The sequence below is a fragment of the Oratosquilla oratoria genome, unplaced genomic scaffold (assembly GCF_046742065.1).
Source record: "Oratosquilla oratoria isolate Oo_2021 unplaced genomic scaffold, ASM4674206v1 SCAFFOLD64, whole genome shotgun sequence".
Taxonomy (NCBI): Eukaryota; Metazoa; Arthropoda; class Malacostraca; order Stomatopoda; family Squillidae; genus Oratosquilla; species Oratosquilla oratoria.
The window spans coordinates 354,897-499,075 of record NW_027467728.1 but is presented as its reverse complement, the minus strand read 5'-3'; the positions used below and the strand labels follow the sequence as shown (position 1 = coordinate 499,075).

Genomic DNA, 144,179 nt, shown 5'->3' with positions numbered 1-144,179 from the left:
TTTCATCACCGCTGCCAACTCCTTCCGTGTGACGCAGTAGTTCCTTTCCGCCTTGTTAAACTTAGCACTGTAGTAACTCACCACATACTCCTTTCCATCACGAAGCTGTGACAGCACGGCTCCCACACCCTCTTGGCTCGCGTCCGTGTCCACAATGTACGGCAAGCCCATTTGTGGGTAGGGAAGCACTGGCGCTTCCACCAACGCTCGCTTCAGTGCCACGAAAGCTTGCTGGCACGCCTCGCTCCACTCGAAAACTGCTCCCTTCCTCGTCAGATGGTGCAGTGGGGCGGCGATAGTGGCGAACCCTGCCACAAACCTCCGGTAGTATCGTGCACAAGCCCAGGAAACTGCGCAGCTCCGAGACATTCTGAGGGACTGGCCATCCTTCCACAGCGGTGACCTTGAGTGAGTCCGTCCTCACACCTTCCCTTCCGACGACATGTCCCAAAAACGGCACTTCTGACTTGAATAGAGTGCACTTCTTTGGATTCAGCTTCAGGCCAGCCTTCCTCATTCGGCTGAACACTTCTGTGAGCCTAGCCAGCTCCTCCTCGAAGCTGTTTCCAAACACCAGCACGTCGTCTAGGTAGACGACTGCCGCCTTCCATTGCATACCGTCGAGTACACGTTCCATAAGACGCTCAAAGACTCCAGGGGCGTTCATGAGGCCAAAGGGCATCACGTTCCAGTGCCACAGGCCTTGCCCAATCGAGAAGGCTGTCTTCTTTTTATCCTCAGGCGCCATCTCGACTTGATGATAGCCTGACTTCAAGTCCAGCGTGGAGAACAACTGGACCCCACTGAGAGAGTCTAACGTCTCGTCGATGCGGGGGAGAGGATAAGCATCAGGGACAGTGACGGCGTTCAGCGCCCGGTAATCTACGCAGATCCTACGGCTTCCGTCTTCTTCGTCACTAGGACTACCGGCGAGCACCACGGGCTGTCTGACCGCTCAATCACTCCCGTTGCTACCAACTCTCGGACAAGCTTTTCCATTTCTTCTCTCTTTGCTGGTGGGACCCGACGAGGCGCCTGCTTGATGGGAGGACTATCTCTGGTAAAGATGCTGTGCTGAACCAATGACGTGCGACTCAAGTCCATGTCTCCACTGCTGAACACGTCACGGTATTGTGCAAGTAATGCCTTCATTCCACTCGCCTGCTCAGCTGTCAACTGCGTGATACTCCTCTCCGCCAAGTCTTCCAAATACTCAGGCAGGCCTTCTGGTAGGTCCTTTTGTTTCTTCTCCTCCTTCGGTGACTCCATCTTGCTGTTAGCGGTGGCGATAGTGGTGGATGCGGTGTGGTGCATGGTCGTAGTAGCAGAGGTGCGGGACACTCTTCCTTTCCGTGCTTTACCTTTTCTGGGTGACTTGACGGCCTGAGATCTCTGCCCTCTGGGTTCCCTTACCTCATCCCTCGTGGCGAGCTCTCCATTAGGATTCAAAGGCACTTCATAGCCTCTCACTGACATCCTACCCTCCTGGAGATCAACACACGCCCCCACGCGATTAAGGAAATCCAACCCCAACAGGCATTCATCTTCCATCTCCGCCACAAGCACAGGCAGGCGTTCAGTCACCCTGCCTACAGCCAGATTCACCCACACCGGTCCCTTCACCGGTACACAGTCTCCTGTAACACCGCACAGTTGCTGACCCACGCACTTCACACCACGTTCTGGTAGGACTCCCTCTCGTACGAAGGTCCTCTCTGCCCCCGTATCCACTACCATCTCCACTTGGCGTCCATTGATACTCCCTGTCACCTTGATGGCGTCGGACGCCGCCACCTGGCGACACCCTTAGTTGGCTTGGGGCGCCCGAGTGCTCTGCTGGGAAGGTGCCCCGGCCCCCAGCTGCTTCAAGTTTCCCGCCGACGGCGTCACCCCCTTGGGCTGGCGGCACTCAGGGGAACTGTGTCCTCGTATTCCACAATTCCAGCAGCAGGGCTCGAACACCGGTCGCATTCTGTCCTCCAGCGACCGTGCCCTCCTCTTGCAGTCGTGCTTTTTGTGACCTACCTGACCACAGTTGAAGCACGATCCTTTGAAAGGCTTGGAGCTCACCTTCCCCCCAGGGTGAGATGGTTTGCTACTTGCCTGCGCACGCCTGGCCCAAGCACGGCTCGGACGACGCTTCCACGCGTCGCTGGGAGGGGAAGCAGCAGGGCTGACGCTCATGAGAAAGGCTTCAAACTCCGCTGCCCTTGCCAAAGCCTCTCTCACGTTCTTGGGCGCAGCCTGCTTCACGTGGATCTGTAACTGCCTATCGTGAAGAGCGTCCACGAAGCAGTCCTTGGCCAACATGTCCACGGTGTCCTCCGTGGCCATGGGGTAAGCGCCCCTCACTAGCGCTTCCACGTCCTGCGCTAGTAAGGGAAGGGCCTCGTCCTTCCCTCGCCTCCTCGTCTTCAGTTGAGCCCGGAACACCTCCGGTTGCCGCCTCCTGCCGAAACGACGCCGGAGAGCCCCAACCACACTGTCGTAACATCACTTACACGCATACCAACCATCCAGGCACACTATGCAACATTCATACATGCAATTTCGCCACACTTACTTATAAAAAATATTTACAATGAATATATGTTGATATTAAGTACCCGTGTATAATAAAGAAGTATTACATATACAATAAAGGAGATACATATACAATAAATATATACAATAACTAAGTAAGGAAGGACTTGCCACAGAGGCACCTGGTCTGGATGGATGCCATGCAGAATGTCTGAAGAAAGGAGGTCCAGTTATGGTGGACTGGCTGGTGAGGTTATTTAATGTTTGCTGGAGAGAGGGTAGAGTACCGGAGGACTGGAGGAATGCCCATATAGTTACACTTTACAAGGGAAAGGGGACAAATGTGAGTGTAGTAGTTTCAGAGGGGTCAGCTTGTTAAGTGTAGTTGGGAAGGCTTATGGGAGGGTCTTAATTGAGAGGATTAGGAGAGAAACAGTGTGGGTTTAGGACAGGTAGGGATTGCGTAGATCAGATTTTTGTGGTAAGACAGATATGTGAGAAAGCTATAGGAAAAGGTAAGGGTATATTTTGGGCTTTTATGGATCTGGAAAAGGCTTATGACAAGGTAGATAGGAAGGCACTGTGGGAGGCTATGGATATATATGGGATAGGAGGAAAGCTGCTAATAGCAGTATAGAGTTTTTACGAGAGTAGTAGAGCTTGTGTCAGGATTGGAAATGGAGAGAGTGAGTGGTTTGAGGTAAAGGTGGGACTTCGTCAGGGTGTGTTAGGTCGCCTTGGTTGTTCAATCTTTACATGGATGGGGTGGTGCGAGAGGTGAATGCAATGGTAGTGGGTCAGGGGTTGAAGATTATTAAAGGAAATAGAGAAAAGTGGGAGGTGTGCCAGTTGTTGTTTGCTGACGACAATGCCTTTGTGGCAGGATCAGAGGAGGGATTGAGGAAGTTAGTGACATAGTTTGAGAAGGTGTGTGAAAGAAGGAAGCTGAAGATAAATGTGGGTAAAAGTAAGGTCATGAGATGTACAAGGGGAGGGAGTGACAGCATGCTCGAAGTGAGCATTAAGGGAGAAAGACTGGAGGAAGTGGGTAGTTTTAGATACTTGGGTGCGAATGTGGCGGAAAGGGAGGAGTGGCGGTGTAGGTAGAATGTAGATTGAGAGAAGCGAGTAAATGCCTTGGTGGATTGAAAAGTGTAATGAGAAATAGACATCTGGGAATGGATGCTAAGAGGAGTTTATATGAAGGAGGGATTGTGCCAACAGCATTGTACGTTGCAGAAACATGGAACATGAGAGAGGAAGAGAGAAGGAGTTTGATTGTGTTTGAGATGAAATGTCTGGGAAGTATGATGGGGGTTACTAGGCTGGATTAGAGTGAGAAATGAGGAGGTGAGGAGGAGAACAAGGGTGGAAAAGGAGCTGGGAGATAGGGTTGATGAAAGAGTATTAGGATGGTTTGGACATATGGAAAGAATGAGTGAAGAAAGACTAGTAAAAGAGTGTAGAAGGCAGAGGTGGAAGGAGTGAATATGAGGGGGTGTCCTAGGGTGAGATGGATGGATGGGGTGAAAGGGGGCATTACAAAAGAGAGGAATGTCTGTTGAGGAAGGGACGGGAGAGGACAGAAGATAGGGGTGAATGGAGAGTTGTGTATAGATGATGCTGTGGTGCATGGGGGGGAGTGGGGGGTGATGGGGGTGAGGAAGTAATATATGAGAAAAAAAAATTGACGCTGCCCAAAGGGATTACTCCCGTCTTCTCCATTTCTGCATGGGGGGACGGAGAGGGGGGGCCGCCGAATTTATGAAGCGGCCTTGCTGTGGGTGTGTTGTGTCTTCCAACACTGCTTCTCCCCCCGGGCCGTCGACAGGTTGCAGGGTCGACCCGTCACCCTGGTGGTGCCACGATACGCGGGGGGGTGGCGGGTGGGGGGAAGTGGAATATATAGAGAATGGAATGGATAGGAGTGTTTTCTATGCCTTTTTCTTTTTGGCTACCCCCCGTGTAGGGGGAAAAAGCCTTTGGTATATGTATGCATTTCTGATGTTATGCCTTTGTTGAGATTTGCCTCCCCAGTTTGGAGTACTGGGTTCCTGGGTGACTTTACGACTGTTAGAATCTGTCTAATGTCATTTCCAGATTGTGTGTGTGTATTTACCTAGTTTGTATTTACCTAGTTGTATTTTACGGGAAGGGGAGCTATGCTCGTGGGATCCCGTCTTCATATCTCATTTTATCTAAACTATTTTTAAATTCATGTATTGATTTTGCACACACTACTTTCTCATCTAACTTTTTCCAACTGTCTATTACTCTATGAGGAAAGCTGTTCTTTTTCACATCTCTTCTATAGCTGTCTTTTTTTATTTTCTTTCCGTGTCCTCTTGTATTTCTATCATCCCTTTTTATCAGATTCTCTCTATCAGTAATTTCTATGCCTTTCATGATTCTGTAAATAGCTATCAAATCTCCTCTCTTTCTTTGCTCTAGTGTCTGTAGTTCAAGTTTTTCTAGTCTATCTTCATATGATAGTTTTGAGAGTGTTGGTGCCAATTTTGTAATTGCTCTTTGTATTCTTTCAATTTTCTTTATACATTTTTTAGTATTTGGTGACCACATCATTGCTGCATATTCCAATCTTGGTCTTATCAGAGTGATTAGAATTTTCTTCATCATTTCTTCATCCAGGTATGTAAATGCCACTTTGATTGTTCTTATTAAATTATAAGTTTCTCCAAAAATCTTATTTATATGTTTCTCAAGTGACATATTATTCATAACAATTACTCCCATGTCCTTCTCATTTTCTACTTTTTTTATTCCTTCTTCCCCCAATTTATATGGTCCTGTTATTCTGTTTTTGCTTTTTCCAAATTCCATTATACTACACTTTTGTATTAAACTCCATCTCCCACTTCCTACTCCATTCCCATACTTTATTTAGATCACTCTGTAGTGACTCACAATCTTCTTCCGTGTTCACTTTTTTCAATAGTTTTGCATCATCTGCAAAAAAGCTCATATAACTTTCAATTTCTTCATCCATATCATTAATAAAAATTCTTCATCCATATCATTAATATATATAGCAAACATTATTGGGGCCAGAACTGTTCCTTGTGGAACACCGCACATTACTTCATCCCATTTTGAGTGTTTGTCTCTTATCACTACTCTCATTTTTCTTCCTTGCAAAAAATCTTCCACCATTTAAGCAGTTTGCCCTGTATTCCTCCTTCAGTTTCTAATTTCTTAAGCAACTTTCTTATGTGGTACTTTGTCAAAAGCTTTTTTTTAGGTCTAGAAATGCACAATCAGCCCATCCATCTCTTGCTTGTATTATATCTATTAGCCTTGAATAGAAACATATTAAATTGGTGACGCATGATCGTCCATGTCTGAATCCAAATTGCCCTTGGATTTAACACGTTGTTGTTTTTTTCTAAATATTTTACCCATCTTTTTTTTGACAATTCTTTCACAAATTCTTGCTATTGTACTTGTTAGAGAGACTGGTCTATAGTTTGTAGGGTCTTCTTTATTACCTCCTTTATATATAGGTACTATATTTGCTTTTTTCCAATCTTCTGGAACTTTTCCTTCTTTCAAGGAACTGTTTATTATTCTATGTATTTTGTCTGCCAGTTCATTCCTTGCATTCTTTCAAAATCTAGTTTGCTATTTCATCTGGTCCATGCGATTTTCTGACATCAAGATTACTCAAGTGTTTCAATATTTCGTTCTTTGTTACTTCTATTTACTTCATGGGAGGGACTTTCTCTTTCCATTCGATCTCTTCAGTTTGTATGTTCTCCCTTGTAAACACTGATTTTAAAATGTTTGTTCATAATTTCCGCCATTTCCATTTCCTTTGTGTATTCAACTCCTCCTTGTCTTAATTTCTCCAAGTCTTGTTTGTTTTTCAATTTGTTGTTTACAAATCTGTAGAATAGTTTTGGTTGATCTTTACATTTTTCTATGATATCTTTTTCATAATTTTTCTCTTTTCCTCTCTGCACGTTTGTACATATTAATTTCTATAACAAGTATATATTTTCCATTTTCAGGCCTTCTGTCTTTTTTCTATCTGGTCCAAGCTTTGTAACTTTTGTCTTTTAAGTCTCTACAACTTTTATTGTTCCAGCATTTTACATATTCTTTTTCTTGTTTTTGTCTTGGGACATACTTTTCCACTCCTTTTTTGTAAATTTTTGTCAAAATATTCCACTTCCCTTCCACTGTTGTTTCTTCTTTGAATATTTCTTCCCAGTTTTCTTTTTGAAAGAATTCTCTTATTTTATCAAAGTTTGTTTTTTCATACATCATTCTTCCTTTTCTGTATTGTTCATTTCTTTTCATGTATTTTTCTTCATTAAGTTCCAGTTCAATCAATATGTGGTCACTTTTACTTATTGGTGTTTTATATTCAATCTTGTCCACTATTCTAGGTTCAGATGTAATTATTAGGTCTAGTCTCGATGGTTCTTCCTCATTTCTATACCTAGTGTTCTCCTGTATCCACTGTGTCATTGTATTGTCAGTAATCATCTCAAGTAGAGCGTTTCCCCATGAGCCGTCTCCACCCTTTACTGTCATCTCTTCCCAGCAGATTTCTTTGCATTTAAAGTCGCCCATCATAACTATTCTTCCTCCCTCTTCCATTATTTTGTTTAATGTTATCTTTGTGTCCTCTAACATACTTTTATGTTCACTCTCTTCCCACGAGGCTGTTTTCGGAGGCACATAATTTATTACAAACTTTCTGCTCTCCTTATCTATGTCTTCCACTTCGATCATAATCATCTCTACTGTATTCTTTCCATATGTGACACACCTCACGTTTATATCCTTCTTAGTCAGGAACATAACTCCCCCCCCCCTTGCTTTGTCTCTCTGTTTCTAATCCAATATTTTACATATGCATCATGTCCTAACACTGTTGGGTGGTAGTGGACCTTTATTAATTTTATTTCTACAATTCCCATTATGTCCTGGGTTCTTATCCTTCAAATAATCCATTCATTTCATTCAATCCTGTTATTAATCCATGCTATATTTGTGTAAGACACTCTATAGTTTTCTGCCACTTCCATTGTGTTCTCTGTTTCCCTTTTGTTTTTCTCTTGTATGTCGAATTTCCTTAGTTTCATGTTTCACTACTCTCCAATAGAATCTCTCTTTTTCTGACTCTGTTCTGATTCGTGTTTTTTTTCCTTAGCTTCAAGTCTTTTCTCTAATTCTTCCTCTCTTTCCACTTTATTCATTTACATTTATATCCAGACCTTTTTATATTGTTCACTTGTTGCTAGTTTCCCTGTTTTGGATAAGATATTCTCTGCCGTCATTTGTGACCTGAATTTAATCTTAATTGGTCTGGTCATATCTGTACTATACTTTCCGAGTCTAAACTTCTCTTCGATTTGTTTCATTATTTCTGGTTCATCTTCCTGAACTAATTGTAGTAAACTGCTTACTTTTTCATTTTCCTCTTTGATTCTTGAGGTTCTATCTGGGTTATGTTTCTCTTCCATTCCTAATATAATTATACATTTCTTTTTGTCTGCTAAGTCTCTTACAATATTCTCCTTCTGTATCATCACTTTGATAACTGAGTATTCAGTTTGTTCTTTCATTTGCTGTTTAATTATATCAGTGAATGCAACTTTACTGTTTTCTTGGATTGTCTTCCAACCCTTAGCTTTTTTAGCTATGGCCTCTTTTTTTTTTTTTTTTTTTATTCCTCTTAAATTCTTCATTCTCCTCTTTTACTTCTGTTAAACTGTCTTTTTAGTTCTTCTAATTGTCCTTAATTAAGGTTTTTGTTTGCCTTCTCTTAGTGTTTCCAATCTTTCAACCATCGTTTCAGCAACATTATTTGACATGCTACCGATCCTACTCTCCCAATGTTCAGTCATTTTGTTCACAGTTTTTCTTCGAGTCCTTGCCAGTCGGGGGAGGTTGGTATCCCCCCCCCCCCCTCCTTAAAATCATGGAATTAATTATCCTCATCTTCTATTGTGCTACTCATAATCTATATTTCTAATCTTTACATTTTTACTAGAACCCTTCATTCGGACTTCACTAAACTGGTCCCGGGCCCTCTTTTTGTGTTTACATGGCGTCTGACTGCCTGGTCCAAGACCTCTCCTTCCTCAGATTTCCTTCCAATTTCCCTCAGTAATATCCCTCCCCTTCTCCTTTTTCCTCACTTTCCCACTACACCACGAGCAAATTCCCTCCCCCCCTGTAAATACAGCATAGGTACTCTTTTCCTTTGCGTTGGGATCCAACGAAAAATTTCACTTTTTCTTCAGAAAAACGCTCCTCTAACGCCGGTCCCACCACTGATGACATATTGTGTGTCTGTGTGTGTGTGTGTGTGTGTGTGTGTGTGTGTGTTGGTGTGTGTGTGTGTGTGGGTGTGTGTGTGTGTGTTGGTGTGTGCTTGTGTGTTGTGTGTACTTTACTTAGTTGTAGTTACCTAGTTGTATGTTACGGGAAGGGGAGCTGATGCTCCGTGGGGTCCCGTCTTCATATCTCATTTTATTTCTAAAACTATTTTTTTAACATCATTGGTGAATTGTTTTTGCATCACAACCACTTTCTCACGTTCTAACTTGTTCCAACTGTCTATTGCTCTGTGGGGAAAGCTGTTCTTTTTAAAATCTCTTCTATAGCTGTCTTTTTTTATTTTCTTTCCGTGTCCTCTTGTATTTCTGTCATCTCCATTTTATCAGATTCTCTCTATCAGTAATTTCTAATGCCTTTCATGATTCTATAAATAAGCTATCAAATCTCCTCTCTCTCTTCTTTGCTCTAGTGTACTGTAGTTTAATGTTTTTGTAGTCTCTCTTCATATGATAATATTGAGAGTGTTTGGGTGCTAATTTTGTAATTGCTATTTGTATTCTTTCAAGTTATTTTATATACATTTTTTTTTGTACTTGGTGACCATATCTGTTGCTCGCTTATTCCAATCTTGGTCTTATCAGGGTGATTAGTATTTTCCTCTAACCAATTTCTTCATCCAGGTACTGTAAATGCCATCTTTGATTGTTCTTATTAGATTATAAGTTTCTCCAAAAATCTTATTTATATGTTTCTCAGGTGACAAATTATTCATAACAATTGACTTTCCCAGGTCCTTTCTCCATTTTCTACTTTTTTTATTCCTTCTTCTTCCCAAATTGATATGATCCTGTTATTGCTGTTTTTGCTTCTTCCAAATTCCATTATACTACACTTTTTTTGCTATTGAACTCTATCTCCCACTTCCTTTACTCCCAATTCTTGTACTTTATTTAGATCTCTCTGTAGTGATTCACAATCTTTCCTTCAGTTTTCACTCTTTTCAGTAATTTTGCATCATCTGCAAAGAAGCTCTATATAACTTTTCAATTCCTTTCATCCATATCATTAATAAATATAGCCAAACATTATTGGGGCCAAAAACTGTTTACCTCTAGCGGGACACCGCTTATTCACTTCATTCCATTTTGAGTGCTTGTCTCTTATCACTACTCTCATTTTTTCTTTCTTGCCAAAATGTCTTTCCATCCAATTTAGCAATTTACCCTGTATTCCTCCTTCATATTCCTAATTTCTTAAGCAACTTCTTATGGTGGTACTTTGTCCCAAAAGCTTTTTTTTTAGGTCTAGAAATTGCACAATCAGCCCAATCCATCTCTTTCTTGTATTATATCCTATTAGCCTTGAATAGAAACAATATTAAATTTGGTGACGCCATGATCGTCCTTGTCTGAATTCCAAATTGCCTAGTATTTAGTACGTTGTTTTTTTTCCAAGTAATTTTACCCATCTATTTTTGATAATGTCTTTCACATATTTTTGCTATTGTACTTGTTAGAGAGACTGGTCCCTATAGTTGGTAGGTTCTTCTTTATTTCCTCCTTTATATATAGGTACTATATTTGCTTTTTGTCCAATCTTCTGGAACTTTTCCTATCTTTTAAGGAACTGCTTATTTAGACTATGTATTTTGTCTCCCAGTTCATTCCTGCATTCTCTCAAAATCCAGTTTGCTATTTTCATCTGGTCCATGCGATTTTTCTGACATCGAAGATTACTCAAGTGTTTCATTATTTCATTTCTTGTTACTGCTGTCTCTTTCACAGGGGGAACTCTCTGCTCCCATTCGATATCTATTGGTTGTATGTTCTCCCTTGTTAAATACCACTGATTTAAAAAGTGCTTGTTCATAATTTCTGCCATTTTTATTTTCTCTGTGTATTCGACTCCTACTTGTCGTAGTTTCTCTAATTCTTGTTTGGTTTTCAGTTTGTTGTTTACAAATCTGTAAAAGGATTTGGTTGATCTTTACATTTTTTTTCTGACATCTTTTTCGTTATTTTCTCTTTTCCTTCTCTGCACACTTGTACATATTCTTTTCTATATAAATGGTTTATATTTTAAAAATTTTCAGTTTTTTTTTGTCTTTTTTCTATTTTTATCCAAGCTTGATCTTTTTTGTCTTTTTAACTCCCCTACATCTTTTGTTGTACCAGCACTTTACATTATTCTTTTTGTTGCTTTTGTCTTTGGACACATACTTTTCCACTGCTTTATTGTAATTTTTTGTCAAGAATACTCAATTTCTCTTCTACTGTTGTTTTCTCCTTGTGTATTCTTTCCCAGTCAGCTTTTTGAAAGAAAATTTTCTTATTTTGTCAAAGTTTGATTTTTTCATACTTCAATCTTCCCTTTCTATATTGTTCACTTTTTTTCGGTAATTTTTTTTCCTCATTTAGTTCCATTTCAACCAATATGCGGTCATTTTTACTTATTGATGTTTTATATTCGATCTTGTCCACTATTGTCGTGTTCTGATATGATCCATTAGGTCCAGTATCGATGGGATTCTGCCTCATTTCTATACCTAGTATTTTCTTGAATCCATTGCGTCATTGTGATGTTCCAATAATCATATCAAGTAATACCATTTCCCCATTAGGTTCATCTCCACCCTTTCACTGTCATCTCTTCCCAGCAGTTTTCTTTAAAATTAAAGTCATCCATTTATGATTATTCGTCCTCCATCTTCCATTATCTTAGTGAATGCTATCCTGGTGTCTTCTAAAACTATACTTTGTGTTCTCTCCTCTTCCCACAGAAGCCGTTTTAGGAGGCACATAATTTTAGTACAAACTTCCTGCTCTTCCCATCTAGGTCCTCCACTTCCATCATAATCATCTCTACTCTATTCTTACCATATGTGATACCTTCCTCAATTTATATCCTTCTTAGTCAGGAACTTATACTCCACCCACTTTTTTTACCTCTCTGTTTCTAATCCAACAGTTATATTCACCATGTCCTACACTGTTGGGTGGTAATGGACCTTTCCAATTTTTGTCTCTTACAATTCCCATTATGTCCGGTTCTTTTTCCTTCAATAATTAATAAGTTCGTTCAAGTCTGTTATTAATCCATCTATATTTGTGTAAGACACTTTTAATTTTCTACTACTTCCATCGTGTTTTTTTGTTTCCCTTCCGTTTTTCTCTGCTATGAACCATTTCCTCACTTTCATATTCACTACTCTCCAATAGAATTACTCTTTTTCTGTCTCTGTTCTTTTCTCGTTTTTTTTCTTTAGATTCTAGTCTTTTTGTTTTCTCATCCTCTCTTTCCTCTTTATTCATTTCTCTTTTTATCCATACCTATTTAAATTGCTCACTGTCTGCTAGTGTCCCTGTTTTTGCTAAGATATTATCTGCTGTCGTTTGTGACCTGAATTTAATCTTAATTGGTCTGGTCTCATCAGTATTGTATTTCCCTATTCTATACATTTCCTCTATTTGTTTCCCTATTTCTTGTTCATCTTCTTGAACTACTTCTAATATACTATTTGCGTTTTCCTTTTCCTCCTTTTTTCATGTAGTTCTATTTAGACTATACTTCTCTTCCATCCCTAATATAATTATACATTTCTTTTTGTCTGCTAAGTCTCTTACTATATTCTCCTCCTCTCTCATCACTTTAATAACTGTGCCTTCTGTTTATTCCTTCATCTAATGTTTCACTATATCTCTAAATTCAATTTTGTTATTCTCCTAAACCTTTTTCCAACCACTTCCTTCTTTTGTTATGAACTCTTTATTTTCTTTATTGTTCCTCTTTAATTCCTGATTCTCTTCCTTTACTTCTCTTAACTGTCTCTTTCATTCTTCTACTTCTTTAGTTAGATTTCGATTCTCTTTTCTTAGTTCTTCCAGTTTATCAACTTTCACGGCAACTAGAGTTAATTGGTCAAACCTAACCTTCCATTCTTCGTTCATTTTTTTTTTTTTTTTTTTTTAAGTTTCTCCTCCAGATTTACTAGTCGGGGGAGGTTGTCCCGTCCTCCCTCTTTAAACCCATAAAAGCAGTTATCATCTCCTTCCATTGACCTGCTATTATCTATATTTCTGCTCTTCACACCTCTACTTCCTTGTTTGTCTGCATATTCTGCCCCCGTTTGTTTTAAGCTTCTCCTGAGATTCTGGGCCCAGTCGTCCCCTTCCTCATTTTCTTCCATTTTCCACAGTAATCCCTCCCCTTCTCCTTTTTCTTCATCTTCCCACTACACCACGAGCTTTTCCCTTCCCTATTAATACAACACAGGTACTTCCTGTTCGTTGTGATCCTCGAAATTTGCAGATTTCTCTGGAGTCCAAACTTCGTTGTCACCTCTACCGACGTGTGTGTGTGTGTGTGTGTGTGTGTGTGTGTGTGTGTGTGTGTGTGTGTGTGTGTGTGTGTGTGTGTGTGTTTGTGTGTGTGTGTGTGTGTGTGTGTGTGTGTATTTACCTAGTTGTATTTACCTAGTTGTATTTTACGGGAAGGGGAGCTATGCTCGTGCGGTCCCGTCTTCATATCTCATTTTATCTAAACTATTTTTAAATTCATGTATTGTTTTTGCACACACCACTTTCTCATCTAACTTGTTCCAACTGTCTATTACTCTGTGAGGAAAGCTGTTCTTTTTTCAAATCTCTTCTATAGCTGTCTTTTTTTATTTTCTTTCCGTGTCCTCTTGTATTTCTGTCATCCCATTTTATCAGATTCTCTCTATCAGTAATTTCTATGCCTTTCATGATTCTGTAAATAGTTATCAAATCTCCTCTCTCTCTTCTTTGCTCTAGTGTCTGTAGTTTAAGTTTTTGTAGTCTCTCTTCATATGATAATTTTGAGAGTGTTGGTGCCAATTTTGTAATTGCTCTTTGTATTCTTTCAAGTTTTTATATACATTTTTTTTGTACTTGGTGACCATATCATTGCTGCATATTCCAATCTTGGTCTTATCAGGGTGATTAGGATTTTCTTCACCATTTCTTCATCTAGGTATGTAAATGCCACTTTGATTGTTCTTATCAAATTATAAGTTTCTCATAAAATCTTATTATATGTTTCTCATGTGACATATTATTCATAACAATGACTCCCAGGTCCATCTCATTTTCTACTTTTTTTATTCCTTCTTCTCCCAATTTATATGCTCCTGTTATTCTGTTTTTGCTTTTTCCAAATTCCATTATACTACACTTTTTTGTATTGAACTCCATCTCCCACTTCCTACTCCATTCTTGTACTTTATTTAGATCTCTCTTTAGTGATTCACAATCTTCTTCAGTTTTCACTCTTTTCAGTAGTTTTGCATCATCTGCAAAGAAGCTCATATAGCTTTCAATTCCTTCATCCATATCATTAATATATATAGCAAACATTATTGGGGCCAGAACTGTTCCCTGCGGGGACACCGCTTATTACTTCATTCCATTTTGAGTGCTGGTCTCTTATCACTACTCTCATTTTTCTTTCTTGCAAAAAGTCTTCCATCCAATTTAGCAATTTACCTTGTATTCCTCCTTCATATTCTAATTTCTTAAGCAACTTCTTATGTGGTACTTTGTCAAAAAGCTTTTTTTAGGTCTAGAAATGCACAATCAGCCCATCCATCTCTTTCTTGTATTATATCTATTAGCCTTGAATAGAAACATATTAAATTGGTGACGCATGATCGTCCTTGTCTGAATCCAAATTGCCTTGGATTTAGTACGTTGTTTTTTCCAAGTATTTTACCCATCTACTTTTGATAATTCTTTCACAAATTTTTGCTATTGTACTTGTTAGAGAGACTGGTCTATAGTTGGTAGGTTCTTCTTTATTTCCTCCTTTATATATAGGTACTATATTTGCTTTTTTCCAATCTTCTGGAACTTTTCCTTCTTTTAAGGAACTGCTTATTATGCTATGTATTTTGTCTGCCAGTTCATTCCTGCATTCTTTCAGAATCCAGTTTGCTATTTCATCTCGCCCATGCGATTTTCTGACATCAAAATTACCCAAGTGTGTCAATATTTCATTCTTTGTTATTTCTATTTCTTCCATAGGGGGGACTTTTTTTTCCACTCAATCTCTTCAGGTTGTATATTTTCCCTTGTAAACACTGATTTAAAATGTTTGTTCATAATTTCTGCCATTTCCATTTCCTCAGTGTATTCAACTCCTCCTTGTCTTAATTTCTCCAAGTCTTGTTTGTTTTTCAGTTTATTGTTTACAAATCTGTAGAATAGTTTTGGTTGATCTTTACACTTTTCTATAACATCTTTTTCATATTTTCTTTTTTCCTCTCTGCACTTTTGTACATATTCATTTCTATAACCAGTATATATTTTCCATTTTTCAGGTCTTCTGTCTTTTTTCCATCTGGTCCAGGCTTTGTCTCTTTTGTCTTTTAACTCCCTACAACTTTTGTTGTACCAGCATTTTACATATTCTTTTTCTTGTTTTTGTCTTGGGACATACTTTTCCACTCCTTTTTTGTAAATTTTTGTCAAAATATTCCATTTCTCTTCCACTGATGTTTCTTCTTTGTATATTTCTTCCCAGTTTTCTTGTTGGAAGAATTCTCTTATTTTATCAAAGTTTGTTTTTTCATACATCATTCTTCCTTTTCTATATTGTTCATTTCTTTTCATATATTTTTCTTCAAGTTCCAGTTCAATCAATATGTGCTCACTTTTACCTATTGGTGTTTTATATTCAATCTTGTCCACTATTCTAGGTTCAGATGTAATTATTAAGTCTAGTCTCGATGGTTCTTCTTCATTTCTATACCTAGTGTTCTCTTGTATCCATTGTGTCATTGAATGGTCAGTAATCATCTCAAGTAGAGCATTTCCCCATGAGTCATCACCACTCCTGACTGTCATTTCTTCCCAGCAGATTTCTTTGCAATTAAAGTCGCCCATCATAACTATTCTTCCTCCGTCTTCCATTATTTTAGTTAATGCTATCTTTGTGTCCTCTAACATACTTTTATGAGGCTGTTTTCGGAGGCACATAATTGATCACAAATTTTCTGCTCTTCTTATCTCGGTCTTCCGCTTCTATCATAATCATCTCTACTGTATTCTTTCCATATATGACACCTTTCACGTTTATATCCTTCTTAGTCAGGAACATAACTCCACCCCCTTGTTTTTTCTCTCTGTTTCTAATCCAATAATTGTATGCATCATGTCCTACACTGTTGGGTGGTAGTGGACCTTTTAATTTTGTTTCTACAATTCCCATTATGTCCGGTTCTTTTTCTTTCAAATAATCATTCAGTTCATTCAATCCTGTTATCAATCCATCTATATTTGTGTAAGACGCTCTTAGTTTTCTGCCACTTCCATTGTGTTCTCTGTTTCCCTTATGTTTTTCTTTTGTATGTCGAACTGCTTTATTTTCATGTTCACTACTATCCAATAGAATATCTCTTTCTCTGACTCCGTTCTTTCCTCGTTTTTTGCCTTAGCTTCAAGTCTTTTCTGCTTTTCTGCCTCTCTTTCCTCCTTATTCATTTCTCTTTTTATCCATACCTTTTTATATTGATCATTTGTTGCTAGTTTCCCTGTTTTGGATAGAATTTTCTCTGCCGTTGTTTGTGACCTGAATTTAATCTTAATTGGTCTGGTCTTATCTGTACTATATTTTCCGAGTCTGAATTTTTCCTCAATTTCCTTTATAATTTCTGGTTCATCTTCCTGGACTAATTTTAATAAACTGCTTACTCTTTCATTTTCCTCCTTGATTCTTGCGGTTCTATCTGGGTTATGTTTCTCTTCCATTCCTAATATAATTATACATTTCTTTTTGTCAGCTAATTCTCTTACTATATTCTCCTTCTGTCTCATCACTTTAATAACTGAGTCTTCATTATGTTCTTTCAATTGCTGTTTGACTATGTCAGTGAATGAAACCTTATTCCCTTCTTGGGTTGTTCTCCAATTTTTAGCTTCTTTAGCTATTGTCTCTCTGTTTTCATTACTATTCTTCTTCAATTTCTCATTCTCCTCCTTTACATTTCCTAACTGTCTTTTTAGGTCCTCTATTTCATCAGTTAAGTTTCTGTTTGCCTTCTCTAGTTGTTCCAACCTTTCAATTCTCTGGAAAATGGAGTCAACATTACCTAACCTACTTTCCAAGTCCTCGATCACCTTATCAACTCTCTCCTCTAGTCTTATCAGTCTGGGGGGGGGGTTGTGTCCCCCCCACCCTCTTTAAATCCCTGGAACATATTCTCGTCACTTTCTACTGTATTGCTCCTCTCTATACTTCTAATCTTTACATTTTTATTAGACATTTCATCATCGCTCAGTCTTTTGTTTACCTTTCGCTTGTCTGGCTGGGCCAAGTCTACTCCCTCCTCATTTCCTTCCATTTCCCTCAGTAATCCCTCCCCTTTTCCTCTTTCCCTACTTTCCCACTACTCCACGAGCAATTTCCCCCCCACCCTGTAAAAACACTAGGCACTTCTCTTTGCGTTGGGATCCACAGACTTCAGATTTTCTTCAGAACGTCATCCAAGCCGTCCATTCGCTGAAGTGTGTGTGTGTGTGTGTATTTACCTAGTTGTATTTACCTAGTTGTATTTTACGGGAAGGGGAAACTATGCTCGTAGTGTCCCGTCTTCATATTTCATTTTACATAAACTGTTTTTAAATTAATGAATTGTTTTTGCAAACACCATTTTCTTATCTAGTTTGTTCCAAATGTCGATTACTCTGTGGGGAAAGCTGTTCATTTTCATATCTCTTCTATAACTGTCCTTGATATTCTTTTCGTGTCCTCTTGTATTTCTACCATTCCATTTTATTAGATCCTCTCCATCAATAGTTTCTAAGCCTTTCATGATTCTATAAACAGTTATCAAATCTCTTCTCTCCCTTCTTTGCTCTAATGTCTGTACTTCAAGTTTTGCTAGTCTCTCTTCATATGATAGTTTTGAGAGTGTTGATGCCAATTTTGTAATTGTTCTTTGTATTCTTTCAAGTTTTGTTATACATCTTTTTGTACTTGGTGACCACATTGTCGCTGCATATTCCAATCTTGGTCTTATCAAAGTGATTAGTATTTTCTTCACCATTTCTTCATCCAGGTATGTAATCCAGGTGTGTGTGTATTTACCTAGTTGTATTTTACGGGAAGGGGAGCTATGCTCGTGTGTCCCGTCTTCATATCTCATTTTATATAAACTGTTTTTTAAATTCGTGTATTGTTTTTGCACACACCACTTTCTCATCAAACTTGTTCCAAATGTCTATTACTCTGTGGGGAAAGCTGTTCTTTTTCAGATATCTTCTATAACTGTCTTTCTTGATTTTCTTTCCGTGTCCTCTTGTATTTCTGCTGTTCTTTTTTATTAGATCCTCTCTATCAATAGTTTCTATTCCTTTCATGATTCTATGAATAGTTATCAAATCTCCTCTCTCTCTTCTTTGCTCTAATGTCTGTAGAGTGTTGGTGCAAATTTTGTAATTGCTCTTTGTATTCTTTCAAGTTTTGTTATACATTTTTTTTTGTACTTGGTGACCACTTCATTGCTGCATATTCCAATCTTGGTCTTATCAAAGTGACTTGCATTTTCTTCACCATTTCTTCATCCAGGTATGTAAATACCACTTTGATTGTTCTTATTAAATTATAAGTTTCTCCAAAAAGTTTGTTTATATGTACCTCAGGTGACATATTATTCATAATAATGACTCCCAGGTCCTTCTCATTTTCTACTTTTTTTTATTCCTTCTTCTCCCAATTTATATGATCCTGCTATTCTTTTTTTTTTTTTTTGCTTTTTCCAAATTCCATTATACTACACTTCTTAGTATTGAACTCCATCTCCCACTTCCTACTCCATTCCCATACTTTATTGAGATCACTCTGTAGTGACTCACAATCTTCTTCAGTGTTCACTTTTTCAACAGTTTTGCATCATCCGCAAAGAAGCTCATATAACTTTCAATTCCTTCATCCATATCATTAATATATATAACAAACAATATTGGGGCCAGAACTGTTCCTTGTGGAACACCACTTATCACTTCATCCCAATTAGAGTGTTTGTCTCTTATCACCACTCTCATTTCTCTTTCTTGCAAAAAGTCTTCCATCTATTTCAGCAGTTTGCCCTGTATTCCTCCTGTAGTTTCTAATTTCTTAAGCAACTTCTTATGTGGCACCTTGTCAAAAGCTTTTTTTAGGTCTAGAAATGCACAATCAGCCCATCCATCTCTTTCCTGTATCATATCTATTAGCCTTGAATAGAAACATATTAAGTTCGTGACGCATGATCAACCTTGTCTGAATCCAAATTGTCTTGGATTTAGTATGCTGTTTTTTTTTTTTTTTTTTAATGCCTTACTCATCTGCTTTTGATAATTCTTTCACAAATTTTTGCTATCGTACTTGTTAGAGAGAGTGGTCTATAGTTTGTAGGGTCTTCTTTGTTTCACCCTTTATATATAGGTATTATATTTGCTCTTCTCCAATCTTCTGGAACTTTTCCTTCTTTCAAGGAACTATTAATTATGCTATGTATTTTTTTCTGCCAGTTCATTCCTGCATTCCTTCAAAATCTAGTTTACTATTTCATCTGGTCCATGCGGTTTTCTGACATCAAGATTACTCAAGTGTTTTATTATTTCATTACTTGTTACTTCTATTTCTTTCATAGGGGGGACTTCCTCCTCCCATTCGATATCACTAGGTTGTATGTTCCAATTTATCAACTCTCTGTGCTATCCTTGTAAGTTGATCGAACCTACTCTCCCAATGTTCGGTCATTTCTCTAGTTTTTCTTCTAGACCTACTAATCGGGGGAAGTTGGCATCCCTCCCCCCATTAAATCCATGGAAATGATTATTTCCATTTTCCATTGTGTTGCTCTTATCTATATTTTTAACCTTAATGCTTTTACTGATATTTTCGATTTCCCCTGTGTCGTCAGCAGACCTCTTGTATATATTTTTTCTGGTGTCAGGGCGAGCCCATTCGTCTCCCTCCTCATTTCCTTCCATTTCCCTCAGTAATCCCTCCCCTTCTCCCCTTTCATCACCTTTCTACTACACCACGAGCTTTCCCCTTCCCTACTATAGTCAGCGCAAGGAGAAATGACCGATAAGGCGGGGCTAGGAGATTTCCCGGTGTTGCCACACATGGGCATCCATGGCGAGAACGTGCGTGTGGATGCAATGTTTTCTGAATGCAGTGTGAGGGGGGCGGGGACAGAGATTAGATGTAGCGGCAACGTCGCTCTCTCTTTTCCATATGCCATGTCTACACTCGAAGAAACGAAACCTTTGTATAGAAAAACATTGCTTTGATTTTTACCTCAGTGGTGGTGTGTGACAAAAATTATAATATAATCATATGTGGCAACATTATAAAATCATAAAATAGAATTATAAAATAAAATAAAATTATGAAATAATTAGATGTGGCACCACAGGGGAACTCCCAGTGCTCCGCCCTAACGGTCAGTTCTCAGTACAACGGGTATAATACAAAAAGGTACTTCCTCGTAGTTGAAATCCACGAAAATTGCGTGTTTTTTTTTCCGGAGTTCCAATCTTCGCCGTCAATCCGACGATTGTGTGTGTGTGTGTAATTCACCTCGTATCTGCTGCAGCCTCTGTCGAGACAGCCAGACACCACCCTACGGCAGCGAGCTCAGAGCTCATTATTTGCCGATTTTTTGGTAGGTCTGAGACCACTCACACACCACACACCGGGACAGCAAGGTCACAACTCCTTGACTGTGTGTGTGTGTGTGTGTGTGTGTGTGTGTGTGTGTGTGTGTGTGTGTGTGTGTGTGTGTGTGTGTGTGTGTGTGTGTGTGTGTGTGTGTATTCACTTGGTCTTGGTCTTTGGATCACGTGTTGGACTCGTGATCGACAGCTATTTCCCTCCTAGAAGAGAGCTCAGAGCTCGTAGGTCCGATCTATGGGTAATGCTATGACCTTGCACACACACACACACACCCAACTCCCCGCCCACGAGAGTCAGAGTAACGACCCGAAGCGCAGCGGTACCGAAATAATTTCGGCCCTGGGCAGGATTCGAACCCAGAACTGCGGGCCACTATTGTGGCAGTTCAGTGCTCTACCAACTGCGCCACCGAGTCGGTGTGTGTGTTTGTGTGTGTGTGTGTGTATTTACCTAGTTGTATTTTACGGGAAGGGGAGCTATGCTCGTGCGGTCCCGTCTTCATATCTCATTTTATCTAAACTATTTTTAAACTCATGTATTGTTTTTGCACACACCACTTTCTCATCTAACTTGTTCCAACTGTCTATTACTTTGTGAGGAAAGCTGTTCTTTTTCAAATCTCTTCTATAGCTGTCTTTTTTTATTTTCTTTCCGTGTCCTCTTGTATTTCTGTCATCCCATTTTATCAGATTCTCTCTATCAGTAATTTCTATGCCTTTCATGATTCTGTAAATAGCTATGACATCTCCTCTCTCTCTTCTTTGCTCTAGTGTCTGTAGTTCAAGTTTTTCTAGTCTCTCTTCATATGATAGTTTTGAGAGTGTTGGTGCCAATTTTGTAATTGCTCTTTGTATTCTTTCAAGTTTTTTTTTTATACATTTTTTTGTACTTGGTGACCATATCGTTGCTGCATATTCCAATCTTGGTCTTATCAGGGTGATTAGGATTTTCTTCACCATTTCTTCATCCAGGTATGTAAATGCCACTTTGATTGTTCTTATTAAATTATAAGTTTCTCCAAAAATCTTATTTATATGTTTCTCAGGTGACATATTATTCATAACAATGACTCCCAGGTCCTTCTCATTTTCTACTTTTTTTATTCCTTCTTCTCCCAATTTATATGCTCCTGTTATTCTGTTTTTGCTTTTTCCATATTCCATTATACTACACTTTTTTGTATTGAACTCCATCTCCCACTTCCTACTCCATTCCTGTACTTTATTTAGATCTCTCTGTAGTGATTCACAATCTTCTTCAGTTTTCACTCTTTTCAGTAGTTTTGCATCATCTGCAAAGAAGCTCATATAGCTTTCAATTCCTTCATCCATATCATTAATATATATAGCAAACATTATTGGGGCCAGAACTGTTCCCTGCGGAACACCGCTTATTACTTCATCCCATTTTGAGTGCTGGTTTCTTATCACTGCTCTCATTTTTCTTTCTTGCAAAAAGTCTTCCATCCAATTTAGTAGTTTGCCCTGTATTCCTCCTTCATATTCTAATTTCTTAAGCAACTTCTTATGTGGTACTTTGTCAAAAGCTTTCTTTAGGTCTAGAAATGCACAGTCCGCCCATCCATCTCTTTCTTGTATTATATCTATTAGCCTTGAATAGAAACATATTAAATTGGTGACGCATGATCGTCCTTGTCTGAATCCAAATTGCCTTGGATTTAACAATTTTTTTTTTTTTTTTTTTTTTTTTTTTACCCATCTACTTTTGATAATTCTTTCACAAATTTTTGCTATTGTACTTGTTAGAGAGACTGGTCTATAGTTGGTAGGTTCTTCTTTATTTCCTCCTTTATATATAGGTACTATATTTGCTTTTTTCCAATCTTCTGGAACTTTTCCTTCTTTCAAGGAACTGTTTATTATGCTATGTATTTTGTCTGCCAGTTCATTCCTGCATTCTTTCAGTATCCAGTTTGCTATTCCATCTGGTCCCTGCGATTTTCTGACATCAAGATTACTCAAGTGTGTTAATATTTCATTCTTTGTTACTTCTATTTCTTCCATAGGGGGGACTTTCTCTTTCCATTCGTTCTCTTCAGGTTGTATGTTCTCCCTTGTAAACACTGATTTAAAATGTTTGTTCATAATTTCTGCCATTTCCATTTCCTCAGTGTATTCAACTTCCTCTTGTCTTAATTTCTCCAAGTTTTGTTTGTTTTTCAGTTTATTGTCTACAAATCTGTAGAATAGTTTTGGTTGATCTTTACACTTTTCTATGATATCTTTTTCATATTTTCTCTTTTCCTCTTTGCACGTTTGTACATATTCATTTCTATAACAGGTATATATTTTCCATTTTTCAGGTCTTCTGTCTTTTTTCCATCTGGTCCAGGCTTTGTCTCTTTTGTCTTTTAACTCTCTACAACTTTTGTTGTACCAGCATTTTACATATTCTTTTTCTTGTTTTTGTCTTGGGACATACTTTTCCACTCCTTTTTTGTAATTTTTTTTTCAAAATATTCCATTTCTCTTCCACTGTTGTTTCTTATTTGTATATTTCTTCCCAGTTTTCTTGTTGGAAGAATTCTCTTATTTTATCAAAGTTTGTTTTTTCATACATCATTCTTCCTTTTCTATATTGTTCATTTCTTTTCATATATTTTTCTTCATTAAGTTCCAGTTCAATCAATATGTGGTCACTTTTACTTATTGGTGTTTTATATTCAATTTTGTCCACTATTCTAGGTTCAGATGTAATTATTAGGTCTAGCCTCGATGGCTCTTCTTCATTTCTATACCTAGTGTTCTCCTGTATCCATCTCAAGTAGAGCGTTTCCCCATGAGCCGTCTCCACCCTTTACTGTCATTTCTTCCCAGCAGATTTCTTTGCAATTAAAGTCGCCCATCATAACTATTCTTCCTCCCTCTTCCATTATCTTGTTTAATGCTATCTTTGTGTCCTCTAACATACTTTTATGGTCACTCTCTTCCCATGAGGCTGTTTTCGGGGGCACATAATTTATCACAAACTTTCTGCTCTTCTTATCTCTGTCTTCTACTTCCATCATTATCATCTCTACTGTATTCTTTCCATATGTGACACACTTCACGTTTATATCCTTCTTAGTCAGGAACATAACTCCACCCCCTTCCTTTTTCACTCTGTTTCTAATCCAATAATTATATGCATCATGTCCTACATTGTTGGGTGGTAGTGGACCTTTTAATTTTGTTTCTACAATTCCCATTATGTCTGGTTCTTTTTCTTTCAAATAATCATTCAGCTCATTCAATCCTGTTATTAATCCATCTATATTTGTGTAAGACACTCTTAGTTTTCTGCCACTTCCATTGTGTTCTCTGTTTCCCTTTTGTTTTTCTCTTGTATGTCGACTTTCTTTAGTTCCATATTCACTACTCTCCAATAGAATCTCTCTTTTTCTGACTTCGTTCTTTTCTCGTTTTTTTCCCTTAGCTTCAAGTCTTTTCTGTTTTTCTTCCTCTCTTTCCTCTTTATTCATTTCCCTTTTTATCCATACCTTTTTATATTGTTCACTTGTTGCTAGTTTCCCTGTTTTGGATAAGATATTCTCAGCCGTAGTTTGTGACCTGAATTTAATCTTAATTGGTCTGGTCTTGTCTGTACTATATTTCCCGAGCCTGAATTTCTCTTCGATTTGTTTCATTATTTCTGGTTCATCTTCCTGAACTAATTCTAGTAAATTTCTTACTTTTTCATTTTCCTCTTTGATTCTTGTGGTTCTATCTGGGTTATGTTTCTCTTCCATTCCTAATATAATTATACATTTCTTTTTGTCTGCTAAGTCTCTTACTATATTCTCCTTCGGTCTCATCACTTTAATAACTGAGTCTTCAGTTTGTTCATTCATTTGCTGTCTGATTATGTCAGTGAATGCAACTTTGCTATTTTCTTGGATTTTTTTCCAATACTCCTTGTTCTCCTTATTATTCTCCTTTAAGACTTTATTCTCTTCTTTTACTTCTTTTAACTGTTTTTTTAATTCTTCAATTTCCTTAGTTAAGTTTTTGTTCGCCTTCTCTAGTTCTTCCAATTTTTCAACTCTCTGCACAATGTTGTTAACGTGACCGAACTTAAATTCCCAGTGCTCGATCATCTTATCGAGTTTCTCTTCTAGTCTTGTTAATCGGGGGGGTGGGGGTGGGGGGGGTGGGGGTTGTGTCCCCCCCACCCTCTTTAAATCCCTGGAAAATATTCTCATCACCTTCTACTGTATTGCTCTTATCTATACTTCTAATCTTTACATTTTTGTTAGACATTTCATCATCGCTAAATTGGTCCGGTCCTCGTTTGTTTAGATTTCGTCTGCCTGCCTGGGCCAAGTCCTCACCTTCCTCATTTCCTTCCATTTCCCTCAGTAATCCCTCCCCTTCTCGTTTTTCCTTACTTTCCCTACACCACGAGCAATTTCCCCCCACCCTGCAAATACAATAGGTACTTCCTTTGCTTTGGGATCCACGAAATTTCACTTTTTCTTCAGAACGTCTTCTATGCCGTCCGTTCGTTGAAGTGTGTGTGTGTGTGTGTGTGTGTGTGTGTGTGTGTGTGTGTGTGTGTGTGTGTGTGTGTGTGTGTGTGTGTGTGTGTGTGTGTGTGTGTATTTATAGTATTTACCTAGTTGTATCTTACGGGGAGGGGAGTTATGCTCGTGGTGTTCCGTCTCTGTATCTCGCCATATCTAATTTGCCCTTAAATTCGTGTATTGGTTTTCCACACACTGTTTCGTCTAGTATGTTTCATACATCCACCACTCTGAGAGGAAAACTGTTCTTTATCAGTCTCTTTTATAACTGTCCTTTTTGAGCTTCCTTCCATGTCCTCTTGTGTTTCTCTTATCCCAATTTAGCAAGTCTTCTCTATCAAGGACTTCCACACCTCTCATAATTCTGTAGATAGTCAACAAGTCACCTCTTTCTCGTCTTTGTTTCAGAGTCGGTAATTCCAGTTTTGACACTTTGTCTTCATATGACAGTTTTGATAGTGTTGCGGCTATCTTCGTAGTTGCTCCCTGGATTCTCTCAATTTTCTTTACATTCTTTTTAGCACTTATCATTGTGACTAGTATTTTCTTTACCATTTCTTCATCCAAGTAAATGCCACTTTTATTGATCTTAGCAAGTTATAGGTTTCGCCGAAAATTTTGTTTACCTGTTTGTCAGGGGATACATCCTTTGTGATGATTATTCCCAAGTCTTTTTCAGATCCCACTTTCTTTACTTCCTTTGCACCAATTTTATATTGTCCTGACATTTTTTTTTTACCTTTTCCAAATTCCATTATGCTACATTTCTTAATGTTAAAGTCCACTTCCCACTTATGCTGCATTCTCAAACCCTGTTCAGATCTCTACAGAGAGTCACAGTCCGTTTCAGTACTCACTTTCTTTAATAGTTTTATGTCATCTGCAAAGAAGCTCATGTAACATTCCACACCCTCGTCCATGTCATTCACATAAATAGCAAACACTACTGGTGCCAATACTGACCTTTGTGGAACTCCACTAAACATTTCTTCCCAAGTAGAACTCTTATCCCTGAGCACTGCCCTCATTTTTCTTCCATGCAAAAACTCCTCCATTCATTTCAGTAGTTTTACCTTGTATCCCTCCTATGGTTCCCAGTTTTCTTAATAGTTTTTTGTGTGGTATTTTTTTTTTTTTTTTTTTTTGTAGATGTAGGAAAACACAATCAGCCCATCCGTCCCTCTCCTGTATCATCTCTAGTAGTGTGTGTCTGTGTGTGTGTGTATTTACCTAGTTGTATTTTACGGGAAGGGGAGCCATGCTCCTGGTGTCCCGTCTTCATACCTCATTTTATCTAGCCTGTTTTTAAATTCGTGTATCGTTTTTGCATCTCTTCCCAGCAAATTTCTTTACAATTAAAGTCACCCATTATAACTATTCTTTCTCTATCTTCCATTATCTTATTTAGTGTTATCCTTGTGTCTTCTAACATATTTTTGTGTTTCTCTCTCTTCCTATGAAGCCGTTTTAGGAGGAGCATAATTGACTACAAACTTCCTGCTCTTCCCATCCCTGTCCTCCATTTCCATCATAATCATCTCTACTCTATTCTTTCCATATGTGACATTCCTCACATTTATATCCTTCTTAGTCAGGAACATAACTCCGCCCCCTTATCTTACCTCTGTTTCTAATCCAATAATTATATGCACCATGTCCTACACTGTTGGGTGGTAATGGACCTTCCAATTTTGTCTTTACAATTCCCATTACGTCCGGTTCTTTTTCCTTCACGTAATCATTCAGTTCGTTCAAGCCTGTTATTAAGCCATCTATGTTTGTGTAAGACACTTTCAATTTTCTACTACTTTCATCGTGTTTCCTGTTTCCTTTCAGTTTTTCTCTGCTATGAACCATTTCCTCACTTTCATATCCACTACTCTCAAATAGAATTTATCTTTTTCTGACTGTTCTTTTCTCGTTTTTTCCTTAGCTTCTAGTCTTTTTGTTTCCTCATCCTCTTTTTCCTCTTTATTCATTTATCTTTTTATCCATACCTGTTTATATTGATCACTGTCTGCTAGTTTCCCTGTTTTTGCTAAGATGTTCTCTGCTGTTGTTTGTGACCTGAATTTAACCTTAATTGGTATTGTATTTCCCTATTCTATATATTTCTTCAATTTCTTTCTCTGTTTCTAGTCTATCCTCTTGAACCACTTCTAACATCTTGTTTACCTTTTCCTTCTCCTCTTTTACTCATGTGGTCCTATTTGGATTAAGCTTCTCTTCCATCCCTAATATAATTATACATTTCTTTTTGTCTGCTAAGTCTCTTACTATATTCTCCTTTTCTCTCATCACTTTAATAACTGTGTCCTTAGTTTGTTCTTTCATCTGTTGTGTCACTTTATCTCTAAATGCTATTTTGTTTTTCTCTTGGACTTTTCTCCAACCTTGTGCTTCTTTTGCTATGGACTCTTTATGCTCTTTATTCTTCTTCTTTAATTCCCCATTCTCATATATAACTTCTTTTAACTGTCTTTTAATTCTTCTATTTCTTTAGTTAGGTTTTGATTCTCCTTCTTTAGTTCTTCCAGTTTGTCAACTCTTTGGGTAACTAGTGTTAATTGGTTAAAGCAAATCTCCCATGCTCTTTTTTTTTTTTTTTTTTTTTTTTTTTTTTTTTTTTTTTTTTTTTTTTTTTTTTAGTTTCTCCTCTAGATTTACTAGTCGAGGGAGGTTGTCACCTCCTCTTTCATTAAATTCATAAAAGCAGTTATCTTCTCTTTCCATTGAGCTGTTATTATCTATATTTCTACTTTGTACACCTCTGCTTCCTTGTTCTTCCTCGTCTGTGTGTTCTGCACCCCTTTTGTTTACACCCCTTCTAACACCCGGGGCCCGTTCGTCCCCTTCCTCATTTCCTTCCATTTTCCTCACTAATCTCTCTCTTTCTCCATTTTCTTCACCTTCCCACTACACCACGAGCTTTCCCCTTCCCTACTAATACAACAAAGGCACTCCCTCGTTGTTGAGATCAATGAAACTTGAAGTTTTCCTGGAGTTCCAAACTTCGCTGTCACTTCGACCGACGTGTGTGTGTGTGTGTGTGTGTGTGTGTGTGTATTCACTTGGTCTTTGGATCACGTGTTGGACTCGTGATCGACAGCTATTTCCCTCCTGGAAGAGAGCTCAGAGCTCGTAGGTCCGATCTATGGGTAATGCTATGACCTTGCACACACACACACACCCAACTCCCCGCCCACGAGAGTCAGAGTAACGACCCGAGGCACAGCGATACCGAAATAATTTCGGCCCTGGGCAGGATTCGAACTGGTTACTGGGAGCACTTCTGCTTCCCAGTTCAGCGCTCTACCAACTGTACCACCGAGTGTGTGTGTGTGTGTGTGTGTGTGTGTGTGTGTGTGTGTGTGTGTGTGTGTGTGTGTGTGTGTGTGTGTGTGTGTGTGTGTGTGTGTGTGTGTGTGTGTGTGTGTGTGTGTGTGTGTGTATTTACCTAGTTGTATTTTACGGGAAGAGGAGCTATGCTCGTGGTGTCCCGTCTTCATATCTCATTTTATCTAAACTATTTTTAGATTCATGTATTGTTTTTGCACACACCACTTTCTCATCTAACTTGTTCCAACTATCTATTACTCTGTGAGGAAAGCCGTTCTTTTTCAGATCTCTTCTATAGTTGTCCTTCTTGATTTTCTTTCCGTGTCCTCTTGTATTTCTATCGTTCCATTTTATTAGATTCTCTCTATCAATAATTTCTATGCCTTTCATGATTCTGTAAAGAGTTATCAAATCTCCTCTCTCTCTTCTTTGCTTTAGTGTCTGTAGCTCAAGTTTTTCTAGTCTCTCTTCATATGATAGTTTTGAGAGTGTTGGTGCCAATTTTGTAATTGCTCTTTGTATTCTTTCAAAAAAATTTTATACATTTTTTTTTGTACTTGGTGACCACATCGTTGCTGCATATTCGAATTTTGGTCTTATCAGAATGATTAGAATTTTCTTCACCATTTCTTCATCCAGGTATGTAAATGCCAGTTTGATTGTTCTTATTAAATTATAAGTGTCACCAAAAAAATGATTTATATGTTTCTCAGGTGACATATTATTCATAACAATGACTCCCAGGTCGTTCTCATTTTCTACTTTTTTATTCCTTCTTCTCCCAATTTATATGCTCCTGTTATTCTGTTTTTTTTTTTTTCCAAATTCCATTATACTACACTTTTTAGTGTTGAACTCCATCTCCCACTTCCTACTCCATTCCCATACTTTATTTAGATCACTCTGTAGTGATTCACAATCTTCTTCCGTGTTCACTTTTTTTTAATAGTTTTGCATCATCTGCAAAGAAGCTCATATAACTTTCAATTTCTTCATCCATATCATTAATATATATAGCAAACATTATTGGGGCCAGAACTGTTCCTTGTGGAACACCACTTATTACTTCATCCCATTTTGAGTGTTTGTCTCTTATCACTACTCTCATTTTTCTTTCTTGCAAAAAAGTCTTCCATCCATTTAAGCAGTTTGCCCTGTATTCCTCCTTCAGTTTCTAATTTCTTAAGCAACTTCTTATGTGGTACTTTGTCAAAAGCTTTTTTTTAGGTCTAGAAATGCACAATCAGCCCATCCATCTCTTTCTTGTATTATATCTATTAGCCTTGAATAGAAACATATTAAATTGGTGACGCATGATCGTCCTTGTCTGAATCCAAATTGCCTTGGATTTAACATGTTGTTGTTGTTGTTGTTGTTTTTTCTAAATATTTTACCCATCTAATTTTGACAATTCTTTCACAAATTTTTGCTATTGTACTTGTTAGAGAGACTGGTCTATAGTTGGTAGGGTCTTCATTATTTCCCCCTTTATATATAGGTACTATATTTGCTTTTTTCCAATCTTCTGGAACTTTTCCTTCTTTCAAGGAACTGTTTATTATGCTATGTATTTTGTCTGCCAGTTCATTCCTGCATTCTTTCAAAATCCAGTTTGCTATTTCATCTGGTCCCTGCGATTTTCTGACATCAAGATTACTCAAGTGTTTCATTATTTCATTCTTTGTTACTTCTATTTATTTTCATAGTGGGGACTTTCTCTATCTATTCGGTCTCTTCAGGTTGTATGTTTTCCCTTGTAAACACTGATTTAAAATGCTTGTTCATAATTTGTGCCATTTCTATTTCCTCTGTGTATTCAACTCCTCCTTGTCTTAATTTCTCCAAATCTTGTTTGTTTTTCAGTTTGTTGTTTACAAATCTGTAAAATAATTTTGGTTGATCTTTACATTTTTCTATGACATCTTTTTCATATTTTCTCTTTTCCTCTCTGCACGCTTGTGCATATTCATTTTTATAACAAGTATATATTTTCCATTTTTCAGGCCTTTTGTCTTTCTTCGATTTGGTCCAAGCTTTAACTCTTTTGTCTTTTAACTCCCTACAACTTTTGTTGTACCAGCAATTTATATATTCTTTTTCTTGTTTTTGTCTTGGGACATACTTTTCCACTCCTTTTTTTATATATATATATTTTTGTCAAAATATTCCATTTCTCTACCACTGTTGTTTCTTCTTTGTATATTCCTTCCCAGTTTCCTCTTTGAAAGAATTCTCTTATTTTATCAAAGTTTGTTTTTTCATACATCATTCTTCCGTTTCTATTTGTCCATTTCTTTTCATGTATTTTTCATCATTTAGTTCCAGTTCAATCAATATGTGGTCACTTTTACTTATTGGTGTTTTATATTCAATCTTTTCTACTATTCTAGGTTCAGATGTGAATATTAGGTCTAGTCTTGATGGTTCTTCTTCATTTCTATACCTAGTGTTCTCCTGTATCCACTGCGTCATTGTATGGTCAATAATCATCTCGAGTAGAACATTTCCCCATGAGCCGTCTCCACCCTTTACTGTCATCTCTTCCCAGCAGACTTCTTTGCAATTAAAGTCGCCCATCATAACTATTCTTCCTCATCTTCCATTATCTTATTTAATGTTATCTTTGTGTCTTCTAACATACTTTTATGTTTAATCTCTTCCCACGAGGCTGTTTTTGGAGGCACATAATTTATCACAAACTTTCTGCTCTTGTTATCTCTGTCTTCTACTTCGATCATAATCATCTCTACTGTATTCTTTCCATATGTGACACACCTCACATTTATATCCTTCTTAGTCAGGAACATAACTCCACCCCCTTGTTTTGTCTCTCTGTTTCTAATCCAATAATTATATGCATCATGTCCTACACTGTTGGGTGGTAGTGGACCTTTTAATTTCGTTTCTACAATTCCCATTATGTCCGGTTCTTTTTCCTTCAGATAATCATTCAGCTCATTCAATCCTGTTATTAATCCATCTATATTTGTGTAAGACACTCTTAGTTTTCTGCCACTTCCATTGTATTCTCTGTTTCCCTTTTGTTTTTCTCTAGTATGTCGTATTTCCTTACTTTCATATTCACTACTCTCCAATAGAATTTCTCTTTTTCTGACTCTGTTCTGTTCTCGTTTTTTCTTAGCTTCATGTCTTTTCATTTTTTCCTCCTCTCTTTCCTCTTTATTCATTTCTCTTTTTATCCATACCCTTTTATATTGTTCACTGTTTGCTAGTTTCCCTGTTCTTGCTAAAATATTCTCTGCCGTCGTTTGCGACCTGAATTTAACCTTGATTGGTCTGGACTTATCTGTACTATACTTTCCGAGTCTATATATCTCTTCAATTTGTTTCATGACTTCAGGTTCATCTACCTGAACTAATTCTAGTAAACTACTTACTTTTTCTTTTTCCTTGTTGATTCTTGTGGTTCTATCTGGGTTATGTTTCTCTTCCATTCCTAATATAATTATACATTTCTTTTTATCTGCTAAGTCTCTTACTATATTCTCCTTTGGTCTCATCACTTTAATAACTGAGTCTTCAGTTTGTTCTTTCATTTGCTGTTTCATTATGTCAGTAAATGCAACTCTACTGTTTTCTTGGATTTTTTTTTCCAACCCTGTGCTCCTTTTGCTATGGCTTTTTTGTTGTCTTTATTATTCCTCTTTAATTCTTCATTCTCCTCTTTTACTTCTTTTAACTGTCTTTTTAATTCTTCTATTTCATTAGTTGAGTTTTTGTTCACTTTCTCTAGTTCTTTCAATTTTTCAACTCTCTGCGCAATCTTTGCTATGTTACCGAACCTAATCTCCCAATGTTCGGTCATTTGTTCAAGTTTTTCCACTAGTCCTGCTAATCGGGGGAGGTTGTATCCGCCCCCCCCCCTCATTAAATCCCTGGAAATTATTATCCTCACCTTCTATTGTGCTGCTCTTATCTATATTTCTAATCTTTACATTTTTGTTAATCCCTTCACCAAAATCATCGGTCCTTCTCTTGTTCACAAGACGCCTGGACTCCTGGACCAAGTCCTCCCCTTCCTCATTTCCTTCCATTTCCCTCAGTAATCCCTCCCTTCTCCTTTTTTCTCACTTTCCCACTACACCACGAGCTATCCCCTTCCCTGTAAATACAATAAGGTACTTCCTTTGAGTTGAGATCCACAAAAATTTCACTTTTTCTTCAGAACTCCAATCTTCGCCGTCCATCCGACGAAAGTTTGTGTGTGTGTGTGTGTGTGTGTGTGTGTGTGTGTGTGTGTGTGTGTGTGTGTGTGTGCGTGAGTGTGTGTGTGTGTGTGTGTGTGTGTATTCACCTCGGATCTGCTGCAGTCTCTGTCGAGACAGCCAGACACCACCCTACGGCAGTGAGCTCAGAGCTCATTATTTGCCGATCTCAGGGTAGGTATGAGACCACTCACACACCACACACCGGGACAATAAGGTCACAACTCCTTGACTAACGTCCCGTACCTACTCACTGCTAGGTGAACAGGGGTTACACGTGAAAGGAGACAAACCCAACTTATCTCCGCCCGGCCGGGGAATCGAACCCCGGTTCTCTGGCTTGTGAGGCCAGTGCTTTACCAATCCGCCACCGAGCCGTGTGTGTGTGTGTGTGTGTGTGTGTGTGTGTGTGTGTGTGTGTGTGTGTGTGTGTGTGTGCGTGCGTGCGTGTGTGTGTGTGTGTGTGTGTGTGTGTGTGTGTGTGTGTGTGTGTGTGTGTATTGACCTAGTTGTATTTTACGAGAAGGGGAGCTATGATCGTGATGTCCCGTCTTCATATCTCATTTTATCTAAACTATTTTCAGATTCATGTATTGTTTTTGCACACACCACTTTCTCATCTAACTTGTTCCAACTGTCTATTACTTTGTGAGGAAAGCTGTTCTTTTTCAAATCTCTTCTATAGCTGTTTTTCTTGATTTTCTTTCCGTGTCCTCTTGTATTTCTATCATTCCATTTTATTAGATCCTCTCTATCAATAATTTCTATGCCTTTCATGATTCTGTAAATAGCTATGAAATCTCCTCTCTCTCTTCTTTGCTCCAGTGTCTGTAGCTCAAGTTTTGCTAGTCTCTCTTCATATGATAGTTTTGAGAGTGTTGGTGCCAATTTTGTAATTGCTCTTTCTATTCTTTCATGTTTTTTAATACATTTTTTTTTGTACTTGGTGACCACATCGTTGCTGCATATTCCAATCTTGGTCTTGTCAGAGTGAATAGTATTTTCTTCACCATTTCTTCATCCAGGTGTGTAAATGCCAGTTTGATTGTTCTTATTAAATTATAAGTTTCACCAAAATTTTTATTTATTTGTTTCTCAGGTGACATATTATTCATAACAATGACTCCCAGGTCCTTCTCATTTTCAACTTTGTTTATACTTTCTACTCCCAATTTATATGATCCTGTTATTCTGTTGTTTTTTTTTCCAAATTCCATTATACTACACTTTTTAGTATTGAACTGCATCTCCCACTTCCTACTCCATTCCCATACTTTATTCAGATCACTCTGTAGTGATTTACAATCTTCTTCTGTGTTCACTTTTTTTTAATAGTTTTGCATCATCTGCAAAGAAGCTCATATAACTTTCAATTTCTTCATCCATACCATTAATATATATAGCAACTATTATTGGGGTCAGAACTGTTCCTTGTGGAACACCACTTATTACTTCATCCCATTTTGAGTGTTTGTCTCTTATCACTACTCTCATTTTTCTTCCTTGCAAAATGTCTTCCATCCATTTAAGCAGTTTGCCCTGTATTCCTCCTTCGGTTTCTAATTTCTTAAGCAACTTCTTATGTGGTACTTTGTCAAAAGCTTTTTTTAGGTCTAGAAATGCACAATCAGCCCATCCATCTCTTTCTTGTATTATATCTATTAGCCTTGAATAGAAAAATATTAAATTGGTGACGCATGATCGTCCTTGTCTGAATCGAAATTGCCTTGGATTTAGCATGTTTTTTTTTTTTTTTTTTTTTTTTTTTACCCATCTAATTTTGACAATTCTTTCACAAATTTTTGCTATTGTACTTGTTAGAGAGACTGGTCTATAGTTGGTAGGGTCTTCTTTATTTCCCCCTTTATATATAGGTACTATATTTGCTTTTTTCCAATCTTCTGGAACTTTTCCTTCTTTCAAGGAACTGTTTATTATGCTATGTATTTTGTCTGCCAGTTCATTCCTGCATTCTTTCAGTATCCAGTTTGCTATTTCATCTGGTCCCTGCGATTTTCTGACATCAAAATTACTCAAGTGTTTCAATATTTCATTCTTAGTTACTTCTATTTCTTTCATAGGGGGGACTTTCTCTTTCCATTCGATCTCTTCAGGTTGTATGTTCTCCCTTGTAAACACTGATTTAAAATGCTTGTTCATAATTTCCGCCATTTCAATTTCCTGTGTATTTAACTCCTCTTTGTCTTAATTTCTCCAAATCTTGTTTGTTTTTCAGTTTGCTGTTTACAAATATCTAAAATAGTTTTGGTTGATCTTTACATTTTTCTATGACATCTTTTTCATATTTTCTCTTTTCCTCTCTGCACGCTTGTACATATTCATTTCTATAACAAGTATATATTTTCCATTTTTCTGGTCTTCTGTCTTTCTTCCATTTGGTCCAAGCTTTAACTCTTTTGTCTTTTAACTCCCTACAATTTTTTTTGTACCAGCACTTTATATATTCTTTTTCTTGTTTTTATCTTGGGACATACTTTTCCACTCCTTTTTTTTTTTTTTTTTTTTATAAATTTTTGTCAAAATATTCCATTTCTCTTCCACTGTTGTTTCTTTGTATATTCCTTCCCAGTTTTCTTTTTGAAAGAATTCTCTTATTTTATCAAAGTTTGTTTTTTCATACATCATTCTTCCTTTTCTATATTGTTCATTTCTTTTCATGTATTTTCTTCATTTAGTTCCAGTTCAATCAGTATATGGTCACTTTTACTTATTGGTGTTTTATATTCAATATTTTCTACTATTCTAGGTTCAGATGTGATTATTAGGTCTAGTATCAATGGTTCTTCTTCATTTCTATACCTAGTGTTCTCCTGTATCCACTATGTCATTGTATGGTTAATAATCATCTCGAGTAGAACATTTCCCCATGAGCCTTCTCCACCCTTTACTGTCATCTCTTCCCAGCAGACTTCTTTGCAATTAAAGTCGCCCATCATAACTATTCTTCCTCCATCTTCCATTATCTTATTTAATGTTATCTTTGTGTCCTCTAACATACTCTTATGTTCACTCTCTTCCCACGAGGCTGTTTTTGGAGGCACATAATTTATCACAAACTTTCTGCTCTTGTTATCTCTGTCTTCCACTTCGATCATAATCATCTCTACTGTATTCTTTCCATATGTGACACACCTCACATTTATATCCTTCTTAGTCAGGAACATAACTCCACCCCCTTGTTTTGTCTCTCTGTTTCTAATCCAATAATTATATGCATCATGTCCTACACTGTTGGGTGGTAGTGGACCTTTTAATTTCGTTTCTACAATTCCCATTATGTCCGGTTCTTTTTCCTTCAGATAATCATTCAGCTCATTCAATCCTGTTATTAATCCATCTATATTTGTGTAAGACACTCTTAGTTTTCTGCCACTTTCATTGTGTTCTCTGTTTCCTTTTTGTTTTTCTCTAGTATTTCGAATTTTCTTACTTTCATATTCACTACTCTCCAATAGAATTTCTCTTTTTCTGACTCTGTTCTGTTCTCGTTTTTTCCTTAGCTTCGTGTCTTTTCATTTTTTCCTCCTCTCTTTCCTCTTTATTCATTTCTCTTTTTATCCATACCTTTTTTATATTGTTCACCTGTTGCTAGTTTCCCTGTTTTTGATAAGATATTCTCTGCCGTATTTTGTGACCTGAATTTAATCTTAATTGGTCTGGTCTTATCTGTATTATACTTCCCGAGTCTAAACTTCTCTTCAATTTGTTTCATGATTTCAGGTTCATCTTCCTGAACTAATTCTAGTAATCTGCTTACTTTTTCATTTTCCTCATTGATTCTTGTGGTTCTATCTGGGTTGTGTTTATCTTCCATTCCTAATATAATTATACATTTCTTTTTATCTGCTAAGTCTCTTACTATATTCTCCTTCGGTCTCATCACTTTAATAACTGAGTCTTCAGTTTGTTCTTTCATTTGCTGTTTAATTATGTCAGTAAATGCAACTTTACTGTTTTCTTGGATTGTCTTCCAACCCTTAGCTTCTTTAGCTATAGCCTCTTTGTTTTCTTTATTATTCCTCTTTAATTCTTCATTCTCCTCTTTTACTTCTTTTAACTGTCTTTTTAGTTCTTCTATTTCCTTAGTTAAGTTTTTGTTCGCCTTCTCTAGTTCTTCCAATCTTTCAACCCTTTGCGCAATTTTTGACATTCTACCGAACCTACTCTCCCAATGTTCGGTCATTTGTTCAAGTTTTTCCTTTAGTCTTGCCAGTCGGGGGAGGTTGGTATCCCCCCCCCCCTCATTAAATCCCTGGAAATTATTATCCTCACCTTCTATTGTGCTGCTCATATCTATGTTTCTAATCTTTACATTTTTGTTAGACCCTTCATCGTTACTAAATTGATCCCGCCCGCGTTTGTTTACATGGCGTCTGCCTGCCTGGACCAAGTCCTCTCCTTCCTCATTTCCTTCAGTAATCCCTCCCCTTCTCTTTTTTCCTCACTTTCCCACTACACCACGAGCAATACAGTATGGGCTGTGTGCTCTCATGTGGGAGGGTGATAGTTCTCTAGTACGACCTCAGCATGTGATCCAAGAACGTGATGAATCACACAGCATACATAAACACAATCCGATAACTCTTCCTTCTCAGCTGAGAGCATAGTCTAGTGCTGGGCAAATACCGTTAATTTCAATACCGGAATTCCCGGTAAACAACAATGCCGTTACCGGAATTACCGGTATTTTACCGGTAAAAGACTCGTGAGGTAGTAGTGACGTCCCAAGTTCGAGTCGCCTTTATGACTTAAATCTAAACAAATTTCATCCTACTATGGCGTGTAGTCACAACTCAAGTTTTGTAACGTCGTCACTATAAAAATCCTGCGCTCCGAGTCGTTACTCCAACTCTAGTGGGCGGTGAGTAGGGAGGGGGTGCGTGTATGGTCACAGCATTACCTCCTCTCCCTCAGTGCATAGGCCTACGCACCAATCCCCCCCTCCCCCTCTCACACTCCACTTCCGTCTCTATGTAAGTGCAATTTCATACAAAGAATATATTTTTCACATAGAAACACAATTTCATAAAAGAAAAATAATTACATGCATCATTTTTACACATTACACATAAAAATTAATTTCCAAAATCACCCATTTTTCATTTAGTCAGGACAAAGTTTTTTTGTACAATTGAGGTTTTAAAGGTTTTGTGTGAGATGAATTGACATATGTAGGTCATTTTCATAATGTTTTTTTTTTTACCAAGTTCCTCTTATATTAGGCTCAGGAACACATAATCTCAACCCTTTGAATTTCTGTCAGTTTTTTTCAATTGTTCATAGTTGTCATTTTTTATATTGGAATTACGTTAATTTTGTATTAGCAGGACTCTACGATCCCTATATTTATATTATAGTACCTTTAAATGGACAAAAAACACACGCATATATTTTATTTTAATTTTTTATTCTGTGTATCCATTTGGATACATGCCCACCGGAATCGCCAGCGCGCGCCACCTCCACCAATCTAGGGTAAGGCTCGCAAATATTAGTTACTTAAGACTACGCGAATAATAATTACATGCGTATCACTAACAAAATATGATTTTTGAATAACACGTTACCTTGCGTCGTAGAGGCCACTTCAATGGGCAGTGTTAATCCACCAGAATCTTTGATCGTCTCTGCCCGCTTATTCTTGTCTCTGCTTTCCGTGAGTCTGTTGTGGTATACTGTACTCCATGCCCCAACCCATAGCTTATATATATATATATATATATATATATATATATATATATATATATATATATATATATATATATATATATATATATATACATCCTTGTCAGTCATCACTCGTGCGAGTCTGATAAGTGTATTTGTGAACTTGTTTGTGATTAACTCCAATACAAGTACAGTACAAATAGATTGTAACATGCAGATGGTGTCTTTCATGAGCAACTGCGTACATTTATGTAAATATGCATATATTAATAAACATTAAATATAAAGTTAAATATGAAGATCTGGTAAGTGTGGAAACAGTCTCTCCAATCTCCCCGTTCTGTGAGCTTTCATGTCCGTTCTACAAACTTTACAACGTGCCTTATTTCCATCCTCTTTCACTTCCGCTAACCATTTTTTAAACAGGGGATCCTTTAACCAGGCAGACTGAAAAGTTTTCGAGTAGTTTGACCACCTCTTCATTTCTAGATCACATAGGCTGACTAATCGAATACGTACATTTTGCACTGAACCTCTGCGGGCCGAGATGCGAACAAAACGATCTAGCACGTCTGTTAATTTTCATATTCGAATACGTACATTTCGTACTGTGCATCTGTGGGCCGAGAAGGGAGCAGGACGATCTAGCACGTTAAATACGTTCCTGTTAATTTTCATCCTACGTAGGGCCGTCAGTACTGTCACTCAGTACCACAAAGCCGAAACGTGCTTACCGCTCTCTGAGTATTATGGGATAGCTTATTGGTTAACGGAGCCTAAACGGTAGCAGATTTTTTGCTGGTAAGCTACCGTCAAGGTTGTCACCGATAAAACCCGTAACTACCGGTAGCTGCCCACCACTACCGTCACTCAGTACCACCAAGCCGAGACGTGCTTACCGCTCCACGAGTGTTTGGTATAGCTTATCGGTTAACGGAACCTTAACGGTAGCAGAATTATTGCCGGTAAGCTACCGTCAAGGCTGTTACCGATAAAACCGGTAACTTTACCGGTAGCTGCCCACCACTAGGCCATAGTCTAATTTTCTCCAAGTGCTCCGGGTAGCTGAAGTTTTTCTATGTCTGTAATTTTTCTGGTTAATGTCAAACTCCTGCATTTCACCTTTTTATGGTGTCACCAGAGTTGGTTGCAGTTTTCAAGTACTGCATGTACAGCCTTCCAAAATCATCACGAGTTCGTGTTCCCTTGATCTTAAAACTTCTGAGGACTCATCCACCCATTTGTTTGTTCTTTTTCTATTGTCAGACTGTGGTGCCAAAAAGTAGCGTCGTCATTCAGGTGAACGACAAGAACTTGACAAGTGGACTTTGTGAAATAGCTTGACCTCCTTCCCCCGGTGGTATTCCTTTGATTGAATTCGGATTGTGCCTCGGTAATATCGAATCGCACCTCAGATACACATGGTATATTTTACAGGCTTCTTGGTCCTAATTGCAACCTTCCAATTTCTAAATACTTGAGGACATATTGGAGACATGTTTTCCTCTTCTTGTCAATACTGTTGCTACACTGAGGGACACAATGCTAGCCTTCAGCTGTTTGTGAGAGTCCTTTCTCTAATTCTTAAATCTGCCACCAGATTTCAAACATTGCGTTTTTGGGGCAAATACAGAATGACATGTTCAGAATGGTAGGAAGACCTGAATTGTTTTGTGTTCTGCTTACGATAACTAGTTGTAATTACTAAGTCTTAAGTTTGATATCCAGACGCTTCTATACATTTTCATGCATATAAGCGTATATGTAAGTATATAAAGGGTTTACCTGGATTTTAATGTAATATTTTTTTGTTTCATTATCGCAGTCATCGACAGTAACATCTGGTAGAGTATTTTAAAATTACAAAACAATAATATTTGAGTATCGCGTATTTTCTGCTTTTAGAATTTAAAAGAATAGTAAAAGGAATGTTCGGTAGTGTTCTAGCCACTATGGTGAACGCATTGGAGTAATTTTGTTTATATATCAGATGTACCAAAACACAGCTGTCAGGACAAACGTAGGACCGGTTGACAATTGTGCGTTTACTCATGAATTAATGGTAATGGAGGTTCTTCCTGCGTATATGGTAAGCACCAGTCCATGTTACAGTGTTTATTATTTTCAATTTTCTAATTATAACTTTTAATAGTGAGGCTTTACTGTTGTTATTATTGTTTTGACATCTCCAAAGTTAACCAAGGAAACTATTGTTAGGTAACTACCTATTTGTGTTGTGTTAAATCCTGAATAAAGCGCAGTATTATGTTTAGGCAATAAATAACCTATGTAGCATACCATTATGGCTTAGTGGTAAAAAAATAAAGAAACTAAGTAATTTGTCTTTAAACATCAGTCTTTCTATTTATTCTATGCCTTCCCACAAGGATCTAAGTATCCTTCTTTGGAAGACCTTGTATTTTTACATTTCGTTTTCACTGACCCAATTTCACAGTTTTTATGTGTTATTTACAGTGTCAGGTTTGTGAATAATACTATCCATCGAGTAGAAGTGTTTTTAATATCTAAAAAAATAAAATAAAATAATTCAAGGGTAGTCCACTGTGAACCACCAGAATATTGATTGAAGTATGTATTTTTTTTTTATAAACTGTAGTCATTTCTGTTCCTGATTATTTTCATTTTTTATATATTGGACATTAGGTATTATTGTATTTATCTGCATAGAGTGATCAGGAGACCAATAATGGACCTCTGCAAGTGGTTGTCCTGCAAGACGGTTTTGAGATAGAATATCTCCTTGTCACCCACATTCAACACTTGGCACTTTTGTGGTATGGTCCTATCCAGAAACACAATTTGCTCCTTTATCTGTCCTATGCTAAATATAATAAAATCATTTAACAACAATCCTTTAATCTAATCAAGGTAATTTATACATTTGGTGATGTAGTGCCACCATTTCATCTATTATTTATTAAATAATAATTCCCGGCCCTGCAGTAATAAAAAAAGGTTTATGGAAATTTATTTAGTCTTATACAAGGATGGATGGGGTTTTCTGGCTGGAATCACTATATTCCAGGAGTGGCGAGAACTTTTCTATACCTTCACATCTATTTGGAGGTGGAGACCCAAGGGGCTGATCCTTGGTCTCCAGACCAGGCTTAAGATTTTTCTCTACCAACTTTGACTGTATTTCCTCGACTCTCATACAAATGGCAACTGCTCCTTTCCTCCTACAATTGTAAGCAGGTAACAATAAGTCCTACACTATACAATACAAAGAGTACTGTATAGTATTTCCTCTTAGGGACGGCTATGGAAAAGTCCAAGGACTATATGTAGCCCCCAATGGTCTGCAAGTTTCCTTTCAGTGAAACTTGAAACAACACATATTATCTGCAAATTTGTGTATTTATGTAATTTATAAAAAAAAAATTATTTGCTGGATGTTCAGAAAGTTGATTATATGTACACCTTGTACATTTCTGTTCATTAATACAGTTTCTGATATTGTAGTAAAAACTTGGACATATAAAACATTGAACAACATCATAAATTTCGTACAATTTATTTCTTCCACATAAGTTTCCCTTGATCATATACTGCTTTTCAAATTTTGAGGAAGCATTATGATACTATTGAAAATGGGAGAGAGTGTAAATGATACAAGTGAATGGAAAATGAATAAAAAAAATTATATGGCATTAATCTTTTTATTTATGTATTTATTTTGGACAATTTATAGTTTCACCCAACCATAGAATTTAATATGTGGCTTATGTGTATCTGGTGAGAAATGTTGTGATATGAATAATGGTGTACATCATTTCCATCGCAAATGCGTACTTTTGAAGTAATTAAGTATTGAAATTATGCACTTATGCGTACATCTCCCGAACGCATAAGTGTGGGAAATCTGGGTTTTTGGGTAGGGAAGACTAATAAATGGATTAATGCGCATTGCAAAACAGGTATAAAATGAACAAAAACAAAAAACAAAAAAAAATCACATTTTAGGGCCGGAGTCCCACCTAACACGAGCGGTTATGTTTGTTTTTCCCAACGATTCGAAAAATGTCTCACTAGATCAGCAACATTTACCGAAGTCCACTCCAGCCGCGCAAGACTTCCTAACTGTAAACTAACGTTACCTCCAATAGGTTAGTTTACGGTTACCAACTCTTGCACGAGCGGCTTCCCTAAATCTAGTGGTTATAGTCACAAATACTCTCAATCGTTAGTAAACAAACATGGCGCTGTGTGCGGTACCCGCCGAAATGGGATATTTTTGTTTTTTTATGTTTCTTTAGTCTTCATTTTATACCTGTTTTGCACGCGCATTACTCCATCTATTAGTCTTCCCCACCCAAAAACCCCGATTTCCCACACGTGCCCTCACATCGTTTGGAAGATGTACGCATAAGTGCATAATTTCAATACTTAATTACTTCAAAAGTACGCATTTGCGACAGAAATGTTGTACACCATCGTTCATATCACAACATTTCTCACCAGAAACACATAAGCCACATATCAAATTCTATGGTTGGGTGAAACTATAAATTGACCTTTATATTTATTTTTATTTATTTATTCTTCTAATTATTTTTTTCCTCATTTGATATTGTACTTGAAATTTTTGTAAATTTCTGCTAAGGTCCATGAATCTTAGTCCCATTTGTAATTTTTTGTTTGAAGTGGCTGTTATAGGAACAAAATGAAGGCTACATATCTGAAGAATGTCAAGAAAAAGTTTTCCATATAGACACATCAACGAGAATAGCTTAAAAGATGTAAATTATAATACATCAATATATGTTATTCTTGGCAGAAATTGATAATAGAAAAGGTTGCTAAAAACTATAAACCAACAATCATAGTCACTTCAGTTGCTTGAAATGCCACCTTTGTTTTGGTAGAGGCAGAGGCTGTAGAAATTAAAGTATGATAAATTTGTTGATTATAACCTAACCGGTAATTATAGAGGTCATAAGGGTTGTCATCATCATCTCCGACCTCTGAATCTATCAAAACAAAGATGGCATCTAAAGGAGTCGAAATGACTTCATTCGTTTCTGTATAGGTTTTAGCAATGTTTTCTCATTGATTTCTGTCAAGAACAATATTTATTACAAAATTAATTTCTAATTTTCTAATGCTATACTGCGTAGGTGTGCACTTCTAAAAAAAAAAAAAAAAAAAATCTGTTGCCCCAGGTCTCTCTTATAGGAAACACACACAGGTCAACCAGACTGACCCAGTTGTCACTCAAGGAAGATAGATTTTTTTTTTTTTTTTATATAGAAGTGCACACCTACGCAATATAGCATTAGAAAATTAAATAGGAATCTTGTCAATTATAATACATCAATGTAATATACGTTTTTCTTGGAAATCAATAACAGAAAAATTGCTATGTTCAATACATGAGCAAATGGAGCCATGGCGACTCCTTAAGACAAAGGATTACAAAGGCGGAGCATGCAGACAGGTGACCTTTTGGTCCATAACTAGGTCGGATGCAAAAAAAATATATAATGATAAAAAAAATATAACTATAAAAAAATGAATAAAGAATAAATGCATAGGTATGGTTAAATAATAAATAAACAGGTAAATAGTAAATAATATTAAATTGACAGATACATAATAAATGAAAATCAAGCAAATAAACAAACAATAACAAATACTGTAATATAAAATAAATGGCAGTCATTACAGCATCTTGCTTGGATGATGCCATCTTTGTTTTGACAGATTTGAAGGTTGAAGACAACAGTAACCCTGATTACCTCTAGAATTATATGTACTGCATTACCAGTTGCAGGTTAGATTAGAATAGATGAATTGATCATATTTGAACTTTTTTTTTACCTCCACATCTATCAAAACAAAGATGACATCTCAAGCAGCCACCATGGTTCCATTCGTTAGTGTGTTGCTTTTAGCAACCTTTTCTGTTATTCATTTCTGCCAAGAAAAATGTATATTACATTGATGTATTATAATTTACAAAATATTTCATTTTCTAATGTTGAAACTGATGGATGGGGTAAAAGGGGCATTGGGAAAGGGTGATGTTTGTGGAGGAAGGAAGGGAGAAGGCAGAAGATAGGAGTGAATGGAGAATGGTTGTGTATGGATGATGTTGTGATGGGGGGTGGGGGTGCAGGAGTAATAGTGAATGATATTTTGACGCAATCCAAAGGGATTTCTCCCCGTCTTCTATTTTTCTTCATGAGATGGAGAGTGGGGATTGCCAATTAAATGAAGCAGCCTTGCTGTGGATGTGCTGTGTCTTGCTACATTGCCTCTGACCCCGGGCAGTGGGCAAGATGCAGGGATGACCCATCATCCAGGAGGAGCCAAGATCAGAGGGAGGGAGGAGGGTGAAAGGGAGTGGAGTATGTGGGGATGGAATGGGTGGAAATGGATTTTATGTTTTTATTTTTTGGCTACCTCTCTTGTGAAGGGGAAAAAGTTATTGGTATGGTATATCTATGTATGTTGCATAAGTGTGCACTTCTAAAATTTTACCAAGACTTGGGATAGTTTGGAGCAGTATGGGATGAGGTGTTCAATGTCTTCAGTTTGATGGTTATATCTAAGTTTGATTCTATGGCCAAGCCTATTCTGTATTGGAATTCTTTTAGAGGTGGATGGTGTCCTGTATACAATTGTGCTATTGTGGTTCCTGCTTCTTGTGAGAGGGATTTTCCTGTGGGCCTTATGCTGGGGCAGAGAAGGTTTCGTGGAGTAGTGATTATGGTAGTCTGTCTTGAAGAGCTTATTTTTCTGTTTTTATGTAGATATATTGTGTGGTACTGGTGGTAGATTATTGAACATGTTTGTTTAGTATGCTGCTCTTGTTTTTTATGTTCTGCTGGTTATATTTGTGTGATATAATGTGATAGGTGAGTGGGGTTGAGGGCTCTAGCATAGAAATGTATACCTTTCATGCACATGTAACATCCTATGGGGGAGAATTTTTATTTCTGAGTGCTGGTGTCCTGTTTGGGTGGTTTTGATGTATTTTGATATTACTTTTCAAAGCATTATTTTGTATAGTTTATAAAATGTCTGTTGCTGATTGTTGGGAACCAAGTTGTGGAAGAGTCAAGTGTAGTTCTAATGAATTGTTTGTAGACTATGATTAGATTTTAGTATGCTTATGTTCTTGTTGATTTTTACTATCTCATTATTTATATGTGGGCTGAAGGTCATACGAGTGCCAAAAGTGGGCCTAACATTTATGGTTCTTTTGCAGTGGGCAGTTTTGGCTGTTTAGTTTCACTTGTATAGTTCTTGCCTAGTTGGATTCCCTTTGGAAGGAACCCCATACTGGCTAGCATGCCAGTCCATTTTTACAAGAACAAGCCATCACAGAAAATAATATGAAAAAACTGGAATGTGTGCTGTAAGCCTCAAAAGATATAAGAATGATGATTTCCTGTTGGATGGTTTTTGTTTCATTGTTGTGTAGGGTGAGCAATGTTATTGATGATTTCTGGGGTGAAGCTTCCTTTCTTTGACCTCATAGAGCCATTGTTCTTATCTGTCTTGGGTTGTTTTGTAGTGTTTATGCTGGGTTATTGTTATTAGTATCAGGTCATCTGCATAAGTTAGTGCTTTGGTGTGAAATTCTGGGGCTGGTTTTGAGAGATCACTAATGAGGAAGTTGAATAGCAATGGAGGTCTCCACTGCACAGTCTTTTAGTCCCAGAAATATTGTGTTACTCTACATTGTGTAACTGATAAGAAGTGCGTTAATGATTTTTTGGCATTATTATATATCTAATCTATTTGACAGTATATATCTGAGAGCTTTATCAAATGCCTTGTTTATGTCTGTAGCTACCATAACTGTTCTTTCTGGTGGAGCTTTTGTATTAAATCCCTCAAACGCTTGTTTTTTGTGAGTAGCATGCTGGTGGAGTGACCCTCATTGAATTCATGTTGGTTAGAGGAGATGGGTAGTTTACATGTGTTGCTTTCTCCTACTGATCTTTCCATCAATTTGGATATAGTGGAGAGTAGAGAGATTGGTCTGTAGGATGCAGGGTTTTCTGGTGGTTTATTTGATTTTAATTTGGTTATTATGTGGGCTCTTTATCCAGGTAGTTGGAATTTTATTGTCATTAATGGATGAAGAAATGATGCATCTCCCCAACAATTCCATCCTCTCTGCTCTTTTTATTTCTAATGGCTGAAGGGGGTTGGGGTGGGATGTGTGGTTTTGTCATGAAATGAAGTGATGAGGGTAAACAAGTTTTGGCTGTTGGCCCTGCTGTGGAAGTGCTTTGTTTTGATGCTTTGCCTCTGACCCACACAAATATGGTGAGGGAGAGATGATCCTTTATCTGAATTGGGGAGAAGGTGGGAGGGACAACAAATGGATTGATATATATATATATATATATATATATATATATATATATATATACACGTATATACATGTGTATATATATATATATATATATATATATATATATATATATATATATATAAATGTGTGTGTGTGTGTGTGTGTGGAATGGGTGTAGTTTGGGTATATGCTTTGACTGCCACCCAATTTGAAAAGGGGAAAGGGCCTTTTGGCCTATTTTTATATGTATATAAGTAATGGAGGATCTAGAGACATTGGGACAAATTATGGGAAAGGTGGAGGGGGAAACACGGGTCTTTATCTGATTATCGAGTTTATTCCTGACCGGTTTCGCTTACAATAGCTTCTTCAGAGGAGTGTTACTCTGGGTCGAAGTTGGCGGTGTATATAGTGAGTCAGGCCCACGTTCCCTCCTTGTGGAGTGGTTGGTGGCTGGTTCCAGTACATGTCAAACAGCACCGGTACAATATGATACAATAAAAGTAATATAATAATAATACAACACACGATCTATGATACAATATACAATATAAATTATAATATACAATATAATATACCAAATCATATCATGGTATATCACATTATAATACAACATAATAATTAGCATCGATACATAATCAATAATAATAAGAATAAATATGAAAATAAATGTCACCGTGATATTTTGTCACCGTGTTATGTCTGAGTTGTCCTGGGCGTCTTTCATTCCATCCACTCCATTTCTCCCATCTCCCGGCCCGTGCAGTGTCCGGCAGTCATGTGTGATGTTTCACACATGACTGCCGGACACAGCACGGGCCGGGAGATGGGAGAAATGGAGTGGACGGAATGAAAGACGCCCAGGACAACTCAGACATAACACGGTGACAAAATATCACGGTGACATTTATTTTCATATTTATTCTTATTATTATTGATTATGTATCGATGCTAATTATTATGTTGTATTATAATGTGATATACCATGATATGATTTGGTATATTATATTGTATATTATAATTTATATTGTATATTGTATCATAGATCGTGTGTTGTATTATTATTATATTACTTTTATTGTATCATATTGTACCGGTGCTGTTTGACATGTACTGGAACCAGCCACCAACCACTCCACAAGGAGGGAACGTGGGCCTGACTCACTATATACACCGCCAACTTCGACCCAGAGTAACACTCCTCTGAAGAAGCTATTGTAAGCGAAACCGGTCAGGAATAAACTCGATAATCAGATAAAGACCCGTGTTTCCCCCTCCACCTTTCCCATAATGGAGGATCATCATAACCATGCACCCAGGTTTCATCATCTGTTATGACATTTTTTCTGTCTTTTCATCAACATTTGAGCATTAAAAGAACATAGATTGATGCAACATGGTTTTTGTGGTGACATAGTACATCTTCAGTTTTCTTGTTACAGTTGTGTGGTGGACACTCAAGCAGTGGCTTCCAAGTAGATGATAAATGCCCACAGTGTCAGGGTTAGTGACATTCTGTCACACATATTTTCATAGACAACACAGCACTGACAAATGGGAGAATGACAAGTTACAGGAAAAACTGAAAAAGACAAGTTTTCAGAAGGGTGTCAAAATATGTATCAGAAACAAGACTGCCCCGGCAAATCCTCTTTAGCGAGTTGGCCACAGGAGGACGCCCACGTGGCCGTCCCGTCCTAAGGTACAAAGACCAGCTGAAGGCCACCCTGAGGTCTACCACAATTGAGCCAGAGACCTGGGAAGAGGTCTCCAGTGACTGCTCAATCTGGCGCAACACAATTCGGGCTGGAACGGAGAGGTTCGAGATCATGCGAAACGAGAGAGATGAGGAAAAACGGCAACTCAGAAGACTTTGTCTCGCCGCCCCTCGTCCTCCCCCCATCCATCCAGTGCCCATCATGCCCCAGAAAGATCAACACCAGAATTGGACTACACAGCCATCTCAGACACCATAAATAGAAAGAAGCGTCATGCCATAGTAAACTCTACACCAAAATTGGACAACAACCATCTCAGACACTATGAATAGGAGGAAGCATGGTATCATCGGACTACAATGCACCGCCGACGATGATATATGTGTGCATGTATATATGTATGTATGTGTATATATATACATATATATAGATATATATATATATATATATATATATATGTATATGTATGCATATATATGTATGTAAATATATGTATTTTAATAGAGATGCTTCAACCAACTTTGGAAACAGACTGAAAGAGGAAATAATCAAGAAAAAAGATAGGCCCTGCTTTAGCATAGCTCTTTTTCTTTTCAGTCTGTCAATACATTGCCCTTGGTTTCATATAGAAGACCCATGGCCTCCAGGAAACTGGCAAAAGCCTCTGGTTAGTACCACAAGTCACTTGAGAAGAGATATTGTGTTGTTGTCTGGGTATTGTTAGTATGGGGCATAGTAGTGTGAGGCGTTCTGTGTCCAGCCAGTGGTGGTTACATCTGGAGTAGTTTGAATGTGGCCAGGCCTTTACAATTAGGTAAATATGTATTTGGGATGGAGGGTCTCTAGTTGGAGTGTGACTGGTTTCCTCCATTGCTCTAGTGGACAGGTACATAAATTTTTGGAATAGTCTTGAAGAAATCCAGTCAAAATGCATTAATGAATGTAAAGCCAAGGTTGACCCATGGAGACAGAGACAGGACCCCTTGAGCAGAACCCTTTTTTCCTTTTCACCTGTCAGTTAGATCAGTACAGTAATGCTATATATAAATCAACATCAACAGCTTGCACATTCTCAGCATAATAGTCATTCATTGATATTAGTCCTTTTAATTTTGGGATAGTCTTAGGTGGGTGTTCTTCTACACCACTTGTGACAATGTGTACAGTTCAGATAATCCTCCTCTTAAGTCTGTTGCAGTATTTGAAAAGTCTCAGAAACTTAGTTATCCTAATCTGAAATACAATTTCAAGGAAACACTTTACTGTTTAAGATCCTTCAACTTGGCTACAATTTATTAGGTGCACCCATCCAGTGGGGACCAATGATGGGTACCTGCATGTGGTGTTTCCTCCAAGATGGACAATGAAACTGCCCATTCTCAAAACCCAGAACTCCCTTACTTCCATCAGGAGGTGCTGTCTTAAGGGGCTAGACTGGACCCAAGATTTCTATAATTTTCATTTGTATTTCTTGTACCTTTCCACACATAGAGAGCTAATAACTGGCACCTATTCCCCTCCTATTACTTTCAGCTGGTGACATAGAAAGTCCCACACCAATACAATATAGACAACAATCCAAATTTTCTTCCCAGAGAAACCTGTGGGAGGGCCTGGGGACCATTGCAAACTACCATGAGGCTACAGGTTTAACACTAAATGAAAATTGAGGCATCAATTCTTATTACATACATATACCAAAGGTTTTTTCCCCCTTACTTGGGAGGTAGCCAAAAGAAAAAGGCATAGGAACTACTCCCACCCATTCCATCCCCTACATACTCCACTGCCTTCTACCCTCTTCCCTCCCTCTTATCTTGGCACCTCCTGGATGACGGGTCATCTCTGCATCAGAAGCAGTGTTGCAAGACAGCACATCCACAGTAAAGCCGCTTCATTTATTTGGCGACCCCCCCTCTCCTTTCCCTCATACAGAAAAGGAGAAGATGGGGAGAAATCCCTTTGGGCTGTATCAGTTTATTTCTCATACATACTCCCTCACCCCCCCATCCCCACCCACTCCCCCTCATGCTTCACAGCATCATCCCTTCTCCATTCATCCCTGTCTTCTGTCTTCTCCTGTCCTTCCTCAACAGACGTTCCTCTCTTTCCCAATGCCCCTTTTACCCCATCCATCCATCTCATCCTAGGATGCCCCCTCATATTCACTCCTTCCACCTCTGCCTTCCACACCTCTTTTACTAATCTTTCTTCACTCATTCTTTCCATGTGTCCAAACCATCCCAATACTCTTGCATCAACCCTATCTCCAACTCCCTTTCCACCCTGTTCTCCTCCTCACCTCCTCATATCTCACTCTATCTCTAGTAACCCCTATCATACTTCTCAGGCATTTCATCTCAAACACATTGAAACTCCTTCTCTCTTCCTCTCTTATGTTACATGTTTCTGCCCAATACAGTGCTATCGGCTCAATCACTCCTTCATACAATCTCCTCTTTGCATCCATTCCCAAATGTTTATGTCTCATTACACTTTTTAATCCCCCAAAGGCATTTACTCACTTTTCTCAATCTACATTTTACCTCCATCCCCACTCCTCCCTTTCCTGGCACATTCACACCCAAGTATCTAAAACTATCCACTTCCTCCAGTCTCTCTCCCCTTAATACTTCCAGCCTGCTGTCACTCTCTCCCCTTGTACATCTCATCACCTTACTTTTACCCATATTTAGCTTCAGCTTCTCAAACTCTGTCACAAAGTATTACAAAGGCAGAGCATGCCAACAGGAGACCTTTTGGTCCATACCTAGGTTGGATGTGGAAAAAAATCATAATATTAATAAATTAATAAATAAAAACTCTAATGTTAATAACAAATAAAATACATAAGTAAATGCATAGGTGTAGTTAAATAATAAACAAACAGGTAAATAGTAAATAATAATAAATTGACCTATAACTAATGATAAATGAGAATCAAACAGACAAATGATAACAAAACAAAAACAAATAATATGAAATAAATTATAATCACTACAGCATCTTGCTTAGGTGTTTATCTAAATGATTTTTAAAGCTTTGAACTGAACTACATTGCACTACCTGTGCAGGAAGTTTATTCCATTCACTAACTACACAGTTGGCGAAGTTGTTTCTACCCACTTCCAAATTGAATCTATTTGCGGACAGTTTGAGACCATTGTTTCTTGTCTGATTCTCATTCAATGTGAAAATTTTGTCACTTTTGATGTCAGTTCCCTTTAGAATTTTAAAGACCTGTATCAAGTCACCTCTGAGTCTACGCTTTTTTTAGGGAAAACAGATTCATATGTTTTAGTCGATTTTCATATGATTCATTTTTGATATTTGGAATTAGTTTTGTGGCTCGCCGTTGTACTTTTTCCAGTCTGTCAATGTCTTTAATGAGATTCGGTGACCATACGGAAACAGCATATTCCAAATGTGGACGAACTAACGATTTATATAGCTTGTTAATGAGTGATGGACTTTTGAAGTCAAAAGATCGTGCAATCAGTCCTAGAATCTTATTTGCTTTCTCAGAGGCTGAAATACACTGCTTGGATGATTTGAGATCATTACTGATAATTACACCAAGATAATTACTTCCTCAACCCCTCCTCTGATCCTGCTACAAGTGCAGTGTCATCAGCAAACAACAGCTGGCTTATCTCCCACTTTTCTCCATTTTCCTTAACCATCTCCAACCCCTGACCCGCTACCCTTGCATTCACCTCTTGCACTACCCCATCCATGTATAGATTGAACAGCCAGGGCAACATAACACATCCCTGATGAAGTCCCACCTTTACCTCAAACCATTCACTCTCTCCATTTCTAATCCTAACACAAGCTCTATTACTCTCGTAAAAACTCTCGACTGCTCTTAACAGCTTTCCTCCTATCCCATATATCTGCAATACCTCCCACAGTGCCCTCCTGTCTACCCTGCCATAAGCCTTTTCCAAATCCATAAAATCCCAAAAAACATTTTTACCTTTTCCTATAGCTTTCTCACATATCTGTCTTACCACAAAAATCTGATCTACACAACCCCTACCTGTCCTAAAACCACACTGTTCCTCACCAATTACTCCCTCTGTTCCTCTCCTAATCCTCTCAATCAAGACCCTCCCATAAGTCTTCCCAACTACACTCAACAAGCTGATCCCTCTGAAACTACTACACTCACACTTGTCCCCTTTTCCCTTGTAAAGTGGAACTATACAGGCACTCCTTCAGTCCTCTGGTACTCTGCCCTCTTTTAAACAGATATTAAATAACCTCACCAGCCAGTCCATCACCACTGTACCTCCTTTTTTTTAAACATTTTTCATGGCATCCATCTAACCCAGGTGCCATACCTGCTCTCATCATCTTAACAGCTGTTTTCACTTCCTCTTTCCTTATTTCTCCTCCATTTTCCTCACTCATCACTGTTATTTTCTTAGCGCTTCCCACTACAATTATATTTCCCTCCACATCCTCCTTCACATTTAGCAACTCCCTAAAATATTCTTCCCACTGTCCGCTCACTGCCTTCTCTCCCATTATCATCTCTCCATCTGCACCTTTTACCTTTACTTCTCTCCCATTATCATCTCTCCATCTGCACCTTTTACCTTTACTTCTCTACTTGATTCGCCTCCTTTTCCTCTTTTAATTTCTTCCCAAAACATCTTTTTATTACTTTCAAAATTTTCTGTCATACTCTTACCCCATTTCACATCTGCTCTCCTCTTTGCCTCCTTTATCTTATGCTTTACTTCTCTTCTCTTTACTTTGTACCTCTCATACGATTCCCTTGTCCTAATTTGTAACCAATCTATGAAAGCCTGCTTCTTCTCTTCCATACACTTCTTTGCTTCCTCATGCCAATTATTATTACTAGTACATTACCTGTTGTCTTTGATAACAGGATTTAGCCCTAATGTGCACTTTAATTTATTAAATATATATGCTTAATGGTATATGATTTTATTTTCTCACAATAAAATGATAGGATGAATAAAAAATAAGATAAGGAAACAAAATTATTCGCATGTCTTTATAAACGTCATTATTGAGAGACATTCTCCCAATTCATTGTTGTATTTGTTCTTCAGGATCATAGAAATATGTTTGTAAGCAGGATGGGAGGGTTCATAATTTATTCCAAGGAGCACCAATTCTGTAGAATCTGTAATTAAAATTCCTCTTAATATTTTTGCATCATCTACTTACATAGAGCATATTGCCATTGCACTATTGAACCCTCTAATATTGCATCTGAAATATTTCACCTCTGGGGTGTCAGTAATGTAGAGATCAGATAGCTCTTGAAGAACTCAGGTATATTTGTAATACGAATCACTCCTGATTTACAGCAAATTCCAAAATTGGGATTGTTAGGTGTACCCCAGTTCTTTCTCCAAGAAACATCAAAGCATTGCAGTGTCAACAACGTACTTTAATAAGGCCACAACTATGACATGCAGCATCAACAGCAACCTGTAGAAATCTATCTATGTCACGTTGCCGAGCCATATTGAAAGTCTGTCATTGATTCATTTGACGTACCACTCTGTGCTGTGCTGCATCCTGTTGTTGTATCCTCTCAGGTTGTTCTTGAGACATTTGTTCCCTTGCACTGCAATGTCAAATTGCATCCTCTACCAATATCTGTCCTTGACGCTCCTGTAATTGCACAAGGCGAAGCTCACGACGCCTTTCAGTGTTTCTCCTACATTGTTCTTCTCTCTGCTCTTTGGTTTGCCTGGCTCCTCTCAACTGTTTAGTCAATCTCCTTGCATTTACTCTTTTGTTTTTTTCTATGGTAATAACATTTCAAATAGTGGAATAGTAGAAAGTTAGGGAACATATTTGATAAGTATTCACCAGGCAAATGCTGATTACAGACTGACAACTGATGAGTCACTCTTATTCATCAACATTTGCATAGATTGTGATTACTATCGTTGGGCACTTCCGTTATTGTTTCAAGAAATTTCTATTTGTGTGAAAAACAATGCCAGTAAAATTATTCAAATGGTAAAAAGTTCTGGAGTTAATGGTTTGCTTTGCTGAATTGAATAAAACCACTTCGATTCCTTTGCAACAATGTGATGTCATGTTGAATGTGCTGAAAAGACATGACATCATGTTGTGTTCATCCAAATTAAATAATAACGTTTTTGTGAATATATAGATAATCTACTCGCATTCAGATGCTCTATGTCATCTTTTTTTATTTCTAAAAGGCCATCACCTGTGAATTGGGAACATTTTATTCACCCTTTGGGCGAGCTCACTTCACTTGTAGCCAAAGTTGTCTCTGTTGCTGTAACGTCACTGCTCTCAGCCAATAAGTCGTCTATGTGTCTGTAACATCACCATTCTCAATTTGCTCGCAGCCAATCACTCGTCTCAGTTGCTGTGACGTCACCACTCTCAGCCAATCAGTCATCAGCAATGGGACCTTTCGCAGTCAGGCTCGTAGATTCCTATTAGCGCTAGAATTTTCAATTGTCTTGGATTTCACGAGGCAAAGGGGTGACCTAGCTAATTTGGAAACCGATATTCAAAAAAAGGTAGACATAAATTGCTGCATAAATGTATTTAAAATTGAAAACATGACTTAATGTTATAATTTTTACTTACTGGTGTGTGATAAGGCTTTGTTAATTTAATTATAAGGTAAAACTAAAATTAGGTAATTATTTTTACTGAAGTAAGTAGGAGCAGTAAAAATAAGAGGATGTTGATTTCAGTTTGTGCATTTTATCTTAGAGTATTGAAAAATAATGGATATCACTGTCACGTCCTGTATATGAAGATAATCAGTGAGATAAAAGATAACAACAGTGATGGCGGACGTACGAAGATAGCGACGTTTGTGTAAAGAATAGCTTCTGAGATCTGCTGGGAGCTATTTTCAAACAAATATGACTAATTTTACGTGTGCCATTGCAGACTGCACGTCAGATTCAAGAAAAAGTAAGAGAAAGACATGTTAATCGTACCGGAAAAATTAAGTCTTCGATGCAAAATTATATTTTCTATACATTACATGGATTTGCCTATTGCTTGGTGCATTCAAATGAAAGTATATATCAGTATACATCCATTGAAGTCGGTAGAAAATGACAAATTGCTTGGCTTGATACAATTATAGGCTGTTTTATGAATATCATCTGTAATTATAAATAGAGGCTCAAACAATGCTATATGCCGTTTGCAATCATGAAATTAATTGACTTAAATTTCAGACACAATAATGTACAACGATACACCTCTGTAAGCTTATAAAACTTGCCCAAAAAAGTATTTATTTTCCGGCAAGAATTAAATCTGGCTGTGTCTGGTATCAAATCGCTCACTGCGAAAGGTCCCATTTTGGAAGGCTTCAGACAGACAGCTCTCTTATATATAGATTAACCCATCTAACTTGATGATCAATTGTGATGTGGTAAATGATAGACTAAAGTTCAGTCACTTTTATACAGTGCTCCCTTCACATGCATGCTTCATCAGCCTTTCATTGCAGTATATGATAAGGTTTCCTTTGGACAACCCTTGTAGATTTGAGCTTTCATTCAGCAGACATTGAACAAAGAAAGTTATAGATATCAAATTGGCAAGAAACCAAAGTAATGAATTTATGGTATTTCAGTGGTTATAATCATTGGTTCCATAGATGAATGGAACCAGTTATTGGCTTCATTTTAATGAGACACTGCACAATGGAAACTTGTTTATAGAACAGAGCACTTAGGACAGGTAATGTCTTAAGTTACAACTGAGGGCCTGGAATGAGCTCCTCACCTATACAAACATAATGTAATATAGAAAATTTTCTTACAGGATGTGGAACATAGCCGAGGCTACATTGATCAGCTGTACTCCAATGATCCACAAAGATGTTTTCAGGCTGTCAGGTATCTATACACAAGAATTTGAAGTTTTAAAGATGTCTAGTATTTGGTATCAATAAACATGGTAACAATTGCATGTACATTGCTTGTTTGGTTAGGTAATTATTTATTTACAGTAAAATCTCTTTTATCCGTTATTCTCGTATCCGGCTCCTTCTTATAATCGGCATATTATTCACGAGGAAATAACAATTTTGTATAAAAATGTAAAAATTCGAAAAAAAGAAAGAAAATAAAATAAAATTCCTGCGCCACTCCTGCCGCCGCCAGAGGTAGCGCGCATCTTTCCCACCACCTCCCACAAATCCCACCGCTCTGTCAGGCCCAGTGCCCACTGTAATAAGACGCCTGATGTTAAGCGTGCAACTGTCTATTAGCAACTCTCTCAACACACACATACTGACAGCAAACAAAGGAGACCATTTCCAGGAACTTGCTGCCGTGGGGTGGCGAGCGCTGCACCGACGCATGCGCAAATGAGCCTCACAACATGTGCACATGAGTCACGCCCACGCAGCGCCGGTGAGACGAGAGCGAGCTAACCCGCCTCCCCCAGCTGCACACCACACCCACTCCTCTCAATTTTGCACGTGTGTTCATACAGTGCAGTCATTCCAAGCCATTTCATCATGTGGTGCTTACTCTCCAGCAGAAGGTGGAAATCTGCAAGTGCCTGAATAAAGGAGAGAACAGGAGGCTACTAATGAAAGAGTTTAACACTGGTTCGTCGACTATATACGACATCAAGGCCCAAAGCCAGAAGTTGCGGGACTTCATCAAAGAAACAGACTCCCCAAAGCTGCCGAGAAATGCTGCACCCTACAACAAAAACGTGTGGACACTTTAGACAAAGTGCTGTATGAGTGGTTCTGCCTGAAGCGGTCAGAAAGAGCAGCGATATTGGGCCCGATTCTTCGAGAAAAAGCTAAGGACTTTGCCACGAAGATGGAGATTGAAGATAGTCAGTTCTCTGAAGGGTGGCTACACAAATTCAAGATTCGCCATGGAATACGCAAACTTGATGTGTCAGGGGAGTCAAGGAATTCATAGACAGGTATGTTCATTAACGTTTGCCGTCATGGCAAAGATAATGAAAGATTCACATCTCTATTTTTTAGGGTATGTTACATGGATGCATTCTAATCTTCTTTCCCTCTCTGATAGTGAAGAGGAAGATGACCCAGAGCCAAGAGTAACGTGGAAGGATGCTGCTAAAGGATTGGCAACGTTTATCAAGTTTGCGGCGCAGTGCACTTACATGGGGACTCACGACGTGATGTCTCTTCACTGTCTTCAAAATGAATTTTTAATGCAGAGAGACAAGCATTCTAAACAAAGAGACATACGTGATTTCATGAAAATAAATAAAGATAAATAAATATGAATATACTGGTAAATAAATAAACAACAAAAGTGAAGCCATTGAATGAATTTTATTTAAGTACTCTATGAATAAAGGCAATAAATGTATTTTTTTAATATTCCTTCTCGTAACCGGGATTTCCCCTTTCCGGCATGTCTTTGGTCCCACTCGTGCCAGTTAAATGGGCTTATACTGTATTTGTTTATTATTATTATTATTATTTCTTCATGGGAGTTACAGTTTATTGAGAATGCTTGTGATTGATACATCAGGAAGATTGATCCATAACCCACCATGGGGAGTTGTTCTAGTATTTTGTGTCCTCTTTGGTTTGCTGTTTTGTGTGTTAAGCCAAACTGGGTGATGTGACTTTAGATCATCTGTCATTATGTGGCATGTTAGTGAGTTGAGTGATTGGAGTTTAGGGATGTAGCATTGGTATGTAGTGGTTGGTATGTAAATATTTGTGTGTGTGTGTGTATTTACCTAATTGTATTTTACGGGAAGGGGAGCTATGCTCATGGTGTCCCGTCTCCATATCTCGTTTTATCTAGACTGTTTTTAAATTTGTGTATTGTTTTTGTACACACCACATTCTCATCTAATCTGTTCCAAACATCTATTATCCTGTGGGGAAAGCTGTTATTTTTCAGGTCTCTTCTATAATTGTCTTTCTTGATTTTCTTTCCATGTCCTCTTGTATTCTCTACTATCCCATTTTATTAGATCCTCTCTATCAATAATTTCCATGCCTTTCATACAGATATATACCAAGGCTTTTTCCCCCTTACAAGGGAAGTAGCCAAAAAGGAAAAGGCATAAAATCATTCCCACCCATTCCATCCCTGAATACACTCCACACCCCTCCACCCTCCCTCTTATCTTAGCACCTCCTGGATGATGGGTCATCCCTGCACCTTGTCCACTGCCCTGGGTCAGAAGCAGTGTCGCAAGACACAGCACATCCACAGCAAGGCCACTTCATTAAATCGGCGACCCCCTCTCTCCATCCCCCCATGCATAAAGGAGAAGACGGGGAGAAATCCCTTCGGGCTGCGTCAAATTTTGCTCACACATACTACCTCACCCCCCATCCCCCCACCCATTCCACCTCATGCATCACAACATCATCCATATACAACCATTCTCCATTCACCCCTGTCTTCTGTCCTCTCCTGTCCTTCCTCAACAGACATTCCCCTCTTCCCCAAAGCCCCCTTCACCCCATCCATCCACCTCATCCTCGGACGTCCCCTCATGTTCACTCCCTCCACATCTGCCTTCCATACCTCTTTTACTAGTCTTTCTTCACTCATTTTTTCCATGTGTCCAAACCATCCTAATACTCTTTCATCAACCCTATCTCCCAACTCCCTTTCCACCCCTGTTCTCCTCACCTCCTCATTTCTCACTCTAGCCTAGTAACCCCCATCATACTTCTCAGACACCTCATCTCAAACACATTGAAACTCCTTCTCTCTTCCTCTCTTATGTTCCATGTTTCTTCCCCATACAGTGCTGTTGGCACAATGACTCCTTCATACAGTCTCCTCTTAGCATCCATTCCCAAATGTCTATTCCTCATTACATTCTTTAATCCACCAAGGCATTTACTCGCTTCTCTCAATCTACATTCTACCTCCACCTTCACTCCACCTTTTCCTGCCACATTTGTACCCAAGTATCTAAAACTATCCACTTCCTCCAGTCGCTCTCCCTTAATGCTCACTTCCAGTCTACTGCCACTTTCACCCCTTGTACATCTCATCACCTTACTTTTACCCACATTTATCTTTAGCTTTCTTCTATCACATACTCTCCCTAACTCTGTCACCAACTTCCTCAATCCCTCCTCCGATCCTGCCACAAGTGCAGTGTCGTCCGCAAACAACAACTGGCTCACCTCCCACTTTTCTCCATTTTCTTTAACTACCTCCAATCCCTGACCCACTACCCTTGCATTTACCTCTCGCACTACCCCATCCATGTATAAGTTGATTCTATAAATAGTTATCAAGTCTCCTCTCTCTCTCTCTTCTTTGCTCTTATGTCTGCAGATCAAGTTTCGCCAGCCTCTCCTCATATCATAATCCTGAGAGCATTGGTGCCAATTTTGTAATTGCTCTTTGTATTCTTCCAAGTTTTGTTATACATTTTTTTGTACTTGGTGACCATGTCGTCACTGCATACTCCAATTTTGGTCTTATCAAAGTGACTAGTATTTTCTTCACCATTTCTTTGTCCAGGTATGTAAATGTCACTTTGATCTTATTGAATTATAAGTTTCTCCAAAAATTTTGTTTATATGTTTCTCAGGTGACATATTATTCATAATAATGACTCTTAGGTCCTTCTCTTTTTCCACTTTTTTAATTTCTTCCTCTCCCAATGTATATGATCTCACTAATTTTTTTTTCCTTTTTTTGCTTCTTCCAAATTCCATTATACTACACTCCTTAATGTTGAATTCCATCTACTTCCTACTCCATTCCCATACTTCATTGAGATCGCTTTGCAGTGATTCACAATCTTCTTCAGTGTTCACTTTTTTTTTTACATTTTTGCATCGTCTGCGAAGAAGCTCATATAACTTTCAATTCCTTCATCCATATCATTAATATATATAGCAAACATTATTGGGGCCAGTACTGTTCCTTTTGGAACACCACTAATCACCTCATCCCAACTGGAATGTTTGTCTCTTATCACCACTCTCATTTTTCTTCATGCAAGAAGTCTTCCATCCACTTAAGTAGTTTGCCCTGTATTCCTCCTACAGTTTCTAATTTCTTTAGTAATTTCTTATGTGGCACCTTATCAAAAGCTTTTTTCAGGTCTAGAAATGCACAATCAGCCCATCCATCTCTTTCCTGTATTATATCTATTAGTCTTGAATAGAAACACATCAGGTTTGTGACACATGATCTTCCTTGTCTAAATCCAAACTGCCTCGGATTTAGTACACTTTTTTTTTTTCCAAATGCTTTACCCATAATTTTGATCATTCTTTCACAAATTTTTGCTACTGTACTTGTAAGAGAGACCAGTCTATAGTTTGTAGGGTTTTCTTTGTTCCCCCCATTATATATTGGTACTATATTTGCTCTTTTCCAATCTTCTGGAACTTTTCATTCTTTCAATGAACTGCTTATTAGACTATCTGTTTTGTCTGATAGTTTATCCCTGCATTCTTTCAAAATCCAGTTTGCCATTTCATCTGGACCATGCAATTTTCTGACATCGAGATTACTCAAGTGATTCATTATTTCATTTCTTGTTACTTCTATCTCTTTCATAGGGGGGACTTTCCCCTCCCACTCGTCATCTCTCAGTTGTATGTTCTGCCTTGAAAACACTGATTTAAAATGCTTGTTCATAATTCTGCCATTTCTATTTCCTCTGTGTATTCTATTCCTCCTTGTCATAGTTTCACTAATTCTTGTTTGTTTTTCAGTCTGTTGTTTACAAATCTATAGAATAGTTTTGGTTGATCTTTACATTTTTCTATGACATCCTTTTCATGTTTTCTCTTTTCTTCTCTACGCACTTGTACATATTTTGTCTTTCTATAATCAGTAAATTCTATAATCTATTTTCCATTTTTTTTTTTTTTTTTGTCTTTCCTCCATTTTATCCAAGCATTATCCCTATTATCTTTTAACTCTCTACATTTTTTGTTGTACCAACATTTTACATATCCTTTTTCTTGTTTTTGTCTTGGGACAGTTTTCCACTCCTTCCTTATAAATTGTTGTCAAAATTTTCCATTTCTCTTCTACTGTTGTTCCTCTTTGTCTATCCTATCCTAGTTTACTTTTTTATTTTTTATTATTGTTCATTTTTTCTCGTGTATTTTTCTTCATTTAGTTCCAGTTCTACTATTATGTGGTCACTTTTACTTAGTGGTGTCTTATATTCAATCTTGTCCACTATTTCAGGTTCTGATTTGATTATTAGGTCTTGTCTCAATGGCTTTTCCTCATTTCTGTACCTAGTATTCTCTTGTATCCATTGTGTCATTGTATATTCTATAATCATAGGTCATCTCCACCCTTCACTGTCATTTCTTCCCAGCAGATTTCTTTGCAATTAAAGTGACCCATTATAATTATTCTTCCATCTTCCATTATCTTATTTAGTGTTATCCATATGTCTTCTAACATATTCTTGTGTTCTCTCTCTTCCCACAAAGTCGTTTTAGGAGGCACATAATTTACTACAAACTTCCTGCTCTTCTTGTCCCTGTCCTCTATTTCCATCATGATCATTTCCACTCTATTCTTTCCATATGTAACATTCCTCACATTTATATCCTTCTTAGTCAGGAACATAACTCCACCACCTTGTTTTACTTCTCTGTTTCGGTCCTGGAGCCGCAGCGTTTACGTCGTTGGACCACCCCCCAACCCCAAGAGTTGGGGGCCAAACGGCGGCAACCAGCCCTGGCCACCGGCTCTACACAGGTGGCACCAATCCCCAAGAGGAGCTACGACTGCCTTGGGGAGTACCACAATCCTTTTTCTCAACATGCAATGTTATGTTTTTTCTGCACCAAGGGGTGATTTTCCAGCGATCACCCCTCTTCTTCTACTTTTAGCCGGAGATGTAGAGAGCAATCCTGGGCCCACCACAAAATACACATGCCCAACATGCTCTAAACCCATTACTTCGAGCAGACAGACAGAGGGCTCAGTTCACTCCAATATGTGCAAAAACTGGGCCCACCTCACTTGTACAACACTTGCTGACACAAACCAATACACAAACACTTGGAAATGTTCTACCTGCCTTCCAGTAACCCCACTCCCACCTCCCCAACCACAGCCAGCACCCTTACCCACTCCCAATTTCCCTTTGCCCTTATCCCCAATCAGTACTCCCCTTCCTTTGTTCCCCTCTAACCCAGATCCTATACCTTCCCCATTAACACCCCAACCTCAACCCCAAACAGCAACATACAACACATACAGAACACACAACATCAACATATTACAACACAACATTGATGGTATTAACACGAAAAAACATGAACTCGAACACTTTCTTAAACAACACAACATACACATTGCAGATATACAAGAAACAAAACTAAGACACACAAAACACCATCATTTCATAATTGCACCACCATCAGACAAGAACAGACCAACGGCAATGGACTCATCACCCTCATCCACCACTCCATCTGTTTTGTAGACACTAGTGCCACAACCAAAATTCTCCTCCCTACCACAGATAACACTACAGAAATCCAATCCATTCGAATCCGCACAGGCAACAAATCAACACTGACAATAGTTAACATGTACATTCCCCCCCAATCATCCCCCACAGTTCCAAACACCTTCAGGCCTCAATTTAGCCAACTAGCCTCAATCCCCAACCTGATCATGGGTGGTGACTTCAACGCCAAGTCGTCTGCCTGGTATGTCGACAACCCTGACACAGACAGAGGGCTTGATATACAGACTCAGTTTGACTCATTGACTATCATGAACAACACACATAATCATACATATATCCCACACCAAGCCCTCTACACTCCCTCCTCTCCTGATATCACGTTTTGCTCCCCCTGCCTAACCCCAACAACATCATGGAGAATGGTCGGAACCCTTGGTTCTGACCACCTTCCAATCATCATCACCACCAAAACAAGATGCACCCCAGTTGGCCACAGACACACGTACACCAATTACAAGAGAGCTAAATGGGAAGCTTTTACTGAAGAGACAGAACAACATTTTGAAACACTTAACAGTACACCAATCACAAACATAAACAATGCTGTGCACACTTTTAATACAATCATACAAAACGCAGACAAGAGATACATCCCTAGAGGCAACAGAAAATCACACAACCCCAACTTCACACCAGAAATCCAAGACCTCATCAGACAACGAGACACGCTTAAACACAATACCCCCACACCTATCCCTCAAAACATAGCAGACCAAATACAAACACTAAACACTGTGATTGCCAATAAAATACACAAACAAAAAACACAAAATTGGCAAAACTTTATAAATACACTTGATCACAAAACAAACACCAGCAAATTGTACAAAACACTCAACAGCATTACACTATCCAACAGTAACACAACACGCTCTCACGCAGCAATAATCACAACAACAGACAATCTACCCTCAAACAGACAACAAGCAAACACACTCATAAATCATTTTGCACAGACAAGCCATCTCACTTCTCACCCTGATGACCGATGCACTATTCGACGTAAGAAAGACTTTCCCACAGACTCAGACTATATACCCTTCATAGACAGTCAGACAAAACACATAATACATAATCTCAAGCACTCATCTGCCTGTGGCCCTGATAACATAAGTAACATCCACCTAAAACACATTGGACCACAGGGTATACACGCACTCACAAACATTGCAAACTACAGCTATTCACACAACACTATACCCGACATCTGGAAGCATGGTAAAATAATCACCATTCCAAAACCGAACAAAGACCCAACAATCCCAACATCACACCGCCCAATCACACTTCTCTTCACCCCCTCTAAAGTCATTGAATGCCTAATACTTCAACTTGTCACACCACATATTCCCCTTGCTGACTCACAACTCGGTTGTAGGCCACTACACTCCACAAACACACTTCTGATAAACCTCACACAAAGAATTTTAGATGGCATCAATTCAGATAGGCCCCACCACAGAACACTTCTTATAACATTAGACATTAGTAAAGCTTTTGATGCTATCCCCCACCACAACCTAACAAATAAGATATATAACACAGACATGCACAATAACACCAAAAGATGGCTGGCCAATTATCTGGCAGGTAGGAATGCTTATGTGTCATATAATGGCCAATCATTGCACATAAGAAACATTAAGAATGGAGTACCACAGGGCTTTGTTCTATCCCCCACCCTCTTTAATCTATACATGCATGACTTACCCACACCAGACACCTCAGAAATACAAATCTCTTCCTACGCAGACGACATAACAATCACATGCACACATCGTAACACAGACAAAGCTGCAGAAATAATCCAGCCATACCTTGATACACTCAACACATGGTTCATCACAAACAGACTCAAAATAGCTCCAACCAAATCTACAGCAACACTTCTCACCAACTGGACAAAAGAACACAAATACATACCTCATCTCTACATCAACAACACTAATACCACACACAAACACACCGAAAATTCTTGGTGTAACATACGATACATCCATGTCTTTCAAACAACACATCACAAACATAAAAAACAAATGCATACCTAGACTTAACGCACTTAAGTCAATCACTGGAACAACATTTGGACAAAACAAAGAAACTAATACAACAATATACAAACAATGCATACGCTCAGTGATGAATTATGCGAGTCCTGCATGGGCTCCTAATCTCAGTGAGACACACCACAACACCCTTCAAATCATACAAAACAAAGCCCTAAAAACAATTACAGGCTGCACAAATACAACACCTACAGACCATTTACACCATGAAACAAAAGTCCTCAAAGTCAAGGACCACCTCGACATGAGAGGCACACAAACACTTGCTGCAGCCACCACAAACACATCACACCCGCTACACTACATAGCAGAACACCCACACACACCAAGAAACATTAAAACAACACCCAAAGACCTGTATTACACACAGATACTCTCTTCTCTTCCTCCACAACCACTAAATACCAGCCTCCGGAAACATATTCATAATCATATCACTCACCGCTCCATTAACACACTGAAAGACAACACACTGCTGCATGCCAGACCCTCTGATATCCACCCTTCTGAATCCTCTCTCCCACAAATGGACAGAGTCCACCTGGCCAGACTGTGGTGCGGCCACCACCCAGCACTTCTAAGCTACCAGAAGAGGCTGGATGACCGCATTGTGAACAGCTGCCCAGGATGTAACACTTCACCCCATACCATACAACACATAATGGAAGACTGCATTATACACAATCATGCACGCAAACAATACAACATACACTCTATAAAGGATTTGTGGGAAAACCCAGTTTCGGCTGTGGCATTCCTTGGGGAGACGGGACTGCTCGGACAGACAGTCTAGGGGACGACAACAACAACAACTTCTCTGTTTCTAATCCAATAATTATATGCACCATGTCCTACACTGTTGGGTGGTAATGGACCATTAAATTTTGTCTCTACAATTCCCATTAGTTCCGGTTCTTTTTCGTTCAGGTAATCATTCAGTTCATTCAAGCCTGTTATTAATCCATCTGTATTTGTGAAGGACACTATTAATTTTCTGTTACCTCCATCCTGTTCTCTGTTTCCCTGCTGTTTTTCTCTCCTATGAACCATTTCCTCACTTTATATCCACTATCCAATAGAATTTCTCTTTGTCAGACTCTGTTCTGTTCTCATTTTTTCCCCCTAGCTTTGATTCTTTTTGTTTTCTCTTCCTCTCTTTCATCTTTATTTATCTCTTTTTATCCATACCTGTTTGCACTGATCACTTTCTGCTTGTTTTCCTGTTTTTGATAATACATTCTCTGCTGTTGTTTGTGACCTGAATTTAACCTTAATTAGTCAGGTCTTATCTATATTGTATTTCCCAAGCCTATATATTTCTTCAATTTCTTTCCCTATTTCCTGTTCACCTTCTTGAAATATTTTTAGTACTCTGTTCACTCTTTCTTTTTCCTCTCCTACTCTTGTAGCCCTATGTGGATCATGTTTCTCTTCCAGTCTTAACATAATTATACATTTCATTTTATCTGCTAAGTCTCTTACTATATTGTCCTTCTCTCTCATCACTTTAATAACTGTGTCCTTAGTGTGTTCCTTCATTTGTTGTTTCACTATATCCCTAAATTCAATTTTGTTATTTTCCTGAACCTTTTTCCAACCACTTACCTCTTTTTCTATGGAGGTCATCTCCTCCTTCATTAAATCCATAGAATAATTGTCTCCACCTTCCATTGTGCTGCTCTTCTCTATATTTCTAATTTTTACATTTTTACTAATCTCTTTGACTTCACCTCTGTCGTCTGCGCATCTTTTGTTGACATTCCTCCTGATGTCCGGGGCCCGTTTGTCCTCTTCCTCATTTCCTTCCATTTTTCTCAGTAATCCCTCCTCTTCTCCTTTTTCTTCACCTTCCCATTACACCATGAGCTTTCCCCTTCCCTACTAATACAACCTCATTGTTGAGATCCACGAATATTAATTTTTTTCTGGAGTTCCAATCTTCGCTGTCACTTCGACTATCGTGTGTGTGTGTGTATATATATATATATATATATATATATATATATGTATATCATGTTAAAAACCACTGTTGGAGTAGAAAAGACTGGAGACGGGGAATCTATATATTTCGATTGCAAACTGCAATCCTCTTCAGTAGAGGATTGCAGTTTGCAATCAAAATAGATTCCCCGTCTCCAGTCTTTTCTACTCCAACAGTGGTTTTTAACGTGATTGACATGTGTGATTACATTTTTCACCTGTAATATATATATATGTACAGACGCTCCTCTACTTACGTTTATTCGTTTTACATTTTTTCGATTTTACGTTTGAACTGACTGTAAAAAACTAATTGTAATTTTTTTTTGTGAATTTTTTAGTTTAGCGCGCTCTCTGTAGTACGAGATGTTGAAACGATACTTACGCATGATGCTGCGTCCCTTGTTTACATGGCACAAACGACAGACTGAATGTGCCTTGACTTCTCCTCCACCATCTCACTTTATGTTGCTTGAATTTAATTTATTTGAAATTAATGTTATTATTTTACAATGTTATGTTTATAATTAATGATTTAGGGGTGTTTTATAAGATACGGTAATAGAATTTATGGATGTACAGTATAGTACAGTATGAACGGTTATACATTACTGGAACGTACAGTAACAACTTACGTTCATTTTCACGTTATGTTCGGCCGTTTGGAACGTAACTAAAATGTAAGTTGAGGAGCGTCTGTATATATATATATATATATATATATATATATATATATATATATGTGTATATATATATATATATACACACATATATACAGGTAGTTGTCGACTTACGACTGATCGACTTTACGACCACGAGATAGTGCAATAATATTTAACATTTAATAGAGTAACAGAATTGTAATGTTATGCCTGGCAGTGCAGTACAATTACTTTGCACGCCGCGAGACGCAAGTACGATAGTATTGGCAGGCTGCCGGCAGCGTCAGCATCTCAGCCAGCTAAATATTCTTTCATTTTGTTTGTTTGAAGTAAAAGGTTTCCTAATTTTGCATTGCATTTTGTATTTTCATATATTTTGCAATTAATAAAATGTAACAGCAAAACTTTTTTTTTATGCCTAGGCTAGTTTGTTGCCGATAAAATATGTTCGGTACAGTACGTAAACGAAAAGAATTTGTTTTTAATTAAATAAAATTTTACCTTACATTTTGTATTTTTTATATGTTTTGCAATTAATAAAATGTAACAGTAAATTTTTTTATGCTTAGTCTGTTGTCGATAATAATATGTTCGGTACAGCATTTTGTATTTTTATGTGTTGCGATTATAAAATGTAACAGTAAACTTTGTTTATGCCTAGTCTATTGTCGATAACGATATTTTCGGTATACTACGTAAACGAAAAAAATGTTTTGAAATAGAAATTTTCCTAATTGTGCCTTGCAGTGATTTTAATTTAACAAACAAAAAAGTATTTGTAGGTCAAAGATGACAGGACTTTATTCAGTATGCGTTGGCCTAGGCTACGTTTCCGAATGAAAATTATAAAAAAGTTAATGAATAAAGAACGCAGCTCAAAGATGATACGATTTTATTCAGTATGCATACGTTTCCTAAAGAAAGTCTGGTGGTAATATAATAAAAATGTTAAAAAATACAGTATCTAGTATCATAGGTCAGAGATGATAGGATTTTATTCAGTATGCTTAGGCCTAAGCTACGTTTCCCAAAGAAAATCAGATAAAATTATGAAAAGGTTATAAATACTATAAAACATAGTTCAAAGATGCTAAGATTATTTCAGTATGCAAAATATGCAATATATATACAGTAACAAAAATAATATATAAAGGGTAATATATACTGTATATATATAAAGTCCGACTTGCGTCCAGATCGACTTACGACCTGTCTGTCGGAACCGAACTCGGTCGTAAGTCGACGACAACCTGTATATATATATATATGTGTGTATATTTATATCTATATATGTGTATATATATATATATGTAATATATATATATACAGGTAAACGTCGACTTACGATGGCCGCGACTTAAGATTGTTCGACTTTACGATGACGACGACGACGACGACGATATGATAATTTAACCCCTTCCATACGGTGCCGCACACGTATGCGTCATGAGGAGCAAGTGGATTCGCGACGCTGCCATATCGGCGTCTTGATTATATTTATTGTAGTCGCCCCTGTGTTTTTACATTCTCTCAAATGATTCATTCTCTGTGGTTTTCAAAATTCGCGGGTGAAAGAGAGAACGATCGATATAAGCGGTGACTATATTTTATGATGCGAGTATTATTACGTCACGTCGTACGGCTGGCATTGGCTGCTGCCCGCGAGATTTAAGTCCCGTACTGAAAATACATATTATAGTGTTTGAATATGGTAAAAAGGATAAAAATGATTAAATAAACTACTGTACATGTTTAATAGGCTATATTCAGTATCTCTGGTGGTTAATATACAGGTAGGCTAGGTACAGTGACCACGGAACAGAGTGGGGATCGACTTACGATGAGATCGTCTTACGATGGCTCTATCGAAACCTAATGCCATCGTAAGTCGACGTTTACCTGTATATATATATATATATTTCCATTTTCTTCTGTGTCTTTTATTTTATTTTATTGATTATTTTATTTATTGGAGATGGTTCAAGAAAATGGAGAAAAGTGAGAGGTGAGCCAGCTGTTGTTTGCAGACGACACTGCGCTTATAGCAGGATCAGAGGAGGGATTGAGGAAGTTGGTGACAGAGTTAGGGAAAGTGTGTGAAAAAAGAAAGTTGAAGATAAATGTGGGTAAAAGTAAGGTGATGAGATGTACAAGGGGTGAAAGTGGCAGCAGTATGGAAGTGAGCGTTAAGGGAGAGCGACTGGAGGAAGTGGTTAGTTTTAGATACTTGGTTGCGAATGTGGCAGGAAAGGGTGGAGTGGAGGTGGAGGTAGAATGGAGATTGAGAGAAGCAAGTAAATGCCTTGGATTAAAAAGTGTAATGAGGAATAGACATTTGGGAATGGATGCTAAGAGGAGACTATATGAAGGAGTGATTGTGCCAACAGCACTGTATGGGGCAGAAACATGGAACATAAGAGAGGAAGAGAGAAGGAGTTTGAATGTGTTTGAGATGAGGTGTCTGAGAAGTATGATGGGGGTTACTATGCTGGATAGAGTGAGAAATGAGGAGATGAGGAGGAGAACAGAGGTGGTAAGGGAGTTGGGAGATGGGTGGATGAAAGAGTGTTGGGATGGTTTGGACACATGGAAAGAATGAGTGAAGAAAGACTAGTAAAAGAGGTATGGAAGGCAGATGTGGAGGGAGTGAACATGAGGGGGCAACCTAGGATGAGATGGATGGGGTGAAAGGGGCTTTGGGGAAGAGGGGAATGTCTGTTGAGGAAGGACAGGAGAGGACAGAAGACAGGGGTGAATGGAGAATGGTTGTATATGGATGATGTTGTGATGCATGAGGTGGAATGGGTGGGGGGATAGGGGGTGAGGTAGTATGTGTGAGAAAATTTTGACACAGCCCGAAGGGATTTCTCCCCGTCTTCTCCTTTTCTGCATGAGGGGACGGAGAGGGGGGGGGGGGTCACCGATTTAATGAAGTGGCCTTGCTGTGGATGTGCTGTGTGTCTTGCGACACTGCCTCTGACCCAGGGCAGTGGACAAGATGCAGGGATGTCACATCATCCAGGAGGTGCCAAGATAAGAGGGGAGTGGTAGTTAGGGATGGAATGGGTGGGAATGGTTTTTATGCCTTTTTCTTTTTGGCTACCTCCCTTGTAAGGGGGAAAAAACACTGGTTATGTATGTATGTATTTATTTATTTATTCATTTTTTTTAATAATGTATGGTGGTGTGTAATAGTGTTTTAGTCCACACATATGTTGTGTATTGTTTTCCCCTTAATGTTACACAATTAGTGAATGTGGGTTGGGTAAAGTGTCATTTTTGTTTCTTGAATTGGGACACTTAGCCCTAAAATATCTTTGGACTAAACCCAAAATGGCTTTTTATCATAAAAGGAGAGTTAACACCTGGTGACTGCACTTTGGAGTCTCAGGTTTGCTGTGAATGAAACTAAAGGTAACAGCTCATGTTGCTATGAGTGCTATAGCACTGTATTAGATTACAATACATAATTCATTCTTTTAAGAGATTAGGGAAAAAAGACACTTCTTCAACCAATGGAAAAATTAATTTATATTTTTCTGATGTTTACAGCGAGTTGAAATTTGCTGTTATTGGTAGTGTGCGTGAAAAGGGTTCCATTATAGAACAAGGTATAGTCACACGCCTTCTACAGCTTCTCACTCAACAAGACTCGGATTTGAACCTTAAGACAGAAGTTGCTACTGTGCTCAATTCTCTGGCTAAAGGGTTGCCTGAACATGCAACAGCTTTGGTCCAGGCTGGACTTTTGCCCATCCTTTGGCAGCGTAAGTAAGAGGAAAATCTTTTCAAAATGTAATGTGTAGAGGAATGTCTGTTGAGGAAGGACGGGAGAGGACAGAAGGTAGGGGTGAATGGAGAAGGGTTTTGTATGGATGATGCTGTGATGCATGAGGGGGAGTGGGTGGGGGATAAGGGGTGAAGAAGTATGTATGAGAAAAAATTTGACGCAGCCCAAAGGGATTTCTCCCAGTCTTCTCCTTTTCTGCATGAGGGGACGGAGAGGGGGTCGCCAACTTTATGAAGCGGCCTTGCTGTGGATGTGCTGTGTCTTGCGACACTGCTTCTGACCCAGGGCAGTGGGTGAGATGCAGGGATGACCTGTCATCCAGGAGGTGCCAAGATAAGAAGGAGGGTGGAGGGGAGTGGAATATGTGGGGAATGGAATGGGTGGGAGTGGTTTCTATGCCTTTTTCTTTTTGGCTACCCCCCATGTAAGGGGGAAAAAGCCTTTGGTATATGTATGTATGTAATGTTTGTACAGATGTGAATATAAGATTCTTGTAATTTCAAATGAATTACAAACTTTATTACAGAACTTGAAGCAGGGGCAAGCTGTGGCTGGAATGCATACACTCAGATGGTTTTGTGTTGCCTACGTTCTGTGTACAGACAAGGTTGTGCCCCAGTACCTAACTGGGACCACAAATTGCTTACAACATTGATACAGTATGGTTACCACCCAACTAGCAACCAGGAGTGTGTTGCCAATATTCTGGCACATGCATGTAAGGTATCTGTCAAAGCTATTTTGGAATTGTAAAGTTACTTTATTTATTTATTTATATATTCTTTTAATTTTTTTTTTTTTTTTTTTTTTTTTTTTTCCCTTCCATCCTATTACTTCTCTACTTCATTTACTTCTTCATTGTCATCATCACCAATGTCTCCATATTCATAAACAGAGTACAGTGGATATTGCTTGACAAACAAGGTAAGTGATGGATGTTTCTTATTTATAATAGAGTAATACTTTTTTATGATTACTGTATTTGATGGCATACAAAATGTCCCCCTTCCTCTCTAACTAGGAATATTCAGAAAAAGAAAGTTTCGCACATATTAGAAATTCATATTTACTGAAATATATTAGGTATTCAATCATAAAGTCAAAACAGAACAACAGATTAACCCATACATTGCCAGACAAATGTTGTTTATATTCCCCCCCTGCAATATTTTTTCTTTTTCTTTTACTTAAATTAACTCAAAATATTGTAAAACCAACAAATCTTGCTTATTTTGATTCACCTTAGCCTAGAAGTGGAGAAACTGGGTTGATTTTGTCGAGATATGCATGCGAAAGTTTGGTAGAAAATCTGTAGACTTTCTTTTGCTCCTCACGCGGGTTGGACGAGAATGTCTGTTGTATTTTTTGGGGGAAGCTTCGTTAGAATTTCAGAGAGTGAGGGATTTTGACATTTATGATGTTTCAAGTCAATGTACAGTCACCCATATTAGTCTGACACAGAAAACGTGTTTATAAATAGTTTTGTGGATTTTTTTGGGGGGCAAATATTTACCACTTTGTTATGTGGTAAATTGATTTTTTGCTATCTTTTTTTTATAATTTCGTGGAGGATAGGTGATTGTGATGTTTCTTATTGTATTACACTTTTATTACAAAAATTGGCAGTGAGAAATTGCCAGTTCTTTATGTCTGAATACGTACTAAATAGCACCTGCCTAACTGTCAAAGTATAACTTTACCTTCTCATACTTCATTTTGTACACCAGAATTGCCTAAATTACATCCTAAAGGCCGATTTTTTGTCAATAATTTTTTTTTTTTTTTTTTTGGGTGCCTTTTATAGCCAATGGATAGGGCTACTTGGTCATTACCACAGATTTGACCCTTGACATAATGCTTTGGCAAATTTTTTAAATTGCTGCATACAACGTATGCTGCAGGCACTCGGTACATGAACAGTTGTGACATATAATTTCAGGGGAGGGGATTGTGCCATATGTGCCATCAAATATGGTATTTATTGCCACTGAAACAATGTTTTTTTCATTTGCATTGGCCATTTTAATACTGAAATTGAAACATCTTTGTCAGACAAGTGAGCAGCAGCAACTGTTGTTGGAAGCAGGTGGAGCAGAACTTGTTGCATGCATGCTGTGTTCCCCAGTGTCTCGGGTACAACTGCCTGCTCTTCATTGTCTTGCTGCTATGTGTCACAAGTAAGAACATGGAAAATGTTTCTATCAAAGTTTTTTCTTACAGAGGGTTACAAACAAAAGTTTAATACAATTTTTTATAATTTATTATAGATGTGAAATATAAGAGTGGTATCAACAATGAGAGCTTGCATAAAGTGATCCTTTGAGACACAGACATTAGAGATAATTGTCTCCCTAGCTCTTTGTGTTAAAATTTTATTAATGCCCTCATCTCTGTATGGAGCTGCAGCCCTAACTAGTTGGCTTGCTGTCACTAGACTAGGCCCAGACTATAAGCTTCATCATTCTTCCTCGTTACATAAAAGAGAGCTTGACAACTCATAGTTGGTATCCACCTTATTCTCCTACCAGCTGAGAGGAGCAATCACTAGTTATAAGGATTTTACAAAATTGAAATTGAGGAAAAATAGTTGAAGCTGATACAGATTTTGAGACCAGTCTGGGGATTGAGTGCCAAAGGTATTAATGGGATTTCAAGTCTAATGGTGGTAAAATCCAGAGCTGGGCATATTCCTTGGTGCATTCCACTTCAGTTTGGCCGTGGTTAGTGCTCCCAAACTATTAAAGCTTAAGAGACAGGTTCATACTGAAATAAAAGTCCAGTAGGTCACATACTATACCAAAGAAAAATTTCATAGGCCACATACTATACTGGCACCTATAATGCTTTAATAATTTGGGAGGGGTAACCGCGGCCAAACTAAATCGGAATGTACCGAGGAACTTGCCCAGCTGTGGTAAAATAATTCAGTATGACATTTATCTTGTACATACATATACCAAAGGGTTTCTCTCCTTTACAAGGGAGGTAGCCAAAAAACAAAGATGTAAAATCCACTCCTACCCATTCCATCCTCCATATATTCCACTCCCATTCAACCCCTTCCCTCCCTCTTATCTTGGTTCCTCTTGGATGATGGGTCATCCCTGCATCTTGCCCACTGCCCTGGGTCAGAAGCAGTGTCACAAGACAGCACATCCACAGCAAGGCTGCTTCATTAAATCGGTGACCCCACTCTCTGTCCCTTCATGCAGAAAATGAGAAGACGGGGAGAAATCCCTTCAGGTTCCGTCAAATTATTTTTTCACACATACTCCCTCACCTCCCATCCCCCACCCACTCTTGTAAAGGATTCCATAATTGCACTCACCTTTGATAACATTCTCTCTTTATAAGGGGGAAAGGGAAATGGGTGATGAATGGGAGTAGGCTGGGTGGGGGTGGGTGCGAATGTGACAGGAAAGGGAGGAGTGGGGGTGGAGGTAGAATGTAGATTGAGAGAAGCGAGTAAATGCCTTGGTGGATTAAAAAGTGTAATGAGAAATAGACCTTACTTTTACCCACATTTATCTTCAACTCTCTTCTTTCACCCACTCTCCCAAACTCTGTCACTAACTTCCTCAATCCCTCCTAAGATCCTGCTACAAGCACAGTGTCATCAGCAAATAACAGCTGGCTCACCTCCTACTTTTCTCCATTTTCTTTAACCATCTCCAATCCCTGACCCACTACCCTTGCATTTACCTCTCGCACTACCCCATCCATATATAAGTTGAACAGCCAGGGCGACATAACACATCCCTGACGAAGTCCCACCTTTACCTCGAACCACTCACTCTCTCCATTTCTAATCCTAGCACATGCTCTGCTACTCTCATAAAAGCTTCTGACAGCTCCTAAAAGCTTTCCTCCTATCCTGTATATCAACAAAACCTCCCACAGTGCCTTCCTGTCTACCCTGTCATAAGCCTTTTCCAGTTCCATAAAGGCTCAAAAAACATCCTTACCTTTTCCTATAGCTTTCTCACATATCTGTCTTACCACAAAAATCTGATCTACGGAACCTCTACCCGTCCTAAATCCACACTGTTCCTCACCAATTACTCCCTCTGTTCCTCTCCTAATCCTCTCAATCAAGATCCTCCCATAAGCCTTCCCAACTACTCTTAACAAGCTAATCCCTCTGAAACTACTACACTCACACTTATCCCCTTTTCCCTTGTAGAGTGGAACTGTACAGGCACTCCTCCAGTCCTCTGGCACTCTACCCTCTCTCCAACAAACATTAAATAGCCTTACTAGCCAGTCCACCATCACTGTACCTCCTTTTTTTAGACATATCCAGACCAGGTGCCTCACCTGCTCTCATCATCTTAACAACTGCCTTCACTTCATCCTTCCTTATTTCTCCTCCATTTTCCTCACTCATCACGGTCATTTTCTTAGCACTTCCCACTCCAACTATTCTTCCTTCCCTATCTTCCTTCACATTTAGCAACTCCCTAAAATACTCTGCCCATCTTCCTCTTACTGCCTTCTCTTCCATTATCATCTTTCCATCTGCACCTTTTACCTTTTCTTCTCTACTTGATTTGCCTCCTCTTCCTCTCTTAATTTCTTTCTAAAGCATCTTTTTATTACTTTCAAAATTTTCTGTCATACTCTTACCCCACTTCACATCTGTTCTCCTCTTTGCCTCCTTTACCTTTTGCTTTACTTCTCTTTTCTTTTCTTTGTACCTCTCATATGACTCCCTTATCCTATTATGTAACCAATCTGTGAAAGCTCGCTTCTTCTCTTCTACAACCTTCTTTGTTTCCTCATCCCACCACTCACTACCCTTCCTTCTATTCCCTCCCATCCTTCTTGTTCCACACACCATCTTTGCACACTTTATGACCCCCTCCTTGAACCATCCCCATTCCTCCTCCACTCCTAGTTCTACTCTATCCCTCACTCCCTCCCACTCCTCTCTCAGCTTCTTCCTGTACACCTTCTCCTTTACTGCTCATTTAAAGAGTTCACCCTAAGCACTTCCTCACCTTTTGTCCTTTTCCTCTTTCTCCATCTATCCTCCACTCTCAACTTACCTTACACCAAATAATTATCTTTCCTCCACTCTCCCCCTTTAGAACATGTACATCCTTTACTCTTCCTGTTATACTCCTATCTACCACTACATAGTCCATTAATGCTCTATCTACCACCCTTCCATCCACCTCCCTCTCCCATGTGTACTTATGCTTGACTTTCTTCCGAAACGCTGTATTTGCTATCATCAACTCTTTTACTAGATACATCTCCACCATCAACTCTCCACTACGAATCTTTCCTGGAACTCCACATCTCACAACCATTCCGTCAATTGGTACATTTCCTACCCTAGCATTAAGGTCTCCCAATACTACTACATTGATGCTCCTCCCTCATCCCTCTATGTACTCATTTAAATCTATCCAAAAAGCCTCCCTTTCTTCTACACTCTTCTCACAACCAGGCCCATTTACACTTACAAAGACCCACATCTCCTTTCCCAGTTTCACCTTCACCCACATTGACCTCGTAGAAACCTCCTTCCACTCCACTACATGTTTACCTATCTCTTCACTTACTAGTATAGCCACCCCTTCTCTCCCTCACCCTCTCTTCACTTCTGAGAACCTCCCAACTACACTCCCAAACTCACACTCACCCTTCCCTCTCATCTTAGTTTCACTCAAAGCCAACACATCCATCTTTCTCACAAACATACTACCTATCTCTTCCCTTTTACTCTCATCTGTACCACATCCACGCACATTAAAAGTCCCAAACCTTAGGGTGCTAGTTGGAAAACTGCTAGACCCTCTTATGCCTTTACTTTTTTTAGGAATGTCCCCTGTGGGGCTACAGCTGAGAAGGATGCCTGATCCCAATCCCTGTCCCAGTTTTCTCGCCCCTTATGATCCAAGTGGGAATACTTTGTGGCAGCATTCTTTTCCCCCCACCACAGGGTAGGCGAAACAAGGAAATGAAATTCAGAGAAATGGTACAGGACAGCAACAAGGGGTTGGGGGACACTATAACGGAGGGACAGTAGCAGTATAATAAAAGTTTCATCATTTCTTTGTGATCAGTCCTTCTCTATCACAGACAAAGTGATGTGTGGCTCTGGTCCATAGGGGCATGCATGCTACTTTGCCATAACAACATGTAGCCAACACCCCAGACAGGGACCTCCTTTGTAAGGGGTTAAAAGACATTGGTATATGTATGTATGTACTTTGCTCTTTAAAGGATAAGCACATACAATTTTCAAAATCAAATTTTCCTAATTAACTTTTAGATTATATCTAAATAAATTGATTGAATTTGTTTTTCCGTCATCCTGAAGTTTTCTTACATTTTTATCAGCATTTTTATTTCACCAAAATCTGCTACAAAAGTTGAGAATAGTGGTCGCCAACTTTATGATGTATATCAATGAATCTAAACTCAAAACTGCCACTGTTTTTGTGCATAACTGTGCAGTGAATTGTAATTTTCACAATTTCCATCCTTTTTGACCATGTCTAAACTGTCAATATGATGTAATATAATGAATTTCTGTCACAGATTTGTAAAGTACGAAAGTAATTTTCATTTATATGCTTTGAGTGGGATTCAATATAGAAAAGTAAATGGAATTTTTACCTTTATTTTAGCACATAACTGCTTTTGTCACAGAATTGCAAAACAAGAACATATATGGTACTATATGAATAACATGAATAATATTCCCAGTGCTGCAAATGCAAAAGACTATCCATATATTTCTCATATCAGTAGTAAAACTAAATTTGATGCTGAATGTGTAGGTAAGTATCAGGGCATTGAACTGTGTCCCTTGTTCTAGATTAATAATATACCCATTGGTTGTAAAAATCTGATCCACACAAGCCCTACCTTTCCTAAACCCACACTGTTTGTCACTAATTACTCCCTCTGTTCCTCTCCTAATGTTCTCAATTAAAACCCTCCCATAAGCCTTCCCAACTACAATTAACAAACTGATCCCTCTGAAACTACCACACTCACACTTGTCCCCCTTTCCCCTATAAAGTGGAACTATACAAGCACTCCTCCAGTCCTCTAATACTTTACCCTCTCTTAAACAAATATTTAATAACCTCACCAGCCAGTCCACCATCACTGTACCTCCCTTTTTTAGACATTTTGCATGACACCCATCCAACCCAGGTGCCTTACCTGCTCTCATCATCATCTTTCCTTATCCTCCATTTTACTCACTGTCATTTTCTTAGGACTTAACATTGTAACTACCTTTCCTTCCCTGTCTTCCTTCACATTTAGCTACTTGCTAAAATACTCTGCCTATCTTCCTCTTACTGCCATCTCTTCCAATTATCTCTCTATTTGCACCTTTTACCTTTTCTACTTGACTTGCCTTCTCTTCCTATTTTTTTTCCAAAACATCTTTTTATTACTTTCAAAATTTTCTGTCATACTCTTACCCCATTTCACATCTGCTCTCTTCTTTGCCTCCTTTATCTTGTGCTATAATTCTTTTCTCTTTTCTTTGTACCTCTCATATAATTTGTCCTATTTTGTAACCAATCTGTGAATGCTTGCTTCTTCTCTTCTACAACCTTTGCTTCCTCATCCCACCACTCACTACCCTTCCTTCTATTTCCTCCTCCACTCCTAGTTCTACTCCATCCTTCTCTCCCTCCCATTCCTCTCTCAGCTTCTTGTACTCCTACTCCTACTTTTCTCATTTAAGCAGTTTACTTTAAACACCTCCCTACCTTCTGTCCTTTTCCTCTTTCTCCATTCTCAACTTACCCTCCACCAAAAAATTATCTGATATTCCCTCACTCTCTCCACTTAGAACATGTACATCCTTAACTCTTCCTATTATTCTCCTGGTAACCATTATAAAATCCATTAATGCCCTATCTACCACCCTTTCATCCACCACCCTCTCCCATGTGTACTTGACTTTCTTCCTAAACACTGTATTTGCTATCATTAGCTCTCTTTCTAGACACATCTCCACCATCAACTCTCCACTACAATTTTTTTGTGTGGATCAGATTTTTTATCAGAATGAATGTGAGAAAGTTTTAGGAAAAGGTGAGGATGTTTTTTGGACCTTTATAGATTTGGAAAATGCTTATGACAGGGTAGATAGGAAGGCACTCTGGGAGGTATTGCAGAAATATGGGATAGGAGGAAAGCTGTAAAGAGCAGTCAAGAGTTTTTACGAGAGTAGTAGAGCCTATGTTAGAATCAGAAATGGAGAGAGTGAGTGATTTGAGGTAAAGGTGAGACTTCACCAGGCATGTGTTATGTTGCCTTGGCTGTTCAACTTTTATATGGATGGGGTGGTGCAAGAAGTAAATGCAAGGGTAATGGGCTGGGGATTGGAGATGGGTAAATAAAATAGAGAAAAATGGGAGATAAGCCAGCGGTTGTTTGCTGAACACAATGCACTTGTAGCAGGATAAGAGGAGGGATTAAGGGAGTTAGTGGCAGAGTTTAGAAAGGTGTGTGAAAGAAGGAAGTTGAAGATAAATGTGGGTAAAATTAAAATGATGAGATGTACTAGGGGAGAGGATGGAATCAAATTGTGAGTATTAAGGGAGAGACTGGAGGAAGTGGATAGTTTTAGATACTTGGGTGCGAATGTGGCGGAAAAGGAAGGAATGGAAGTTGAGGTAGAATGTAGATTGAGAAATGCAAGTAAATGCTATGAGTGCTTAAAATGTTTAATGAGAAATAGACATTTAGAAATGGATGATAAGAGGAGATTGTATGAAAGAGTGATTGTGTTGACAGTACTGTATAAGGCAGAAACATGGAACATAAGAGAAGAAGAGTTTAATTATGTTTGAGATGAAATGCCTGGGAAGGTGGGGGTTACTAGGTTGGATAGAATGAGAGAAGAGGATGTGAGGAGGAGAGCAGGGGTAAAAAGGGAGTTGGGAGATAGGGTTGATGAAAGAGTATTAGGATGGTTTGGACAAATGGAAAGAATGAATGAAGAAACATTTGTAAAAGTGGTGTGGAAGGCAGAGATGGAAGGAATGAACATGAGGGGTTGACCAAGGATGAGATGGATGGATGGGGTAAAAGGGGCATTGAGAAAGAAGGGAATGTCTGTTGAGGAAGGAAGGGAGAAGACAGAAGATAGGGGTGAGTGGAGAATGGTTGTGTATGAATGATGCTGTGATGCATGGAAGGGAGTGGGTGGGGGATGGGGTGGAGTATGTGTGAATGATATTTTGATGCAGCCCAAAGGGATTTCTCCCCATCTTCTCTTTTTCTGCATGAGGGGATGGAGAGGGGGTCACCAATTAAATGAAGCAGCCTTGCTGTGGATGTGCTGTGTCTTGCTACATTGCTTCTGACCCAGGGCAGTGGGTGAGATGCAGGGATGATCTGTCCTCCAGGAGGAGCCAAGAAAAGAGGGAGGGAGGGGTGGTAAATGGGAGTGGAGTATGTGGGGATGAGATAGGTAGGAGTGGATTTATACCTTTGACTTTGGCTACCTCCCTTGTAAGGGGTAATAAGCCATTGGTATATGTATGTATGTGGTGTAATAGCTTCAAGAAGTTGCTCATTACTGCAGTAATGAGTAATGTTTGTGAGTAGTGTGCTAGTGGAGTGATCTTTGAATTTATGTCAATTATATTATTACTAAAGTAGTGTAATGGCTTCAAAAAGTTTTTTATTGTTCCAGTAATGAGAGAGTGTCTGTAACAATTGCAACCAGAAGTTATGGTGGAAAAGCAGTTCCTGATTTGCTTGTTGGTCTAATGTCTCGAGACAAAGCTCGGGATATGCAATTGGCAGCAGCAGTGTGCCTCACCTTCCTTCACCGTGCAGGGGCTTTGTCTGCTGATGATCCCAAAATTGTCTTCAAAACTCTACAGTGTCTTGTAAGGAATTACATATATTATTGATACATTGGCTACCTCCATTATAAGGAGGAAGAGCCCCTTGGTATATAAATAAATATCGAATTGCTAGAATTAAATTGTTTACTTGGAATTTATGCATTATTTTTTGTAATTCTTTTATCCAATGGAAAGATGTTTTATTCAATTCCAGGTAAGAATGTGTCGTAGAGACAGGGAAGTATGGGAAAGAGTTGAAGCAGGAAATACACTTGCATATCTTACTGAAGTGAGTTTTCAACATGTACAGCATTGGTAGTGCAGTAAATACAAGTTTTTGTTGAGTTTTGGTAATTACATAACCACTGTTGGTTATCATCTTCTTTAATAAAATTAATAATAGCAAAATTTATTGATAGATGATGGGAAGAAAAATAATAATTTTGTTTTTTGTAACCAGATAAGCACAGAGCTTCAGCACACAGCTGCTATGACAGATCACCTTATTCAGACCTTGACTGACTACCTCAAATGTCAAGCTGGTCCAGCACTTCCCCCAGTTGATTTCTGTGCCTCTCCAATTGTAAGTTTCTGGAATTGGTAATTTTCATGCTAATACTTTTATGATAGTGGTTCTCCCCATCTTCTCCCTTTTCTATGACTGTTGAGCAAGAAAGGGAGAGAGTGGGGGATGGGGGGGGGGGGCTGTTTGTGAATGATATTTTGACATAGTCTGAAGGGATTTCTCCCTGTCTTCTCTAATTTCTGCATGAGAGGACAGAGAAAGAGGGTCAACATGTGAGTGAAATGGCCTTACTGTGAATGTGCTCTGTCTTGCTATATTGTTTCTGACCTGGGCAGTGGGCAGGAAACAGGGATGACCCTTCTTCCATGAGGAGCTAAGATGAGAGGGAAACAATGGGTGGTAGATGGGATTGGGTGTGTACCTTTGATTTGGCTACTTCCCTTGTAAAGGGGAGAAGCCTTCGGTATATTGATACAGTGAGTCCTCCTTATACGGTAAATCTTTATCCGGTAAATTCACAGTTACAGTACAGTCGAACCTCGAAAGCCCGGACTAATTGGGGGGAAGGGTGGTCCGGTCATGCCAAAAGTCCGGTCATCGAAAATATCGCCCTAACACCCGTAGATTTTCGTAGCGGTATACGTATAGGTAATGTATGATATGGCATAGAAACACATAAGAATAATACTCTAACACTGTAATAGTAACAATACTGTAATAATACTATAATACTAATAATTCTGTAATAATAACTGTAATACAGGCATGTAAATGTACTGTATATACAGTGCACTGTACTGTATTTTGTATTACGTACACTGTAAATATCAGAAGGTATGCACACAGGACAGTGGTGGCGGCCACGGTTGCCGCGTTTTCTACACTGCCGTGTAGAATGGGAGTGTTGCCATACCGGGGCATACATTTTTCTCGGGCGTGTGCAGACCTTCATAGCAAGATATACTTGTCAAACTTTGACAAAATGTTGGTTCTAGTTTTTTATTCTTGGATGTATATAAGGCCCCCATGCCCTAACATATTCAGTAAGATATAAAAATTATTTTTTATATTATTATCGCTAAAAGAAAGCTAAAACTTTAGCGTAAATTTTTTTCTAGACGGTAAAAACGTATCTTTTGGGGTATAATATTTTAAAAGTAACACAACTACCTCCCTCTTATCTTAGCTAAGATAAGAGGGAGGGTGGAGGGGTGTGGAGTGTATTCAGGGATGGAATGGGTGGGAATGATTTTATGCCTTTTTCTTTTTGGCTACCCCCCTTGTAAGGGGGAAAAAGCCTTGGTATATGTATGTATATGTATGTAACACAATTACCAATAAAAGTCATATTTTGATGTACCATTTATTATTTAATAAGTAGTTCTATGATTTTTAAACAAAAGTTTGAGTTTTTGAATGTTTTTAACGGCCCGCTGATATGTAGAACAAATTTCCTCATGTCCTTGTGCAGTTGCCACATGCCGCTATTTTACTACGTTTTGGTACAAAATTCTATGAAACGGCAGCCCTGGTGGCAGCTTGACTAGGCCGGGTTTGAGTACACGTGTACGGCCGTCGCTGCCACCTACCGGACAAATAGGGAACTTTGCTTGAAAAGTCGGCCCTTTGTTCATTTCGACCGGTCATACGAGGGTCCGGGCATTCGGAGTCCGGGCTTTCGAGGTTCGACTGTATTTGGTAATTACTACCCTCGATTCTATTTACGGTAAGAAAAATTCACAGGTACGGTATCCGCTCGTGTTTTGAAGGTAAAATTAGATATTTTGAAGAGGAAAGAGCAGGGAGAAGGTACGTCTGCAATAAGTCGAAACTTGGGTTCGGTATACAGTAATTCAAATTTGCGGTAAGGTTTTCAGGAACGCATATGTACCGTATAACGAGGACTCACTGTATTAAGAGTGGGGGACAGCATAAAGGAGGGACAGTTTGAAAATAATAAAGTATCATCATTTCTCTATGATTAGATATTTCCTCTATCACAGACAAAATGATGTGTGGCTCTGATCCATAGGGGCACCCCATATAGACCCTAAAGTATCAGTTGCATGCAACTGAGCAGCTTTTAACTCCACAATAACATACAGTCAATATCCCAGATGAGGAATAACATGCAGCCAATACCCCAGATGGGGAAATTGTATATATAGAAAAGAAAAATGTAAAAGTGCCAGAGAAATGTGTAATTTTGTTTTCTTTCTAGTTTTGTATGCCAATGTGTGATATTTTTATATGTTGATTTTATTTTTTTCTATTTTATTTTATTTTATTTATTTATTTATTTATTTATTATTATTTTTTTTTTCATAGACCAGTCGCCAGTATGATGGTTCCACCTTATGGAGTGAGTTAATGAAGGAAGCAGCTCTAAAGGTGTATGCTTCATTGGGTGCTAATGATGAGGTAATACGGCAGCGTGTGATTGAAACTGAGGGTTTGATGGAAACAATTGTCAATTCACTTGCATCAGCTAGTCCACCTGTACAATTGGCAGCTGTCAGGTGTCTCCATTCTCTCTCTCGATCAGTACATACACTTCGAACTACTTTCCAGGTAGGTGCTTAAAGTCTTGGTATGTTTTTAGAACTAATTTTTATCTTTACATTGTTTATTTAGGAACTGAAATAGTTAAGACCTTGTATTGCTCTTAGATAGCCTGCCCTTGGCTAGTGGTTTTTTGTGGATATGGAAAGCCATAATAATTTTCCTCAGAAATGTACTGAAAACCATAGATGTCATGGAATATTGCAAAGGATTGCTATAGGATACAATTATCTCTTATGAGTAGCATGAAATATTCAAGGTTCTTAAGTATCAGAATTGTGCAAATTCTCTTGAGTCACAAGGTAACTTGGTTCATAATTACCAGCCACTCCAGAAGGCAAAAATAATGAATGCTGTACATTCTAGTCACTTCCTCATAGACTTTACATGATCACCACTGTTGGATTTACCATTCTTGTGTGGAATATAGTGGGTAGACAAATTGCACCCTGGATCAATACACCTGTTGCATGGACTCCTGGCATTTAAGGGAGTGATTTAATGCATCAACAGAAAAAGATGCACAGAAATATGGCCTCCAACTTAATTGTGGCACCATTACCTAAGGTCTACGGCACTTTACTTTAGATGAAAAAGGCTTCATTATTTCTCCCAGTTGATCAGAGGGTGCCTTTCCTCCACCCCCCCTTCCATATCTTTCCAGAGAGTTAATGTAACTGCTCTAAGTTGTGGTTACAAGAACAGTGAAATGGATAAACAAACTTGACAGAAAATTATTTTGGATTGGAGAATGACCAGAGGTTATGGATAAAAACGGACAAAGACATGGTTCCAGAAGGATATAAAGAAATAAGTATCAGTACAGATGCATTAACCTTAAAAGAGGAAATAGATAAATGAAGTAGAATAAAAAATTAATAATTTCAAGCCAATTTTGACAGTGTAAATTTCTAGTCCGTGAAAGTCATGGCAACAATAATTATTATTATTATTGTTGTCATTGAGAGGGAATACTGATCAAGTGAAGTGGCCTTGCTGTGGATGTGCTGTGTCTTGCTGCATTGCTTCTGACCCAGGGCAGTGGGCAAGATACAGTGATGACCTGTCTTCTATGAAGAGCTAACATGGGAGGGAGGAAAGGGTGGTGATTGGGAATGGAATGGTTGGGGGTGGATATATGCCTTTTGACTGGCTACCTTCATGGTAAAGGAGAAAAAAAGCCCTTGGTATATAGATAGAACTATTGTTGTTGTTGTTGTTGTTGTTGAATCGTGTTGAAACTACTCCTTGGAATGGGTGGGAGTGGGTGTGTGCCTTGGCTGGCTATCTCCCTATGAGATATAGATTGATAGAAGATCAGGAGCTTACACTAGGAGATGTGCTGCAACTATGTGCCTCCTAGTGTAACAATCACAGCTGGGATAGATTATTATTATTGCCACCATTTGCCTTGGCTGTCTAAACTGATAAGTGCCTCCTGATGTAAGTTACTTCTCTCTTTATGTATATAGATGAGAATTTCTGATTTTATTCAAACCTGTCAACTGAAATAGTTTGCCTGTGTCATTTCAAAAAGTAACCCTGTAAAACATCAATTTCAGACATCTGATAGATTCAGAATGCATCTGTCAAACAAAACTAGGTTATATTTCCAATAATTTAGTTATGTAGAGGTTGTATTTGATGAAAATATTTTTAATACTTTAAAATGTGATAAAGACGTTCTTTGTATTAAAGGACCATTTAGTGTGGAAACCCCTCATGGCAGTACTAAAATCCTCCGTCTCAGAAGAATTGGTTTCCATGGCTTCGTCGACATTATGTAACCTACTTCTTGAATTTTCACCTTCCAAGGTAAGCATTTCATAATATACCATTGATATCCACCACAAGAGTCAATCATTTTTTCACCTATAAACCAATTGCCAACAGCATAAATTATGGTCATCATGTCTTACATTTTTAGTCAGGTTCATCCATTTATGAAACTGACTTATCAGATAACAAAAATTAGCAAAACAAAAAAGAAAAGAATTTTTTTATTGATAGGGACAAAATAAATTTTTATTTAATGCCTTTTTTGTTGCATACATACATACATACATATACCAAGGCTTTTTCCCCCTTCCAAGGGAGGTAGCCAAAAAAGGAAAGGCATAAAAACACTCCCACCCATTTCATCCCTAAATACACTCCACACCCCTCCCACCCTTCCTCTCATCTGAGCACCTCCTGGAGGACGGGTCATCCCTGCACCCTGCCCACCGCCCTGGGTCAGAAGCAGTGTCGCAAGACACAGTACATCCACAGCGAGGCCGCTTCATTTAATCGGCGACCCCCCCTCTCCGTCCCCCTTTGCATATAAGGCGAGGACGGGGAGAAATCCCTTCGGGCTGCGTCAAAATTTACTCACGCATACTACCCCACCCCCCACTTCCCCGCCCATTCCTCCTCATGCAGTCACAACATCATCCATATACAACCATTCTCCACTCACCTCTGTCTTCCGTCCTCTCCCTTCCTTCCTCAACAGACATTCCCCTCTTCCCCAAAGCCCCCTTCACCCCATCCATCCACCTCATCCTAGGACGTCCCCTCATGTTCACTCCTTCCACATCTGCCTTCCATACCTCTTTTACTAGCCTTTCTTCACTCATTCTTTCCATGTGTCCAAACCATCCTAATATTCTTTCATCAACCCTATCTCCCAAATCCTTTTTCACCCCTGTTCTCCTCCTCACCTCCTCATTTCTCACTCTATCTAGCCTAGTAACCCCCACCATACTTCTCAGACACCTCATCTCAAACACATTCAAACTCCTTCTCTCTTCTTCTCTTATGTTCCACGTTTCTGCCCCATACAGTGCTGTTGGCACAATCACTCCTTCATACAGTCTCCTCTTCGCATCCATTCCCAAATGTCTATTCCTCATTACACTCTTTAAACCACCAAGGCATTTACTCGCTTCTCTCAATCTACATTCTACCTCCACCTTCACTCCACCTTTTCCTGCTACACTTGCACCCAAGTATCTAAAACTATCCACTTCCTCCAGTCGCTCTCCCTTAATGTTCACTTCCAGTCTACTGCCACTTTCACCCCTTGTACATCTCATCACCTTACTTTTACCCACATTTATCTTTAGCTTTCTTCTATCACATACTCTCCCAAACTCTGCCACCAGCTTCCTCAATCCCTCCTCTGACCCTGCCACAAGCGCAGTGTCGTCCGCAAACAACAGCTGGCTCACCTCCCACTTTTCTCCATTTTCTTTAACCATCTCCAATCCCTGACTCACTACCCTAGCATTCACCTCTCGCACCACCCCATCCATGTATAAGTTGAACAGCCAGGGCGACATAACGCATCCTTGACGAAGTCCCACCTTTACTTCAAACCACTCACTCTCTCCATTTCTAATCCTAACACATGCTCTACTACTCTCATAAAAACTCTTGACAGCTCCCAAAAGCTTTCCTCCTATCCCATAAATCTGCATAACCTCCCACAGTGCCTTTCTGTCTACCCTATCATAAGCCTTTTCCAGATCCATGAAAGCCCAAAAAACATCCTTCCCCTTTCCTATAGCTTTCTCACATATCTGTCTTACCACAAAGATCTGATCTACACAACATCTACCCTTCCTAAATCCACACTGTTCCTCACCAATTACTCCCTCTGTTCCTCTCCTAATCCTCTCAATTAAGATCCTCCCATAAGCCTTCCCTACTACACTCAACAGGCTAATCCCTCTGAAACTACTACATTCACACTTGTCCCCTTTTCCCTTGTAAAGAGGAACTATACAGGCACTACGCCAGTCCTCCGGTACTCTACCCTCTCTCCAGCAAACATTAAATAACCTCACCAACCAGTCCACCATCACTGCACCTCCCTTTTTCAGACATTCTGCATGACATCCATCCAGACCAGGTGCCTTACCTGCTTTCATCATCTTTACAGCTGCCTTCACCTCATCCTTCCTTATTTCTCCTCCATTCTCCTCACTCATCACTCTCATTTTCTTCGCATTTCCCACTGCAGCTATCTTTCCCTCCCTATCCTCCTTCACATTCAGCAACTCCCTAAAATATTCTGCCCATCTTCCCCTCACTGCCATCTCTTCCATTATCAACTCTCCATCTGTACCTTTTACCTTTTCTTCCCTACTTGATTCGCCTCCTCTTCCTCTCTTAATTTCTTTCCAAAACATCTTTTTATTACTTTCAAAATTTTCTGTCATACTCCTACCCCATTTCACATCTGCTCTCCTCTTTGCCTCCTTTACCTTTTGCTTTACTTCTCTTTTCTTTTCTTTGTACGTCTCATATGACTCCCCTGTCCTCTTTTGTAACCAATCTGTGAATGCTTGCTTCTTCTCTTCTACAGCCTTCTTTGTTTCCTCATCCCACCATTCACTACCCTTTCTTCTATTTCCCCCTGTCCTTCTTGTTCCACACACCATCCTTGCACACTTTAAGACTCCCTCCTTGAACCATCCCCATTCCTCCTCCACACCCATCTCTGCTCTATCCTTTACTCCCTCCCACTCCTCCTTCAGCTTCTTTTCGTACTCCTTCTCCTTTTCCTTTTCATTCAAGGAGTTCACTCTAAGAACCTCCCTACCTTTTGTCCCTTTCCTCCTTCTCCATCTATCCTCCACTCTCAGCTTACCTTCCACCAAAAAATGATCTGATATTCCCCCACCCTCTCCCCTTAGCACATGTACATCCTTAACTCTTCCTATCATAATCCTATTTACCACTACATAATCCATTAGCGCTCTATCTACCACCCTTCCCTCCACCACCCTCTCCCATGTGTACTTATGCTTGACTTTCTTCCGAAACACTGTATTTGCTATCATCAACTCTCTTTCTAGACACATTTCCACCATCAACTCTCCACTACGATTCTTTCCTGGAACTCCACACTTCCCAACCACTCCATCGATTGGACCATTTCCCACCCTAGCATTAAGTCTCCCAGTACTATTACATTGACATTTCTTCCTAAACCCTCTATGCACTCATTTAAATCTATCCAAAAGGCCTCCCTTTCTTCCATGTTCTTCTCACTGCCCGGCCCATATGCACTTACAAAGACCCACATCTCCTTTCCCAGTTTCACCTTCATCCACATTATCCTTGAGGAAACCTCCTTCCACTCCACTACCCCTTTACCTATCTCCTCACTTACTAGAATAGCCACCCCTTCCCTCCCTCACCCTCTCTTCACTCCTGATAACCTCCCACTTACACTCCCAAACTTACACTCACCCTTCCCTTTCAACTTAGTTTCACTCAAAGCCAACACATCCAACTTTCTTCTCACAAACATACTACCTATCTCTTCCCTTTTACTCTCATCTGTACCACATCCACGCACATTAAAAGACCCAAACCTTAGGGTGCTGGCCCGAGGCCCTCCAGCACCCCTTATGCCTTTCCTTTGATTTTTAGGAATTTGCCCCTTGGGGCTACAGGGAGAAGGATGCCTAGTCCCTCTCCCTGTCCCTTTCTTCTCGCCTCTTACGATCCAAGTGGGAAAACTTGGTGGCAGTATTCTTTTCCCCCACCGCAGAAAATGAAAATTATAAAACTTGTTTGTTCATGTTAAAGTAAAATCTACTCATGAAGATATAATGGAATGCTTATTTTACTCTTGCAAACTCCCCTTCCTGCTGCCCCCTTAAACCAGTTCATACCAGTTATAAGATTCTACCTTTTCCTTTTCTGAAGTCAACCCATGTAATCAGGTAAGGAGAAGATTGGTGCCACCATGTCCCTAAATGTCACAATAAGAGACAAATAGGATGGTGTGAAGGAAGTAGGGGTTCCCCATTCTTTATTTTACTTGTATGTAAAGTCAAGCCCTAAGAGGGATAAAGAAATGGTACAACCTGAGTGAAATTAAGCTGAAAGGGAAGGGCGAGTGTAAGTTTGGGAGTGTAAGTGGGAGGTTATCAGGAGTGAAGAGAGGGCAAGGGAGGGAAGGGGTGGCTATACTAGTAAGTGAAGAGATAGGTAAACGTGTAGTGGAGTGGAAGGAGGTTTCCTCAAGGATAATGTGGATGAAGGTGAAACTGGGAAAGGAGATGTGGGTTTTTGTAAGTGGATATGGGCCTGGCAGTGAGAAGAGTGTAGAAGAAAGGGAGGCATTTTGGATAGATTTAAATGAGTGCATAGAGGATTTAGGGAGAAGTGTCTAATGTAATAGTACTGGGGGACCTTAACCACTTCACTACGGGACTTAAATCTCGCGGGCAGCAGCCAATGCCAGCCGTACGACGTGTCATAATAATACTCGCATCATAAAATATAGTCACAGCTTATATCGATCATTCTCTCTTTCACCCGTGAATTTTGAAAACCACAGAGAATGGGATTTAGAGCAGATTAGGGAGAATGTAAAAACACAGGGGCGACTACAATAAATATAATCAAGACGCCGATATGGCAGCGTCGCGAATCCACTTGCTCCTCATGACGCCTACATAAGCAGCACCGTATGGAAGGGGTTAATGCTAGGGTAGGAAATGATCCAATTGATGGAGTGGTTGGGAAATGTGGAGTTCCAGGAAAGAATCGTAGTGGAGAGTTGATGGTGGAAATGTGTCTAGAAAGAGAGTTGAGCAAATACAGTGTTCTGGAAGAAAGTCAAGCATAAGTACACATGGGAGAGGGTGGTAGAGGGAAGGGTGGTAGATAGAGCGTTAATGGACTATGTAGTGGTTAATAGGATTATGACAAACATACTACCTATCTCTTCCCTTTTACTCTCATCTGTACCACATCCACGCACATTAAAAGACCCAAACCTTAGGGTGCTGGTCGGAAAACTCCCAGACCCTCTTATGCCTTCTCTTTTTTTGTTTAGGAATGCCTAGTCCCAATCCCCGTCTCTTTCTTCTCGCCTCTTACGATACAAGTGGAAATACTTGGTGGCAGTATTCTTTTCCCCCACCACCTAAAATAAAATTGGATACTTTTCTAACAGACCTTGTATAGTGAATCAGCTAGTGTAATCCACCTCTGGCTGTTGGGCACAGCCTTGAAAAAGTTGTGCCTTGCTGCATTGCATGCAACTCAATCAGTGTAGTGGGAGAGCCTGCATTTTTGAGATGCAGATCTGGAAGTGGAAATTGAACAGGTTTTATTTGTTTATGATATGGGGATATGATTTGAATTAGCCACCCTTCTTATAAAGGGAAAGGGCAGTTGGTATATATATTTACATCTCTGAATTTATCTTTGCAGGAACCTATCCTTGAGCAGGGTGCAGTGGAGTTTCTTTGTGGATTGACACGCAAACCTCACCCGGGTTTGAGACTCAATGCTGTGTGGGCCTTAATGAATATGGCTTTCCAGGCAGAACATAGGATAAAGGTAAACACTAATTATTTCAATCATTTCTTATGCACTGGATCATTTTTCATAATGTATAGAAGAGAAGGCTTGTGTGAGGGTTTAGATGGAGAGGAATAATTGGTGAAGAACAGTGTGGGTTTAGGACAGGTAGGGGTTGTGTGGATCAGACTTTTGTAGTAAGCAAATATGTGAGAAAGCATTAGGAAAATGTAATGATTTTTTGGAGTCTTTGTGGATTTGGAAAAGGCTTATGACGGGAGATAGGAAGCCACTGTGGGAGGTATTGTACATATACGGGACAGGAGGAAAGATGTTAAGAGCAGTCAAGAGTTTTTACAAGAGTAGTAGAGCCTGTTAGAGTTAGAAATGGAGAGAGTGAGTGGTTTGAGATAAAGGAGGGACTTTACCAGATATGAGTTATGTCACCTTGGGGTGGTGCAAAAGGTAAATGCAAGGGTAATGGGCCAGGAATTGGAGATAATTAAAGAAAGTGGAGAAAAGACGGAGATAATCCAGTTGTTGTTTGCTGACAACACTGCACTTGTAGCAGGATCAGAGAGGGATTAAGGAAGTTAGTGACAGAGTTTGGGAAGAGGTGCAAAAGAAGGAAATTTAAGATAAATGTGGTTAAAAGTAAGGTGATGAGATGTACAAGGGGAGAGGGTGGCAGCAAATGGAAGTGAATGTTAAGGTAGAAAGACTGGAGAAAGTGGATAGTTTTAGGTACTACTTGGGTACTATGGGGGTTACTAAGCTAGATAGAGTGAGAAATGAGGAGGTGAGGAGAACAGGGGTGGAAAAGGAGCTGGGAGATAGGGTTGATGAAAGAATATTAGGATGGTTTGGACACATGGAAAGGATGAGTGAAGAAAGACTAGTAAAAGAGGTATGGAAGGCAGATGTGGAGGGAATGAACATGAGGGGACGTCCTAAGATGAGGTGGATGGATGGGGTGAAGGGGGCTTTTGGGAAGAGGGGAATGTCTGTTGAGGAAGGACGGGAGAGGACAGAAGACAGGGGTGAATGGAGAATGGTTGTATATGGATGATGTTGTGATTGCATGAGGTGGAATGGGCAGGGGGATGGGGGGTGAGGTAGTATGTGTGAGCAAAATTTGATGCAGCCCGAAGGGATTTCTCCCCATCCTCTCCTTTTATGCATTGGGGGGACAGAGAGGGGGGGGGGTCACCGATTTAATGAAGCGGCCTTGCTGTGGATGTGCTGTGTCTTGCAACACTGCTTCTGACCCAGGGCAGTGGACAAGGTGCAGGGATGACCTGTCATCCAGGAGGTGCTCAGATAAGATGGAGGGTGGAGGGGTGTGGAGTGTATTCAGGGATGGAATGGGTGGAAATTATTTTATGCCTTTCCCTTTTTGGCTACCTCCCTTGTAAGGGGGAAAAAGCCTTGGTATATGTATGTATGTATGTACTACTTGGGTATGAATGTGGAGGGAAAGGGAGGAGTTGAGGTGAAGGTATAATGTAGATTGAGAGAAGCAAGTAAATGCCTTGGTGGATTAAAAGATGTAATGAGAAATAGACATTTGGGAAGGATGCTAAGAGAAGATTATATGAAAGGGTGATTGTGGTGACAGCACCGTATGAGGCAGAAACATGGAACATAAGAGAGGAGTTTGTGTTTGAGATGAAACACTGGAGAAGTATGGTAGGGGTTACTAGGCTGGATAAGAGTGAAAAATGAGGAAGTGGAGGAGGAGAGCGGGGGTGGAAAGGGAGTTGAGAGATAAGGTTGATGAAAGAGTATTGGGATGGTTTGGACGCATGGAAAGAAAGAGTGAAGAAAAATTAGTAAAAGAGGTATGGAAGGCAGATGCAGGAGTGAACACGAGGGGGCGACAAAAGACGAGATGGATGGATGGATGGAGTAAAAAGGGCATTGGGAAAGAGGGAATGTTCAAATGAAGGAATGTGTAATATCTTAAACAATTATTTTAGCTCGGTATTCGTAAACGAAACACCTCAAGGTGAATTCCAAACTGAAACCTGTGAAAAGTCTAGGGTAAACTTACTCACTACGGTAAATATAACAAAAGAAAAAATTAAAAGGTGTATAGACAAACTCAAAGTTAATAAAACACCAGGGCCTGACGGTTGGCATCCGCGAATCTTAAAGGAAATGAAAAATGAGATTGTTGTTCCATTAGAAATTATTTTCAAGAAATCCATCATATCCGGAGATGTCCCAAGAGAATGGAAGCTAGCTAACGTTACTCCCATATTCAAAAAAGGTGACAAAAAGAAACCAAATAACTATAGGTCTATAAGTTTGACTTCAATCGTAGGAAAAATAATGGAAACTATCATCAGAGATGCTATTGAACATCATTTAGAAAGTAACCGTTTGATAAATGATAGCCAGCATGGTTTCAGACGGAAACGTTCTTGCGTGACTAACTTACTCGAATTCTACAACACAGTTATCTCGAATTATGACAAAAGAAACAATATACATTTAGTATATCTAGACTTTGCAAAAGTTTTTGATACCGTCCCACACGAAAGACTTCTTACTAAATTAGCTTTGCATGGAATAAGTGGTAGCCTATTAGGTTGGACTAGTAATTGGTTGAATGGTCGAAAACAGAGAGTTGTTTTAAATGGAAACACTTCTGGATGGAAAAGCGTTGCAAGTGGAGTTCCTCAGGGTTCCGTTCTTGGGCCACTTCTATTCATAGTACAGGTAAACGTCGACTTACGATGGCATTAGGTTTCGATAGAGCCATCGTAAGACGATTTCATCGTAAGTCGATCCCCAATTTGTGTATCACTGTTCCGTGGTCACTGTACCTAGCCTACCTGTATATTAACCACCAGAGATACTGAATATAGCCTATTAAACATGTACAGTAGTTTATTTAATTATTTTTATCCTTTTTACCATATTCAAACACTATAATATGTATTTTCAGTACGAAACTTAAATCTCGCGGGCAGCAGCCAATGCCAGCCGTACGACGTGACGTAATAATACTCGCATCATAAAATATAGTCACCGCTTATATCGATCGTTCTCTCTTTCACCCGCGAATTTTGAAAACCACAGAGAATGGGATTCAAGGCACATTTGAGAGAATGTAAAAAACACAGGGGCGACTACAATAAATATAATCAAACGGCGATATGGCAGCGTCGCGAATCCACTTGCTCCTCATGACGCCTACGTGTGCGGCACCGTATGGAAGGGGTTAAATTATCATATCGTCGTCGTCATCGTAAAGTCGAACAATCGTAAGTCGCAGCCATCGTAAGTCGACGTTTACCTGTATATATAAATGATATAGACCATGGACTAAGATCTACTGTTTCCAAATTTGCTGATGATACAAAACTATGCGGAATGGCAAATGATCACTCAAACCAATTAGATATTCAAGAAGATTTAGATAAATTACAGCAATGGTCTGAAAAGTGGCTAATGAAATTTAACACAAGTAAATGCAAGGTAATGCACATAGGTAAAAATAACAGTAAGTACGATTACAAGTTATTTGGAAATTCGTTAACAAAAGTCAATAGTGAAAAAGATCTCGATGTAATTATCAGTAACTACCTCAAATCATCCAAGCAGTGTATTTCAGCCTCTGAGAAAGCAAATAAGATTCTGGGACTGATTGTGCGATCTTTTGATTTCAAAAGTCCATCACTCATTAACAAGCTATATAAATCGTTAGTTCGTCCACATTTGGAATATGCTGTTTCCATATGGTCACCGAATCTCATTAAAGACATTGACAGACTGGAAAAAGTACAACGGCGAGCCACAAAACTGATTCCAAATATCAAAAATAAATCATACGAAAATCGACTAAAAGATATGAATCTGTTTTCCCTAAAAAAGCGTAGACTCAGAGGTGACTTGATACAGGTCTTTAAAATTCTAAAGGGAATTGACAACATCAAAAGTGACCAAATTTTTACATTGAATGAGAATCAGACAAGAAACAATGGTCTCAAACTGTCCGGAAATAGATTCAATTTGGAAGTAGGTAGAAACAACTTTGCCAACCGTGTAGTTAATGAATGGAATAAACTTCCTGCACAGGTAGTGCAATGTAGTTCAGTTCGAAGCTTTAAGAATCATTCAGATAAATACCTAAGTAAGATGCTGTAATGATTATAATTTATCTTATATTATTTGTTTTTTTGTTTTGTTATCATTTGTCTGTCTGATTTTCATTTATTATTAGTTATATGTCAATTTATTATTATTTACTATTTACCTGTTTGTTTATTATTTAACTATACCTATGCATTTGTTTATGTATTTTATTTGTTATTTACATTATCATAGTTTTTATTTATTATTTTATTATTATGATTTTTTTTTTCGCATCCGACCTAGATATGGATCAAAAGGTCTCCTGTCGGCATGCTCCGCCTTTGTAATCCTTTGTAATCCTTTGTAATGTCTATTGAGGAAGAACAGGTCAAGACAGAAGATAGGGATGGGTGGAGAATGGTTGTGTATGGATGATGCTGTGAAGCATGGAATGAAGTGTGTGGGGGATGGGGGTTGAGGGAGTAAGTGTGAATAATATTTTGATGCAGACCAAAGAGATTTCTCCCTGTCTTCTCTTGTGCTGTGTCTTGCTACATTGCTTCTGACCCAGGGCAGTGGGCAAGATGGAGGGATGACCTGTCATTCAGGAGGAGCCAAGAAAAGAGGGAGGGAGGGGTGGTGAATGGGAGTGGAGTAATTGGTGATGGAATGGGTGGGAGTGGATTTATGTCTTTGACTTTGGCTACTTCCCTTGTAAGGGGGGAAATGCTGTTAGTATATGTATGTATAGAAGACAAGGGACAACCTCAAATAATTCCACAATTATCGGTATATATGACTGTCCCTCTGTCTCCCCCCCCCCTCTCTCTCTCTCTCTCTCTCTCTCTCTCTCTCTCTCTCTCTCTCTCTCTCTCTCTCTCTCTCTCTCTCTCTCTACCTCTCACTCTCTCTCTCTCTCTCTTCCCTCTGTTTCCTCTCTCTCTCTCTCTCTCTCTCTCTCTCTCTCTCTCTCTCTCTCTCTCTCTCTCTCTCTCTCTCTCTATCCCTCCCTCTCTCTATCCCTCCCTCTCTCTATCCCTCCCTCTCTCTATCCCTCCCTCTCTCTATCCCTCCCTCTCTCTCTCCCTCCCTCTCTCTATCCCTCCCTCTCTCTCTCCCTCCCTCTCTCTCCCCTCTCTCTCACTCTCCCTCTCCCTCTCTCCCTCTCCCTCTCTCCCTCCCTCTCTCTCTCCCTCCCTCCCTCCCTCTCTCTCACTCCCTCTCTCACTCCCTCTCTTCCTATCTTTCCCTCCCTCTCTCCATCTCTCTACCTCTCCCCCTCTCTCCATCTCTCCCTTTCTCTCCCTCCCTCTCTCTCTCTCCCTCCCTCTCTCTCTCTCTCTCTCTCTCTCTCTCTCTCTCACTCTCCCTCCCCTCTCTCTCTCTCTCCCTCCCCTCCCCTCTCTCCTCTCCCTCCCCTCCTCTTTCCTATCTCTCCCCTCTCCTCTCTCCTCTCTCTCCCCTCTCTCTCTCTCTCTCTCTCTTCCCTCTCTCTCTCTCTCTTCCCTCTCTCTCTCTCTTCCCTCTCTCTCTCTCTTCCCTCTCTCTCTCTCTTCCCTCTCTCTCTCTCTCTTCCCTCTCTCTCTCTCTCTTCCCTCTCTCTCTCTCTTCCCTCTCTCTCTCTCTTCCCTCTCTCTCTCTCTCTTCCCTCTCTCTCTCTCTCTTCCCTCTCTCTCTCTCTCTTCCCTCTCTCTCTCTCTCTTCCCTCTCTCTCTCTCTTCCCTCTCTCTCTCTCTCTCTCTCTCTCTCTCTCTCTCTCTCTCTCTCTCTCTCTCTCTCTCTTCTCTCTTCTCTCTCTCTCTTCTCTCTTCTCTCTTCTCTCTCTCTCTCTCTCTCTCTCTCTTCTCTCCCTCTCTCTTCTCTCCCTTCTCTCCCTAGGATTAAGGTCTCCCAGTACCACTACATTGACATTTCTCCCTAAACCCTCTATATACTCATTTAAATCCATCCAAAAAGCCTCCCTTTTCTCTATACTCTTCTCATTACCAGGCCCATATGATCTTACAAAAACCCACATCTCCCTTCCCAGTTTCACCTTCATCGACATTAACCTTGAAGAAACCTCTTTCCACCCCACCACACGCTTAGCTATCTCCTCATTATTATATCCCCCCCACCTCCCGTGCTTGGGATGTCAGTGATTACGTTGACTATTTGATGGCATTATTATTTCTTATGTTTGTTGATCCCAAATTTGTCCTACTCCCTTTCAGGTATCCATACTGCATCACCTGGGAACAGACCAGATATTTAGGTTGCTATCAGATTCGGATGTTAATATTTTGATGAAGACCCTTGGACTTCTACGTAACCTACTGTCAACAAAAGCGCACATTGACCAGATCATGCAGTGCCATGGAAAAGAGATAATGCAGGTTTGTGAATTGAAGATGCAGGGACTCCTTAGTGCTTGTTAATCAAAGCAGTGGTGAACCTTTTAGATACACATCCACTGGGCACCTAATTTGTGGGGCCTTAATTTAAAGGACTTCATATTCATAAAGACAGGTTACAGAGAGATGTGACAAATGTGGAGTTGAGGCAAAGAGTGGGATTGGAAAGAAGCTGGCAGGTAGGACTAAAGCATATGGTTTGGATGTATGGAAAGAATGAGCAGAGAAAACCTAGCAAAAAAACTTGAGAGGCAGAAGTGGATGGAGTAAACTTGATGGGAAGACCAAGAATGAGGTGGATGCATAGTATGAAAGGGGCATTGGGTTTATGAGGAATGTCTGTCCAACAGAGAAGGAAGAAGGTAAGAAAAAATAAGATATAAGTTGAGAGTGGTTTTGAGTGTATGTGGAACTAACTTGGAAGAGATTTCTTCTTGTCTGACCTGTGAATTTTCAAGTGGAGGAGTGGGGAGGGTTGTCATGGTGGAGGTAAATCAACTTTGGATCTCAAATCCTGCTGTGGAGGTGCTGTATTGCCTCCAGCCCCAGTGAGTGGAGGACAGGTATGACCCTTTATCCACAAGGAACTAAGATGGAGTGGACAACAAAGGAAATTTTGGATGGGTTTGGGATGTGTGAAGGATGTATATATAGATACGCGCAAATCCAAGCGGTGCGCCACAATTGCCAACATATTGTTTACACTGCCATCTTTTGTGGCCGGTTGAAATACGTATGCATCAGTTTTAATGCTTGTAGTGTTCAGTGCATGTGCAGGGTATTCAAATTATCTTGTTGTTCAGCAAGTGTATGCCCAGTTCTTCAAAACTTTACTAATTTTTACTGATTTAAACGCAAATTTTTATATTAGCCTTGGCAAATTAGTTTTCCGAGTAAAAATCTAAAGACAAGAAACTATAAAATATAATATTTAATGCATTTATAATGTTTATTAGCCTCTATTCTCCCAGATATGAGCAACTTTGAAGTTGTTGGTAATAGCTCAGCTGTGCAATCACGATCCTCAAGTGCCTACTTGACATATCGAGATTCTCCAATACTCATTTGTAGTAGTCGTAGTACGTAGTCGTAGAGGGTGTTGTTGACAACTAATACATCGTTCTGGTATGAATTTTAAGATGTTGGACAGGCTATGCTATGCCTATTACATAGCTGGCTATGGCTACGATAGCAAATATATGAAATAACTATTAATGATGGTCAGTCGTGGACCATGTCCATGACCATGAGTCTAGACTAGTAGAGGTCTAGAGACAAGACTTAATTTTCTTCTTGGTTTCATGATAATAGACATAAGCTACTGAAATAAGGCTGTTCATTCAGATTATCATGATTATATATAGATAACATGGCCTTGTCGGCTTTTGCCATTGTGATTCATCAAAGTAAAAATAATTCATTCTTTTTTCTATTTCAGTAAAAAATAATGCACCAATATCTACATAAATTTAAGTTAGGTCTTAGGATAGTTGCAGTACTGACTGGTTAGTGTACTGAGAGGCAATCTAAGGGTAAAGGCTAAGGCACCTATATATGCACTTTTTAATGTGATAGTAGAGTTCTTTTAGCTGCATATACATTACATTGTGCATACATTACTTTGATGGAACATGTTACATGATATATGTTAGTAAGAATAGTATAAAAGGAAGGTCCTACATTGTTTTTGTCATGCTCAGGTGATTTGTTAACCCATAAAACCTTCATGTGCCAAATTGCATGTCAGTTGGGCCAGAGGTTTGGATTTCATGGATGATTATTTCAAAATTGACAATAGTTGCCATGGCAACATGAAAGGTGTTAATAAGAATAGTATAAAAGGAAGGTCCTGCATTGTTTTAGACATGCTCAGATGATTTGTTGACCCAAAAAACCTTCACATGCCAAGTTGCATGTCAATTGGTCCAGGGGTTTGGATTGTGCTGATGATCATCTCTAAATTAACAACTTAATAGTTGCCATGAAAAGGCAAATTTGGTATGATGGAGATGTTCCACATTGTTTTTGACATGCTCATGTAATTTGTTGACCCATAAAGCCCAAGTATTCCAAATTTTAATAAGAGCAGACCAGTGGTTTAGAGTTTATGTGTATTTCTTTACCAAAATCTTTATAAATTACCACCCTTAATTCTAACCTTTTGTTATGGTAAAGTCTAGCCAAAAATTTGTGATAAAAAATAATTTAAAAAATTGCATTGCCCTTATTTTTCAAGCTATTTAAAAAATTTAAAAGGCATTTTGTTTCTAATTAAATCGTCTTTCATATGCAACAAGAATTTAAGGTGATAATTTTTTTTTTTTTTTGTCCATACCTAGTATATATATTTTGAGTTAGCAACCCCCTTATAAGGGAGAAGGGACCTTTTGATATATGTATATGTTTGTATATATATATATATATATATATATATATGTAATATATATATATATATATATATATGTGTACATACATATACCAAGGCTTCTTCCCCCTTACAAGGGGGGTAGCCAAAAAGAAAAAGGCATAAAATCATTCCCACCCATTCCATCCCTGAATACACTCCACACCCCTCCACCCTCCCTCCCATCTTAGCACCTCCTGAATGACGGGTCATCCCTGCACCTTGTCCACTGCCCTGGGTCAGAAGCAGTGTTACAAGACACATATATATATGTAATATATATATATATATATTTGAGAAATTCGCTAGTGAACAGCGACATCAATCAGACAATCTCCTTGACAGTAGCGCACGGGATTCGAACCCGATGCGTCTGGGAGTAAACTCCCAAGACACACTCGCCTCAGACCGAGTGGTCGAGCGGTCTAAGGCGAGTGTGTCTTGGGAGTTTACTTCCAGACGCATCGGGTTAGAATCCCGTGCGATACTGTCAAGAATATTGTGATATATATATATATAAATATGTATATATATATGAATATGTATATATATATATATATATACATATAAATATATATATATATATATATGTATATATATATACACACACATATACATATATATACATATACATATATATATATATATATATATATGCAATAAAAACACTAGGAGCGTGTGTTCACAAATGCGTAAATAACCACTAGGAAAAAGTATCTGCACTGAAGATGTAATTACACGAAAGCGCTCTGCTTCGTTAGTTTACTTTTTCCTAGTGGTTATTTACGCATATATATATATATATATATACATACATACATACATACATATATATATATATATATATATATATATATATATATATCTATATATAGATATATATATATATATATATATGTATGTAATATTATCACTAAAAACTATGTATTGTTACAGGCAATCATCCTAATCTTGGAAGGGGAACACAGTGCTGAAGTGAAAGAGCAGGCTCTCTGTATTCTAGCCAATATTGCAGATGGAGACATGGCAAAATCTGCTATTATGTCCAATGAGGACATACTAAAGAAATTAATGAATTATATGGTTAGTATTTTGTAAGTGATGTTTAAATATATTCTTTAGGCTGTAGTATCTTACTCATCAGTATCTTAAGCTCTCAACTGAGACATGCATTTATCTTCAAGCCAGACCTCTTTTTTATAAATTATAATAGTAATAACTGATTGGCTACCTCCCTTGTAAGGGGGAAAAAGCCTTTGGTATATGTATGTATGTAATAACTGATGGCTAGTTTCACTGAGCCCCATAGGAGCAGAGCCCCATAGCATGTGGCAATGGTCCTCAGGCCGTCCCACAGATCTCTGTGAGAAAAAACTTTAGACTTTTTTGTATTGAATTGATGTAGGATTGTCTATGTCATTGAGTGAAATTAGTAAGGAGGAAGGGAGCAGTTACCATCTGTCTGGCCTCCACATGTGAAAATGTGGAAGAAATAGAATTGAAGTTGATAGGGATCTTTGGCCTCGTCTAGAGACCACATGTTGGCTGTACCTATGGATGAAGTGAGGAAATAGATGGGATTTGAAAATAGGCAATTCCACTGTCCACTTTGCAGGATGACCACAAGCAGGTATTTTTCATTGGTCCCTGCTGTAAGCCATTTTGATAATAATGGTAATTCTGCGTTGAGGTTCAATGAATGGAACACCATAGCCCCAGAGCAGCTGGCAGTGGTCCTCGGGTCATCCCATTGATCTCTGGAGGAAGGAACTTACAGCTGTCTGCATTGTATTAATGTGGGATTGCTTGTATGCCACCAGCTTGGGGACAATTTCTAGGTGTCAGCTTATTTATGTGAAAAGATGGAAGAGACACTTGAAGTTGATAGAGATCTTGGGCTTGGTCTGAAGACTAAGTGTCATCCCCATGGAGATGATTATATTGAGAGCTTTTGAAAATGAATGGCAGGGAGATAATTCTGTCCAACTTACAGGGCCATCTTGTCATTGGCCCCCAAGTTATTTTGGATTGGTAAAAAGCAAGAGTTAGGGAGCTCGCTGGCTGAGCGGGTTAGGGCGTCGTTACTTGCGGCGAAGGTCGAGGGGATGGCGGTTCGAATCCTGCCACCAGCGAAGTTTAACCAAGGGCATGGTTCATTAAATTCCACGCTACAAAGCCCTCTGTGAGGGGCACCGTCCTAGCCTTCCGATAGGGGGGAGTTTGTGACATTAAACCAAATCATCATTACCTAGAGTGTCATCAACTGAAAACCTAGTACTCCAGTGTGATGGTAACCACTGTGAGGATGTAGGATTTCAGTCACCTTACTTTTGCACACCTTTCCAAATTCTTTCACTAACTTCCTCAATCCCTCCTATGATCCTGCCATAAGTCCAGTGTCGTCAGCAAACAACAACTGGCTTATCTCCCACTTTTCTCAATTTCCTTTCACTGTCTCCAATCCCTGACCCATTACCCTTGCATTTACCTCTTGCACCACCCCATCCATGTATAAATTGAACATCCAAGGTGAATTAACACATCCCTGATGAAGTCCCACCTTTACATCAAACCACTCACTCTCTCCATTTCTGATTCTAACACAAGCGCTATTACTTTCATAGAAATTCTTGACTGCTCTTAACAGCTTTCCTCGTATCCCATATATCTGCAATACCTCCCACAGTTTAAATCCATTACTGTGAGTCCTGAGGACTGTGCAGTGTTTGCATTACCCTTGTTAAAGCCTTTGATCCCCTTAAACACCTCTATTAGATCACCCCACACACTGCATCTTTCCAGAGAGCGTAAGTTAAGGTGCCTAAGCCTCTCTTCATAAGGTAAATTTCTGAGCTCATGTATGTTTATGGTTATTCTCCTTTGTACTGATTCTAGAGAATTGATGTCCATTCTATAAGACTTGAGACCAAAACTGTACTGCATAGTCAAAGATGGGTCTAACTAACACTAGATAGGGTTTGATAATTACCTCTGCACTTCTGTTCATAACAGTCCTAGCAATGAAACTTAATGCTCTGTTAGCTTTATTCCTGGTGCTTATGCACAGTTTCCTGGATTTAAGGTCAGGACTCCCTAGAACTCCCAAGTCTCTCTTGCACTCAGTTTTCTCTAAAAATGTGTTATCTAAGCTATATCTATTTTCAGGGTTGTGTAGCCCTACATTTAGCATGCTGTACTTTGAAATATTGAAGTTCATTTGCTATTTCACTGACCACGTGAACAATTTGTTAAGATCATCCTGCAGAATCTGATGATGTTACACAGCCTTGAGTAGATCATTAGTTACCACTGGCCTTTGTGGTGGACAGATGTGTTTTGCTCTTCTTTGTGAATCATATGTTTTTTCTTGTTTGCTCCTTTGCACAATTGTGTTCATCATTGAGCAGTGGGCTTGGGAAAGGACTTGAAGAAGGACCAACTGGTAAGTATTGCTACCCAGGTAAAGGGAGGAAAGTCTAACAAGGAAATTTCAAGCATCATCAGGATTCCACTACATTCTGTGCAAAGGTGAATCAAGCATTGCTGTGGTGCTGGCAGCACCAACCCAGAGCTCCCAAGAAAAAGGCCAGAAATTCATAAGACTACATCCAGAACCTTGAAGGTCCTGCAATGCCAACTTGACAGGGAACCTTGCATTTCTGCTAAAGAATTAAAACAAGAATCCTGAACTGCTGGCCAATGTGTCTGAGGACTATGCAGTGTTACTTCACAATGACTGCACACCTCAAAGAAAACTGATTATTACTGCCAGGGAAAAGAAGAATTGAATTCGTTTTTGCCAGAAATACTTTGCCTGGGATCAGGACAAGTGGAAGAAAGTGTTATGTTCTGACGAGGTCACCTTTACCATCACTGTGAACCAAGGAGGGAAGATAAGGATATGCAGTGGTCAAGATCCCTACTCCCCCAGGTGCAGAGAGAGGACTGTCGAACACCCTGACTCAGTCATGGTTAGGGCTTTTGGGTACCACGGTGTTGGAAAGCTAGTGGTCTTACCAAGTAACATTACAGTCAACAAGGAGAGGTATCTGGAGCTTTTGGAAGACCATCTTGAGGACTGCTTCAACATCTGTTAAAGTGAAGTGTACTAGCAGGACAGGGAACCTGTTTACACAGCAAAATTGGTAACTGGTTGTCTAGATTTTGTGGGAATTGAATATATAAAGGATTGGCCAAGCAAGAGTGCTGACCTTTCTCCAATAGAAAATTTGTGGGTTTTGATGAAAGCTCAGTGTACCGAAACTTGTTGTCGCCTTTCAAAACATCTGGGTTAACTTTTCTCCACCCATCCTCCAAAACCTCGCCCTCTCTGTTCCCAGTTGCCTCAGGTCTTGCTTGTAGAATAAGGGAGGGTACCCCAAATACAAAAAGTTTGAGAGTACCCAATATGAAGGCTATTCTTGTTGTTTTGTGTGCAAATATGATATGACGGGTAGAAAATGATGCACGCCAATTCTGATGGTGCTGACTGTATGTATATATACATATAATGTGAATAAGCAAACTTGCAAATGTGGGACCTGTAAATGTCAGGGGTCAGGTGTACACCTCAATCACAAAACAACCAATACACAATAGATTTCCAGATTCTTTATTTTACCTGCATACCCCAGACATACACCTACCTGGGAAATCATTGCATGAGATAGTGAGGAGGTTAGAGTATTTACATATCGTTATTGAATAAGTAGTACTCTATTTATATGCAGCACTGGTACATTTTCTTTTAAATTTTTAGTTTTTCTCTGATATTTCCTTGGTCTCTTTAACAGGTGATACCCAATGTGAAACTACAAATTGCTGCAACATTTTGTATCAGCAACCTCATATGGAGTGCAGAAGAGGGAGCCTCAGAGAGACAGACCAAGCTAAGGGACATGGGTGTATACAAACTTCTTCAAAATCTTATGACAACATCTGACACAACACTTTTTGACAGGTAATTAACCCAATAGATTTTTCCTCAGTTATATATTGAAAAAATATATATATTTTTATCTTAATATTGGTAGGCTTATATTTTAGTGTATTGAAAGAGGCATACCTCATTCTCCATTCTGTGAATACCATTTGTAAGGTACTCGCAGAAAAATAGTGGTATGTATAGGGTTCATCAGTAATCAGCTTTACCTTTAGTTTTGCTCTTAAGAAAATAATTTTTTGTCTGTTTATATATATACCAAAAGGCTTTGTCCCCTTGTTATGGATGTATCTAGTGAAGACATCCACTTACCATCCACCCATCCCACACCCATCCCACACCCATCCAGCATTATTTGTTTCCTTTTAAAAATCTCTTAGCCCCTTGTGGATGAAGGGCCTTCCCCCCCCCCCCATCTCGGTAAGAAATAATGCATCATTCTTGCCACATTCACCCTCAAGTATCTAAAGCTATTCACTTTCTTCAGTCTTTCTCCCTTAATACAGCAAAACCCCGATTATCCGAAACGAAAATGGGGAAGCCTCTTTCTGATAAGCCAATTTTTCGGATAATCTAGATTTATCAGAAATATATTTCGTGTTGACATACTTTGTGTGTGTGTGTGTGTGTCCTGTGCCTTCCTCCCCCCCCCTCTCTCTCTCTCCATCAGTCTCAAGTTGTGGATGGAACACAATTTTTTATTTTATTTATTTTTTTTTTTTTCGTGTTGACGTACATACCTTATACGTAACAGAGAACAAGAATTATTCTATACATATATCTTCCACTATCCTGACGAACACAATAAAGCAACTCCGCCACTCCCCGCCTCCGTCACCATCACTCCACAACCCTTCCACTCCCCACCTCCTGGTGGTGGAATCAGAAGGAAGGGTCATCCATTGCTCCATCTTCACTGTCCAAATCAAAGGTAGACAAGGAGGATGAGGCACTTGATGAAGGGCGAGAAGACTGGGTGGATGAAGGTGTTCTTGGCCGAAAAAACGAGGTGATAGAAGTCTGTTTGGTGCAAGACAGCTGTTTCTCGATGACGTCACTCAGTGCTGCTCGCATCATCGGGTACAGTTGATTGCTATTTGAAATGTCCCTGGGTCGCTGGTCAAGAAACTGAAGCACTCCTTCGATGTGGGACCAGACTGTTGCCAAAGACATGGAAGGATCAGAAGGATCATCGTTGTCGTCATCATCATCATCGTTGTCATGGCCGTGCATCACTTCCTCAGCTATTTCTTTGGTTGATTGGAGAGCGTAACCTGGGTCCCCCTCATCCACAGTGAGCCACTCCTGGACGTCCTCCTCTGTAACTGTCTCGTAATCACCCAGGGCCTCCTTCACCTCTTGCACCTCTTCGAATCCTTCAAACACTTCTCGCATATCCTCATGGCCTCGTAGCAGGGGATTCCAGGCATTGGCCAATGTAGAAGGGGGCACCTGTTTCCACGCTTTCTCAAGGTTGTAGATTGCTCTCTTCAGGTTATACCTCTTGAGGTTTGCTATTGTCCTCTGGGCTCTGGTGTCTCCTTCTTCCCCCTTGAGCGTCACACACAGAATTTCCTGCATAAAGTGTTGGCGGTAGCGCATCTTTACTGCTTGTATAACGCCCTGATCCATTGGCTGGATGATTGAGGTGGTGTTGGCGGGCAAAAACATGCAACGGATCCTGCCATCTCGTGACACTAAATCCTCCTTGGCAGGGTGGGCAGGGGCATTGTCGAGGAGGATTAAAGCCTTCACGTTGTATGGTGTCGTCTTCAGTTCGGTGATCTGGTGCTTGGTGATGGAAGGGACAATGATCTTGTGAAACACGTCCTTGAAAATGCCAGAGGTGAACCAAGCCTTTGCTGAAGAAAAATAGTGGACAGGCAGGTAGTCCATGCAGTCCTTCAGCACACGGGGCCTCCTTGATTTCCCAACCACAACTGGTGTAACCCGGTGTGTACCGTCAGCATTAGCGCCAAACAAGACAGAAATGCGGCCCTTGTCCAGTTTCCTTCCTGCCACGTCCTTAACAGCTGTGCTTGCCTGTGTGTTGTTGGGCAGTGCCTTCCAGAATAGTCCGGTCTTGTCAAAATTGTAGAGTTGATGGGGTAGCAGTCCTTCGTCACTCACTAATTTCCAAAAATCGTTAATGAAAGGCTCCACAACATCGATAGCAGCACTAGCAGTCTCTCCACAGACCCTCTTGTTTGCTAAAAGATGACGCTTTCTGAACCTAACGAGCCACCCAGAAGAAGCTCTGAAGTCATTAATACCTAAATCATTTGCCTGGGTTTTCGCCGCAGACTGTAGATCTACACCCCGCACTGGCAATCTGGAAGATATGTGCTGTTGCTGCCACTTGAACAATGCCTCGTCTAGGTTTTGGTATTTACCCAGCTTCATGGTCCTCGGTCCTGAATCTTTGTTCTTGTGATGGAAGACAGCTGGGAGATGCTTCTGAGTGAACTGCCTTAACTGTGGCCCTGCCTTTTTGATGTCCGTAACAGTAGCATTCCCAATGCCATATTCGTGGGTGATGGACGTTCCCGATTGACCCGCCTTCAGCTTGTCCAATATTTCCGGCTTCTGCTGTATGGTAAGGACGACTTTCTTCCTTTTCCCGGTTTCTTTCGGCGTGGTGATGTAGAAAGAAGTGAGGTCAAAGCACAGATAGAACATGACTGCCCAGTGTGAATTCTGTGACCCGACTGCCGCCGACTGACGATGTAAACAATGAAACCAAACAAACACACGCTACGCTAAACAAAGTAGTACGCTTAAAACGTATTCATTTTAACTGTTCTTATCAATTTTAAATGTGTTAATATAGTACATATGTAGTTACTTTTATTTATTTTCATGTTTTTGATGTTTTATAATGTTTTAGTATAGAATTTTTTTTAATTTTAATTGCATTATCCAAATAAATTTCGGATAATCCCGTTTTTCGGATAATCCGCTTTCGGATAATCGGGGTTTTACTGTACTCACTTCCAATTTGCCACCATATTCTCCCCTTGTACATCTCATCACCTTACTTATACCCATATTTATCTTCAACTTCCTTCTTTTGCACACCTTCCCAAACTCCGTCACTAATTTCCTTAATCCTTCCTCTGATCCTGCTACAAGCACAATGTCATCAACAAACAACAACTGGCTTATCTCCCATTTTTCTCCATTTTCTTTAACCATCTCCAATAACCGATCCATTACCCATGCATTTACTTATTCTATTCTAAGAAATTTGGGAATAGAATTCCCACGGGCTTTTTTGGCTAGCCCGTTTGGAGGATGATTCGATGTATGAGAGTGTGTGGCTTTGGCCATGCACATCATGGTGAATGCACCCTTTCTAACAATATCAATGTATGTATATATACCAAGGCTTTTTCCCCCTTACAAGGTAGGTAGCCAAAAAGAAAAAGGTATAAAATCATTCCCACCCATTCCAACCCTGAATACACTCCACACCCCTCCACTCTCCCTCTTATCTTAGCACCTCCTGGATGATGGGTCATCCCTGCTTCTTGTCCACTGCCCTGGGTCAGAAGCAGTGTCGCAAGACACAGCACATCCACAGCAAGGCCGCTTCATTAAATCGGCGACCCCCCTCTCCGTCCCCCCATGCATAAAAGGAGAAGACGGGGAGAAATCCCTTCGGGCTGCATCAAATTTTGCTCACACATACTACCTCACCCCCCATCCCCCCGCCCATTCCACCTCATGCATCACAACATCATCCATATACAACCATTCTCCATTCACCCCTGTCTTCTGTCCTCTCCTGTCCTTCCTCAACAGACATTCCCCTCTTCCCCAAAGCCCCCTTCACCCCATCCATCCACCTCATCCTCGGACGTCCCCTCATGTTCACTCCCTCCACATCTGCCTTCCACACCTCTTTTACTAGTCTTTCTTCACTCATTCTTTCCATGTGTCCAAACCATCCTAATACTCTTTCATCAACCCTATCTCCCAACTCCCTTTCCACCCCCGTTCTCCTCCTCACCTCCTCATTTCTCACTCTATCCAGCCTAGTAACCCCCATCATACTTCTCAGACACCTCATCTCAAACACATTGAAACTCCTTCTCTCTTCCTCTCTTATGTTCCATGTTTCTGCCCCATACAGTGCTGTTGGTACATATAATAATAATAATAATCATGAAAAATATTTAAAAGGGGGGCTGACACTCCACCAGCCAACACAGTTCAAATTTGCTAAGGTGGCTGCATAGGCGGCGCACAAGACCCTCAGATGTTGTCAGAGGCCCTCTCCTCAGAAAAGCAGTTGCGGGGCAATGCTGGAGGTAATGCTTGAGGGTGGCTTCAGGGTGGCGACAATGGTGGCATCTTCTTTCTTCAGGTGTTGGATTTCTCTTGATCTGCCAGAAACAACGGTCCTCCAGCTGCAGACGGAAGAGTAGAGTTTCCACTTTTCTAGGTGTGGAGCGAGGAAGTACAAGGGGCTTGTAGTCAGTGACTGCCCTGTACCACCTCACCCTTTCTGATACCTCTGCCTCCAGTCTGTGCTGAAGGAACCATTATATCTGGTTGTTGTTGTTGTTGTTGTCGTTCCCTAGACTGTCTGTCCGAGCAGTCCCGTCTCCCCAAGGAATGCCACAGCCGAAACTGGGTTTTCCCACAAATCCTTTATAGAGCGTATGTTGTGTTGTTTGCGTGCATGATTGTGTATAATGCAGTCTTCCATTATGTGTTGTATGGTATGGTTTGAAGTGTTACATCCTGGGCAGCTGTTTACAATGCGGTCATCCAGCCTCTTCTGGTAGCTTAGAAGTGCTGGGTGGTGACCGCACCGCAGTCTGGCCAAGTGGACTCTGTCCTTTCGTGGGAGAGAGGATTCAGAAGGGTGGATATCAGGGGGTCTGGCATGCAGCAGTGTGTTGTCTTTCAGTGTGTTAATGGAGCGGTGAGTGATATGATTATGAATATGTTTCCGGAGGCTGGTATTTGGTGGTTGTGGAGGAAGAGAAGAGAGTATCTGCGCGTGATAAAGGTCTTTGGGTGTTGTTTTAATGTTTCTTGGTGTGTGTGGGTGTTCTGCTATGTAGTGTAGTGGGTGTAATGTGTTTGTGGTGGCTGCGGCAAGTGTTTGTGTGCCTCTCATGTCGAGGTGGTCCTTGACTTTGAGGACTTTTGTTTCATGGTGTAAATGGTCTGTAGGTGTTGTATTTGTGCAGCCTGTAATTGTTTTTAGGGCTTTGTTTTGTATGATTTGAAGGGTGTTGTGGTGTGTCTCACTGAGATTAGGAGCCCATGCAGGACTCGCATAATTCAACACTGAGCGTATGCATTGTTTGTATATTGTTATATTAGTTTGTTTTGTCCAAATGTTGTTCCAGTGATTGACTTAAGTGCGTTAAGTCTGGGTGTGCATTTGTTTTTTATGTTTGTGATGTGTTGTTTGAAAGACATGGATGTATCGTTTGTTACACCAAGAATTTTCGGTGTGTTTGTGTGTGGTATTAGAGTGTTGTTGATGTAGAGATGAGGTATGTATTTGTGTTCTTTTGTCCAGTTTGTGAGAAGTGTTGCTGTAGATTTGGTTGGAGCTATTTTGAGTCTGTGATGAACCATGTGTTGAGTGTGTCAAGGTATGGCTGGATTATTTCTGCAGCTTTGTCTGTGTTACGATGTATGCATATGATTGTTATGTCGTCTGCGTAGGAAGAGATTTGTATTTCTGAGGTGTCTGGCGTGGGTAAGTCATGCATGTATAGATTAAATAGTGTGGGGGATAGAACTGAGCCCTGTGGTACTCCGTTCTTAATGTTTCTGATGTGCGATGATTGGCCATTATATGACACGTAAGCATTCCTACCTGCCAGATAATTGGCCAGCCATCTTTTGGTGTTATTGTGCATGTCTGTATTATATATTTTATTTGTTAGGTTGTGGCGGGGGATAGCATCAAAAGCTTTACTAATGTCTAATGTTATAAGAAGTGTTCTTTGGTGGGGCCTATCTGAATTGATGCCATCTAAAATTCTTTGTGTGAGGTTTGTCAGAAGAGTGTTTGTGGAGTGTAGTGGCCTAAAACCGTGTTGTGAGTCAGCAAGGGGAATATGTGGTGTGACAAGTTGAAGTATTAGGCATTCAATGACTTTAGAGGGGGTGCAGAGAAGTGTGATTGGGCGGTGCGATGTTGGGATTGTTGGGTCTTTGTTCGGTTTTGGAATGGTGATTATTTTACCATGCTTCCAGATGTCGGGTATAGTGTTGTGTGAATAGCTGTAGTTTGCAATGTTTGTGAGTGTGTGTATACCCTGTGGTCCAATGTGTTTTAGGTGGATGTTGCTTATGTTATCAGGGCCACAGGCAGATGAGTGCTTGAGACTATGTATTATGAGTTTTGTCTGACTGTCTATGAAGGGTATATAGTCTGAGTCTGTGGGAAAGTCTTTCTTACGTTGAATGGTGCGTCGGTCGTCAGGGTGAGAAGTGAGATGGCTTGTCTGTGCCAAATGACGTATGAGTGCGTTTGCTTGTTGTCTGTTTGAGGGTAGATTATCTGTTGTTGTGATTATTGCTGCGTGAGAGCATGTAGTGTTACTGTTGGATAGTGTAATGCTGTTGAGTGTTTTGTACAATTTGCTGGTGTTTGTTTTGTGATCAAGTGTATTGATAAAGTTTTGCCAATTTTGTGTTTTTTGTTTGTGTATTTTATTGGCAATCACAGTGTTTAGTGTTTGTATTTGGTCTGCTATGTTTTGAGGGATAGGTGTGGGGGTACCGTGTTTAAGTGTGTCACGTTGTCTGATGAGGCTTTGGATTTCTGGTGTGAAGTTGGGGTTGTGTGATTTTCTGTTGCCTCTAGGGATGTATCTCTAGTCTGCATTTTGTATGATTGTATTAAAAGTGTGCACAGCATTGTTTATGTTTGTGATTGGTGTACTGTTAAGTGTTTCAAAATGTTGTTCTGTCTCTTCAGTAAAAGCTTCCCAGTTAGCTCTCTTGTAATTGGTGTAAGTGTGTCTGTGGCCAACTGGGGTGCATCTTGTTTTGGTGGTGATGATGATTGGAAGGTGGTCAGAGCCAAGGGTTCCGACCACTCTCCATGATGTTGTTGGGGTTAGGAAGGGGGAGCAAAAGGTGATATCAGGAGAGGAGGGAGTGTAGAGGGCTTGGTGTGGGATATGTGTATGATTATGTGTGTTGTTCATGATAGTCAATGAGTCAAACTGAGTCTGTATATCAAGCCCTCTGTCTGTGTCAGGGTTGTCGACATACCAGGCAGACGACTTGGCGTTGAAGTCTCCACCCATGATCAGGTTGGGGATTGAGGCTAGTTGGCTAAAACGAGGCCTGAAGGTGTCTGGAACTGTGGGGGATGATTGGGGGGGAATGTACATGTTAACTATTGTCAGTGTTGATTTGTTGCCTGTGCGGATTCGAATGGATTGGATTTCTGTAGTGTTATCTGTGGTAGGGAGGAGAATTTTGGTTGTGGCACTTGTGTCCACAAAACAGATGGAGTGGTGGATCAGGGTGATGAGTCCGCCGCCATAGCCGTCAGTCCGGTCTTGTCTGATGGTGGTGTAATTATGAAATGATGGTGTTTTGTGTGAGTGTCTTAGTTTTGTTTCTTGTAAAATCGCAATGTGTATGTTGTGTTTTTTAAGAAAGTGTTCAAGTTCATGTTTTTTCGTGTTAATACCGTCAATGTTGTATTGTAATATGTTGATGTTGTGTGTTTTGTATGTGTTGTATGTTGCCGTTTGGGGTTGAGGTTGGGGTGGTAGTGGGGAAGGTGTAGGATCTGGGTCAGAGGGGGGGAAAGGAGAGATCAGGGACAAAGGAAGGGGAGTACTAATCGGGGGTAAGGGCAGAGGGAAATTGGGAGTGGGTGAGGGTGCTGGCTGTGGTTGGGGAGGTGGGAGTGGGGTTACTGGAGGGCAGGTAGAACATGTCCAAGTGTTTGTGTATTGGTTTGTGTCAGCAAGTGTTGTACAAGTGAGGTGGGCCCAGTTTTTGCACATATTGCACTGAACTGAGCCCTTTGTCTGTCTGCTCGAAGTAATGGGTTTAGAGCATGTTGGGCATGTGTATTTTGTGGTGGGCCCAGGATTGCTCTCTACATCTCCAGCTAAAAGTAGAAGAAGAGGGGTGATCGCCGGAAAATCACCCCTCGGTGCAGAAAAAACGTAATATTGCATGTTGGGAAAAAGGATTGTGGTACTCCCCAAGGTAGGTGTAGCTCCTCTTGGGGATCGGTGCCACCTGCGTAGAGCTGGGGGCCAGGGGTGGTTGTTGCCGTTTGGCCCCCAACTCTTGGGGTTGGGGGATGGTCCCACGACGTAGACGCTGCAGCTCCAGGACCATTGTATGTGGTTGAGAGCCCTGGTGTGTGTGCGCAACTGATTTCTGCTAAGAGGGACGACAACATTGACTTCGGGTCTTTGGCGCGCCGCTTCTGCTTCGGCATCGGCTAGCTCGTTTCCTGGGATGCCTACATGGTCTCAGCACCCAGTTGAGCGTAACACTCCTGCCTTGCTGATGTAGCTTCAGCAGGAGTGCTAGGATGGAGGTCAGTAGGCATACATTGTCACTGGGCTCTCATACCACCTCATCCATGTATAAATTAAAGAGCCATGGTGACATGACACATCCCTGGCTAAGTCCCACCTTTACCTCAAACCACTCACTGTTTTCATTTCTAATTCTAACAAAGGCTCTACTACTGTTGTAAAAACTTTTAACTGCTCTTAATAGCTTTCCTCCAATCCCATTTATCTATAATACCTCCCACAGTTCCTTCCTGTCTACCCTGTCATAATCCTTTTCCAACTCCATGAAGGCCCAAAAAACATCTTTACATTTTCCTAAAGCTTTCTCACATATCTATCTTGCCACAAAAATCTGATCCACACAACCCCAGCCTGTCTTAAACCCATACTGTTCCTCGCAAATTACTCCCTCTGTGTTCCTTTCCTAACCCTCTCAATCAAAACCTGCAATAAGCCTTCCCATCTACACTCAACAAACTGATCCCTCTGAAACTACTACACTCACACTTGTCCCCCTTTCCCTTGTAAAGCCCCTTTGCTCTTACACCCCTACACATCTATGTCTTATAATTTCTCTCACTTATACATTTACAACAATTGATATAATATGAAATTAAGTACAATTTTAAATTCTTAATATTTCAGCCTACACTTCAGTGGAAAGTACACAATACATATACAATGAGGAATTGTTGCAATATTCATTTGCAAATACAAAACATTCTATCACATTTATGCTAGGGCATGACTGGAAACAAACTGGTGACACATGGGGGTGGGATGAGAAGGTGTGAGTGCTTGCCATGGCTGGCTATCTCTCTTATAAGGGGGAAGAATTGGTGTATTTATGTATAGATAGATCATTATATGGGAGTATATTGGTGTTTAGTTCTGGTTCTGGGATTGGGAGATTCCTTATGAAGAGATTGAACAGTAAAGGACCATTCCCATGTTCAACCACTGTGCTTTGCAGGTATTGGTGTACCCTGTTGATATTTGATTAATAGTGGGAACAATGATGGGTTACTGCAACTGCATATGATAGTCCTGCAAGATGGATTTCAAAGAGAATCTCCATGGTATCTAGTCTTCAAACCCCACTAACACAATTGCCTCTGCCTGAAGGAATAGCCCCAAGGTGCAGAAACTTGCTCTGTGGACCAGGTCCAAGATCACTATTTATCAGGTTTAGCAGTATTTCCTCCACCTTTTCACACAAGAAGAGTTGACCTGTGACATCAGCTGGTGACATAAAAACAAGCCCTCTCCAATACAATATAGTATAGACAACAGTCCAGTATTCCAGAGTCTATGGGAGGGCCTGAGGACCATTGCCAGCTGCAATGGTGCTTCAGGCTCTCAGCCATTGAAACTGATGGCAAACAACTTGTCCCTCCAGCAGGCGGTGTTGATTGGTGTTCCAACAAGACACATTGCTGTGTCCCTTTCTTGTTATGTATAAATTGGCCAGCTTGACTTCGAGCACTTTTCCTGAAGAAGCCACATAGGCAAAACTACATACATATACCAAAGGCCTTTTCCCTCTTATAAGGGGGGTAGCCAAAAAACAAAGGCATAAAAACCACTCCCACCCATTCCACCCACAACTCACCCCACCTCTCTCCACCCTCTTCCCTCCTTCTCATCGTAGCACCTCCTGGATGATGGGTCATCCCTGCATCTCTCCCACTGCCCTTGGTCAGAAGCAGTGTCGCAAGACACAGAACATCCAGAGGAAGGCCACTTCATTAAATCGGCAAACCCCCTCTCCATCCCTTCACACAGAAAAGGAGAAGATGGGGAGAAATCCCTTTGGGCTGCATCAATTTATTTCTCACACATACTCCCTCATGCTCCATTCCCCACCCATTCCCCCACATGCATCACAGCATCATCCATACACAACCATTCTCCATTCACCCCCATCTTCTGTCCTCTCCTGTCCTTCCTCAACAGATATTCCCCTCTTTCCCAATGCCTCGTTTACCCCATCCATCCATCTGATCCTAGTTCGACCCCTCAGGTTCACTCCTTCCACCTCTGCCTTTCACACCTCTTTTACTAATCTTTCTTCACTCATTCTTTCCATGTGTCCAAACCATCCTAATACTCTTTCATCAACCCTATCTCCCAACTCCCTTTCCACCCCTGTTCTCCTCCTCACCTCCTCATTTCTCACTCTATCCAGCATAGTAACCCTTATCATACTTCTCAGGTATCTCATCTCAAAACACATTCAAAATCCTCCTCTCTTCCTCTTATGTTCCATGTTTCTGCCCCATACATTGCTGTTGGCACAATCACTCCTTCATACAATCTCCTCTTAGCATCCATTCCCAAATGTGTATTTCTCATTACACTTTTTAATCCACCAAGGCATTTACTCGCTTCTCTCAATCTACATTCTACCTCCACCCCCACTCCTCCCTTTCCTGCCACATTTGCACCCAAGTATCTAAAAATATCCACTTCCTCCAGCCTCCCTTAACCCCTTCCATACGGTGCCGCACACGTAGGCGTCATGGACTTAGATCTCGGTGGCAGCAACCAATGCCAGCCGTACGACGTGTCGTAATAATACTCGCATCATAAAATATAGTCACCGCTTATATCGATCGTTCTCTCTTCACCCGTGAATTTTGATAACCATAGAAAATGCGATTACAAAAGAATTAGAAAGAATGTCATTATGGAGGGGCGACTACAATAAATATAATCAAGACGCCGATATGGCAGCCTCGCGAATACACTCGCTCCCCATGACGCCTACGTGTGCGGCCCCGTATGGAAGGGGTTAATACTCATCTCCAGTCTGCTGCCACTTTCACCCCTTGTACATCTCATCACCTTTTACCCACATTTATTTTCAACTTCTTTTGCACACCTTCCCAAACTCTGTCACTAACATCCTCAATCCTTCCTCTGATCCTGCTACAAGCACAGTGTCATCAGCAAAGAGCAGCTGGTTTATCTCCTACTTTTCTCCATTTTCTTTAATCATCATCCCTGACCCGCTACCCTTGCATTTACCTTGCACACCACCCCATCCATGGATAAATTGAACAGCCAGGGGACCCATCCCTGACGAAGTCCCATCTTTACCTCAAATCACTCTCTCTATTTCTAATCCTAACACAAGTTCTACTACTCTCATAAAAACTCTTGACTGCTATTAATAGCTTTCCTCCTATCCCATATATCTGCAATACCTCCCACAGTGCCTTCCTGTCTACCCTGTCATAAGCCTTTTCCAGATCCATAAATGCCCCCAAAACATTCTTACCTTTTCCTATAGCTTTCTCACATATCTATCTTACCACAAACATCTGATCTACACAACTCCTGCCTGTCCTAATCCCACACTGTTCCTCACCAATTACTCCCTCTGTTCCTCTCCTAATCCTCTCAAACAAGACCCTCCCATAAGCCTTCCCAATTACACTTAACAAGCTGATCCCTCTGACACTACTACATTCACACTTGTCCCCTTTTCCCTTGTAAAGCGGGACTATACAGGCACTCCTTCACTCCTCTGGCACTTTATCCTATCTTAAACAAACATTAAAGAACCTCACCAGCCAGTCCACCATCACTGTAGGGTACGCGTACCAATGGAGATGCACTTACCCTATGCAGACGCATTTGACACAAAAAAGCTTCTACCTGCCGATGCTGAATAGATAGGAGCATAATTTTAGGCTCAAAAAATCACTTAACTATCCCCTGCATGCAATGGGAAGCATTTTCTGATGCACAAGTGTACATAAAGCCATGCACAAGCCACCTGCAAAAAATGGAATAAAAATCTGCTAAGGAACAGTAAAAAAAAAAAAAAAAAAATTTAGGTTTACGTAAGGATTTTTTCAAAAACAGTACTTTTTTTTATTTCATCTCCTGCAGTCACATACCTATTTGGATTAGGAAGGTAAGACTATGTCACATTATGAGGGGATAGTTGAGTGATTTTTTGAGCCTATGATTATGCATCAAATGCGTCTGCATAGGGCAAGTGCGTCTCCATTGGTACGCGTACCCTACCTCCTTTTTTCAGACATTCTGCATGACATCCATCCAACTCAGGTTCCTTATCTGCTCTCATCATCTTACAACTGCCTTCACTTCATCTTTCCTAATTTCTCCTCCATTTTCCTCACTCATCACAGTCATTTTCTTAGCACTTCCCAATGCAACTACCTTTCCCTCCCTATCCTCCTTCACATTTAGCAACTCCCCAAAATACTCTGCCCATCTTCCTCTTACTGCCTTCTCTTCCATTATCATCTTTCCATCTGCACCTTTTACTTTTTCTTCTCTACTTGATTTGCCTCCTCCTCTCTTAATTTCTTTCCAAAACATTTTTTATTACTTTCAAAATGTTCTATCATTCCCTTACCCCATTTCACATCTGCTCTCCTCTTTGCATCCTTTATCTTATGCTTTAATTCTCATCTCTTTTCTTTGTACCTCTCATATGACTCCCTCATCCTATTTTGTAACCAATCTGTGAAAGCTTGCTTCCTCTCCTCTACAACCTTCTTTGCTACCTTATCCCACCACTCACTACCCTTCCTTCTATTTCTTCCCATCCTCCTTGTTCCACCCACCATCTTTGCACACCTTGTGACTCCCTCCTTGAACCACCCCTATTCCTCCTCCACTCCTAGTTCTACTTTGTCCTTCACTCCCACCCCTCTCTCAGCTTCTTCTTGTACTCCCTCTCCTTTTCTTTCTCATTTAAGCAGTTCACTCTAAGCATCTCCCTACCTTTTGTCCTTTTCCTCTTTCTCCATCTATCCTCCACTCTCAATTTACCTTCCACTCAAAAATTATCTGATATTCCTCCATTCTCTCCCTTAGAACATATACATCTGTAACTCTTTCTACTATACTCTTGGTTACCACTATATAGTTAATTAACATTCTATCTACCACCCTTCCATCCACCACCCTCTCCCATGTGTATTTATGCTTGACTTTCTTCCTAAACACTGTATATGCTATGATCAACTCTCTAGATACACCTCCACCATCAACTCTCCACTACAATTTTTTCCTGGAACACACTTCCCAACCACTCCGTCTATTTGTTCATTTTCTACCCTAGCATTAAGCTCTCCCAGTACAACTACATTGACATTTCTCCCTAATCCCTCTATGCACTCGTTTAAATCCATCCAAAAAGTCTCCCTTCTACACTCTCCCTTCCCAGTTTTACCTTCATACACATTAACCTTGAAGAAACCTCCCTCCACTCCACTACACATTTACCTATCTCTTCACTAACTAGTATAGCCACCCTTTCTCTCCCTCATTCTCTCTTCACTTCTGAGAACCTCCCAGCTACTCTCCCAAACTCACACTCGCCTCTCCCTCTCAACTTAGTTTCATTCATTGCCAACACATCCATCTTCTTACAAACGTACTGCCTATTTCTTCCATTTTACTCTCATCTGTACCACATCCATGCACATTAAAAGACCCAAACCTTAGGGTACTGGTTGGGAAACTCCTAGAACCTCTTATGCCTTTACTTGTTTTAGGAATGTCCCTTGCAGGGCTACAGGGAGACAGATGCCTAGTCCTAATCCCCATCCCATTTTTGTTGCCTCTTATGACTCAAGTGAGACTTGGTGGCAGTATTCTTTCCCCCCACCACAGGGGAAAACAGGCAAAACTAGTTAGGAATAAAAGTATTTCCCTTTACCACCTATCCACAGTAGTTATTGTTAAATTAGTGGTTATTTTATTGCATGTTTTACAGTGAGGTAATAGAAAATCATTTCCCAGTCCTATGTACCATTTTGTATTTATTTTATATGCTTTTATTTTCAGAGTAAAAACAGCACTTCAACAGTTTCATTCAATAAGTTAAAGGAGCTGCAGATTCTGTTGCTACACCAGCTGATGGCCCTGTTGTATAGAAAGGAAGGCTTGCTTTCTTTACATCTTTGTAAGGTTTTCTTGGCCTCACCTAACTATTGGTACTGTTGGGCTCCCAACACATCTAGAACAGTGTTTTTGTATCTCTTGTCCAACCATTAGACTTTATTCACACTATGATGATGGTCTTAGTCCTGTATATATGTGTGTGTGTGTATGTGTATTTACCTAGTTGTATTTTACAGGATGAGAGCTATGCTCGTAGTGACCCGTTTTCGTAGCTGTCTTTCTTTAGTTTCTTTTCGTGTCCTCTTGTTTCTCTTCTGTCCCACTTTAATAAGTCGTCTCTGTCGAGAATTTCCATCCCTTTCATAATTCTGAAAATGGTCAACAAATCACCTCTTTCTCTTCTCTGTTCCAGTGATGACAGATGTAATTTTTCCAATCTTTGTTCGTATGTCAGGTTTGTCAGTGTAGGTGCCATCTTTGTCACTGCTCTTTGTATTCTTTCTAACTTTCTTATGTTCTTCTTTGTGCTAGGTGCCCATAGTGTTGCAGCATATTCTAGTTTAGGTCTTATCAGTGTAACAACTATTTTTTTAACCATCTCCTCATCTATGTAGTCGAAGGCCACTTTCATTGACCTCAATAAGTTATAAGTCTCTCCAAATAATTTATTGACATGTTTATCAGGTGTCAAGTCACTTGAGATGATTACTCCCAGGTCCCTTTCTGAATTGACTTTTTTGACTTTTGTTTCCAATTTTGTACTGTCCTGATACTCTATTTTTACTTTTTCCAAATTCCATTATGCTACATTTTTTAATGTTGAAATTCATCTCACTTTTCCGACTCCATTCCCATATTTTGTCTAGGTCTTCTTGTAGTGATATGCAATCTTCTTCTGTTCTTACTCTCTTGAGTAATTTGGCATCATCAGCAAAGAAGTTCATATAACAGTTTACTCCCTCATCCATATCATTTATATATATGGCAAACATTAAAGGAGCCAGTACAGAGCCTTGTGGGACGCCACTTTTCACATTTTCCCAGTTCGAATTTTTGTCTCTAAGTACCACTCATTTTTTTCCCAGAGAAATCCTTCATCCATTGCAGCAGTTTACCTTTTATTCCTCCTATTATTTCAATTTTTCTTATTAATTTTTTATGTGGTACTTTGTCAAATGCCTTCTGCAAATCCAAAAAGACGCAATCTGCTCAGCCATCTCTTTCTTGTATTATCTCAATTAATCTTGAGTAAAACCAGATTAGGTTTGTGGTGCATGATCTTCCACTTCTAAAGCCAAATTGTTTGGGGTTTATTATCTTATTTTCTTCCAAGTGTTTGGTCTATTTGTTTCTGATGACCTTTTCGCATATTTTTGCTACTGTGCTTGTGAGGGATACCGGTCTGAAGTTTGTAAGATCTTCCTTATTTCCTCCTTTATAAATTGGTACTATGTTCGCATCTTTCCAATCTTGTGGCACCTTTCCCTCTTTGAGTGAGAAGTTGATTATCTTGTATAGTATATCTGTCAGTTCATCTATACACTCTTTCAGTATCCAATTTGCAATTCATCTGGTCCATGCAATTTCCTGACATCTAGGTTTTTTATCTGGTCTCTTATTTCTTTTTGTGTTACCTTTATTTCTTTCATCGTGGGTGATCTTTTTTGTTGTCCATCTTCCCAAGGTTGTGAGCTCTCGATTGTAAAAACAGATCTAAAATGTCTGATCATAACTTCTGCCATCTCTGTGTCATCTATATATTCTTTATCTCCTTCACGCAATTTCACTATTTCATGTTTATCCTTTAGTTTTTCATTTATATATCTGTAAAAGAGTTTAGGTTGGTCCTTTTTCATAATTTTTTCTTTCCTGCTTATATTCACATATTTGTTCCTAAGTTTTATTATATGTTTGCCATTTGGATGTTTTATCTTTTTTCCATTTTTTCCAGGCTTTGTCTCTCCTGTATGTAAATGGAAAGAATAAGTGAAGAAAGATTAGTAAAAGAGGTGTGGAAGGCAGAGGTGGAGAGAGTGAACATGAGGGGGTGACCAAGGATGAGATGGATGGATGGGGTAAATGGGGCATTGGGAAAGAGGGGGATGTCTGTTGAGGAAAGGAGAAAACAGAAGATAGGGGTGAGTGGGGAATGGTTGTGTATGGGTGATGCTGTAATGCATGGAAGGAAGTGGGTGGGGGATCAGGGGGGGTGAGTATGTGTGAATGATATTTTGATGCTGCCTGAAGGGATTTCTCCCCATCTTCTCTTTTTCTGTAAGAGGATACATAGAGGGGGTTTGCTGATTAAATGAAGCAGCTTTGCTGCATTGCTTCTGACCCAGGGCAGTGGGTGATATGCAGGGATGACCTGTCATCCAGGAGGAGCCAAGAAAAGAGAGAGGGAGAGGTGGTGAATGGGAATGGAAAATGTGAGGACAAAATGGGTGGGAGTAGATTTATGCCTTTGAATTTGGCTACTTCCTTTGTAAGGGGCAAAAAGACCTTGGTGTATGTATGTAAATATATATATGTGTGTGTGTGTATATATATATATATATATATATATATATATATATATATATATATATATTATATATATGGGATGTATTTACCTAGTTGTAATATACAGGACTGGAGGTATGTTCATGGAACCCTGTCTTTATATTACAATTTGTCAAATTTTGCCTTAAATTATTTTATGTTGTCCACCTGAATTATTTCTCATTTTAATTTGCCCCGCATCTAAATGGAAAGCTATGCTTTCAAATTCTTTTTAAGCAGTCTCTGACATCTTTAATATTTTGGTAAATCCTATTGATATTCTTTTATCCAATACTAACAGACTCTTTAAATTTTTTCAGTACCTTTTACAATTATAAAGCTAAGTATCATATCACCTCTTTCTTTTCACTCTTCTCATGTAATATTAAGTGCAACTTAGATAGTTTAGTTAAGAACTTCTCTTGGTGACTTGCCTGTTGCACATAAGTTGCCTTGATGTAAATGTGATCACTTGTGTTTACACTCCCATTAATTTACATGAACTAATTTGGATGGATTGTGAATATAGATTGGACCGTGACTGTTACTAGTGTGAGTAAAATCTTTCGGATGCAATGGATTCAAAATTAAATGCTTCATCCTGATTGTACAATTACTATTATTATTATTACTAGTAGTAAAGCCAGTAGACATGGCCTAAATGCTGTTTATAAGAAATGAAACGGTGATATTGACAACTGATAGAACAATACATTCTTAGATATTTATTTTATCTTAGCCCATGGTCGCCTTTAAACATTATTATTATATGTATAGTGTTATGTTTTCTATTAGATTTTTAATTTACCTGGGTTTCAGTGTTTTCAGGATGAAACATGTTCCTTCAGTTTTGTTGATGAGTTCATAACTTTGTAAGAGTTCATAACTTGGTCATAATTAATTTTCCACTTTAAATTGGTCATTGATAATTTAGCAGATTTTTTTTTTTTTTTCTTGTTTTATGAAATGAAGCAGATGTTTTAAAGGACTATTCATGAACTATATTGCTTGAAGGGGTGTTGAGGGTTTTCCATTTGATGTAAAATGCATATTTACAATAAACTGGATTTATAGTATGTATTATTTGATACCTTCCTCACCAAATCAACATTGATTCAAAGAAAGCTACTTCAGTACACTAATGACAAAACTTAAATATCTATTGATATAACAAGGTCTTCTTCCCCCTTGTATGGGGAATGTCTGTCAATCAGGGAAGGGAGAGGGCAAGAGATAGATGTGAGTGGAGGGTGGTTGTGAATGGGTGATAGATTGATCCACTCCAGAGGGATTTCTTCTTGTCTGCTTTATAAATTCTGGAGTGGATGTGGGGGGAGGGGCACCATGCAATGAAGTGGTAATAGTAAGCCAGCTTTGGCTCCCAGGAATTCATACTCACCACAAGGGTAGCAAGGGTTTCCTGTGACAATTTGGCCCCCAATTTCTTCCATGCTGGGTCTTAGGGTTGATCCCATGATCACCACTAGATCCCTCCTACTGACAGCACCACCAAAACCCAATCAGTGCAAATTCACGATCACAATAGTTAATCCACATCCCCTCCTCCCTCAGTCATCCCCCACAGTTCCCAGCAACTTAAGCCATAACCTCGACCGACTCTCCACCATCCTCAACCTTATCATGGATGGTGACACTTCTCACCAACTAGACAGTAGAACACAAATACATACTACACCTTATCAACAACACCCTCGTACCAAACACACACTCACCCAAGATTTTTAGTGTAACATATGCATCCATGTTGTTCAAACAACAGATCACAAAGATAAAGACAAAATGCCCACCTAGACTAAACACACTTAAATCACTTGCAGGTACAACATTCAGACATGATAAAAAAAAAACTACAATTACAGTATACAAACAATATATATGCTCAGTGTTGAATTATGCAAGCCCCACATGGGCCTCTTAACCACACTGAGACACACCACAACACCATGCAGACTATTCAGAACAAAAACTAAAAGATAATTACAGGCTGCACAAATGCAACACCTACAAACCATCTACACCATGAAACAAAAGTCCTCAAAGTGAAGGGTCACCTTGACATGAGATGCACATAAACACAGCTCACCCACTACACAACATGGCAGAACACCCACACATGCCAAGAAACATCAAAACAACACCTAAATACCTATACTACACACAAATACACCCTTCTCTTCCTCCACAACCAACTGACCAACCTCCAGAAGCATATTCATAATCATATCATTCCCTGCTCCATCAACAGACTGAAAGACAACACACCACCACATGCCAGACTCCCTGATATCCATCCCTCAGAATCCTTTCTCCCTGTAGAGGACAGGGTCCACCTGGCAAGGCTGTGGTGTGGCCACTATCCAGTCCTAAATTACCAAAGGTGGATTGATGAATGCATTGCAGATATCTGTTTTGGTGGTTAAAGAAAAGTTCAATATGTCGACACAATGATAGTTTATATGAAATTAAAGCCTTTACTTTTTCTTTTAGGAATGTCCCCTGTGGGGCTACAAGGAGAAGGATGCCTAGTCCCAATCCCCGTCCCTTCTCGCCTCTTACGATCCAAGTGGGAATACTTGGTGGCAGTATTCTTTTCCCCCACCACAGGGGATGTGGATGTGCTGTGTCTTGCAACACTGCTTCTGACCCAGGGCAGTGGACAAGGTGCAGGGATGACCCGTCATCCAGGAGGTGCTAAGATGGGAGGGGGTGTGGAGTGTATTCGGGGATGGAATGGGTGGGAGTGATTTTATGCCTTTTCCTTTTTGGCTACCTCCCTTGTAAGGGGGAAAAAACCTTGGTATATGTATGTATAAAATTAAAGCACAATACAGAGCATGTGTCTTCTACCAAAGCAGGAACAAGACTGCTTACCCAGTGTGGGCATGCTCAAAATACAAGGGAAACATCAATCCATTTTGGTGGGAATATGAATGTAGTAAAAGAATCCACCAGGTGGCCTTATATGTACATACAGTACTACCTCTCATTAACAGACGTTAATTAGCTGCGTTTGCGGTGTTTTTGTTGTTTTTTCGGTGTTTTTGGTGTATTTGGTTAGTGCATGCAATCACTATGCCACCGAAAAACCACTCCAAATCAACGGACACCGTTACCCCCCCTTTTAGTCCGTTAATGAGAGGTAGTACTGTAACTACATTATCAAATAGATATACATAGGTGATTCACCACAGGTTCCCATAACATAGCTCTGACACCACCTCTCAGTGCCCTCACCAAGGAAACAATGCTCATGGCAGGGAGCAGATAAATATAATGGCAAAAAACACAGCAATAGGCAAAGAACATACATGTAATATATAATAAACAAAATGGAACATGGTACAAATACATACATACATACATATACCAAGGCTTTTTCCCCCTTCCAAGGGAGGTAGCCAAAAAGGGAAAGGCATAAAAACACTCCCACCCATTTCATCCCTAAATACACTCCACACCCCTCCCACCCTTCCTCTCATCTGAGCACCTCCTGGATGACGGGTCATCCCTGCACCCTGCCCACCGCCCTGGGTCAGAAGCAGTGTCGCAAGACACAGCACATCCACAGCGAGGCCGCTTCATTTAATCGGCGACCCCCCCTCTCCGTCCCCCTTTGCATATAAGGCGAGGACGGGGAGAAATCCCTTCGGGCTGCGTCAAAATTTACTCACACATACTACCCCACCCCCCACTTCCCCGCCCATTCCTCCTCATGCAGTCACAACATCATCCATATACAACCATTCTCCACTCACCTCTGTCTTCCGTCCTCTCCCTTCCTTCCTCAACAGACATTCCCCTCTTCCCCAAAGCCCCCTTCACCCCATCCATCCACCTCATCCTAGGACGTCCCCTCATGTTCACTCCCTCCACATCTGCCTTCCATACCTCTTTTACTAGTCTTTCTTCACTCATTCTTTCCATGTGTCCAAACCATCCTAATATTCTTTCATCAACCCTATCTCCCAAATCCTTTTTACCCCTGTTCTCCTCCTCACCTCCTCAAATACATAGTGGCCAGTAAAAATGAATAAATTGCCAGTCATCCAGGGCATGATACAATTAGAATAATACAGAGAATGATACATAAAACAATGGGAAAATACAATAATCAAACATTTGGTAGACAAGTAGAAGTTATCGAATATAACCAAAGATCACATTCCCCTCGGTTTTACCAAGTACAAATGAGGATGGCCATAGTTATTTACATAATGTATATACTGAATAGATATCAGTTACAATGACAAATATTTTCACATCAAGACAATTGTACACAATAGTCTCACTCGACCATCAAGGCATTGTACCTTTTGAACATAGATGATATGAGTGGTGAACAAGGGGTAACATGTTGGGAACATTGAGCCTTTGGGGGAGGCTGGGCAAATGTAGGTATGGGCAACTGTGTCTTCTTAAGCCTATCAGAATGCAGAACCTCACTAAGTCCCTGAGATGGGTCAAAAACCATGAACTTATTGGGATGAAGCCTCTGCGTCACCAGAAAAGGACCAGTAAATTTGTTGTTTAATTTAGACTGTCGCTCAGGCATTTGTTTAAATACATGATCACCTACTTGGATGGAAACAGGTGTAGCCTTACTATGTTGTTTCTGTATCATGTTTGATTTGGACTCCTGAAGATTCTGTCGGACAGAATCATATATGGTATGCAGTGTATGACACTGACAAGTTAAACACCATATGAGGACAGCCTTTATTTGTACGACGTTTCACTTATTACAGCTTTTTCAAGTACAAGTTGAGATACACATGCTTGAGATTAAATAAGAGGAATGGGGAAAGAAAGAAGTAGGGGGGAAGGAAGAGGAGGAGGAGAAGGGGGATTGAATACTGGGAGAGGTTGAGAAGGCTGGCCCAAACATCTGTGTGCAAATTGTTCACAAAGGGTGGTTTAAAATTTTGTTGGCCATGGGTATTAGAGGAATTATGTGGGGTGAGATGTTGAACATGCCCCTATTTTGTTCAATGGTGTTCGTTCCTTGAATGATCGCTGCTTCCAAACACTTCCTGCAGATCTTGTCGGGTTCTTGTATCAGAAGCTCTGCATTCTTCCAGTCCATCAAATGGTTTTCCCTGTTCCTATGTGTCACACATGCATTGGTAGTGACATCATGTCTGACGTAACGGTGTTCACGTATTCGTGTATTCAGGTCGCGTGATATTTCTCCGATGTAAGCTTTATCATATCCCAAGCACGGAATACAATAAACACCAACTTTGGTGCCCGGTGTTTGGTTGTTGTATGTTCTCGTCCTCATGATGTCTTTTATTGTCCTGCTGGTTTGGCACACTACTTCCAAATTGGTGGTTCTTGAAATATGAATCAGGTTGGTGGCAACGTCGCTGGTTGGCAACATGAGACGTTTTGCCATGCTGTCCTGCTGCCTACGGGTTTCCCGAATCTTAGTGGCCTGTTTCCTGCAATTATCCAAAAGAAATTCTGGAAATTTTAGTTGTGAAAAAGACTCTTTAATAAACCTGCACTCTTCTTCTAAGTAGTTTTCACTGCATATCCTGAGTGCCCTAAGAAAAAAACCTATTACTACTCCTTTCTTGGTCCTAATGTCATGGTGGGAGTAGAAAAGGAAGAGAATCATGGATTTCTTCCTCTAGGGAAAACTGAATGGTGGGCTCTACTTTCATGAAAATGACATTGAGGGTGACTAATCTTCAAAGTTGTAGAGAGGACGAATACGACTACCCAAAAGATCATACGGAAACCTCTTCTCAGAACCATAAATGATATAATGAGGTGTCTTTCTTGTTGCGACATCGATAGTGCTATTATTGCAGGCACTGACATGGGGTAGCCAGTCGTCCCAAGTTTCCCAAGTAAGAAGCGATGGTATGGAAGCAGTCTTACAAAAACACAATAGTATTCTGCTAATCCTAGGAAAGAACATACTTGGTCAACTGACTTAGGTGTAGGAAAGTTTCTAACAGCTTTGATCTTGTCATCTGTAGTATAAATGTCATATTTGTCTACTACATGACCTAAGAATTGGATGCTGGCCTTAAAAAATGAACATTTGAGTAAATTGAGCTTCAACTCAGCTTCAGCAAAATGTTGCAAAACTAAGGACAACTTATGGAACTGACTTTCCACATCCATGGAAACTAGAATTAAGTCAACCAGATACACAAAAACACTAGTCCATGAAAAATTGAGTTAATAAGGTGCTGACTTGTTAAAGGGGCATTCCACAATCCCATGGGACAGCGAAGCCATTCATAATGACCTGACGGAATCGAGAAAGCCATGATCTTATGAAATTTTTCCTTCAAAAGAATCTGCCAAAATCCAGCCTTTAAGTCCAAGGTGATGAACACTGTGTTACCTGATCCTATGGACTCAAGATCACTCAACACAGGCAAAGGGTAATGATCTGGAACTGTGACATCATTGACACACCTATAATCCACAACAGGGTGGAATGATCCATTCTTCTTGGGCACAAGAAGGAGTGGGGAGTTCCACTCGGAATGAGACTCTTGGTTGACAGCCTCACTCAACAACTCGTTAACTGAGCCACAAGTCTACAAGAATGAGGCAACCTATAAGAAGGTACGTAAACTGGATGCACCCCAGGTTTAAGATCAATCCTATGGATAACACAATCCGTAACTACCAGTCGTCCCCGAGGTAAGGCCAGAGCTTGACGATGTGTCACTGAAAGTTCAATGAGACGGTCTCTTACCTCAGTAAAATCAATGTTGCCTACATATTTTGCATACTGAGAATCTAAATGAGCTGTGTCAATTGCATGTGTAGATGATTGAATAGAGGCTGCTATAAGAGGAGGTGAATCCTGGACAGTATCGATTTCAACGACATCAAAAGAACCTAAATGAATACCAGAAGAGAGTGTGAAGGGAACACCAGTAATATTGGTCATCATGGCCATGCTAATGTGGTCCTCATGAACAGTGGAAAGAGTACCCTCTAAAGCTAGATGTCTAACATGAACAGAGTCAGGTTGAGATGAGACATCAGAACCAAATGCACCTGAAATGCACACCGGGACTCAAACTTCACTAAAAGGATTAATATAGCACTTGCCTACAACAACAACAGCATAAGAAAATACAGGAGGACCTAAAAGTTTTGAACCCTTGGAAGATGACTGCCTGTACAGAAGGTTATATATAGGAATTGGCCGTCTTTTGCAGAAATGACATTGTTGTTGAAAGTAACCATATGGCACCGAGGAGATATTAAAAGACAAGGCGTTGAAAATAAAAAGGAGAAAAAGTTACACATTGGGGGAGACCAAGGTTGACAGTGGTGGGCTTATGTCTGTCCCCAACTTTAGAGTCACTGGTGTGATAGGACAGTTTCTCACCAAAGCAGGGTTGAAAATTGCTTACAGTACAGGCACCAGGATAAATACTATAAAAAACGGAGGTAATAACAAGCAGAAGAGAACAGAGTAGTTTATAAAATACCATACAAAGGCTGTCCCGTTAGTTATTACAGAGAGACTGGCAGAGGGATTTCCAAGAGGACATCCGAGTACAAAAGTGACGTCAAAGCCCACTGAACTTCTAATTCTTTGGTGGTCCACCTTAACAACTTTGGCCACCTACCAAACTGGGAGAAAACAGGTGCTACATAGAGGTCCACCCAAGAAATAAAGAAGGACAATTGAGGCAGCCTACATCAGTTTGCATCCATGTAACAGCCACCATGATGGATTAGTCAAGTTAGCGAGGATAGCAAACCACTTGGTTCTTCGCGAGGCCGAGAAAAGGTGTGGGAGGAGCGATGGTGATCGGGGAGAAAAGGGATAAGGTGGGAGTATCTAAGCTGTTATTTTATTTGTTTGTGTACACTCTGAACAAGTCCTTTTAGAACGAAACATCAGTAATAAAACTTAAACGGTTTTTGACGTTTACCTCACCACCTTTCCACTCAGATATATCTATGGCATGAGTAACTAAAGTATCAAAGCCTAAGAGACAATCACACTGAAGTATGAAATCAGAAAATACTATAAAATTAACATGAAACACTTTAGCATGGGAAGAAAACCTTAAGGGAATACAAATAGATCCAAGAATAGACAAAGGAGAGCTTTGTACAGCTTCCAAAACACTGCAAGAAGGAGGTAACAATGGTATGTTGTACATATCCTTGAGAACCAGGCGCGGATCCGGGGGGGGGGGGGGCTGAAGCCCACCCCAAATTTGTTCTTCCATGAATCATTGTAAGGATGGCATTTAATCGATTTTAGTACTTTCTGATGTTTTGCCAGGTCAGGGGGTTAGATAAACTGACAGCATGTGTGCGGTATTTGGGCGGAATTGTGCTGTGTTTGGCATTTGTTTCCATTTATCTGTTTTGTGCTGCGCGTGTTGTAGGGTTGCCAGGGTTGTGTCTCAGTTGCGCTGAAAAGGGATAGAAAGGAGATATACCACGTTCGTTGGCCGTTTAACATACCTGTATTGTCACCTATATGATTGTTTTGTGTTGTTGAAGCAATCAAGTTGAAGCAATCAATCAAGAAGTATCATCTGCAAACAGTAAGTATTCAGGAATATCACAGGCTTTATAGATATCGTTGTAAATCAAAAACAAAATAGGACCCGGAATACTACCTTGAGGTACCCCCATACTTACACCCATTAATCTCGATTTAACACCGTAAATAAGACAACTTGATTACGATTAGATAAATATGACTCAAACATCTGAAGTTCAAAGTCTCTTATTCCGTACTCAGCCATTTTCATCAATAGAATACTATGATCAACTGTGTCAAAAGCCTTTTTAATGTCTAGAAAAACTGCGGCACATATTTTTTATTAGATAGTCGAGTTGCAATATATTCATGTAAGAGAGCAACAGGCATATATGTTCAGTGGTTTTCACGGAATCCAAATTGATTATCGAAAATGATCCCATGGTACTCAAGGTAATCTACCAATTGCTCAAGAATAACGGTTTCAAGTACTTTAGACAATACCGGAAGGATCGAAATCGGACGAAAATTTGATACGTTTGATGTGGGCCCATCATGTGAGATCCCATGAATAATGCTGTGTGTTATTAATGTAATTTAGATACTTTTATTAACAGGTTCAGAAGTTCATACACGTTTTTGTTTGTATTTCTGTTTTTTAAAGCTACTTTTATTTTTTATTACTTCCATGAGTCCATGTGCACTAACACTACACACGGATCCTGCAATAATTTCTCTCTATGCGAGAGTATACGCGTGCCAGTGCCTTATCACTGACTAGCACAAGCGTGTAACAATATAAAACGAATATACATTCTATTATATATGTCTAAAATACAGAAAAATCTGAAAAAACATTATTAAGTTAAGTATACCTCAGACTTCTGATACATCAGACTACTCAAATTTTTATTCTGGATCCGCCACTGTTGAGAACAGAATATACCTTATTACCTATTATGGTGCATTCCTCTCCAGTGTCGACACTTAGAGATAGGTAACTGGTCCACATCACACTGAAACGTTGGGATAATGACTAGAGGGACAAATTTGGACTGTTCACAGTTAGTCTTTGGGATTGTGATATGGGCACTTGTGAAAATTAGTGGGACTAAGTATGTTTGGGGATTGAACTATTATCTGCTCTGAGCTGCAAAATCCTGGAACACTGATAAGTCCAATGGCTACACTATCCATGGGCTAGATTGAGGCTGAATTGACAGTCTTGAAAAGTCGTGAGTGAGGCTAGAACAGAAAATAGTGAAATGCCTATGTACAGGAGTCTGCTTAGACTTTCGCTCATGATGCTTCCAAAGGAAACAGAAAACACCAGTATAACCTACTTTGTTACAATATTTCTTTGTCGCACCTCGTGCCGCTTAAATTTTTTTTATCGGCTTAGAAACCTGCACAGCGAAGCTATAGCGATAACCCCAGACCCCACTCCTGGTCATATAGCCACTTCCCGAAGGTTGAGTGTGGTTGGAATTTTCCGCCAGAATCATCAGAAATTTAAAATTCCCGGCTCTGTGCAGGCATGCGCATTGTCGACCCCACCTCCCCCTCCCTACCCCTCCCTTCTTAGCCGGCTCGCCTGAGTCGTCACTTCAATGAGAAATGAAGGCTTCGCCTGTGGGAGGAGGGAGGGACCCTAAATCTGTGCAGGTTTCTTAAGCCGATAAAAACAATTTAAGCGGCACGAGCCGCGACAAAGAAATATTATCGGCTGAAAGAAACCTGCACAGCGAAGCTATGTATGAGACGAGGACAGGTGGGAGGAGAGGTGAAGCCTGATTCAAACCGTTATTACGTGTGTCTTTCCTATGGGAGACTTATTCATTTTATCACTCAGTAGAGGGGAGAAAAGAAACGTCAAGTACCCACACCGAAGAATGTGACATGCACAACATTGCACTGTTCACACAATGCGTAAATTATACGAAAATCGTATCCTGTTCAGCGGTTCCTGGGCCCCTCCCCACTCCTCGGTCGCCCTTTGCCCCCTCCACCCTCTTTTTTTTCTTTTCTTTTTTTAATGAGAGGGGTGGAGCCGTTTCCATGGCGACACATGGGACAGGGGCGACCGAGTGGTAGAGACACCGTGTCCCCAAGGGAGTCGTCGATGTCCAGCCCCTAGGTCCCGCACCCGCTCCAGAGTGGGTGCGGAGAAACGCCAGCGATGCCACGAAGTCCCTGATGCTGTGGGCGTGCGGGGCATGGCCCGGGTCGGCTCCCTCCAAAATGCGGCAAAGCAGGTGCGCCCGGGACCTCGGGGTTAGGGGAATCCTAAATTTCGAGTTGTAGAAGAGATGATCCTCAGAAATCTCTTCTGTGTGCTCCACGTAGTCTTCGAACGCACGGACCGGGCGCAGCGGTTGTGGGCGTCCTCCCTCCTGGAAGGATTGTATTCTGAGAGGGGCCAATCATGTCGTCCGCTCGGCCGTTCCTGGTCAGGAATGTTGGTGATGGAGAGAGGGTTAGGGCCGAGCTGTCCTCCTCCAGTTTGGAGAAGGACGGGTGGCGGGTGATTGCCGCCAGCTGTGAAGCCCTGTAGTCCGTAGTCAAGGCGAGTAGAAAGACGACACGTTGAGGGAATTGTTCTTCCTCCATAATGGCCTTTTCGAACGCCAGGTACTGCAGAAGACGATGCAAGGACCAGGCCAGGACCAGTTGATGTCTCGGCTCTCTCGAGGCGCTGATCCCCTTCATTAGGAGGGTTCGCGCCCTCTGTGGCACTCGGATGTTCATGCCAAAGCGTAGCGGATCAGTGAGGGCTGTATAGTGAGGCAAGATAGTCGCCGGTGCCCTGTTGGTGGAGTCAGCCAGCCAAGTCAGGAAGTCCAGAACCGTGCTGGCGGAGATGGTCCCCATCGTGTGTCTCCGAAGGCAGTACCGAAATCTCCGTCCGCAGGACCCACACTGCCGCACTGAGGACGGAAGGTGAGCTCTGAGCATCTTGTCTGCTGCCTCTGTAGAGAAGAGTTGGCTGAGAGCTCCCCGTAGAAACTCCAAGTATCAAGTTGGAGTGACGCTTGGAGAGGTGTGGTAAGGCTGTTGGCTAGGCAGGCTGACCCAAGTAGAAGGGAAGAAGGGCCCCATCTCATTAGCTCCCCGAACCACGGCTGGGTTGGGCAGTAGGGAGCTATCAGGAGGACCTGAGGGTCTGCATCACCTTCAGGAGGACCGGTGTCGTTGGAGGAGGAAAATGAATACCTACTTCCAGCTGTTCCAGTCCTCCGTGAAGGCGTCTGGGCCTCCTGTGCGTGTCCTTTGGATGCAGGTGAGGTAGAGGGGGAGCTGGGTCGTGTTTGGGGAGGCAAACAGGTCCACCTCTGGGGTGCCGTAGCGGAGGGAGAGCGACTCGAACACTTGTGGGCGTAGTTGCCACACCACGGAGGTCTCCTGAAACCTGGATAGAGCGTCCGCTCAGTCGTTCTCCCGGCCCGGAACATACTTCGCCGAGAGTGATATGGCCCTGCGTGATGCCTCGGCGAAGATGTCTTCCGACAGGGCTAGGAGTGGACCTGGTCGGGCCGTACCTTGCCTCTGCACGCACTGTACTGCCGTCACATTATCTATGTCCAAGCGGACGCTCATGCAGGAGAATTCGGGGTGTCGTTCGAGTCATTCTTTCACCACTATCAGCTCCCGAAGGTTGATGTGTAGTGACCTTCTATCTTCCGACCATCCCCGGCAAGCTTGATGTCTCCAGCTCGACTGGAAGCCCCACCCCATGTCCGAGGCGTCCGCCGCTCCTGCCATTCGAGGTGGGGGCGGGGACTATGGGACCGACCGGCGTAGGGCCCCCGACCGAAGCCAGGGACGCAACAAGCTGTGGAGTGCTGAGGGTACCGGCCCGGGCAGGTCGCGCGGGAGGAGCAGTATGCTCCTGTCGACCTCCCGTACCAGCCGTCGGCGCCCCAAGCGGCTCAGTGGAAGGGCCGGGGTCGCGAAGTTGAGGCAACCCCCTCCCCCCCGGAGTGCTGACCGGACCTGAGCCACCGACACCATATTGAATCGCAGGGCTTTCAAGAATTTGTTCAGTGCGCTCAGGTTCATAACCAGTCTCGTTTTTCCTGGGCCTTTTTTGGTATGGCAAAGAGAATCAAATTAGTAGGGCAAGGTGGATCCCGATCCCCGGAGGGTGTAGTGAAGTCACAAAATCGATTGTAGAACGTATAACAACATACATGCGAGGCCGAGGTCGTTTCCGAGCGACCTCGTCCGTGGGCGTTAGTCAAGAGGCTTCGTCCTGGGTGAAGACGTTCCCTGAGCGTCTCCCGCTAAGACGGGCATGGACCCTCGGTATGTATCCAACTCACCCCAAGTCTTCCCGCGGGAAGTCCTCGAAGCCCGTGGCGAGCGTCCTCATCCAATAGTGTTCTATGGCAGTTTGTGACGTCTCATCACCCACAAGCATATGTTTATTACCTAGTGACATCATGTGATTATACTGTGACGTCACCGGATTTAATTATGGCGTCATAGGATCGCCTCGTGACGTCACAGGGACACAAACTGACGTCATAGGACTACATCGTGACGTCATTGTATCACATAATGACGTCATCTTATCACACCGTGACATCACTTTATCGCATATTGACGTTACCTGATCACATCGTGAACTATTATCACATCGTGGCATCATGTAATCATATCCTGACGACACCAACAAAATGACGTCACAGGACCCCCATCGTGACGTCATATGTTTTCATTGTAATTCCACTGGACCATACAGTAATGTTACAGAATTAGTGATGTCACATGGTCACATCGTGATGCCACAGGGTTACATCACGACGTCACAGGGTCACATTGTGATGTCACAGCATCACGTGACGTCACAGGATCACATCACGGCGTCATAGGATCACATCGTGATGTCACAGAAACACATCGTGACATCCAAGAATAATATAGTGACTTCAAGGGATCACTGACGTCACAGGATCACATTGTGATATAGCGAGGTGTCATTTCCTGGGTGCCTGGACAGCCTAGTAGGGCGGAGTCCAGATCGAGACGTCAAATGATGTCATTCAGGTGATGAGAGGACCCCGTACTGAAGAGCGTTTCCACCAGGCGAGACCCCCTCTTTGCTGAATAAAATCCCTCGCCGCTACACAAGGGGGATGTATGTAAGGTCATACCATGAGAAGGGGCGGATCTCGTAAGAGTCCGTCGTGGTAGGAGGATAAGGTAAAGATGAACGGAGGTGGTCCTCCACCCTGTCCCTCAACCCGACGGTCGTCTGATTGGTGGGGGGGGTTCCTCATGTGTGGGGCCTTTCAGTCCTATCCCCGCCGCGGGCGGGGTGGGGCGGAGGGAAGGACCTGGTGGGTGTGTGGGTGGGGGGGCCGGAGCCGGAGGCTCGTTAGAAGGCTGCTCTGGAGGGGTGGGGGGATGCTCTGGTCTGCGCGGCCTGAAAGGCCGGTGGTGCCGTGACCGGGATGTGGAGGGTGTGGACGAGCTGAGCGTCCTAGGCCTCTTGGGAGAGATAGAACTCTTTTTCGAGCGGGACTTCCTGTTGGGTCAACGTGAGCGACTCCGGGAGGAAGGTGGGCTCACAGACCCGCCCGAAAAGGCAAGCCGAAATGTGTTAGAGGGCCACGGCGTGAGTCTTGGCTCTGGCCTGGGCCTGGGCCTTGGCCTTGGCCTGGGCCTGGGACTGGGACTGGGCCTGGGCATGGGCGGAAGGCTAGGACGGTGCCCCTCACAGAGGGCTTTGTAGCATGGAAATTAATGAACCATGCCCTTGGTTCAACTTCGCCGGTGGCAGGATTCGAACCGCCCTCACCTCGGCCTTCGCCGCAAGTAACGACGCCCTAACCCGCTCACCCAGCGAGCTTCCTGTATATATATATATATATGTTTATATGCATATATATATATACATATATATATATATACATATATATGTATATATATATATGTATATATATATATATATATATATACATATATGTACTGTACATATACTGTATATATATATATGTATATATGCACATATATATATCCATATATATACATATGTACATATATATATATATATGTACATGTGTATATATATGGAGATATATATGTGTATATATACATATATATATATATACATGTATATATATATATATACCTCCGCTCTCTTATTAGAAATATCGAGAGTACTTCTTACAAGTTGAACAATAAATATATATATATATATATATATATATATATATATATATATATAAACAAAGATATCTATATATATATATATATATATATACACACATACATACATATATAAATATATATATACATATATATATATGTATATGTATATATACACACATATATATCATATGTAATAATACGTGAGTCTATTCTATACATAATGATGCTATTAGTTTGATAACATTTGTTAAAATATTCATTTTGAACACTTGTTTGTCATATAAGAATCCGAGATTGTCTTTCTGAAAGAAGATTCTCAAGGTCATTGAATCGCCGAGGACGTAGAATTTGTCAGGGTCAAGATGTCGAACGCAGAGACGAATTTCAATTGGCGGAACAAGAACTGGAGGGACACAAGACCAAGAGCCTTTAAAGACGTCGAAGAAAAAAATTGGAGAGAAGAAAGGATACATACCGGCGAGAAAGCGGACACCTTCGCGAAAATAACTTATAGTTCTCTCAGAGTCCGCACAAGAATCTTCTCTCCTCAGCAGACCAAAGAGAACTGGAGGGAAGGCTGTCGAAGAGCCTTTCAAGACGTCGAAAGGAAAAACCGGCGAGAAGAAAGGCAAAATACCAGCAAGAACGCGGATGACCCAGGGAAGATATCCTATATTCCTCTCAGAGTTCCCAAAATTTTTCCAGTTCCTCCTCAAACTGTGCCCTTTAAACCTCCTCAAGAATGGCTCACACCTTGTCAACCAAGTGGGAAGGAATCTACACCCGGTTGAAATGGAAATAGATTTGTGCTGGTCTTTAGTTTTTTATACGTTTTCTAGGATTTGAGAGAAACTGTTATACTGCCTTGGTGAAGAGATTTTTTGCTAATTTTTGATACTCGACGCCTCCTCTTTAAGAAAAAATGGGCGAGTTCGAAAAGGAAAGAATCTTCAGGCTTCTACAGACATGGTCGATGTGGACTTTTGAAGTTCCGGAAAATTGAAAAATCGGATCCTAGAAAGTCTCTTTTCATTTGGCTGAGAGGAGGAAAAGGTATTGGCTCTCTGTGGTCCTGAAATCGTTTTACGTCATATATGTCAGGGTTTTTGGGAGCAGCATGGGACCCTCATTTTGTTGTTCAAAAAAAAAAAAAAAAAAAAAAAAAAAAAAAAAATATATATATATATATATATATATATATATATATATATATATATATATATATATATTCTCATTTCTTAGAACCCTCGTGTGGGCCTTTAGTTGAAAAAATATAGTAAAATAGAATATAAACAAAAATAGAAATAAAATAAAATATGAGCAAATAGTTCAATACATGAACAAGATCGTATGAATTACATAAGCAAATAACAATATATATAGAAGAAATAAATTATTTGCACTTTTATTTGACTCTCGAATATTTTTTCCTTTCATAGGCAACTAGATTTCCTAGTGGGTAATAAAAGATTCAATGGTGTGTTTTATAAAAATAAAATGTATATATATATTTTTTTTATTGACAAACAATTTTAGTAATGTGTAAGTGTAACCTCTATGCGATAAAAAGTTAAGAACATTTCATACATACATACATATACCAAGGCTTTTTTCCCCCTTACCAGGGGGGTAGCCAAAAAGGACAAGGCACAAAAACATTCCCACCCATTTCATCCCCGAAAACACTCCACACCCCTCCACCCTCCCTCCCATCTTAGCACCTCCTAGATGACGGGTCATCCCTGCACCCTGTCCACTGCCCTGGGTCAGAAGCAGTGTCGCAGAACACAGCACATCCACAGCAAGGCCGTTTCATTAAATCGGCGACCCCCCCTCTCCGTCCCATTATTAATTTACCACAAGCTCCTTACTTATAATCCTTTACTATGGTAACGAACGTTATGTCTTTTGCATATTTGGTAGACAACGCAGCTAACATATTAGGGCTCTATTCTGAAGACTCACACTCAGGAGGGAACTAACACATGATAAAAAGTTGACCGGCCGTACCGGTTGACTTTTACGAAAGGAATTTTTTTTTTTTTTTTTTTTTTTTACAACAAGCACCCGGCTTCGCCGGCCCTGGCTTCGCCAGGGGTGCTTGGCCTGCGGCACTGCTCGCTTTGCTCGTGGGCACCTACGCCCCCTGAGATACCCTCTGTCCCTGAGCCTCTTTTTTCAGCCTCTTCTTTGACTTTCTTTATAGCGTACTTGTTCTTCTTCTCTTGACGCTTGTAACTCTTAAAAATTGAGTCGATGTAGTGCATTTGGTAATTTCTGTGATCACCCCTGCCTCCATGTTTTATGAAACTCTTGTAGCCCGCGAAATAGTGCTTGGAAAAAACATCGAATTTACTCTTTTCGACGTCTCCGTTAAACAATTGTAAATCGTCAAACATTTCATCTGAATACGAAAAGTCTTCATTTTCACGTATGGTGACATTAAACTGAAGAACTTTTAAATGGAACTCCTTTAAAGACTCTATCACAGAAAAGCTTTTGGTTTTTCCGTAAAGACCCGGAAAGGTTCTAGCGTGTTCTGCTCGAAGCTGTCCAAGAAGCTCAGAGTTGTTTTTGGTGTCTTTCTTTTGTATCTTTTTTGAGCACGTCACCCATTTCCAGAAGTGTCGATAACGTTTCATCCTAGAAGAAACTTCCTCAGACATTTTGGAAAAGTAATGAAAGGGTGTGTGTTAAAACAAAAAAGGCTTACTGGCTCTGGCTTGAGAAGCGTTACAAAACAACAGGGGCGCGAGGCGTTTTGCAAAACCACCCAAAAGTCAGAGAACCCATCCAATTAATTTTTTAGTAGTACTAAGATGCCCTTACATTTACAACATTCTCCTTAATTATGCTCATGTTGTGTCACGTCTCGTCATCCCACTCCCAATCCCAATCCCATTCATTATCATTATCATGCAGGGAGTCCCATGGGACTTGAGCGAGTAGCAACGTTTATAGATATAAACTTTATGATAGATATACTATGTCACTGTCACCGTATAGTATAAATCTCAGAAAGTCCTAGAAGAAACTTCCTCAGACATTTTGGAAAAGTAATTAAAGGGTGTGTGTTAAAACGAAAAAGGCTTACTGGCTCTGGCTTGAGAAGCGTTACAAAATCACCACGTCAACACAGGGGCGCGAGGCGTTTTGCAAAACCACCCAAAAGTAAGGCTTACTGGCTCTGGCTTGAGAAGCGTTACAAAATCACCACGTCAACACAGGGGCGCGAGGCGTTTTGCAAAACCACCCAAAAGTCAGAGAACCCATCCAATTAATTTTTTAGTAGTACTAAGAAATGAGGGTTCCACGCCGCTCCCCAGACACCCTGACATATTAGACGTAAAGCAATTTCAGGACCACAGAGAACCAATACCTTTTCCTCCTCGCAGCCAAATTAAAAGAGACTTTCTAGTCTCTGATTGTTCAATTTTCCGGAAATTCAAAGTCCACTTCGGTAATGTATGCAGAATCCTGAAGATTCTTTCCTTCTCAAACTTGCCCAGTTTTTCTTGTAGAGGGGGACTCGAGTGTAAAGCAAGAGCAAAAACGCTCTTTACCAAGGCAAAATAACAGTTGCCTACAAAAGTATAAAAAACTAAAGACCAGCATAAGTTTATTTCCAGTTCCAACCGAGTGCAGTTTCCTTCCCACTTGGTTCACAAGGTGTGAGCCACTCCTTCGCAGGTTTAAAAGGTATAGTCTCAGGAGGAACTGGAAATATTTTGGGGACCCTGAGAGAAATATAGGGTCTTTTCCCGAGGTCATCCACGTTTTCGCTGGTATTTTGTCTTTCTTCTCTCCAATTTTTTCGTTCGACGTTTCCAAAGGCTCTTATACTGCTTTCCCTCCAGTTTTCTTTAATCTGAGAAGGAACTTGAATTTTTTGGGGTATTTTCGCGAGGTCCTCCGCGTTCTCGCTGGTTCTTTGCTTTTCTTCACTCCAGTTTTTTCCTTTGACGTCTAGAAAGGCTCTACGACAGCCTTCCCTCCAGTTCTATTTAGTCTACTGAGGAGAGAAAATTCTTCTGCGGACTCTGAGAGAACTATAAGGCATTTTCTCGAAGGTGTCCGCTTTCTCGCTGGTATGTAGCCTCTCTTCTCTCCAATTTTTTTCTTCTGCGTCTCGAGAGGCTCTTGGTCTGGTCTCCCTCCAGTTCTTGTTTCGCCAATTCAAATTCAGGTTTGCGTTCGACATCTTGATCCTGACAAATCTACGTCCTCAACAATTCAATAACCTGAAGAATCTTTTATCAAAAACAAAATCTCAGATTCTGATATGGCAATCAATTAAGATTGTGGAAAATAAATATATACAAATGTCATCACAAGAATAAAATCATTATATATACGATAGACTCACTCATTATTACACATGTACATATAGATACATGTTTACATATATATATATATATATATATATATATATATATATATAAGATTATTTCAGACAAATGAGAGAGAATGTGGGTGGGGAAGGGCAAACGAAGATGTGTTAGGAATAGAGTTTATTGCCCTAACGTTGCGACCAACTTGGTCTTCTTCAGAGGACTACAGCATTACAAACGGATCACAATTCTTATAGTCGTAGTGAGAGGGAACCCGCCAAGGTATGAGCGTCATGTTTTCCCTTTGGCTAACGATTTAATTATTAGGACACTTGCTGCTTTCGAGAGGCATTTAAATCCGTCTCTGTCGTTGTTGTTCTTGTTGGCGGCGATATGTGCAGCTTCCACAGTTTTTCTCATTTTCTTCTCAAATCCCTCGTGTAGAATTTCTGCGTTGTTCCAATCAGGTAGATGTCCACATTTGTCCAGGTGACGAACCAGGGAGTTAGATGTTCTATGAGCCCTGAGATCGTTTTTGTGCTCATTCAAGCGTTTATTGAACCCTCGACCTGACTCACCGAAATAAGATGATGGACAACCGTTGTATGGAATACGGTAAATGACACTGAGATTATTACGCATATTATTATGTTTCTTAAATATTTTTCCTATTTTATTGGAAGATATTTTTGCTATATTTATTCCACCTTTTAACAAATAATCATCAATAGCTATGGTGTTTATAGAATTAGGGACAGAAATAAAATGAGACTTATCCTTTCCCGGGGTTCGGACGTTTGAGCCATCGTAGATCTTCTTGGCTTTCCTCGTTGTCCTGGTGATCAAACCTCCGGGGTATTTCAGCTTCCTAAAGGTATTCTTGATGTAAGTAAGTTCATCCTCTAGGAATTCTTCACTGCAGATACGAAAAGCTCTGAGAAAGAAACCTATTAGAACACCCGTTTTAACACGTCTGCTGTGTGCTGAAAAATAATGGACAAAGTCGTCCCTATTGGTGGGTTTCCTGTACACCGAGAAACTTACCTGTTGAGAACCTCTGTGTATTAACGTGTCTAAAAATGGTAAATTACACTCTTTTTCTAGCCAATCGTTAGCCAAAGGGAAAACATGACGCTCATACCTTGGCGGGTTCCCTCTCACTACGACTATAAGAATTGTGATCCGTTTGTAATGCTGTAGTCCTCTGAAGAAGACCAAGTTGGTCGCAACGTTAGGGCAATAAACTCTATTCCTAACACATCTTCGTTTGCCCTTCCCCACCCACATTCTCTCTCATATATATATATATATATATATATATATATATATATTGTGATGGCCCACCATCCTCCATGTATATAAAATGTCTGTATCTGTATGTCAATCTTTAATTGTAAGATAATTATGTATGTACTGTAAATTGCTTGTATACGTTGTGATGGCCCACCATCCTCCATGTATCTAAAAATATCTGTATCTGTGTTATCCTATACTTGTTAGGTAATTACGTATGTACGGTAAAAACTGCTTGTATACTTTATGGGATCTACTCTCTCTAAGCCGACGGACGTGAAAACCAGTTCTGTCCGGCTCATCCTTCGCCTTCCTCCCGTCCTCGCCAACTGTATATATAATGCATCTGCCGGCTCCTAGCCAGGACTATTTCGCTGGCGAGCGGCGCGTAACTTAATCTCTCCCATATTGCTTTTGCTCTAGTACCGTGGCGTCACCACGTAATCTATATTCTCATGACTTGGTTTTCGGTGGAGGAATTAATTGTCAATTGATTAATTTTGTTGTTGTAAAGTTCTTATATTTGTTTTGTTGGCTTTTTGTTATACATTAAATTAGTTATTTATGTTAACTTCCGTTTGGATTTGCCTTACCCACATCAAGGCCACTAAGTACGAACCCCTCCTAGACATATTTCCATATCTCCTTGCGGAAGGCATAACATTAATGGGGGCCCGTCGGAATCCTTATACCTGAACAAAAACTAAGAAGGTGTGAGATATACGAGCGAAACATAATACATAAAAGTTACACTTGCATTCCCATAACCATCAAAAATTGTCCATCTGTTCGGTAAACTTGTAAATCAGTACTCCAGTAAAGTAATTCAGTTAATCGTAAATACGCCATTGCACATGACAACGTTAAACTCTTGCAGCTGTAAATTTCGTAAGAGTACTGAAGTAGGATCCGTTTACATGTAGTTTTGGTTAATGTATTCTGTCCCAAAGATTTATAATATTCGTGGGAGTCGAGTATTATAATTCTACTTGTATCTCTTGTCCGGTATACCACGTAAGCGAACCAAGCGTTCTACCTTGCTGAGTAGCAACTGTTAGCGAGTAAAAATTTCGCGATGTCAGAACTGAATATCGAAAACTTTGTTGAGAACCCCTCGGTGGAAGAACTGATAATTCAGAACCCAAATAAAGAATGTCTAAAAGAAATAGCAACAAGATGGGAATTAACATATCCAGCGAACATTAGTAGAACTGAATTAGTTCAACTAATATTGAGTCACATAGATCAGTTAAAGAAAACGGAAGACGAAGACGGAGAATTTGAACGCTTAGAACAAATAGTTGCAGCCAAATTAGACATTAGCCCTACGAAAGAGACTCAACTAGACCCTCTAGAGTATCAGATACTTGAAAGGAAGATGAAGCATGAACTGCAAATTAAGGAACTCGAAGTGCAGCGTCAAAGAGAGTATGATAGAGAGCAAAGAGAACATGATAAAGAGCAAAGAGAGCATGATAAAGAGCAAAAAAGAGAGCAAAGACAACACGAACTTGAAATGAAACTATT

At 40.0% G+C, this 144,179-nt stretch overlaps 1 protein-coding gene across 1 annotated transcript; it reads left to right on the top strand.

The window, feature by feature from the left end:
• Positions 1 to 40,255: 40,255 nt before the first annotated feature.
• Positions 40,256 to 123,442, top strand: LOC143023823 (armadillo repeat-containing protein 8-like). The gene is made up of 15 exons (XM_076182447.1): positions 40,256 to 40,384; positions 56,170 to 56,243; positions 71,108 to 71,322; positions 71,872 to 72,068; positions 73,398 to 73,522; positions 81,028 to 81,226; positions 81,399 to 81,473; positions 81,645 to 81,767; positions 84,039 to 84,281; positions 85,971 to 86,087; positions 91,494 to 91,622; positions 97,880 to 98,041; positions 101,400 to 101,546; positions 105,257 to 105,423; positions 119,769 to 123,442. Exons 1-15 carry the CDS (start codon positions 40,286 to 40,288, stop codon positions 119,806 to 119,808), a joined length of 2,112 nt encoding a protein of 703 aa, XP_076038562.1. The 5' UTR covers positions 40,256 to 40,285; the 3' UTR covers positions 119,809 to 123,442.
• The last annotated feature ends 20,737 nt before the right edge of the window (positions 123,443 to 144,179 follow it).

What these genes read in the sequence shown, in the direction of transcription:
- LOC143023823 (XM_076182447.1), top strand. Translation starts at nt 40,286, where the DNA reads ATGTACCAAAACACAGCTGTCAGGACAAACGTAGGACCGGTTGACAAT. An exon ending in CTTGCTGCTATGTGTCACAA is followed by an intron (nt 73,523 to 81,027) that starts GTAAGAACATGG and finishes TTATTGTTCCAG; the next exon opens with TAATGAGAGAGTGTCTGTAA. An exon ending in ATGGAAAAGAGATAATGCAG is followed by an intron (nt 98,042 to 101,399) that starts GTTTGTGAATTG and finishes GTATTGTTACAG; the next exon opens with GCAATCATCCTAATCTTGGA.